The sequence below is a fragment of the Gopherus evgoodei genome, chromosome 3 (genome assembly GCF_007399415.2).
Source record: "Gopherus evgoodei ecotype Sinaloan lineage chromosome 3, rGopEvg1_v1.p, whole genome shotgun sequence".
NCBI lineage: Eukaryota > Metazoa > Chordata > Testudines > Testudinidae > Gopherus > Gopherus evgoodei.
In genome coordinates, this window is record NC_044324.1 from 217,235,018 (window position 1) to 217,358,854 (window position 123,837).

Genomic DNA, 123,837 nt, shown 5'->3' on the forward strand with positions numbered 1-123,837 from the left:
CAGGGGATGGGGAGGGGAGGTGCATTAGAGCTCAGGAAAGCACAACCTAAATCTGAGGCCGGGCAGCTGCCTTCTCAGGTGGCTTCTGTCCAAAGCAAACCATCCCTCATTCTGTTGCTCCAGCGATGCAGAAAAGAAAACAAAAAGCCTCCCCTGGAGAGTGAGATGATCAGATTGTGGCATTAGCCAGCTGACTCACGCAGGCATTAACACATAGGCCAGAATTCATCCTGGCACCACCCTACTGAAATCAGTGGAGTTATACAGGGATAGATTTTGCCCAGGAATAGAATGATTATTTACCTGGTACCATATTGACATGTGTGAGCAGAGTCTGCATGAGCTGTCCTCTGACATCTAGTGATGAATGGGGACAAACAACTTCAGGAACAGACCGTGTTTGCATAGACATGCCTCCTCTGCCTAGGTGTGCACTGTGATGGAACTGCTCTGTCGAAATGATCACTTTTGGCTTGTGTTGGGTTATGAATCACTTTAGTGTGGGGGTGACAGAATGTCGTTATTCTGATTGTGTGAGGAAAGGGCAGCAGAACTGGATGTAGCTGCCCTGATTGGGGAGGTCACCCTAAACGGAACCTCACTAAGCAGGGAGTAGGGATGCCAAAGCCTAGTGGGGAGGGGGAAGACAGGGGTTCTTACTTAGCGGTGTAGGCTTTGCCTAAGGAGTCCTGGACATCATTTGACCTTCTGCTCTCTAGTGGCTAAAGACAGAGCTGATTAGAGCCAATCAAGAGTTAGAGTCAGGGCCACCCAGAGGATTCAGGGGGCCTCGGGCAAAGCAGGGGAGCTGCGGCACTTATACTCACCCAGCGATGGTCCGGGTCTTTGGTGGCATTTTGGCAATGGGGGACCCTTCAGTCGCTCCGTGTCTTTGGCAGCACTGAAGGGCCCCCTGCCCCTGAAATGCCACCAAAGACCGGATCACCGCCAGGCCAGGACTCATGGGGCCCTGTGGGGCCCGTGGCAAATTGCCCCACTTCACCCTCCTCCCCGAATGGCCCTGGTTAGTGTTTCTGTCTGGTGATTACTAGAGCGGAATTGCTGATAAGCAGGTGTAGGGGCTATGCTTTAGACCTGGTGCAGGGACAGCGGTGCAAGGAAAGACAATGCAAAGGCTGTACTGGCAGTGAGATCTCCTGCCACCCAGTGAAAGGACTAAGAGCTGACATCACTAAAGAGCGGGGTTAAGTGGTGGAACCTCAGACTTGGGGGGGGGAGCAGAAATGGCAGTGAGTATCTGACAGCGGCAGCATGCAGCCAGCGGCAGCAGCAAACAGCCCATTGCAGAGGCATGCAGCAACCACAGAGACATTGCTCAACACCCCCCATCTCCCTTTTCTGGGGTGGGAGATGAACCCTATAGAACACACCTCTGAACTCTGGGTCATTGCTAACCAAGTACAGGCAACTGTGAGTGGGGAAGGAGGAGGGAGTGGTGTATTAAGAGGACGTTCATTCATTGCAATTTCCAACTGCAAGATGGGAAACTGAGGCAAAAGACACTGCCCAGTGAACTGTGGAGTTTTGCTTATGGTCAGATGCTTTTGAATGTGGTTATGGTGTTTTCCCAAACTGATGCCTGGTTCTCTTTCCCTTTTAATAGAGCAGGGAAGAATTGCCTCTAAAAGGTGCCCAGAGGTAGTGTTCAGTTTTCCCAGATTACTGCGGGGGGGGGGGGGGTTGAGGCGGTTCTGTTTCGTATTGTTAAGAGTGACCCCTAGATATTGAACCCAGCCCTTGTTGCTGCTGACTGCACCTGGCAGATGGGTACACGTGTATTTGTGATAGGAGACTTGGAATGTCACCCAGAGCTTTGGGATAACAAACAACACCCAGCTTGTCCACAAACCTTGTGTAGTGTCATTTCTCTCCATTCTTTCTTTGCATTTAAACCCCCTGCTTATCCTACTGAAACTACTCCAAGAACAGCCACTGTGCCTAAGCCTTGCACGTGCATTGTGGATGCAGTGTGTGTGTTCTCATGTTCATTGTACACAGACAAAACACAGGGTGTCTGTATGCAGTTTCTGTTAATGTTTTGTGATCGGTTTACAAATGACATTTATTCTGAAGTAGCCTCAATATTTCCGCTGATGACAACACAGCTGTCTGCTTCCTAGTACTACACATCCCCACTTGGTATCAAAGTCCAGGCAAGCGACATTCTTGAGCTAGGAGGTTTGGTCTGGGATGTATATTTCAACAATTGAATAACAGTGATCACTGCTGTGACACAAATAATAAATCGCACTAACGACAGTGGAGTGTGGTTAAGACACAGAAAGGGGACTACAGAGATCTGGGTTTTATTCCCATTCAGCAACCGACTCCATGTGTAGAGTGACCAGATGGCAAATGTGAAAAATCAGGACGGGAGTGGAGGGTAATAGGAGCCTGTATAAAAAAATACCCCAAAATTGGGACTGTCCCTATAAAATCAGGTCACCCTATCCCTATGTGACCAAGTGTCAAGACTTTTTTTCAATGGGATCCTTCCAACTCTATATTTAAACACCTAAATGGCCTGATTTTTCAAAACTGCTGAGCACCCTGCAGCTCCCTATTGCTCCCATGGGTTTTTCAAAAGCACCTGAGTGACTAACGAGCATGTCATTGAGAGCTGAAAATCAGTGGGTCTTGTACTAAGTCTTTGAAATGAATGGGAGTTTAGCACCTAAGTACCTCTCAGGCCCATATCCTGACGCACTTTGGGAAACCTTCATCCTAATTTCTCTGGGCCTTGTTTCATCATCTGTAAAATGGGGATAATAATACTCCTGTCTCCCACCGTTTGTCTGTCATGTCGATTTACACTGTAAACTCTCTGGGACAGGGACTTTTGTACAGCACCTAGCACAGTGGGGCCCTCGTTTTGGTTGAGGTAGTAGGTGCTGCTGTAATATTAATAGCAATAGTTACAATCTAATAATGCATTTTGTCTTTTGTACTTCTTGAGCACAATCGCTCTGCCAGTAATATCTGTCTATCTATTTATCTATCTATCTAAAGCCATAGGCATTTATCCTAGCATTGCTCAATTCACTTTATTTATTATATTTTTTCCCTCCACTGAGTTTTCATTAAAAGTGATTAGCTAGTGGCGTACAGTGAGGAAGCCTGGCATAGTTATGACAAATTGAAGCACCCGCGGTAGATTTAGCTAAAATTAGCTCTCAGAATATGCATATATATTTCCAACCAGGTATTATTATAGTGTTGCTTTGTTCTGATATTCTTTGAGGGAGCTGGCTCAGATTTTATTTCTTGCTCTGCACAAAAGCATTGTATATTCTTTGCAATTCTAGCTAAGACAATTAACAGCCTGTTAATACAAATCATTGGTCCCCCAAAGTGCCTCTGGTCTTGAGCAAACCATGAAAAGGAAAGGCTATCTGCTGTGAATTGTGTTGGCGGTTGTTAGCAATGCGGGTGTAGAGGAATCTGTTCGGAGGACCCATGTTAGCAGCTCTGGGAGTTTCCGCCATCCTGGCTGCATGTGTTTTTTTAATCAGCTCAGCTGCTGGAATGTGGCAAAACCAACCCACTGGAGGGAATAGAAGATTCTTTTGCATTCTTATCACTGCTCAGTGGATCTCTTCCTTGCTGCATATTCTGCAATGTTATGTGTTGTTTTGTTTTTTTCAGTGCATCCTCCGCAGGCATAAATCAACGTCGTTCTCCTGAGTTCAATGGAGCTACCCTTGTTTACCCTAGGTGAGGATCTCACCCTCTCTTCAGAATGGGGAGCACATAAAAAGGTGAAGCCTCAATCCCTGTTCATCAGGATTTTCCTCTCCTGCTCCCGTTAGCTGAGTTTTAAGTGGGATGATAAAAGACTGACCTGGTGGTCGAGTGGGAGCCCATCTCTGGGCTCTGGGCCAGCACTGCTACCAGAGGTGGTAATGCTACAGCAGCCTGGGGACACAATCTAGCTACTCACCTAGCCAGCTCCAGGGATGGCACTGATAAATGATGATCTCTGGCGTGGGTTGTTCCTATGCCTCTTTGGTCAGCTGGGGGTTTGCTTATAAATCATAAAAGTCAGGGATGGAAGGGGCCAGTTAGATCATCATATCCATCTCCGTGCAAATGGCACCTCTAGAGCCCCGTGGAAGATGTATCAAATAATTAGAGCTGAGCCAATAATATGCAATGACGAAGTGTTGTGACAGAACCTAGCCTGTTTTTCTGCCTTTCCTCTAGGATGTTTGTTCTACTGGCACCCATTTATTTGTCAAATATTTTACTCTAAGGGCTGATTGCAAGAAATTCATTGCGAGTATTTGATACTCAGAATTTGGATGTTGAGTTGTGTTGCTTAGTTGGGATTGGTTAGCTGAGTCACATAGTATTCCTTCTGGTCCTTGACTGGATGACTGCAGAAGAACCTCCATCTTGGATACTCGAATATGTAACTTTGAGAACTGCTGTCCTTGAGCGGTGCACTATTAAGCATTCTTGATTGGGCATTCACAGAATGCAGCGACTCAAAGGGACCTGAGCATGGTACATTAGTGCGAGGTAGATTTACACTCCCACTTGCCATATATTAACTCTTCGTCTAGACAAGCCCTGAGTCATGCTGGCTGGAGAAATCCCATAGAGACTGTATTGCAACCAAGGATCATCCAAAGGGCTGTGCCCTCTGTCCCACATCATCTCCTTCCCCAGCATGCCCCCTCAGTCAGAGTGAGGCAGGTGTAGTATAATCCTGGCCAGCCCCAGGCAGGGTTATGCTCCCCTTTCACCCTTCCAGCAGTGCAGAGAGACCTTAGGACGTGCTGAAGATCTGGCGCCTTACATCTGTTCAGGGGTTAAGTGAGCAGCCTCCCCTGGGAACACGGCTAATGAATTCTGCGGCATAGCCAGCACTGAGTTGTGTTAAAGAGATTCGTCCCCTAGTGTAAATGACACTCCTTCCGCAAAGCCTACGGCCCTCATCCAACACAGGTATGCACTTGTGACACCAACATTCCACCAGCTGGTGTAAAGATGTGGGGAATCAGGACCACAGAGTACAGATAGGGTCCTGTATCCATTCATATACACTGAGCTAAAGTAGCCTGGAGTTAGTTGTGGGCTGAAGAGAACAGTAAGAGGATGTGAGCAAGCATAGTCCACATGACATGAATTGCATGAATAAAAGGGCTTCCCATCTGGGCAGAAAAGGGAAAGTACTATTTTCTCCTTCATTACAATGAGGCAAACATGGAACTTCAGTGCCCTCAGCTTAAATAAACCTTCAGTGCTGAGGCTGCTCTGAGAAGATGATGACTATTATCATAATAATCATTAATAAATAATTTTCCCTTTTTATATGGTCTTTTAGCCACGGAGCTCAAATTACAAATATTGGGTCATGTGTTGGGGTGGCATAAATCAGTGGAGTTGTTCTAGTTTACACCAGCTGAGGATCTGATCCATTAACTCAGTTGCAAGAGAACAAATTCCTATTTATAAGCAGGGAGTATTTCTATTTCCTTGTATGTATTTCATGGGTATGACAGAGAAGCTGTTCAGCATTTAGACACTTTTTTGGCAACCAAGTGTCTTGTTGTGGTTGTTAGACATTACAAACTAGAGTTGGTTTAGTTATCTCAATGCATTGAATAATTTGGGCCATGTCCTCAGCTGGTATAAATTAGCGTAGCTTCAGCTGACTTCAATAGAGCTACCCCAGGTTAGACGAGCTGAGGATCTGGGGTCTGATGCAAAACCCAGTGAATTCTCCCATTGACTTGAATCAGGCTTCTGGCTCTCTTACTCTATAACACTTCTGTTATGAGCTAGAGCTCCAGGTGGTATAAACTGGCTTTAAGTTGAAGATCTATGGCCCATTGCCCTTCTGTATGTTTTCCCTGAGAATCTGATATTTTCTGTGTGTGTTTATGCACACACACATATATACACTTCTGGTACAAATGTTACTTATTTCTCAAAGCGAATATCCCCACAGACTGTTCAGAGGGGAAAATATTGTGACTGCAAAGGAAAAGGCCTGGAATAAAATTCCAACCTGTCTTAATTAAGCATAAAATTTATTAGGACTGCAGTATCTGGGTTGAAATTAGCGAATTAATTTCCCAGCTTTGTTTTGATACGTACTTCGTCGCTTTTCAGAGAGCTGGTGAGTGAGCGGTACAATGACCGCCGGGAGAAGTTAGCCCAAGAGCAAAGCATAAAGAACCCATGCTGTGTGTGATGCATTATTAAAATAGTTGTCTCCTCACAGAGAGAAGAAATCAATCTCCAGGCAACTGTGAATCCTGGGAGAGATGACAGTGACTACGTGTTAATGTAGGATCAAGGCTGCCTAGTATCCTATTAATATATCTCAGTGGGAGTTACTTCTGCCATGGGTCAGCATCTTTGTGGTACTGAGGCCAGTGCAAGTATCACTTATGATTCACAGAGGGTCACTATTTGTAGGGTGTTTTTAGTTGTTGTATCACAATGTTGTGTTGTTATCTTCCTCCCTCCCTCAATCCTTCTCCCACTTTTTCTGAAATTAACCATTGCACCAAAGAAAATCTACACATCCAGTTTCTTGAGCCAGGGAAGCAAAAGGTAGGCTGGGCTCCCCAGAATCACTGTTGATATTTCAACCCCACCTGTGTGAATGTGCCAGTCCAGGAAGAATGTCCCTGGTTGCATCTGTTGGAATAGTCCAGTATTCCTAAAGATGTGCACATCGTGCACCTTCTCTGACCAGCCAACGGTCGTATGAGTAAAATATTCCCAGTCATCCACTAGCACCCGCAGAACCTGTAGTCAATAACTTAATGGCCCTGCACACCTGGATGATAATTACCCCCTCTGTGGACTTTCCAACCTTGAACTGTTTGCCAGCAGACCGATAGTAGTCTGGGATTGTAAGTTCTCAGAGTGTGATCACCACCTGTCAAAGAAACTCTCATTCTGGTTTATCTGTGCTGGAGGGCTGGGGCAAGCTCCGCACACAGATCTGGGAACGTGGCCTTGCACATCTGAAAGTCCTGCAGCTTCTGCTGATCACCCCAGATCAGCTTCTCGCTGCAATCCTCCTAGTCAGTGCTCATCTCTCAGGTCCAGAAGGGGTTTTCCACCACATGTAGCTAGTCAATGAATGTCTGCAGCATCCTGCGATTTTTATGTGCTGTCTGCAACATTCATTCATTCTTCTCCAAATGGGCTGTCTCATTTTTATCGCCACATTGCCACCCACTGTGGGAGTGATAGTGACCGAAGTTCTGCAAACATAGAAGAATTGTGTGCTCTATCTCTAAAACAGACACAAGGATGCTGATCTGTGCTGGGTCCATGGTTCTCATGGTGGGATGGCAGAAAGAACAATAAACAGCATGATGAACTCTGGGAATTTTTTAAGGGAAAATTATGGGATGGAGGAAAAGGAATTGTGGGACCCTGACCCCAAGATCCCATGATTCCCTGAGCAAAGTGGTGGTATCCCATTATCCATGGCAAAAATATCCCACAAGGCATTGCACCAGTGCAGAAGACATTGGGATGCCTACCCATGGTGCACTATGTCTTTTGCTAACAAAACCTCTCCTGGGAGAATGTGCAGCACCAGCAAAAGCAGCCAAACGTGCACGTGCTCTAGTCACATAGCAATGTCAGAACTGTCAGTAGTGTACATGTGGCATGAATACTGACCCATTTTTTCAGTTGCTAAAAAGGATAAACTTGGCTTCTGGCCAAGTCATTCCCCGAAGAAACTGTGCAGCTAAATAAAAGCAGCTGCTCGCCAGTGAAAATGCCTCTGAAAATGGAGAGAGCTGAGACTATGAACTGCTTGCCTAAAATGTGTCAGTCTGTTTCACTACTTTCCCGGTCCACGGACTGGTAAAGAGCGGCTGCCTGCCCATCTCGTAACAGTGAGGACACAGCCCTGTGCTTTCTTTCTCAGTAAATCAGGTGCGTGGTGGTTGCTGGGCCATGTCGCCCAAAGCAAATTGACAGGCCGTGTCAAGGGAGCAGGAATGAGGTTCCCATTGTTAGCAGAAATTCACGTGTGTTTGTAAAATGCAGCAAGGTCCTATAGACAGGTAGTGAAAAGTGTTCTTTTTATTAGAGTCTGATCTGCAGCCCATTGAAGTCCATGGAAAGACTCCCTTTAATTTCAATGGGAGCTGAAAAATCGTACCCTAAAAGACCAACCCCAAACAAGTCTCTAGCATAATACGAATGCATGCAGGAGAATGAAGCAATTAGGCAAAGAGCATGGAAAGAGGCAGGATACTTGTCTGAATTTCACTGAGACTAGACAGTGAAGCAGCCAGATGGATTTTGGAGCAGAGTATTTCAGACACTGCAGTGAATATATAGCTAAGTTACTTGTCTATGTAGGTCAGTGATTTTCAACCTGTGGTCCCCAGACCTCTGGGGGTCCGCAGACTGCATGTAAGATTTCCAAAGGTGTCTGCACTTCCATTCGAATTTTTTTAGGGGTCCACAAATGAAAAAAGCTTGAAAGAATCTGGGCCCAGGTGCTTTCATTAGTGAAGTGTCTGACTAGCTAGATATCAGAGATCAACTCAAAGCAGATTATCCAGAGGGCTAAAGTGGCAAAAAGTCTTAGCAACATGGGACTGGAAACCTCATGATAACAAAGGATGTTGCAAAAAACCCAGAGAAGAAATTAACATATAGGGCTCGACCCAACTTCCATTACAGTGACTTGGAAGAAGCTATTAGCCACTATTCTGCTGTGGTTGATGTCTCACCTCCTGTTCTACATCAGCTGACCACAGTAATCAGAAATCATGCCGGGCGAGCTTTGTCTGACTGTCAGCTCGCAATCCTTCACTGCCGCCCCAGAGCACCCCCATCCGCCTGTGTCTAGAACAAGGTGTGGAGAGTTCTATGTCCCTGTGGGCCGAGCAGTTTCCTTCCTGCTTGGTTTTTTAAAAGACATTTAGAAACTCTTCTGTCTGGGTGGTGATGGCGAGAAGTTGGTTCTTCATCACTTGGATGATTGTCTATTTGCAAGCCTGCCTCAGCACTTGGACCTGGCAAGAGATGCTGCATTTGCAGAGGCTGATGATGGCTTCGCACACCTCCCCGCAGCTGCAAACAGGGGGCAAAAGAAATGGCAACTTTTACTGAAAACAAAAAAACCCTAGGACGGGATGCAAATAGAATAGTGAAACTTATGCCTGCTGGAAGTCGAGAAGCCAAGAGACTAGCACAGGCATCATCTTCTGTTATCGTTTACATTTATGATAGTTCCTAGAGGCCTTATCTGAGACCAGGGCTCCATTTTGTTAGGTGCTTGTGATGGGGTGTATAAACCCCATCCTGCCACAGCCAGTAAGGGGTTAAGAGACAGAGTAGATACCCCCTCAGCTGTGGCTGATAGGCAGACCATCAACAGCTGCCTGGGATAAGGGTTGCAGAGAGGAGGAGGCTGCTAAGGAGTGGAGGGGATGTAGCATCTGCCGCAAGCTGGCAAGAAGTAGCTCGAGGAGCTGGACCCTGCAGGGAGGAAGCACGAGAAATAGCGGCTCTGAGAAAGGGGCTTGGAGGCAGATGAAGGTGGGAAGTGGCCCTGGGAAGCAGCCGTGAGGCTGAGGGAGCAGCCCTGAGCTGTTTGGCACGGAGCGCCTGGGCTGGAACCCAGAGGAGAGGGAGGCCCTGGGCTCCCCTGTCTGCCATCAGGAAAAGGATGTAAGAGCCCTCCTGGTGCAAGGGGGCAAGGACCACAGAGCCCAGACCTGCCATATAAGGTCATTAGATTCTCCATCAGTGGGGACTATGAGTGACCTGGCTGCAGGGCTGAGCTGTGAGAAGGACCAAGCACTGCAGGCTCGGACGGGCTGTCGATGGGAGATGCCAGAGTTGGAGATGCTGCTGCAGCATGCCCAGCTGGGAAGGGGAGCAATGGGCCAGGAGGAGGCGCACTGGCCAAGGAGTGACTCCTCCAGAGTGCTGTGCAGACACATGGTAAGAGGCAAGCCCTGCTCCGAAGAGATTACAATCTAAATACGCAAGGGAGACAGAGAATGGGAGGCAGGAAGTGCCATTACCTCCCTTTTACAGATGGAGAATTGAGGCAAAATAAGATTAGCTGTGCAAGGTCATGCCAGCGCGGGCAGAGCAGTGTGCTCCGCACAATGGCATCCTCTGTGCAGCGCACTCTTTCCAAAAGTACCCAAAGGGAGTTCTGGCGTGTTCTGGCTGGACTGTCCCATTGCAGATTGGCTGACTTGCCCAGGTAGTCTCTGTCTGTGGCAGATGTCAGTTTCCTTCCCCTCCACCCCACCCTTTCTTTGGCTGTCTTGTGTATTCAAATGGTCAGTTCTCCTGGCCAGATATTTCCTATGTGGTTGCACCGTGCCCCTAGCACAGTGGGGCACTGATCTAAACACGAATCCTTAGACACTACTAATCTGTAAGACGAAGGATAATAATAAGAAAGGGCTATAGAAATGCAAAGTCCCTTTACAGATTATGACTGCAAGAGCAGATTTTGTGCAACTCCGTGAACTCTATTTTTATCCTTAGATTTTAAAGCAGATGTTTCCCACTCAGTTTGAGCCATAGCAGTCACCACATTTACCAAGGTGTTCTCTGTGGAGCGATTCCTGTTCTGTAACACAGTTGAAAAGAAGCTTTGTCATAGGAACTAACTGTTTATACTTTGCACAGGAACATTTGTTCTCATGCTGATGAGAGAAGGGAATTGAGTCCTCTTCCCCTCCACAAACAATGCTGTTGAAATTCCAGTCAATAAAACCCTCAGTTCCCTATAGAAGAGACTTGCTATAGCAGACATTTGTATTAATATTAATATGATGGGGCATTGGGCAGCCAAACAGCTTTGAAAATTGCAGCCTTAAGGCTGAATGTGAAAGCAAAACAAATCGGACATAACTATTAGGGAATATTATTTTTTTCTATGCAGTGCTGAGGAATTCTACACAAAGGATTTGTTTTAGGTGGGAAAGTTTACCAGCATAACTATACTGGTACAATTATTCTGGGGAGGTATAACAGTATAAGCATGTCAAAACAGGGAGCTAAACCATCATAACCATCATGGTACAGTTATGGCAATAAACATTCCTGTGTCAACAAGCCCTAAAGCCCTGATCTCGTAGGCCTCGTGTCCATGGGGCCATTTAGAATTTATGGCACTTTATGATTATGAAGAATTGGGTCATCAGGCAGCAAGGTACTGACGCATGTGCCTAGCTCTAAACGAGTGAGTAAACTCACGGATATTGCTGAGATTACTCAGGTACTTCAATTTAGGCATATGCGTAAGTACTGGGCTAAATCAGGGCCTTCAAGAGTATATTACTGAGCCGTTCTTCTTTTGCATCATTCCATGAAGTTGGAATACGTGACTGTTACCAGCAAGGAACGCCTAATACATGAATAGTGAGAAAGAGGACTCCGGAACGTAGGCAGTGACGCAGCTCTGCTTTTTCTGGTGCTGCCTTGATCACTGAAAAACAAAGGCTGCAGATGAAGGCGTCTTCATGACTTGGTTTGGTTTTAATCTCTAGCCTTCAGGAAGGAAATGTAATCAGGGACTGAGATCTGGGACATGCGCCAGGCAGCAGTGAAACGCATGGGCGTTCCTTCTGTTTGCATTTAAACAAGGGCTAGTCACGGCAGGACATCATTACGTGTCAGGATGGGGAAGGATGGATGTGAGCCTGGCCATCTCTCCAAACCCTGCCACTGTTCCCACACCTACTCCTGAAGCTGGGGCACCCTTAAACTGGCCTGTGAGACTCTTCTACAGCATAGTGGCTTTCTTGAAAGTGACCGATGTGATGCTGCCATCAAGTGGTAACAAAGGGTAATTAACAATGTACAGCAGTCTGCCCGCTATTCGGATCTGAATTTACCTGGGGAGCTAAATATTATGCCACTTTGGGAAGAGGTGCAAAAGGATAGAAAAACAACAAGTAACACTCTGGGGATCTGAACTAGAAAGAGAAGCTCAGATCAGAGGAGAGAAAGCATGGATGAGAGTTGGTGGTACAAAATGCAAAGGAATTCAGATAGAGGGAAATAATCTGATCTGTTTATACATCTTACTGGGCCTTAAACTAACTCTGCCAACTCAGGGAAAGGTCTGGGTATCACGGTGTGAAGCTCAATGAAGCAGCAGTCAAACAAAACATTAGGATGATTATTAGCTTCCAACCCATTCCTTAATGGAATTACAGTGGGATGATCTAAACCACTAATACCCATCACCTGGGATAGCACATGCAGTACTCCTCACCCCATTTCACGTTTTAGGAGGTTCAGAGATGGACAATGAGAATAATGAGTGATGCTATTTTATAAAAGATTGGAAACAATGGGGCTGTTTATGTTAGGGAGGGGCCACAACAGAGGTGGAGAGAATAATGGACGGTACAGAGAAGGTAGCTTGGGAACGTCTATTCACTCTGTCTCATAGTAAGGAGGCCAGGGAGCATTCTATACAATGGAAAGGTGGCACATTTGAAATGGATACAAGGTAATCTTTTTTCACATGCTGCATGACTAGACTCTAGAAATCATTGCTATAAGATGCCACTGAAACCAGGAGCTTAGCAGCATTCATAAAAGGAATGGATATTTATATGGAAAACAAGAATAACCAGAGTTACAAAAGTAAGGATTAAATCCCAGAAGAGTTTAGAAGGGAGATAAACCCTCATGCTTCAGGGCACAGTTGAACCTCTAACTGATGAGGTCAGGAGGAAACTTTCCTGGGGCCAGTTTGTCCCATAATTGTGCATGGAAGAGTTTCTTGCACCTGCCATGGAAGCATCTGGTCACAGGATATTGCAGAGACAGGATACAGAACTAGATGGACTTTGGCTGTAATTCAGTCTGGCAATTCCTAGAAAGTCTTTTTCTGCACAAGAAAAGCTTTGATGTGCTTGGTTAATAGAGCACCCTTGGAAGGATCACAAGGAAACCTTCATCTTTATTAGATCAGCCAGCTGGTTTTGTTCCCTGTTAGCACAGTCACATAATATGCAGCAACCTAAGCTCATGTCATGCACCAAGCTATCATCCCACTTGCACTGGGTAGGCAACTCCTGCAAATACAATCTGTCAGCTGTTTAGCCTCTAAGACACTCCCAACTGGGACAGAAAGCAGAACTCGCACTCAGGACCCATCCTACATGAATCACAATGGGGAACAGATGAAGGAGAGAGAGAACTAAAGGACTGAGAGGACAGAGAGAGAATGCTAGTGGGAGAAAATTCTGAGGCTGAGGTTTTAAAAAGGCCTATAAGAATAAGTGCCCAAATCCCACTGGAAGTCAATGTGAGTTGGGTGCCTTACTCCCTTAGGACCTGTGACAGAACTGGAGTGACTCACCACTCTGCACTCTAACCTTCTGCTCAGGGGCCATACTGGGGAGAGAACTGGTTAAGGATTGGCTGACTAACCAGTTAACAAGTCAGCTGGGGACCTTTAAAAGGGAGACAGGCAGCAAGAGGGGAGGGCTGGAAGGGAGAGCAAAGATGCCCAGGATCTCAAAGAGATCAGATTTCTCCCACCTCCACTTGCCCTGTGCCTAGGGAATAGCCAGGCGCTTGGGGAAAGACATCCTAACTCTTGAGTAGGACGTCGTAAAGGAAGCATGCAGTGTTGAAGCTACAGGACGAGTGTGTAGAGGACTGCTTGCAAAGAGGAATTCAAGGCAAGGAAGCCCTTCCTGTGACAGGCCTGTTGGAAAATTCCAGCCTGAAAATTTTCACATTCAAAACAGGCGCAGAAGAGACTAATCAGAAAAGAGAACGATCCAGAAGAAAGGGAGGGGTCAGCAGGAGAGGGGGGTACTATACATGTGAAAAGAAGGGAAAGTAGAGAGAAGTTAGTCAAAGGGGAAACTTGGGAAAGTCTCAAATATATGGAGGGTTTCTGCCTTCTAAGAAAAGTGAAGGCTAGGAAAGGAAAGATGAGGGAGACATGATATATTTTAAAATATTATAGAAATTGACTTCCTCTGACATTTTGAATCTCTGATATACTGGTGGTTTGGCTCTTTTTTGGGGGGAGAAACCCCATTCCTGGCTTTGGAGAGGGAACAGCTGCTGTCTTCCCCTTCTCTCCTCCCTTTAGGGGCAAGAGTTCCTTGGAAAGGTCTATGTGTGTATTGTTTGTAATGCAGCAGCACGCAACAGAGATCAGTGGGTCTGGGCAGTGTACAATCATATCGTTAGAGATGGTCTCTACCCCAAAGAGCTTACAGTCTAAATAGAGGCAGCACCCAATGGGGAGGGGAAACCAAGGCACTGAGCAGTCACATGACTTGCCCAAGGACACTCAGCAGGCTGTGGTGGAGCTGGGAATGGGACCCAAGGCTTTTACTCTGTTGTTGATTAGAATTCTTCTTTCTGATGCCTTTTTCGCAGTCTCTCCTAAGTAGAACACAACATTAATAATACTACTGCCCCAACTTCACCACCCATGCTGGTAGGGTGGATTTGAAATTAGATGGAGCTCTTTCATCCATCCCTCTTTAAACTGAATGTCACATGAGGGCCCTGCTTGAGCAAAGCCCTTAGATGGGTGCTTCCCTTCAGGCATGTGAGTAAAAGCCAATGGGATTCCTCACATGCTCAGAGTTATACATGAGCTTAACTACTTCACTGGATCGGGGCTCAGGGGAAGGCGACTGGGGTGGCTCTGTGACTGTGGAAGAGCATCTTATTGGGAGGAAGGCTACGCTCTGGCACTGTGTATCATTGACCTGGCTCCCGTTACACCAAGATCAGGATGCCTAGATGGCCCTGCACGAAGCGTGGTCATGGGTGGAGGTTTGAACCTTGGACTTTGGGATTGAAAAGCACAATCCTCTACTGCTTGAGCTAAAAAATCCCCCTTCTGTCAGCCAAGCCTGAAGCAGGCTCATCAACCTCTCTCTGTGACCCAGCCACCACCGGGGGGTGGGAGGGGGCAGGGTGCGGCACTGAAAGGGTGTCTGTTACGCATTGCACTGAAGCTGACAATTACAGCACCTCTTCCAAGCCTTGCAGATTCAAGGCCAGAGAGAGAAGATTGAGGGCCTAAGGAATCTGGCAGACAGGGCTTCTTACAATCACTTCAGCTTGTTTCACTAAGGGTACGTCTACACTACGGGATAATTCCGATTTTACATAAACCGGTTTTGTAAAACAGATTGTATAAAGTCGAGTGCACACGGCCACACTAAGCACATTAATTTGGCAGTGTCCGTCCATGGTCCGAGGCTAGCGTCGATTTCCGGAGCGTTGCACTGTGGGTAGCTATTCCATAGTTCCCGCAGTCACCCCAGCCCATTGGAATTCTGGGTTGAGAGCCCAGTGGCTGATGGGGCAAAAATCATTGTCATGGGTGATTCTGGGTAAATGTCGTCATTCCTTCCTCCGGGAAAGCAACGGCAGACAATCATTTCGCGCCCTTTTTCCCTGGATTACCCTGGCAGATGCCATATCATGGCAACTATGGAGCCCGTTCAGTTTTTTTTATGGGGCAAATGTACTAGAGAAGCAGTGTATCAGAGAGCACAGCTGCTCCATGTCCGATCCCGCAGAAATGATGAGCTACTTGCCATTCACGGGGGGTGCCCCTGCAACAACCCCACCCATTGCTTCCCTCCTCCCCCAACCTTCCTGGGCTACTGTGGCAGTGTCCCTCCCATTTGTGTCATGAAGTTATAAAGAATGCAGGAATAAGAAACAGTGACTTGTTAGTAAGATAAAATGAGGAGGAGGCAGTCTCCCCGTGCTATGACAGTCCAGGCAGGACATTAAGTGGTGCGGGGGAGAGGAGCCCAGCATTCTGCTGCTATGATAGTCCAGGCAGGACAGAATCTTTTCTTTACACAGGAAAGGGAGGGGGCTGATGGAGCTCAGCCCCCAGTGGCTATGATGAAGACGGTTACCAGCCGTTCTGTCCCATCTACTGGGAATGACCAGGAATCATTCCTATTTTTACACAGGCACCCCTGAGGCCAGTCAGGGGTATTCAGCAGTTATCAAGCATGTACCGTCTGCCACCGGGGAGGGAAGAGGAGCGGATACTGCTCTTTACTGCTGCAGCATCGTGTCTACAAGCAGCATTCAGTAGACATAGGGTGACATTAAAAAAAGTCAAGAAACGATTTTTTTCCCTTTTCTTTCACGTGGTGTGGGGGAGGGGGTACATTGACAAGCTATTCCCTGAACCACGCCGAACAATGTGTTTGAACCTACAGGCATTGGGAGCTCAGCCAAGAATGCAAATGCTTTTCAGAGACTGCGGGGACTGTGGGATAGCTAGAGTCCTCAGTACCTCCTCCCTCCCTCTATGAGCGTCCATTTGAGTCTCTGACTTCCCGTTACACTTGTCAAGCAGCACTGTGTAGCCTGTAGATTTTTTTTCAAACGCTTTGGCATTTCGTCTTCTGTAACGGAGCTCTGATAGAACAGATTTGTTTCCCCATACAGCGATCAGATCCAGTATCTCCCGTATGGTCCAGGCTGGAGCTCTTTTTGGATTTGGGACTGCATCGCCACCCGTGCTGATCAGAGCTCACGCTGGGCAAACAGGAAATGAAAATCAAAATTTTGCAGGGCTTTTCCTGTTTACCTGGCCACTGCATCCGAGTTGAGATTGCTGTCCAGAGCAGCCACAGTGGTGCATTGTGGGATACTGCCCGGAGGCCAATTTGATTTGCAGACACACTAACCCTAATCCGATATGGTAATACTGATTTTAGCACTACTCCGCTTGTCCGGGAGGAGTACAGAAACTGATTTAAAGAGCTCTTTATATCGATATAAAGGGCCTCGTAGTGTGGACGGGTACAGCGTTAAATTGATTTAACGCTGCTAAAATCGGTTTAAACGCGTAGTGTAGACCAGGCCTAAGCCTCGGTTTTGGAACTCTAGATCCACACTCTTGTGCCATTGAAAGCATCTGCACTGAGGTCCAGCCAGCCAATCTGGTGTCCCGAATGACTCCCACAAAGCTGCATAGAGCTCCTTGGTTCCCAAGACTCTCTGACCCCGGTGCAGCCTCTGGCTTCCATATAGGCCGTTTCCATTGGTAAATGCACAATAATTGTGTTTCTGAGTTGATTGTAGCTCATATTTTAATGCAGAACATTACTGCCATCTGGTGCCTCCTGCTGTCAGTCACAGAAAGGGGGAAATGCTCTACCGCCCTTCCTGGGAGTTCTGCTGGGGAGCGGCCATGGGCGGTGGGTGAAACTTCCCCTGGGGGAGGCGAGCTCCTTGTCCTGCCTCTTCTGCCCATAGCCCCACCCACACTCCACCCCACCCACCACTTACTCGTCACTCACCTCGTTACCCCCCCAAACCCTCCCTCTGCTCCCCTCCTCCCCCACCTGCCTCCCACTCCCCCACCTGCTGCTCGCCTCCTCGCCCCTCCGCCCGACCCTTTCCCTGGGCGCCACAAGACCACCACCACCTGCTGTGCAGCTGGCTTGGCCCTCACCTCCTCACCCTGCTGCTGCCCCCTCTCCCTGTGACACCCTCTTCCCTTTTCACCTTAAAGCACTAACAACATTTCCCAAGGGAACTGAACAGGCAACAGGCGTAGCTCAATTGCCATATCAATTCTCCTCAGCGTGGCGGGGAGTTCGGGGTACGCTGTACAGAGAGAGACAAAAAGCCGGGCTACCTGCGCCAACCTGAAGCCTGATTGCTCCTTTTGAAAAAGTGCCTGTCATTGCCAGCCTGCATTAGGGCAGTAGTTTAATCACTTTCCTTACACAGAATTCCAGGCCAAGCTCATTTACTTAAACTGAGTTTGAATAAAATAAGTAGATCAAAAAATAAACTCACTGGCTATGTCAGCTCCTCCTTGAGTCCATCTCAGTTGTACTGATTCCAAGTGGAAAGCAATGGAGATCCCTGGAAAGAACAAACATATGGGCGTATCTCTCTGGAAGGCTGTATATCCAGAAAGGATAATGGAACACCAACAAGTCAGTGTCGCTGGGGACATAGCAGTATTAATAGTCGTATCATATTGCGACCTAAAGACACAAGGTCAAGAAGCACAGCTATGGTTGTTGATGGCCGTACTTATACTCATCTGGGAGATAGTGATTGCTCTCAAATAGTTTTTCCTCATAAAATCTGTGTTTTGTGGTCACTAAAATAACAGAAACATGGATGTAAATTATTGTGAGAGCCATACAGTGCCACTGAATTTTAAGTAGCACTTCCTGTGAAATCATCAATGACAGCTGGCATTATTGGTATGGCCTATCCTTAGGTAAATTCACGACTCTCGTGGTTTACACTTGCCATTCCTTTTCTCTAAGTATCTGAAAACACCCAGGTTCAAGTCTGTGGTCTCAATCAAGTAGAGTAGGAGCTTGCACCTGGGTCTCCCATAACCCAAGTACCTGCCCACTGTGCTATTCTGGCATGGATAGGTGTCCTCTCGCCAGGATTCCCTTCTGGGCCCATAATGTCGATTGCTTTGTAAAGAATTTTTCTCTGTTCGTTAAGAATTCTAATGAGTTCTACCTGCAAGTTCACTTGCTGGTTTTTTTAAGGCTGTTTTTAAAAACAAGCAAGCAAAAAATGATTCCAGCTCTGTCAATTTTACACTAAAAATAATCTCTCTCTCTCTCTCATTCTTCTGCTGCAGTATTCCTCCTAATCTTCTCTTATGCAGTAGATTTAATCAAAGCAAAGGACATAAATTCCTTTGCATCCTGTAATGGTGGTTTTTACAAATCTCTCTTCTTTTTGGCTTTTGAGAAATTTTAATTCTTACAGAATTTCCACATCATTTTTAAAAAAAAAATTTGTAAAAACAAAAATTAGGAATCAATAAACACAGCACAAAGCAGAGACAGAAAATTCACTGTAATAACAATGGGCTTGGCTCTGTTCCCCTTGAAATCAATGGTCCTTTGACATGACATGACCAGGAGAAGAGATTGCATGTATTAATCATATTGAGAGTTTTCATCTTCAAAGACTTTATTAATATGAATCTTTGAATACTGTAAGGCTTGTGATAAAATTGTAAGACCTGGCAACACTGAATTGGGCTCTAAACGCCTCTGCCTTGCTACAGAGGCAGAATGAGGGTAAAGACACTTACTTACCTTCCAGGGGATTGTGAGGAGTTATCCCCAACTATTTTAACACAATTATAACTTCTTAATGGGACTATATATTACAGTAATACCAGCATGTTGGATTATGATTTTTAAACACTGATGATCAAAAATACAGATTAGGCCCAAACCAATCTTGGTGTAAAATAGATTTAAGTCAGTTCACTTACACAGAGACATTTGGTCCAATATGCATCATTCTTTTGTATTTAAATGGTGTGGTGTCTGAAATGTAAATGATATGTCTTTTTCAGCGTAAGTGGTTTGAAGAGTGGCAGTTTTGGAAATGTGGTAATGTTGTCTATTGAGGAACAAATGGGCTCATGAAGTACTTGGAGATTTGCAGCTTGCTAATAAAACCTATCTCTAATATAGCACTTTGCATCAGCAGAGCTCAATGGGCTTCACAATCACTAATATATTTATTCTCACAACAGCTCTGCAAGGCAGGGAAGAGCTACTGTTCATGTCCCACAGATGGGGAGCTGAGGCATAGAGAGGATACGTGATTTGCCCAATGTCACACACAAAGTCTGTTGCAGACCAGGGAATTGAACCCACATTGCTCAGCCAGAGGTTAGGGGTCTATTACAGGAGTGGGTGGATGAGGGATTGTGGCCTGAAAGGTGCAGGAGGTAAGACTAGATGATCATGATGGTTCCTTTTGGCCTTAAAGTCTATGAGTCTATCTGAGTTTAAATGAAAATAAAATATCCCCAGGAATTTTCAGGCCATTTATAAGTGATGGAGTGCATGGGAAGGGGGAACTGGAAACAGTGGAGTCAGAGGCTTAAGAGTGGAGGCTCCTTACACTGTACAAACAGAAATAATAATATCCTATAAAGAAATTATTGGACTAAAATAACCTAGACATGATGATCTTCCCACGGCTGTAACCATGGTGGGGTGAGCAGAGCAACTGTCCAGTGTGCAATGCCATGGGGATAGAAAAAGGGGGCGATTTCTGCCTTCCATTTAGCACAGAGGTTTTCAAACTGTGGGGCTCGCCTCACAGTTTGAAAACCATCGCCTCCTGCCAGGAGCTGGCGGATCAGAAGCTGGTGGGAGCTGCCTGGCCTGCTTGAGCCCCTGGCTGCCTGCCCTGCTTCCCAACCCAGGCTGCCTCTACATGGCCAGGCGCTCCCCAGGCAGGGCGGGTGGCACAGCTCCAGGCTGCGCCCCGATGTGCTCTTGCCTCTCCTGCAAAGAAGGCTGGTGTCGGCCAGCACCGCCCCCTGGCTGCAGAGCCCAACTGCCCTGAGATGTTCCCCGAGGCGCTCACTCGCTGTTGTCCTGGCACTTCTGGCTCTGCTGCTACTCCTCAGCCCGGAGGTGATGCATAAATCTTGATAGCGGGCGGGGGGGGAGGGGGCAACTGGTGGTGGTTATGTGATCACCCCACATGTCATCTCTGGGCTGAAGAGCTACAGTAGAGCCAGGACCAGGAGCTCACCCTGGTCACTAAAATATGTAGTTACGGCAGCAGTCACTGGATGCTGTGCAATGGCTCAGGCCTGAGTAACAATTGCTTTGAACTTTGCTTCTCCCAGCCATTCCTGTGTGGAGTTGTCTCCATACTCATCGTTCCCGCAATTCCAAGATGCAGTTTTCCCTGGAGTCGGCTTTGGTGCCAGGCAGTTACTGCAGCAGAATTTAAGTCATTCTGAATGAACTATGAATTTGATCGTATTACCAGCAGCCTATATTACCAACAAGTGAATGGAGAAGCTGAGAGAGTTGTACAGACAGCCAAGAAAATCCTGCAGCAGGAAGATCCATTCCTTGCTCAACTGAGTTACAGATCAACACCAATAGCAGCTACTGGATGTGGTCCAGCACAACTCCTGATGGGAAGACAAGTCAGGACTGCTGCTCTGACTTTAGAAAAAAATCCAAAGTGGCCAGACATGAAGAGTGTAACCAGAGCAAATCAAAAGGCAAAAAAGCTTACAAACACATTTGCAACAGACAACACTCAGAAAACTGTCATGTTCAGAACCTAGTGACCTTGTTTGTGTCAAGCTGGATGGAGAAAAAGGATGGACAGGTCCAGCTGTTGCAAAGAAAAAAAATTAATTGCTCAAATCATGTGTGATCAAGACCAACAGTGGAGAGTTCAACAGAAACCATCAACATCTACAGTTTGTTCCTCAAAAGGAACAATTTACAGAGCAAACTCTACAGATGGCAGGTGTAGAACAAAAAGAAGACTCAAAGATTCCAAACCAACCCCAGCCGGTGATTGCAACTAATGGACAGCCAGATGCCCAAGTTGTTATGTGTTCAGGTCATGTAATTAGAAAGCCAGTATGATTCAGGGACACTTAACAGACTGATGCATACTGAACTTCAAAGATATCATGATAGTGTACATTTTGCATATGGTAGGAATGTAGAACTTAAAAGGGGAGATGTAATGGACTGTTAAACTATAATATGCAGTTCAGCCATTAGTTGGCACTGCGTGAAACACTCCTTATTTAAGCTAACCTCGACCACACCTGGCAGAACATTCAAGGATCTTATTTTGAAATTTCTGGTGTGTATTTCTCTGAGAAGGAAGCTCTGTAGCCAGTTCATATCTGTACAAAAGCCTGATCTGCTAGTAGCAGCCCTGTAACCTACTGTGTACAAGAAATACATGACAGGGACCGCATGTTTCATTGGTGGTCCACTATAACTCCTAAATCCTTTGCAGAATCACTCCTTTCCAGGATATAGACCCTCATTCTGTTGGTATGACATCTATTATCCTTACTTAAATGTCTGAACTTGTATGTGGCTATATTAAAAAGTATTTTATTTTAACTAATTTTTCAGCTATAGGACATAGCCGAATGAGCCTAGTGGAGTTCAAATATTCTATCTATCACATGTCTTCAGCTTTTCTTTAATTTAATTTACATGATTTTCAACTACTGTTGGCAAGTAGAATTGCTGTAGATGTCTTGAACTTGGTATGATTCCAACATTTTTCAGATTGCATTCTAAATACTCCTTCAGGGTTACATTGTCAATGGATTTTACTGGAAGATTTACTCCACAGAAAGCCTCAGTAAGCTTGAAAAGCTCCGTCCATCTCTGAAGTTGCTCATCTGTTGTCCAGCTTCTCCAACAGAGTTTTCTGCACTTTTTGTTCTCTTCCCTATTTAGATTTCAAGGTCTCTGCCCTTTGCTTGTGGGATGCTGTCTCTGTAAACTTGCTTTACGATTAATCTACTGTACAGTGCATGTTGAGCAAAATAATAAACCTCCAGTTTCATGGAATATATTTTGAATACTATTCCCTTGTGCCTGTGCATGATGTTTTACTCATCATCTACACAAGGTATGTCTATACTGCTATTAAAAACCTGTGACTGACCCATGCCAGGTGACTTGGTCTTGCAGGGCTTGGGCTAAGGGGCTGTTTAATTGCGATGTGGATGTTTGAGCTCAGGCTGGACCCTCGACTCTAAGACCCTGAGAGGTGGGTAGGTCCCAGAGCTAAGGCTGCAGTCAGGAACTTTACACTGTAATTAAACAGCCCCTTAGCCTACATCCCTTGAGCTCAAGTCAGCTGGAACAGACCAACAACCAGTATCTAATTTCAGTTCAGACATATCCTTAATGCAACAATTAAGGGTTAGGGCCAATATTTGTATTGCTGTGTACTTCCACCTGAACTATGTTTTTCAGAATGATTTCATTCATTAGAGATGTGCATTCAATTGCATTTAGGATTATCATAAATTATAGAAAGTAGGCATGTGAAGACATTTGAAAATGGTTATGGAAAAATACAGTACAGCCAGCTAATCCCAATTTATTTTTCGTGTAAAACCATGTTCTTCCATAGATATGTTTCTTAATACCTTTACTGTATAACTTTACTAAGTGTTGATTGCATGTATTGCGGGACAACAGGACATTCAAGGGTGAAAGCCTAAAACTAGATCTGGTTGGAAAATGGAATTTCTGTTCTGTGGGAAATTCTGAAGTTTGTTTTTGTTCAAAATGTCAAAATTTTCCACAAAATGGAAATTCCAATTTTTTTGATTCAGAAACACTGAAAATCTTTGTTTCAATATTGTTAAATTGTTTCACTTTGATAAAATAAAAACATTTCATTCTGATAGTGCCAAAATATTATAATAAATATAATATTAAATATCACACACACCATGACAGTGTCACACTGACACCATTTCTCACATGCCACACTAAAACCATTGTGCATGCACACACAGACTGACCCCAGCACACACAGGCACCTTTGCGCTCACACATGCTGACAGTATCACACAGACATAATCACACACATTGACACAATCACACTGACCCCATTGTGTGTGCGCACACACTGACATCATCACACAGACACAGTTACACACACAGAGACGGGCAGTATCACGCACAGATATAATCACACACATTGACACAATCACACTGACCCCATTGTGTGTGCGCACACACTGACATCATCACACAGACACAGTTACACACACAGGGACGCGCAGTATCACGCACAGACATAATCACACACACACACTCTGAGACAATCACAGGCTGACACGATTATACACCCCTCCCCCTAACACCATCACACACAGACCGTCACAAATGCACACAGTCATACACGCACGTTGTTACACGTGCACTCACACTACACTGGCACCATCACACACAGTCATATGCTCAATGACAGTCTCTCTCACACACACACACACACACACACACACCCATCCCCCTTAGCCGCTGGTCCCGCGCCCCCCCCCCCGACTACATCTCCCGACACCGCTCGGCTCGGCTCGGCTCGGCTCTCCCCTCCCCCGCCGTGCGGAGCGGGGCGGCGGCAGGCCGGGCGCGCGCATCCCCTCAGAGCCGCCGCCATGGACAGCAGCGGCAAGGAGCGCGAGGCCGTGCAGCTCATGGCCGAGGCCGAGAAGCGGGTCAAGTCCTCGCACTCCTTCCTCAGGGGCCTCTTCGGGTGAGCGGGGCGGCGGGTCTGCAGGCCGGGGCCCGGGGTCTCTCTCTGTCCCGCGCGTGTGGCTGAGGGGGCGGTGGGACGTGCGCGGGAGGGCCGTGTGGTGACAGGTGTGATCGCTGGGCTCGGGCGGCTCGTGCACAGACATGAGAGAGGCGTATGGCTCGTGTGTGTGGTACAATATTTACGTGCACACCCACACGCCTCATTCACAATCGTCTGTATTGGTGCCCTCCTAGAGCTGCCTCGCTAATACTTGTGTACCTTGTTCCTGGGTGCAGCCTGGTAATCCACAGTCGGCTGTATTCCTGCCACCCTAGAGGTGCCTCTCCAATTGTGCCCTGTTCCTGGGTGCAGCCTGGTAATTCACAGTCGGCTGTATTCCTGCCACCCTGGCGGTGCCTCTCCAATTGTGCCCTGTTCCTGGGTGCAGCCTGGTAATTCACAGTCGGCTGTATTCCTGCCACCCTGGCAGTGCCTCTCCAATTGTACCCTGTTCCTGGGTGCAGCCTGGTAATTCACAGTCGGCTGTGTTCCTGTCACCCTGGCGGTGCCTCTCCAGATGTGCCCTGTTCCTGGGTGCAGTCTGGTAATTCACAGTCGGCTGTATTCCTGCCACCCTGGCGGTGCCTCTCCAGTTGTGCCCTGTTCCTGGGTGCACCCTGGTAATCCACAGTCGGCTGTATTCCTGCCACCCTGGCGGTGCCTCTCCAATTGTGCCCTGTTCCTGGGTGCCACCTGGTAATCCACAGTCGGCTGTATTCCTGCCACCCTAGAGGTGCCTCTCCAATTGTGCCCTGTTCCTGGGTGCAGCCTGGTAATTCACAGTCGGCTGTATTCCTGCCACCCTGGCAGTGCCTCTCCAATTGTGCCCTGTTCCTGGGTGCAGCCTGGTAATTCACAGTCGGCTGTATTCCTGCCACCCTGGCGGTGCCTCTCCAATTGTGCCCTGTTCCTGGGTGCAGCCTGGTAATTCACAGTCGGCTGTATTCCTGCCACCCTGGCAGTGCCTCTCCAATTGTACCCTGTTCCTGGGTGCAGCCTGGTAATTCACAGTCGGCTGTGTTCCTGTCACCCTGGCGGTGCCTCTCCAGATGTGCCCTGTTCCTGGGTGCAGTCTGGTAATTCACAGTCGGCTGTATTCCTGCCACCCTGGCGGTGCCTCTCCAGTTGTGCCCTGTTCCTGGGTGCACCCTGGTAATCCACAGTCGGCTGTATTCCTGCCACCCTGGCGGTGCCTCTCCAATTGTGCCCTGTTCCTGGGTGCCACCTGGTAATCCACAGTCGGCTGTATTCCTGCCACCCTAGAGGTGCCTCTCCAATTGTGCCCTGTTCCTGGGTGCAGCCTGGTAATTCACAGTCGGCTGTATTCCTGCCACCTGGCAGTGCCTCTCCAGATGTGCCCTGTTCCTGGGTGCAGCCTGGTAATTCACAGTCGGCTGTATTCCTGCCACCCTGGCAGTGCCTCTCCAATTGTGCCCTGTTCCTGGGTGCAGCCTGGTAATTCACAGTCGGCTGTATTCCTGCCACCCTAGAGGTGCCTCTCCAATTGTGCCCTGTTCCTGGGTGCCACCTGGTAATTCACAGTCGGCTGTATTCCTGCCACCCTGGCAGTGCCTCTCCAATTGTGCCCTGTTCCTGGGTGCAGCCTGGTAATCCACAGTCGGCTGTATTCCTGCCACCCTGGCAGTGCCTCTCCAATTGTGCCCTGTTCCTGGGTGCAGCCTGGTAATTCACAGTCGGCTGTATTCCTGCCACCTGGCAGTGCCTCTCCAGATGTGCCCTGTTCCTGGGTGCAGCCTGGTAATTCACAGTCGGCTGTATTCCTGCCACCCTGGCGGTGCCTCTCCAATTGTGCCCTGTTCCTGGGTGCAGCCTGGTAATTCACAGTCGGCTGTATTCCTGCCACCCTAGAGGTGCCTCTCCAATTGTGCCCTGTTCCTGGGTGCCACCTGGTAATTCACAGTCGGCTGTATTCCTGCCACCCTGGCAGTGCCTCTCCAATTGTGCCCTGTTCCTGGGTGCAGCCTGGTAATCCACAGTCGGCTGTATTCCTGCCACCCTGGCAGTGCCTCTCCAATTGTGCCCTGTTCCTGGGTGCAGCCTGGTAATTCACAGTCGGCTGTGTTCCTGTCACCCTGGCGGTGCCTCTCCAGATGTGCCCTGTTCCTGGGTGCAGCCTGGTAATTCACAGTCGGCTGTATTCCTGCCACCCTGGCGGTGCCTCTCCAGTTGTGCCCTGTTCCTGGGTGCACCCTGGTAATCCACAGTCGGCTGTATTCCTGCCACCCTGGCGGTGCCTCTCCAATTGTGCCCTGTTCCTGGGTGCCACCTGGTAATCCACAGTTGGCTGTATTCCTGCCACCCTAGAGGTGCCTCTCCAATTGTGCCCTGTTCCTGGGTGCAGCCTGGTAATTCACAGTCGGCTGTATTCCTGCCACCTGGCAGTGCCTCTCCAGATGTGCCCTGTTCCTGGGTGCAGCCTGGTAATTCACAGTCGGCTGTATTCCTGCCACCCTGGCAGTGCCTCTCCAATTGTGCCCTGTTCCTGGGTGCAGCCTGGTAATTCACAGTCGGCTGTATTCCTGCCACCCTAGAGGTGCCTCTCCAATTGTGCCCTGTTCCTGGGTGCCACCTGGTAATTCACAGTCGGCTGTATTCCTGCCACCCTGGCAGTGCCTCTCCAATTGTGCCCTGTTCCTGGGTGCAGCCTGGTAATCCACAGTCGGCTGTATTCCTGCCACCCTGGCAGTGCCTCTCCAATTGTGCCCTGTTCCTGGGTGCAGCCTGGTAATTCACAGTCGGCTGTGTTCCTGCCACCCTGGCGGTGCCTCTCCAATTGTGCCCTGTTCCTGGGTGCCACCTGGTAATTCACAGTCGGCTGTATTCCTGCCACCCTAGAGGTGCCTCTCCAATTGTGCCCTGTTCCTGGGTGCCACCTGGTAATTCACAGTCGGCTGTATTCCTGCCACCCTGGCAGTGCCTCTCCAATTGTGCCCTGTTCCTGGGTGCAGCCTGGTAATCCACAGTCGGCTGTATTCCTGCCACCCTGGCAGTGCCTCTCCAATTGTGCCCTGTTCCTGGGTGCCACCTGGTAATTCACAGTCGGCTGTATTCCTGCCACTCTAGAGGTGCCTCTCCAGTTGTGCCCTGTTCCTGGGTGCAGCCTGGTAATTCACAGTCGGCTGTATTCCTGCCACCCTGGCGGTGCCTCTCCAGTTGTGCCCTGTTCCTGGGTGCAGCCTGGTAATCCACAGTCGGCTGTATTCCTGCCACCTGGCAGTGCCTCTCCAGATGTGCCCTGTTCCTGGGTGCAGCCTGGTAATCCACAGTCGGCTGTATTCCTGCCACCTGGCAGTGCCTCTCCAGATGTGCCCTGTTCCTGGGTGCAGCCTGGTAATCCACAGTCGGCTGTATTCCTGCCACCCTGGCGGTGCCTCTCCAGATGTGCCCTGTTCCTGGGTGCAGCCTGGTAATCCACAGTCGGCTGTATTCCTGCCACCCTGGCAGTGCCTCTCCAATTGTGCCTTGTTCCTGGGTGCAGCCTGGTAATCCACAGTCGGCTGTATTCCTGCCACCTAGCAGTGCATCTCCAATTGTGCCCTGTTCCTGGGTGCAGCCTGGTAATTCACAGTCGGCTGTATTCCTGCCATCCTGGCGGTGCCTCTCCAATTGTGCCCTGTTCCTGGGTGCAGCCTGGTAATCCACAGTCGGCTGTATTCCTGCCACCCTGGCGGTGCCTCTCCAGTTGTGCCCTGTTCCTGGGTGCAGCCTGGTAATCCACAGTCGGCTGTATTCCTGCCACCTGGCAGTGCCTCTCCAATTGTGCCCTGTTCCTGGGTGCCACCTGGTAATTCACAGTCGGCTGTATTCCTGCCACCCTGGCGGTGCCTCTCCAATTGTGCCCTGTTCCTGGGTGCAGCCTGGTAATTCACAGTCGACTGTATTCCTGCCACCCTGGCGGTGCCTCTCCAATTGTGCCCTGTTCCTGGGTGCAGCGTGGTAATTCACAGTCGACTGTATTCCTGCCACTCTAGAGGTGCCTCTCCAATTGTGCCCTGTTCCCGGGTACACTCTGGTAATTCACAGTCGGCTGTATTCCTGCCACCCTGGCGGTGCCTCTCCAGTTGTCCCCTGTTCCTGGGTGCACCCTGGTAATTCACATTCGACTGTATTCCTACTACCATAAAGGTGCCTCTCCAATTGTGCCCTGTTTCTGGGTACACTCTGGTAATTCACAGTTGGCTGTATTCCTGCCACCCTAGAAGTATTGATCTATAACATAAGGATGCCCATGGTGTTCTTACGCAGATGGTACACAGGAAAATCCCTCTAACTTCCCTCCCAGGCCTGCCATCAGGAAAAAGCTTCCTTCTCTCTGCTGTGTTGCTGCTGGGAGGGAAGAGAGGAGAACAAAACGTTGCCTTTAGTTCCTGGTTCCCTGGCTTTATCTGTATAATTTCCCCTCATCGCCTGTATGTTGTTCTGCCTTGTACGGATGCAAAAGTTCCAGTGCACTCTAAATGATGACAGTGTGTTTCAAAGCCGGGCATGGAATCGGATCACTGAGCACTCTGCAGTGATTAAAGCTTTTGATGGGTGAGATGGGGTTGTGGGGAAACATCCTGCATTTACTCCTCTTTCTCTTTCTGTCCAAGTTGTTGCTTAACAGACATCATTTATGTAAGAAACCACTATAGTGATTAGTTGCTTCTGAAGGAAGTAGCATTTTTAGCCCGTAATCCATCTTCTGTACAATGAAGAGACTCGCTTTTGATAATCCTCTAGTGGCAGTGGAGGCGGCTGCTCTGCGTTATTGGGGCTTTACAATGGAGAATGATGATTTCTCCTCTTCTGCCCTTCTAATATCACCATTTAATCTGCTACGCAGCAGCTAATGCATCATTACATTCATAATAATAACTCCTGATTTTTAGCCAGTACTTTAAAGATATTTTATGTGTGTCTGTCAATTTTCTAATGTCTCTCCTTTCTGGAGAGACATAATCTGATGCTGAAATTGTCATATTTCTAGAATAAAAGTTGGCATGGTTTGTAAACAATATTGATCCAAGATCAGTTAATTACCTAGCAAGAATCTAATCCCATTAGGCTATTAGTTCAAATGTATGATTCTGGTATCCCTCCTACAGAAAGCTAAGGGGATTGGAGCCAGATTGCTGCTACTGCTGTGATGGAGGTCTCTTTAATGTTATGAAATGAGTCTGTTATTTAAGAAACAAGGAGTTGAATGTTAATTTCTCTCTTTCATGGAGGAAAAATATTCTCTGCTGAGAGCAGTGCTGAAGGCCTGCTCTAGTAGGTTGGAACAAAAATAATGCTTCATTTTAGCATATCCTTATAGAATGTTAATCCCCTAAATTAAATATAATTTTTTCTGCACTGAGCAAGATTTAACTCTTAATGTGTTTAGTGTGAGATCATGGTACAAGGCAAGGCCTTTAGTGAGTTTTTTTGCCTCGTTTCTTTAATAAATTATTTTATGGGCTGTATTAGTCAAATGCAGTAACCTACTTTAAAATTAACATGTACATTGATTCCAACAGCTTGAGTCTTGCCATTGTAAGGACTAGTTTGTATGCAGAGTTTCACTGGTTAAACCTGAGGTGTGATTTCTATATGGATTTTTATTAACCTGGTGCAAAAAGAGCTTATTTTGGTTTAGCTTAATTCTGTTAGGAACGGGTTGAAGCTGAACTGAAATAAGTAACTCTTAAATCAAAATAAGAATGTCCAAACAGGGGTTTGCACCATTTTACTAAATCAGCTAAAACACTGAAACCTTGTATGTAGACAAGGTAGACACGGCCTAAGTATTTGTTTATTTGGCCTCTCAATAAAGCAAATACCATGTGAGGAATTTTACTCAAGGTTTGGAGTTTAAATATTGTGTGTGTCTATTTTTCATCAGTCTACAGACTAACAGAGTAAAGTCCTTACCAGTAACATATCTATTTTGTGCTTTAAAAGGGCCAGTCTCACAAAGCTTACAATAGTTATGACCATATCAGCTGGGAGGAAGAATTTAATCCGAAAAATATGAATGGTAATTGTTCAAGAACGCGTAACTAGATGCCTCAAAACCCACAACTGAGGAAGAAAGTTGTATTGATTAAAAAACTGATCTGGTTTAGAGGGTAAGTGAAGGCCGCAGTATATAGCAAATGGAAGAAAGGGGAAGTTGATGATAATATAAATCTGAACCTAGGAATTGTAGAAAATTGGTAAAGGAAACAAAGGGATTCAGGAAGGAATCTGTGGCATCAGAGTTAAGGACAATAAGGAGGAGGTTTTTTAAACTGTTAGGAACAAACCAAATCCTAACAGTGGTAGTGGTTGGAAATGGTACTAGTTGGAAATGGTAGAAATATAAATAATAAAGCAGAAATGGTAAAAGTTCAATAAATATTTCTGTTCTGTATTTGGGGAGTAAAATAAATAATGAAGTCATATCATATGATGTTGATAACAGTCTTTCCATTCCTCTAGTATCTCCGGAGGGTGTTAAACAGCAACTACTAAACTCCGACATTTTAAAATCAGCAGGTCCAGATAACTTGCATCCAAGAGTTTTAAAAGAGCTTGCTGGACTATTAATTTTGATTTTTCACTATGTCTTGGAACACGAAGGAAGTTCTACAAGACTGAGAGAAAGCTAATATTGCGCTGATATTTAAAAAGGGTGAGTGGGATGACAGGTAATTAGGCCTATTAGTCTGACACCGATGCTGGGGAAGATAATAGAGTGGCTGATATGGGATTCAGCTAATACAAAATTAAAGAAAGGTGATATAATTAATGCCAATAGACACTGATGTATGAAAAATAGATCCTGTCATGCTAACTTGATATGTTTTTTGATGAGATTAAAGATTTGGTTAATTAATGTAATAGTGTTAATGTAATGTACTTAGACTTCTGTAAGGTGTTTGACTTGATACCAAATGACATTTTGATTAAAAAATAAACTAGAATGATATAAAATTAACACGGCACACATTAAAAGGATTAAATGCTGGCTAAGTGATAAATCTCAAAATTTAATTATAAGTGGGGAATCATTGAATGGGTCAGTTTCTAGGAGGGTCCTGGGAGGGATCGGTACTTGGCCTTATGCTATTTAACTTTTTTATCAATGACCTAGAAGAAAGCATAGCATCATCATTGATAAAGTTTGCAGGTGACACACAAATTGGGGGAGTGGTAAATAGTCAAGGGGACAGGTCCCTGATACAGAGCAATCTGGGTTACTTGCTAAACTGGGCGCAAGCAAACAATATGCATTTGAATACAACTACATGTAAATGTATATAGATCTATGAACAGAGACATACACAGAGGATGGGGATTCTAGGTTTTATTCCTGGGGGAATTCTGCACCATGTGCGTGCATAATTAATGTGCCGCACATAATTTTTTCCCCCGCAGAAAATAACTTCTGTGGGAAAGTTGCTACAGTTATGCTTTTTGGCCACCAGGGACTACTGTGGCACTAGAACAGAGCAGAGGCTCCGGGGCGAGCCCCAGCTGAGGCTACCTTCTTCACAGTGTGGGTGGGGCCAGGTCAGGAGACAAAGGATATGAAAAGACAGACAGTGTGGGGCACATGGAGCTGCTAGGGGGTCACATACTGGGGTTCATAAGGGCTAGTGGGGAGGACAGATGGGCAAGGGCTGAATGGGAGTGGAGGCGCAGGGCCACATTGGGATGGGAGAGGGAGTGCTGGGAGATATGATGGGAGAGGATGGCTGAGTGGGAGCACAGAGAGACATGGGGAGGGGGGAGGAGGCTGCCTGACAGGGTGGAGGGCCACATGGGGACAGGAGAAGGGGATGCAGGGCCACGTGGGGGTGGCTGAGTGGGGGTGTACGGCCACATGAGGATGGGGGGGAGTGGTTGTATGAGTGGGGAAGGAGGGACACATGGGGACAGGGGTAGATATTCCTGAATAAATGGGTCTGCATGGGAGAGGTTCCCTAACAATCCTTCCCCACCCACACAAAAAACCTGTTCTACACTTTTTCCGCCCACTCCTATCAACCCTTCAGGTTCATACCCAGGTTTCTTCCTAGCAGTTAGTTCCCTCTCCCTTAGAACCTCCATTACTCCTGATTCCACCAAGTCTTTGTACTTCTGAAGGGGTTCAGAAAATGCTTTTCTGTATCATAGTTTAAATGAATTATTACTCAGAGTTCTATATTAATTTACCTTGTAAGGAATCTATTTGTCAAAAAACAGTTCCTGAATATTTTTTGTTGTCTGTAATGTTACAGACATACTTGCTGACAGATATTTTGAAATAAATTACCAAAATAATTGAAACTGTTGTGATTATATTATTTATTTTGACAAATAAAACAGCAGATTTTTGCAGAATATTAAAAACAATTTTGGTGCAGAAATCTGCTCAGAGTAATTCTTGGAAGTGGTGATTCTGAAAAAGATTTTGGGAATCATAGTGGATAAACTGCTGACCACGAGCTCCCAATGCAATGCTGTGGCCAAAAGGGCTAATGTGATCGTTTGATGCACAAACAACAAATCTTGAGTGGAGTTAAGAAGTTATTTTGCCTCTGCATTTGGCTCTGATGTGACTGCTGCTGGAATACTGTGTCCAGTTCTGGTGACCACAGTTCAAGTAGGAAGGTGATAAATTGGAGAGGAGTCAGAGAAGAGCCACGAGAATGATTGATTAAAAGATTAGAAAACTTGCCTTTATAGTGATAGACTTAAGGAGCTCAATCTGTTTATTTTAGGAAGGTGAAGGGATGACTTGGTCATAGTCTATAAATACCTATATGGGGAACAGATATTTGACATTGGTTCTTCAGTCTAACAGAGAAAGGTACAACATGATCCAATGGTGGGAAGTCGAAACTAGACAAAGTCAGAATAGAAATAAGGCATACATTTTTAACAGTGAGAGGAATTAACCATTGGGACAATGGAGCAAGGGTCATGGTGAATTCTCTATCGTGGGCAATTTAAAATCGAGACTGGATATTTTTTCTAAAAGATCTGCTCTAGGAATTATTCTGGGAAAGTTCTATGTTCTGTGTTATACAGGAGGCCAGACTAGATGATCACATTGATCCCTTCTGGCCTTGTTGAATCTGTGCTTGTTGATCTTACGAGATACCTTGGCTTAAAACTTTGTCTATATTTTAATTTTTTTTAAATGACTCTGTATACTGTGTGCATCAGCAAGTAAGGTTTTTTTTTGTTTGTTTGTTTTTTTACTTTTGTGCTCCTTGAAGAGAAGGCATTTACCTGTCCCTTATACTGTCTGCAGCAATATCCCTGTTTTTCTGTCCTTTCTTTCTCCTTTCCTCTCACTCTGCTCCCTGCCGCCCCAAATGTTATTACATTTCAGTTATTTATAAACTGCAAGAGAGGGTTTCTAAAAAAGAAAAGTTAAAGGAAAAGTGGAAGTCTTTATGGAGCAACATTCTTTCTCCAGTGCAGTTGCCATTTTAGGGCCTGATCTTGCCTTCCCTTATGCACACAAGTAGGCCTGCTAAAGGTAATTGGAACTACGTGTATAAGTAAAGGAATCCTAGAAATGTGGAGCTGGAAGGGGCATTGAGAAGTCATCAAATACAGCCCTTTGCGCTGAGGTAGGATCACGTAAACCTAGTCCTGAACTGGCCCTGACAGATGTCTGGTCAGCCTGGTCTTAAAAGTCTCCAATGATGGGGATTCCACAGCCTTCCTTGGAAGCCTATTCCAAAACATAACAGCCCACATAGTTAGAAAGTTTTTCCTCATATCTGATCTAAATCTCCCTTGCATTAGATTAAGCACATTACTTCTTGTCCTACCTTCAGTGGACGTGGAGTGAACAACTGATCACCATCCTCTTTATAATAACCCTTAACATATTGGAAGATGTGTCAGCTCCCCCTTCAATTGTCTTTTCTCAAAACTAAACTGTAGGGCCTGATCCAAAGCCCACTGAAGTTGGCGGGCTGTGATGCAGTGGGGTGGGAGGGTTGAGTTCAATAAGGATTGGATCAGTCCCAGAGTCTGGAAAATATTTTTACGTACCAAGAACAGACTGTCAAAATAGCAACGTTTTTTGTATGAAGCCTTATTCTGTGAAAGGGTCAATTTATTTCAGCAAGAGATAATATAAGAGGGTCTTATTTATTCAAGATACGAATTGTGTTGAGAAATCTTCTTTTCCAGTTGACTGGGGCCCCAGTCCTGTAATTGGATCCTTGTGGGGTTAAGGATCTGTGTGTGGATTCAGTTGCAGGGTCTGAACCCATTCCTTTGGCCGTATGTCACTGGTGACAGTTAAACAAATGCCTTTCTGAAGAGCACTACTAGTCATAAGAAAAATCTTAATGACTGTCTTTCTCCGAGCTGTGTAAATATTTTGGCCTTCAACCCTTTTCCTTGGGTCTTGCTTCACTACGTGTCTCTAGTGAACCACAACCGCTTTACGTCAAGTTTATTTTTCACTTTTAATCCTTCTACAGGTTTCAGAGTGGTAGCCGTGTTAGTCTGTATGAGAAAAAAGGAGGAGGAGTACTTGTGGCACCTTGGAGACTAATACATTTATTTGGGCATAAGCTTTCGTGGGCTAAAACCCACTTCATCGGATGCATGGAGTGGAAAATAAAGTAGGAAAATGTATATGCAGAGAACATGAAAAAATTGTTGTTGCCATACCAATTATAATGAGACTAATCAATTAAGGCTATTATCAGCAGGAGGAAAAAAAACTTTTGTAGTGATAGTCAGGATGGCCCATTTCCAACAGTTGACAAGAAGATGTGAGTAACAGAGGGGAAAATATTAGCATGGGGAAATAGTTTTAGTTTGTGTAATGATCCATCCACTCCCAATCTTTGTTCAAGCCTAATTTAATGGTGTCCAGTTTGCAAATTAATTCCAATTCAGCAGTCTCTCTTTGGAGTCTGTTTTTGAAGTTTTTTTTTTGTTGGAGTATTGCGACTTTTAGGTCTGTAATCGAGTGACCAGGGAGGTTGAAGTGTTCTCTGACTGGTTTTTGAATGTTATAATTCTTGACGTCTGATTTGTATCCATTAATTCTTTTGCATATAGTCTGTCTGGTTTGGCCAGTGTACATGGCAGAGGAGCATTGCTGGCACACGATGGCATATATCACACTGGTAGATGTGCAGGTGAACGAGCCTCTGATGGTGTGGCTGATATAATTAGGTCCTATGATGGTGTCCCTTGAATAGATATGTGGACAGAGTTGGCAACTGGTATTGTTGCAAGGCTAGGTTCCTGGGTTAGTGTGTTTTGTTGTGTGGTTGCTGGTGAGTATTTGCTTCAGGTTGGGGGTGCTGTCTGTAAGCGAGGATTGGCCTATCTCCCAAGATCTCCAAGAGTGAGGGATCGTCCTTCAGGATAGGTTATAGATCCTTGATTATGCGCCGGAGAGGTTTTAGTTGTGGGCTGAAGGTGATGGCTAGTGGCGTTCTCTCACTTTCTTTGTTGGGTCTGTTCTGGAGTAGGTGACTTCTGGGTATTCTTCTGGCTCTGTCAGTCTGTTTCTTCACTTCAGCAGGTGACTATTGTAGTTTTGAGAATGGTTGATAGAGATCTTGTAGGTGTTTGTCTGTCTGAGGGGTTGGAGCAAATGCAGTTGTATCTTAGAGCTTTGCTGTAGACAATGGATTGTGTGATGTGGTCTGGGTGAAAGCTGGGGCCATTTAGGTAAGTATAGCGGTCAGTAGGTTTTTGGTATAGGGTGGTGTTTATGTGACCATCACTTATGAGCACTGTAGTGTCCAGAAAGTGGATCTCTTGTGTGGACTGGTCGAGGCTGAGGTTGATAGTGGGATGAAAATTGTTGAAATCATGGTGGAATTCCTCAAGGGCTTCTTTTCCATGGGTCCAGATGATGAAGATGTCATCAATGTAGCGCAAGTGGAGTAGGGGCATTAGGGGACGAGAGCTGAGGAAGCGTTGTTCTAAGTCAGCCAGTAATTGTTTAAGAAGCAAAAGACTTGATGATGAAATCCTGGCCCCACTGAAGTAAATGGCAGTTTTAAGCCCAGTGTGTTTAAGGCTTATAAAGAGGAAAATAGTCCACAGTAGCTTATGGGGCCATAGAAGCACTAATTTATATTTGTATTATTCAAATCAAGAATCTAGCTAGAGTGAACAAAGCATATAGATAGGAATTAGTATTAACTAGTGGCATGACATTTTCATTCAAGATGGTTGCCTTTCATCATCTATTTTCTCATTGAGCTTGCATGCCAAAAACAACAGTGTAACTAACATGGGCAATGGAGAGTGGTGGCATGGCCTAGCTGCCCCCGATTACATGCCCGTGGAGTCTGCGTGGGTGTGTAATCGCGGCAGCTAATCTGGGCTACCATTTTCTGCTGCCTGTGCTACTGCAGCTACAGTACTATTTATTGTGTGCTAGTGTGAGTGTGTCTGCTTGAGCTGGGAACCATACCTCCAGTTCCAAGTGTAGATGCAGTCATAGTTACAGTCCTATACTAGTGAAGATGACACAGCTTGCTACACATACAGAGGTGTCGACTCCGTGGATGCTTCAGGGCTGGAGCACCCATGGGGAACAAGTAGTGGGTGCTCAGCATCCACTGGCAGCCCTGCGAGTCAGTGCTGCCCCCTTCCCCCAGCACATCCTGCCTACCCGCGGCCCTGCCACTCGGCTCTTCCCTTCCCTCCAAGAGCCTCCTGCCTGCCACAATCAGCTGTTCCACAGCATACTGGGGGGAAGGGGAGGAACGGAGGCAGGAAGAGGCAAGGGAAGGAGGCGGAAAGTGGTGGGGTGGGGCTGGGAAGGGGCGGGGTTGAGGCTTGGGGGAAGGGGTGGGGTGGGGGCAGGGCCTGGGGCAGAGTGAGGGCGGGAAGAGGCAAGGTGGGGGTGGAGTGGGGGCAGGGCCTGGGGCAGAGTAGGGGTCGAACACCCCCCGGGATCTGAGTAAGCTGTTGTCTATGTACACATTTATATATAAAGTTAGCGTAAATCTATGTAAAACTCTTTTTCTGTTAAACAGTTATTCTTTAAAAAGCACAGTTCTATATATTTTACATGAAACTTGCACTGCCAGTTAAAAAAATGGATTTACTGATGATTATTTTCATTTGATACTATCCCTTAAAAGAAAATATTGAGATACAGAAATTAAGATTTAAAAAGTCCATGAGTCAGAGTCAGTATTGTGATGAAATATGCGTTATTTATACTTGATGAGAATAATATGCATGTGTGTATTATGTGGGCAGTGTAAGAATGATGATATCTATATTAATTTCCCTGTTTTTAAGTGCTTAAGTTTCGTAAATAATGTAGGAGGTAATTACAGTGTTGTCATTTAGAAACTTAAATGGTTTAACTATTATTATTATTATTATTATTTTTTAGTTTTGGTAGTTATTTTGTTGCATCTTTCTGCTTGTGTTGCTCAATGCGTAGAGGTATTTGTCCAAGCAGGGCTAATTTTTTTCCATCACTTTTCTCCTACAACCCCATTGAGTTAAGGAAGAACATGGCCCATATTAAATAGGAAATGTTCCCCCGGAATAGACATTTTGGTCCAAATTATTTTCTTTATTCCAGATTCACATACGTTTTATTCGCACAATCATCATTTTACTTCACAAGACTTATTACGGAGGGAATGGGTAGCCACCTCTATATTTAGGTTTCCTGGATTTGCACTGGTGCAGATGAGAAAAGAATATGATCCTTTGTGTTTCTTTCTGTTAAACCTTTTCAACATATCAGTCTTGTCTACACAGAGATGACAATTCATATTTAGATGCTGCCATTGTAATAAAAATACCACAAACTAATCATGGAGTAGAAAAGGGAATGCCAAAGATATGGCTTATCAGAAATTGAGTGTTTGTTAACTAGTTGGACATGTCTGTTTAATAATAGTATGCACTTACAAAGAGCTTTTATTCTTTGAGATAGTAAGGTTCACATATCTGCTAATGAGGCTTCAGCCTTCCTGTAGCTTTGGGGGAAGAATTCAGACACACAATTTTCCTTTTCTCCAGCATAGTAAAATCCTGCAGATAGGTAGGGAGTGAAAACGATTTAGTCTAACATATAACTGAGATTGAAATGGTTATACATTACTACTTCCTGATTTACTAAATCACTGTAGCTTGCAAAGTTATCCTCCTGAAACAGTGCCCGGAGAGGCTTGCACATAATTTCTGAAGTATCTTGTGAGGGAATGCATGAAGATCCAGGGGGCCACCTTGAAGATATTTTTCTTAAGGGTAAGCATGTGTACGTTTTCTTCATCTAAGGGTCTCAGAGTGCTTTTTGAACACCAAATAATTTAACTTTCCAGCACCTTCATACCCAACTTACTTAAGTGTCATATGCATTTTACAAATGGGTAAACTGAGACAAAGTCACTTGTATGACTTCATCCAGGAGGTGACACTGAGCCAATGGCATAGCTGCAGATAGAGGTCACAGTTCCACAAGGTACATAAGACCATACCTAGCTTTAAGTGTGTGAGTTGCCCTGTTGAAGCTTAATTTGGGGCCTGAAGTCTTGGCTCGCAGCCCTCTAAAGTAAACCAATGTCCCTTAAATTGTCCTTAGAATTTAGGGAACCATAATCTACTTCCAGTCTTTACACAAAGCTCACATTGGTGTTTGACGGGTCTGGTCTTTAGTGTTAGCAAAGTAAAAGATAATATTGAAAACAATTGGCGTAATGATACTGGAAATCTAACACTTGATTTAATTATAGCTTGTGCTACAATAGCTACACCAGTGAAGTGTACTTCAGACTTGTCTTTATTTTCTATTTGCTTACTCTTAATTTTTGAGTTCACAGGAGGCCAGGTTATATGGGCATTTTAAGCATTCAGTGTCAGATAGCTGCGTGTAGGTTTCAGAACCAGATCTGCATTAATAATTAGCAAGCTTCACGGCATAAAATACTTATTATGATAAACGCTACTGGAACATTGATTTCACAGTTTGGAACGTCCATTAGTCCTTTGTCTGGCTTGCTTGGATTCTTTCCTTGGGGAATATCTTGTGCATTTCACAGTTGCCAATTTGAGTGGGAGTTAGACTGAGTTTCACTTTTAGAGTTTATATTTCAGTGCTTGGTCTTCTGTGAAGGTGCAGAACTTCCTCTTCTGTTTGGGATTTTTTTCTTTCCCTCTTATTCCCCTCCCACACCCAAAGTTAGAACAGGCGAATGTCCTTAACACACTGAGAAAAAGACTAGAATTATCCATACAACGTCTGACAAGATTCTCTATAAAATGTAGTGACCATGACCAGTCAGTTTTAAAACATGATTCTAAATGAGGCTGTAGCAGTTCTTGGAGGCTTTGGGAAACTCTTTGTAACTTTAGTGCTTATAACAGAGGTGGGCCACATCTGGCCCGTGGGACCATCCTGCCTGGCCCTTGAGTTCTCGGCCGGGGAGGCTAGCCTCCGTTGTCCCCCCTCCCCTGCAGCCATGCCACTGCGTGGGCAGCGCTGTGGGCAGCGGCGTTGCGCTCTCCTGCCAAGTAGAACGGCAGTGTGTCTGGCTCTGGCAAGGCGGCACGGCTGTAAGACATGCTGTTCTGAGCGGCATGCTAAGTGGGCCGGGGCTGGGGGGTTAGATAAGGGGCGGGGGGCATCGGGGGCAGTCAGGGGACAGGGAGCGGGAGGGTTGGATTGGGTGGAGATTCTGGGGGGGGGTGTCCGGGAATGGGGAGTGGGGGCATTGGATAAATGTGGGAGTCCCGGGGGGCTGTCAGGGGGTGGGGGTGTGGATAGGGGGTCAGGGGATGGGGAACAGCGGGGGTTGGATAGGCGTGGGGTCCTGGGGGGCCTGTCAAAGGGCTGGGGTGTGGATGGGGTCAGAGCAGTCAGGGGACTGGGAGCAGGGGAGTTGGATATGGGGTGGGGTCCCGGGAGGGGACGGTTAGGGGACAAGGAGTGGGGGTGGTTGGATGGCTCAGGGGCTCTGAGGCGGGCAGTCTGGGGCTGGGAAGTGGGAGGGGGCGGGAGCCAGGCTGTTTGGGGAGGCACAGCCTTCCCTACCCGGCCCCCCATGCAGTTTTGCAACCCCAATGTAGCCCTCAGGCCAAAAAGTGCCCACTACAGCTTATAAGGATATAGAAGAAGGTTGTGAGAGATCGGTGCTGAGCTGTAGGTAGTGCTGCTGATCAGAGCGCTTTGTTAATCACTCCAGTAAGAGAAAGTAGGCGGGGGGGAGTGGGGTGGGGCATCTGCAGTCTGGTGAGCTGACAAGAACATTTGCAGTCACTGGATTATGCTTTAAAGGCTGAATCCTGGCTTTACCTCTGACTTTCCTTCCCACCCCCCCAGTCACTATCCCATCACACCTGCTCCCTCTCTTCTAGTCAGCTGGGCTATGTGCAATGCAAGGCATACTGAAAGCAGCCTTTCTGCACAGGTGCTGATGGTGAAGCTGGAGGTTAACACTTCTGTTTTTTTGTGCCGCCTGCAGTGCTCATCAGCCTGCAGGATCAGCCTTGGAAAGGCCACTAAAGTTGTATCTGCCCAGCCTGGGTAGACAGACTTGCATTTGCAGGGCTCGAGTTAGCATGCTTAAAAGTAGCAGTGTGGATGTTGTGGCTGAGAGCTGGAGTTTGGGCTCTCAAGCTGAAGGGTTCGGCTGGGCTTGAGACCCTGAGCTGCAACAAGAACAGGAGTACTTGTGGCACCTTAGAGACTAACAAATTTATTTCAGCATGAGCTTTCGTGAGCTACAACAGCTCACTTCTTCGGATGCATAGAATGGAACACACAGACAGGAGATATTTATACAGACAGAGAACATGAAAAGGTGGAAGTAGCCATACCAACAGGAAGAGTCTAATCAATTGAGATGAGCTATCATCAGCAGGAGAAGAAAAACTTTTGAAGTGATAATTAAGATGACCCATAGAAGGTGTGAGGAGAACTTAACATAGGGAAATAGATTCAGTTGGTGTAATGACACAACCATTCCCAGTCTCTGTTTAAGCCTGAGTTAATTGTATCTAATTTGCATAGGAATTTGAGTTCAGCAGTCTCTCTTTGCAGTCTGTTTTTGAAGTTTTTTTGTTGCAAAATTGCCACCTTCAAGTCTGTCACTGAGCGGTAAGAGAGCCGGACAGTCTCTACGCAAAAGAATAAATGGACACAAATCTGACGTCAGGAATCATAACATTCAAAAACCAGTGGGAGAACACTTCAACCACTCTAACCACTCAGTGACAGACTTCAAAAACAGACTCCAAAGAAAGACTGCTGAACTCGAATTAATATGCAAATTAGATACAATTAACTCAGGCTTAAACAGAGACTGGGAATGGTTGGGTCATTACACTAATGTGTGTTCCATTCTATGCATCCGAAGAAGTGAGCTGTTGTAGCTCACGAAAGCCCATGCTGAAATAAATTTATTAGTCTCTAAGGTGCCACAAGTACTCCTGTTCTTTTTGCAGATACAGACTAACACAGCTGCTGCTCTGAAACCTGAGCTGCAACAGTCATTCTATGACTTTTTTAGTGTGCTAGCTCGAGCCCCACTATTCCAAGCCTAACCCCCTGGTCTGGGGGCTCACTCTCAGCTGCAGTGTAGCTATTCCCTAAATTACAGTCCTGCAGCTCCCCAGACAGTCATTCACCTAGGTCTTTACAGCGGGAGAGCAGATGAATTGCATTGTATGCAGACAAGTAACCGTAGCCGCTTCTTTATGAAAGGGTGTGAATGTCCAATATTAAATGCCTTAGGCACGCAATACTCTTTGAGATTCTGGCATCTTGCAAAGGTAGGCTGTTGCATTTTCTATTTATTAGTGTCTTAAGTTGATTCTCAATGAATGGACATCAAAATTACTCCATTTAAGTGGTTCTCTGGTCATTATAGTGCAGATTGTCTCTCTACATACTTTTGTGGTCTTTATCGTTATCGTATCTGGATTTTATTCTCACAACTCCCCTGTGAGGTAGGAAAGCATTATTCAGTTTTTACAAATCAGGGAATGGAGGGGCAGACTAGATTAAATGGCTTGCTCAAGGCTGCACAAATTTTTCAGGTAAGGGTGCAAGAAGAACACATCTTGACTCGCCTTTTCAGAAATGGGTTTTCATCTTCTATATAGTACCATGAAGCAGGACCAGATGCCTTGGTGCTGGAACTAGGAGTGTGGGGGGTTCTGCAGCACCCCCTGCCTTAAAGTGGTTTCCATTATATACAGGGCTTATAGTTTGGTTCAGTGGCTCTCAGCCACTGAATGTTCTATAAAAAACATTATAGAAATTGTTCCAGCGCCCCTGACCAGATGAGATTTATTTCCCCTCTTATAGGAAAACCCTAGTTAGTTTGCCTCATGCCAGTTTCAGCCTGTGAATCTTCCCAACCTTGCCAGTTAGATAGTCACTTTCACCTGGGCAAAGTAGGTATTAAATACTTTAAGTTTGATCTGATGCTGTCCCTCCTCTGCCCCGCACATAGGGTGACCAGACAGCAAATGTGAAAAATCAGGACGGGGATCGGGGGTAATAGGAGCCTATATAAGAAAAAGACCCCAAAATCGGGACTGTCCCTATAAAATCCGGACATCTGGTCACCCTACCCACACACGCCATGCCTCTTGCGCTGGTGTCAATGACTACCCAACATGTAAGGCCCTGGAGAATCTGGCCAGTGTTCTCAAGACATCCTGCTGTCCTGAATTACAGAGCATAGGCAAATCTTTAAATTTTGGGGGTTTACACCAAAATTATTTTATCTTTTCCCTTGTCCCTTGTTTTAAGGCCTTTATCTTGGAAACGTCAGGCCTTACAAGGATGCCAGGGTTCACCACATGCAGCAGCTCCCTTCCTGTCCAAGGCCTTAAGATGGCAGACAGCCCTAAAGGAAGGTTAAAGCCAGAAGATGCTTCCTCTGTTCAATTTCTCCCCAGTCCTGCTTAGAGAGGAAATTTTGCTGCTTCTGTTCCAAGGATAGTCTCTCTCTCTCCCTCTCCCCCCCCCCCCCCCCCCCCCGGACAAAGGCATCCACTTGGCTACCTCAGCTCCTCTGGCAGTAGTGTTCAGTACAGCTACAAACAGCGCAGCTTCCCCTGTGTTCCTAACAGAGCAGCACTTTCAGTGTGAGACTCCAGCAGGAACCAGCTGCTGGTTCCAGCCTTCAGCCAGCCCTTTACCACTGGGCCCAGCAACCCCTTCAGCCATGGCCACACGCTCTGGGCTCAGGGTCAGCTCTTCAACCAGTCCCAGCACTGCGGCTTTTAATTCTTGTCCTTATTCCTTGTACAGTGGAACCTCAGAGTTACAAATTGATCGGTCAACCACACACCTCATTTGGAACCAGAAGTATGTAATCAGTCAGCAGCAGACACCTCAAAAGCAAATACAGTACAGTGTTAAATGTAAACTACTAAAAAAAAAAAAAAGCATTTTTTTTCTTCTGCACAGTAAAGTTTCAAAGTTGTATTAAGCCAATGTTCGAGTGTAAACTTTTGAAAGAACCACCAGTACGTTTTGTTCAAAGTTACAACCAACCTCCTTTCCCAAGGGGTTTGTAACTGTGAGGTTTTACTGTATATTGTTGATGAACAAGATTGATAAAACAGTTGTGACTCTGACCTCATGCTGTTTTCTTTTTGGAGTGAAAACTTCCAGTATGTTGTTGATTCCAACTAGGGCAGTGGCAATTAAATGAACAAAACAAGGATCTGACCAGACTCTGCGTATAACCAATGGGATGAGCTGCCCATTTATGCAACAAAGTTTGGAAGGACCAAGTCACCAGAACAAACGAGAACACAAAATTCAAAACTCTATTCTTGGGTTTTAGCCCACCCCCAAATAACTATATTTCTTTGCAGTGCAAATAGTAATTGAGCGACTTGCACTTTCTTTATTTCTCTAGAGGAAATTCAAAGGTAGAAGAAGCCTGTGAAATGTACACCAGGGCTGCAAACTTGTTCAAGATCGCAAAAAACTGGAATGGTAAGTAGCTTGTTTAATTTATAAGGTTAATTGTAGGAAAGGCTTAAAGCTTGAGATTCATCTTGGAGATAAAGCCCATACACCATCTATACAGATACATTCTTAACTATAAGAACAGTAGGACAATGGGACAGATGCCTCGGAAGGTTGTGAAAGCTCCTTCACAGAGGTTTTCAAAAGGAGTCTGGATCGCTATCTGTCTTGGATAATTTAGATGCTGCGTCTTGACTGGGGGTTAGACTAGATAACCCTTGTGGTCTCTTCTAACCCTCTAGTTTTATGATTCTACATGCAAGCAAACACATTAAAGCCTTGGTAGGGGAAAAAAATCTGTATTCAGGGAGAGCGAGGGGGCAACCTTTCTGTTTTACACTTCCACTCGTGCTTTTTATCTTCCATATTTTGGGTGGGGAGGGAGAAATGTCATAAGTTACCTAGAACCAGCAAAATTAGCAAAAATTTAAGAACGGAAACCTTTACACCCAGCTGAATGCTTGCATAATTGATTGAGAACATTTCTAACAGCTTAGTGACCTGTGAATGCTCAAGTGTCCTGTTGCAAATTATCAAAGTACAGTTCCATTTGGTAGGGTATTTCCAGGAGAATAGTGACTATGGCAATCTAATTTCTGTACACCACCAAGCCCCCATAGTTCTCTTTGGAATTAATTAAATGTCAGGAGCGAGGAAAGGGAGGTGACTGAAATACTTACACTGTCGAGTTAACTAGCTTGTGTCCAAGTTCACATTAGGATTTTAAAATAATTAAAGCTAGTTGCCTACAAAGAAGTTGCTCAAGAGATGCTTCCCTGGGCTCTTTGATTTGCTTTTAAGTCTTGTAGAATACACTCTTCCTGAGGCCAGAAACTTTAAAATTATCTAATATTCTGGATGAGCTATAAATCAGAGGCATACAAGGAGAAGAGCTGTTCCCTGCTATGCTGTGGGGGAAATAGTAGCACTGGAAAAGTGGAATAGTTATTGCTAGCTCTGTGTTGGAAATGCTGTGCCATATTTGGTGGCTGTGGGAAATGTTGATGCAAATATAAATTTCCCAAGATAAATGTGAACGTCCTGTGCACGGCATAATCATGGGATTTGAGACATTGGTATCTCTTCAGGCTTTTGCAAAAAAGGAATGAAAACTCTGTTCACAAGGGGCAAAATATTACCAGTTTTTCTTTAACAAATGGGAGATGAGGAACTGAAAAAATTGTTTACCTCTTCCCGAACTTTTTATCTGTGTCTCTGTAAATCATGCTTGGATGTGCCATCAGCACAGCAAGAGGGAGACTTTCAAAACAAATATGAGGTGCCCAAATCCCAGTGAAAGTCAGTGGGAGCAGGGCGCCTAGCTGTGCCTTGTGTTTTTGACAATCTCCTGCTAAATGCACATACGCTACTGAGTAGCACAGTCTGAACGTGTGAATTGGTCAATATTAGGATAGGGTAGAAATAGTAACAGAAACATAGTCCTGGGGGAATTCTCTGCCACTGCACATGTGAAGAATTTATGTCCCCTGCAGATTTCCTTGCTTCCTCACAGAAATATGACTTTCTTACAGGGAAGCAAAGGGAAGCCACAAGAGTGGTCATGCGACCCTTCCCAGCAGTATGTTTCAGGTGCCCTGGGCAGCTGGCAGAGAGATAAATCACTGTGGGGCAGGGGGCGGAACTAGGGAAGACCCGGCTGGTGGCTTCTACCCTGTGCCAGGCTCAGCTGCTAATCCCAGCTGGGCTGGGTAGGACGGGACTTCCTCTTCCCTTGCATGGCATCTGGGGCCAGGTCAGACCCACCCCCAAATTTCCCTGCCAGCTGCAGGAAGCTCTGTGAACTCCAGCCCGCTCCCACTTCTTGCACCCATTGCTCCTCAGCTGCAGGGGGAGGGATCCCTGTACAGGGAGCTGCTCCCCCATCCGCCCAACCCCCATGCATCCAGACCCCTCCTCCCCCAACCCTTACCCCCTTGCACTCAGAACCCCTCCACTTCCCCTGCATCTGGATCGCCTTGACAAGCCACCCGCCCCTGCATCCCCACTCCAGTGAGGCCCAACCAGCTGCACCTGGATCCCCTCCCCACTGAGCCCCACTCCCCCAGCATCTGGACCCTCTACTGAGCCCCCAACATCTAGACCCCCTGCTGAGCTCTATTCCCCGCCCCCCCCCCACACACCCAGACCTGCCCTGCTAAGCCCCAACCACCTTCACCTGGACCCCCCTGCAAAGTCCCATTACCATTACCCCTGTGCATCCAGGCCCCAACCCCCCCCCGGATCCCCCACTGAGCCCCCAACACCCAGATTGCCCCACACAGAACCCTCTCAACCCACACCTGGATCCATCCACACTTGGATCCTGCCTTGCTGAGCTTGTCTGCCCGCATCTCTTGCACCTGGCATGGAGGGACAAGGGCCTGGGGTGTTTCTGGGCAGGCCCAGTCCTTGCGCTGTGTCAGAGTTGGGTGCAGCCTCACCACTGAGTCTGTGTCCCAAGGGGGGAACTGCACAGTGATCTCCCACATCTGTGCAGCCAGTGGCCTGTACTCCCCAATGCCATGCTGGAGCCTCCACATTTATTTGACAAATACAATTTGCAGAATTTTGCAGAATTTTTAAAATACCGTGTGAAGAATTTGTATATTTTTTATACAGAATTTTTAATTTTTTGATGCAGAATGCCATCAGGAGTAAGAAGCAGTGATTTTATTACTTCATTTGCCATCAAGATGCAGGAACTAAAAATTTCAAAAAGGGATAGGTCTCAGCCTCCCTTTTCTCAGGTGCCATTTCCATTTGCAGTTTGACACCCACAGAATTAATTGCAGTAGCAAGTCAAAGTACATCTATATGATCCCACCTCTGACTACCTAATTGCACTTACAAATCCGTTAGAGGAGGAGTATTCAGAGTTGAGTACACCATCCAATTTCAGACATAAAAGTGAGGGTACAGATTTTGTATATGCAAATTGAAGCTGCAGAAGGAAAGCTGTCTCTTTGAAAATGTGACCTTAAATTTTCAGTGGGCCTCCAACGCTGAATGTTCCTCTTTCTGTGCATGGAAGAAAACATTTGGGGTAGTTTTATGGATGGTGACCTGATTTTTGCTTACAAATACAGTTTTTTTTGTTTGCACATCAGGGTGCACAGTCAAAAATTATAATTTTGTAGGTCCATTGAAATTTGGCCATATGTGTTCTTAACACCATGATTTTGCCGACTTAAGGATAGCAGTTCTCCACAAATCACAAGCATGTGTATCTGAGAGCATGATTTGGTCACTGGAATTCATATGCCTTTTCTTCCACTTGCATAGTTGCCATATCAATTAAAGTTCTTCAGGTAGCAGGAAGCAAATACATGCTCATCTTTTTACTGTTGGCACGTCCATAAATTCGTGCTTATTAAATGATACTGGAAATATTAATCTTTTTCGATTTATTTCTTTCCTAGCTGCAGGAAATGCATTTTGTCAGGCAGCCAAGCTCCATATGCAACTACAGAGTAAACATGATGCAGCCATCGGTTTTGTGGATGCTGGGAATGCTTACAAAAAGGCAGATCCACAAGGTAAGGCAAATGAAATACTGTACAGGAATACACAAATCCTGTTAGTTGTGTAGCAACTGGCAGGCTGGCTGGCTTCCTTTTGTAAGCCAGGTATTTGGTTTAAGATCTTCAGTGTAGTTTTCTATAAAGTACTTTATGAAATGCTCACACTCCAAGACCATACTTAGAGAGGCAAGAAATAGTTTGCTTAAGGCCTGTTTCCTCATTCATGTTCTGCAACTAATGCTACATTTATCATGTCTGTACTGGGTTGAAGCAATCTTATTCAATTTTTTCATGAGCCTATTGAAATAAGATTGGTCTTAATAGGTCTGGTTTTACCCATTTGTGTGTTTTGAGATTTACCGGTCTAAAGAAGTAGTTCTTTGTCTCTGTCGATGTCGGTTGTGAACCAGATTGTGTTCTGTTTATACCTGTATACATCTGGAGTGAATCCAGTAGCTTCAACAGAATTACTCTGGATTTACCCTGGTGTAACTGAGAGCAGAATTTGGACCTTTGTCTGTTTCTCAGCCAGTAGGATTTAGAATTGTAGTAGACAGCATGAAAGATGCTTCATAGTAAGTAACAGTGACCCCTCTGACTTCCTATGGAAACATCATTGACAGATTCAAGTAAGGAGACTTGTTCAGCTTTTCATCTGGACTTTCCAGTGAAGGGAGGGCGAATGAAAGGGGAAAGATCGCAAAACTCTCTTAGAGATAGAAAAGACACCGGCTCATGGGCAAAGATGTGTTCATGTTGTGTCCTTTGTCTCTCACAGCCTTAAGAATATGGGGAAACCACATGGACACAATTGGATTTCAAATAAGTATTCGTTAACACCCACACCTTGAATACTGCGTGCAGTTCTGGTCACCCCATCTCTAAAATGATATATTAGAATTGGAAAAGGTCCAGAGAAGGGCAACAAAAATGAGTAGGAGGATGGAACAGCTTTCTTCTGACGAGATTATCAAGACTGAGACTGTTCATCTAAAAAAAGGAGTCAAGTAAGGGGGGATATGACAGAGGTCTATAAAATCATGACGGGTGTGACAATTGTGAATCTGAAAGTGTTATTTACTCCCTCACATAACACAAATACCGGCATCACCCAATATAATTAATGGGCAGCAGGTTTAAAACAAAGATAAGGAAGGACTTCTTCACACAATGTGCAGTCAACCTGTGGAACTCATTGCTAGGGGATGTTGTGAAGGCCAAAACTATAATGGGGTTCATAAAACAATTAGAAAAATTCATGGAGGATAGGTCCATCAGTGGCTCTGACTGTGGAAGCTGGGAGTGGACAACGGGATGGATCACTTGCTAATTGCCCTGTTCTTTTCATTCCCTCAGAAGCATCTAGCCACTGTCGGAATACTGGATACTGGTCTAGTTTGACTGTTGGTCTGATCCAATATGGCCATGCTTATGTTCTTATGAGTATTGACAGAGTTCCCATGTATTCACTAGGTATTTGAGAATACTAAAAGCTTGCTTCTTCTGGACAACATTTTCAAAAGCAAACTAAGAGAGTGGGCATCCAGTTTTTTGCACATGCTAGTTTTTGAATTTGTAACTTTTTCAAAGCCAAAATTTTGCTCTGGGAAAAATCAGTTTGTACATAGGATATGCATTTCTCCATGGAATTTGGTATTGTATGTTTACTAGATTTGCCAATACAAATGCACTTTTAGTTCACACATCTCAAAGGTTTTTGTATATGCAGCACTTGGGGCATTAAAATGTATGTCTGCAGTTTCAGAACCTGGATAGCTGGTTGTTTGAGAAGCTGGCTATTTAGGTTTCTGGTAAGAACAGACACACAGCAGAAATACTGCTTTGCCTTGGTGAAAGCTGATCTGTTGAACAATGTCTGGATGTCTCAGCTGATTTTATTTTTCATTGTTTTTCCTGAATGCTTCCACTGCAGAGGCTATGAACTGCTTAAATGCAGCCATCGATATTTACACAGACCTGGTAAGAAATTGTATTGCCTTGAGGAGTTGGGGTTGGTATCCCAATGTGTGGCAATTTAGATTGATGCCTCTTTATTTAAAAAAAGTTGTATTAAATCGTTGTTCTATTAAAAGTAATAAATGCCACAGGTACTTGAAGGAGAGAGGGGAAAAAAACCCTTATACCTTTTTTTAAAATTGTCCATCCTAGGGCCGATTTACTATTGCTGCCAAGCATCACATCACCATTGCAGAGATTTATGAGACTGAGCTGGTAGATATTGAAAAGGTAAGCTGATTAAACCATTGGAACTTTTCATTGAAACTGTACATTTGAATGTGCTATCAGGATTGCATATGATTATGAAACTTCACTCTGCTGGCCTAGGGAACTTCATGAATCAGGCTCTTCCAGGAACTCGAAGTCCCTCGGCTTGTTTCTGATCTTGCTGATGTGGGTATATATCAGGAGTAACGTGTGTGAAGTTAGCGTAGTTAAACTTGGTGTGAGTGATACCAGGATCAAGCCTCAGTGATGAGTTGTTTGGTCTTTGCCTTTGATGTGCCTCTCTCTTCCATGTTTTTAAGTTACCTCTTTCTTTTCTTATGATCATCAGTGGAAGGTTGATTCTCATATGGAGGCCTGAAGCAGATGTACTGAGCAAGTCACTGTTAGGGAAGGGATAGCTCAGTGGTTTGAGCATTGGCCTGCTAAAACCAGGGTTGTGAGCTCAATCCTTGAGAGGATCATTTAGGGATTCGGGGATTTAGTTGGGACTTGGTCCTGCTTTGAGCAGGGGCATGGACTAGATGACCTCTTGAGGTCCGTTCCAACCCTGATATTCTGTGATTCTAGATTTATGCAAGTGCTCTTGAAATATTTCAGACCTGATGAGGATAATGCACTGTCGGTCAATTTAAACGTGTTTGTGAAAGACTGACAGGAAAGTGTGAATTGCACAGAAGTTGTTTTTATGGTACAGCTCTTTTCGGGGAGGGAAGGGAGACAATCAAGATACACACATTTAATATAATTTGACAAATCATTGCAGAAGTGTGATAGGATGTCTGTGGTGCCTGCAGCCTTGCATGCTAAGCATATCAGAGCTAACAGACTTGGATGAGAGACTCTTTCCCTTTACCCTACAAGGAAAGTGCGGTTTGTCATGAGAAGTGATATTTTTAGTGAGTCCGCTCGATATCTGTCTTTCCTCTAAGGCCATATGTGCACTGCCAACTTTGGTTGACCCAAGTTATGTTGGCATTAAGCTGCTCGTTAGAATATTGCTTGTGCGTGTGCATACTTGGCTCCTTGTGTCGGTGATGCATGTACTCACCAGGAGTGCTTTTGTCGATGCACAGTGTTGTGCACCATGGGTAGAAGTCCCAGTGTGTAACCCACCACTGTCTTTTGGGAAGTTTTGGCAATGCATGATGTGGCCTAAACGAGTTGTTCAGGGGTGACTGGGATCAAGAGGTCAGCTTCCCAGTGTGCAACTGTCTCCATCCCGTAATGTCATTTATATCCCATAATTTTTGCTCCTTTTTTCAAAATCCCACGAACCTACATGGCTCTCCTTGCTATCCACCATGTCTGACTGAAACATGGAAGCCTGCACAGCTCTGCACTGTTGCTGTAAGCATTGTAAGCACAGGACACACAATCCAGAGCTGCAAGAATAACCAAATCAATGAGGAATGTGACGATTCCTTGGACGATAGACTGCTATGAGATATAGCAAGCACCAACGCAAGGTTGTTGGCATTCATGGAGCAGCTGGAGATGATGGCGTGCTGCTTCTGGACACGAGAACTTACTGGTGGAGATCGCATTGTAATGCAGGCTTGGAATGACGAACAGTGGCTGCAGAACTTTTGGATGTGCAAGGCCACATTCCCAGATCTGTGAGCCAAGCTCGCCCCAGACCTCCAGTGCAGGGACTCCAAAACGAGAGCGGCACTGACAGTGAGCAAATGAGTGATCGCACCATGGAAACAGTGGGAAATCAGTTTGGACTGGGAAAACCCACTGCAGGGGCCACTGTCATGCAAGTGACTGTAATGCAAGCCTCAGTCAGGGCCATTAATCTCCTCCTGCTGCGCAGGACTGTGACTCTTGGTGATGTGCAGGGCATAGTGCATGGATTTGCAACAATGGGGTTCCTGAACTGTGGTGGAGCAATAAACAGCCCTCATATCCCTCTTTTGGCACCAGACCACCTTGCCATAGAGCGCATCAACAGAGAGGCTACTTTTGTGTGGTTATGCAAACACTGGTAGATCACTGGGGATGCTTGACTGACATCAGTGTGAGCTGGTCAGGGAAGGTGCATGACACTCACATCTTTAAGAACACAGGACTTTTTAGAAAGCTATAAGGAAGGACTTTTTTTTTCCTGACCGGCAGATAACTGTTGGCAACGTTGAAATGCCAATAGTGATCCTGGGGGACCTAGCCTACCCCTTGCTCAGGTGGCTCACGAATAACGCTACGATTATGTCACAGAGGTCATGGAAGTCACAGAATCCATGACTTCCAGAGACCGATATGACGTTTTGTGCCCCAAGGACAGCAGGTAGCCCCGCAGCTCTCAGCTGCTGCTGGCAGCGGGCCCTCAGCAGCTCCTAGCCCTGGGCAGCCAGGGGCCCTTGAGCTCCCAGCTCCCGTGGATGGTGGGGTTCCCCAGAGCTCCTGCAGGCTTCTGGAGCCTCCCTGCCTCTGCCCAGCCATGGCGGGCTGAGCAGGGACCCCAGGGCCCCCAGTCGCTGCGGGTGCTGGACCCTCCTCTATCCCCATTGTGTCAGGGATATTTTTAGTAAAAATCACGGATAGGTAACAGGCTTTATTGCCCATGACCCGTCTGATTTTTACTAAAAATATCCCTGACCAAAATCTGAGCCTTACTCATGAAGCCATACCCCAGCTACGTCGACAGGAGCAAGGAAAGATTCAACTACCCGATCAGCAGGTGCAGAAGTGCAGAATGAAGTTGAATGTGCATTTGGCAGACTGAAGGGAAACCGGCATTGTTTACTCACAAGACTGGATCTCAGTAAGAAAAATATCAGAATGGTTATAGCTGCCTGCTGTGTCCTACATAATATCTGTGAAGCAAAGGGGGGAAGGTTGCCACTGGGATGAAGGGCAGAGGTGGAGAGGCTGTCTGCGGAGTTCAAACAGCCAGATACTAGGATTGTTAGAAGAGCTTATCGTAGCTGTATGACTCAGAGAGGCTTTGAAGTAGCACTTTTACAATGAGCTGCAGGAACGCATTGTGGTGTACTGTGCTCTATATGTGGCCCTGCTGTTTTGTGGCCTATTAGGAATTGTGTGGTGCTGGGGGTACATGTTGAACTATAACATTGTCAGTACACCTGTTAATTTTGCAGCACTTGCTGTACATTTATCATTATTAGACCGTGTAGGTCACTGATCCTGTGAGTTGTCACACTGTGCAGTAACAATTAAGTAGGTGATTTCAGAACTGATAGGCGCTCTGCCACATATGCTGTGAACTAATAAACATGAATTATTTTCCAAATAATAAAATTTTATTCAGTAACAAAACCAGTGAAAAGAAAAATCTGTGCAATTTAAAAGCAAAGGCATTAAAAACGTCATGAATTAGTAGAATAGCACTTTTCAAGACGAAAGAACATTTATGACCATTTTAGCTACACATACAGCTACTGTGGTGGTCACAGGTCAGTGTATGTGAAGTTGTGGTTTTCCGTAATGTCTCCTGGGATGAAGTGGTAGAGGGGTAGGGCGGTGGCCCTTGATGCCATGTGGAATGTTGAGGGTGGATGCTGCAATGGAGTTCTGCATGGACTGCAAAGGAAGGTGAGCCTGGGATTGTTGAACCTGTAGGTCCACAAGAGTCTGCAGCATCTGTGTTTGCTGCGGAGAAGCCCCATTAGTCCTGGGGCATCTCCCTTTCCTTTTCCTGCTGGCCTTTCTCCTCTTCGTTCTTTTCTTCTCTAGGTTGTCTGCAAAGCTTTGATTTCAGTGGGATTACATACAGTAGTAAGAGCTATAGTCAGTAGTCCAGTTTTGCAAGATCGAGCTCTTAATCAGAGTTCATTCGGGATGGTTGCAGTGTTTCAATATTGGTATAATCCCGTGGGACAATAAAAATAGGATGTCATGGTATTCCTCTAAAACCACCTGAGGAATTCTGAAAAATTCTAATCTTTGTAAATACGGTCTTCCCCAAAAATCTCATCTCAAAAGTAACATGTTGAGAGAAAAATGTTTGTGTCTGTCTTTTAGGCAATTGCACATTATGAACAAGCTGCAGATTACTACAAAGGAGAAGAATCCAACAGGCAAGTCTTCTTCATAGAATAGTTATTTTAAACAAGGAAAGTTTACAGTCTGGATTTATCCTTTTTTTCTTTCCTATAATAAGATGTGCAAGTATTATATGCCTCTCCTAATTTGTGAATTCTTTAATAAGATGTCCAAATCCTGCATTAAGATGCTGAGATTGTCACTTAGGTACATGAAATTGTCATTCACTTATCTGTCTGTCAGTATGAGTATTCAAACAGATCTTTGGAGACCTATTAAGGTGCTTGCATGTAAAAACTGATTTCTGCCTTTGTTTAGATTTTAATGCTTGACTTTCATATACCGTTTAATGCTCATGCTTTCTAGTCTCCTTGGGGCTGAATATCATACCACAGGTCACTGGGAAGAGAACTTTCTGTAGATTTGCAGAAAGCTTTCAGAGTCAACATATGGCCTTAGTGTGCTAATAATTTTGGTATTTTTAATATACTCCTTTTTCTAACAGGTAACTGCTGGGGTATGTTTTCACATACATTAACTAGGGGATGTATCTATTAGAGAAGTAGGGAAATTGACACATGTACCATTACTTATTTTAACTGAAGTCCTTGATTGTAGTTCAGCTAACAGGTGTCTGCTGAAGGTGGCTGCATATGCTGCTCAGTTAGAGCAGTACCAGAAGGCAATTGAAATCTACGAGCAGGTTAGTACATATACTCTTTTTATAAAATGGACAACGTAGTTGAAGTCACAGAACGGTCATATTGTATGCTGCTCCTGATGTCTGAGTCAGGACCTGTGGTCACTAAAACTGGAACCCTATGGGCTTGTCTACACTGCCCCGCAGTTTGGACTAGGGGGTTGTGAATAGCAATGAGCACTAAAGTGCTGCACTGTGAATCTCCCTCATGGACACTGCAGGCATGAACTAAAGTGTTCCTAGTTCATTTTAACATAGTCCTCTTCAAACAGGACTTCATTAATGCGTTAATGCACTTTTATTTCTAACCCCGTAGTGCAAACGGCAGGACAATGTAGACAAGCCCTAAATCTTGCATTGGTCTCAGGAATGTGGACTAAAGAGATCATTTCCTGCACTAATTGTGGAAAGAATCAGCATTCTCTCAGTAGTTGAGGCTGCAACTAGTTTCCCGTTGTAAGAGAGAGTTTGCCCATTCTATTCAACTGAACTGGATGTGAAATTTCACATGTGGACTTTGTCAGGTGTAGAGTTCTTTTTGTCAAACTGTGCTGTGAATCAGATGAGCCATTACTGGTAGATATATGCTGTGTTGCTGTAGCCATGTTGGTACCAGGATATTAGAAAGACAAGGTGGTTGAGGCAATATCTTTTATTGGACCAACTTCTGTAGGTGAGAGAGACAAGCTTTTGAGCTTACACAGAGCATTTCTTACCTGGTGATAGTTATTGCATATGTTCTTACCTGAAGAAGAGCTTTGTGTTCGCTCGAAAACTTGTCTCTCTCACCAAACAGAAGTTGGTCCAATAAAAGACATTACTGTACTTCACCCACCTTGTCTCTAAAATTTTTGAGAGATGTAATTTATCAAAAATATATTTTACTTTTTGAAAAAGTGAGTGATTTGTGTGTGTGTGTCAAACTGTATCTGGGAATTGGCTTGGCCTAGACACTTCAAACTTAGTTGGTTCCAGACTCCTTTGAGATCTAGTGCATAGATGTTTTTCTTAAAAAGGCAGATACTGCTTCTATGAGTTGTTCCAGGGTTAAATTCTAACTTACTTTCTAAGCTTAGTTTTGAATGCCTATAACTTCTTGGGTTGGGGGTTCCCTGTCTGGTATAATTTTGGGGAAAGACTTTTGAGGGCGATCAGACATGTGATTGCAGAGTTAGAAAACTTTGTTCCAAAAGCTAATTATGCCTTGTGTTTCCAAGTCTCCTCTCTTCCTCCCACCTCTCCCCCACCGCAGAATAGTCTTATGGCTGGAATCTCAAATGTTAGTGCTTGTGTCCTAATGATATCTAGTGCATAGCACTAATAATCAAGAGAATCTGTGAAATAATTAGGAATTATACTGCATGGCTAGAACTAATCTCTGGCGGACCGGCTGGCAGCCGATGCACTTGAGTGGATCATTTTAGTAGAGATTTTGCTGCCACCATATTACTCTTTGTGTTCAGAATTTCCAGACTTGAGGGTTGATAAGTAGCTAGAGGATGACCAATGGCATGAGATCAGCTAAGGTTGTTTGTGGGACTTAATCTGTGAACTTCCTAGCTTTCAAAATTTTTATTTTTATGTATTTTTTACCTTTTATAAGAATGTCCTGTTTTTGTTTTCATTGATACCTATTTGCAAACTTAGCTATTGTGTTGTAATGAAGATTTTTGGCTGGGAGTATTTTAAATCAGCTCTTTGCTTTTGAACCCTTTAGGGACCCAGTACTTGTACAGGATATCACAGAATCAAGTCACTGTTCCCTAGTCTGCATCAAATGGCAAATAGAGGCACTGAGAGAGAGGCTGTACTTGTGAAGCAGTGCACAATAAATAGAGCTCTGTGGGCATCTGAGCTAGAATTACTGAGCATCCTCCACTCCTGCTGACTTCCACAGGAGCTGAGGGTTCCCTGCACCTTGCTGAATCAGGCCAAAAGCATTAAGATGTGGGGAAGCAAACTACTGTAATGTAGGGGTAGCTGGAGTCTTATGCTTGCCGACATCATGCCTCCAGGGATGCTGACGGATGACAGTTACTGCATCTGCTCTGCAGTTTTGCTCTCCCCAGTACTCAGCAGCCAAGAGCTAGTGCGCAGGGGACATGAAGCCACAGCTATGCTCTTCCCAGTCCATATATGGTCCTTTTGGGGTCTGGAATATTGCTGACAAGAACCTCCTGCATTCTAGGACTGCAGCCATCCAAATGATGTCTGCCTCCTGCATGGGCGTGCAGTGGTGGGAAACCAATTCCTTTCACTCTCCTTCATCTTCTACTGACCCTGTGCAGGGCAGCTGTGGTTTGGCCTCTATGTGTGTGTATAGTGCTATGTAACATGCTCCAGAACCTGTCTGTAATGCCAGACAAACCTGGTGAAGGTGCTAGAGTGAATTCCCTTTGCCAGCAGCATTCTGCTTTATAAGAGGTGCTAGGTTCCAATTGGCTGCCAGAAAAGCTTAGACAGAGTGCATCCCTGATGACTGGAGCACAGCGTACAAAACACCACTTAGTTAGAGGGCGAGCGTGTGGTTTTCCCCAGAATCAGCGCTCTTTTAAAATCCTGCACGTGCGCACACACGTGCAGTCTCACGCCTCTTCTGTGGGGACTGTTTGTGCTTAAAGCTAAGCATGTGCTTAAGTGCTTTGCTGGATCAGGGAGGGAGCGCTCAGCAACATGCAGGATTGAGCCCTGGAGGAACCCGAGAGAACCACCTTTCTGTTCTGGGTGGTATTACAGCATTGTACAGCACTGAAGTGCTGCATGGATATGTGCTGTTTGAACCCTTAGAGAGGGTAGATGGGGGTGTGCGCACACATATGTCTTTACAATCACAATAGGTGGGAACTTTAATGCCTAAATCACTTTATTATTATATATATACAAATATTTGTGACTGATTTGTTTCACTTTGGAATTTTGTTGTATTAGATGAAACCTGTTGAGCTGTTGCTTTTTCTTAGGATCTGGTATTTGTTGCATGTTTTTAATCCAGTCTGTTAAACGTGTGTGAGCTCTTGCATGTAATTTTGATCATCTTGGGGTTTTGTTCTTGTCTTACAAAGAAAAGATACCATATAACCTGACTGTCACTATAACTTTTTATATCTAGGTTGGAACAAATACCATGGATAATCCTTTGCTCAAGTACAGTGCAAAAGAGTATTTCTTTAAAGCTGCTCTCTGCCACTTCATTGTGGATGAGTTGAATGCTAAGGTTAGTGACATTCTCCTAGGATGTGCAGCATCACTTAAATGAAATTTTGCAACATTAATTAATGTGATTGAACTATCTCCTATTTCCACAGTCTGGGGGTGAAATATACATTCTCTCTCGATACGCAGTGATTACTATTAAACATTCGCAGTAGGATCTGAGCTGCGGAAGTGCGTTCCTATTAGAAAAGAACAATTGATTTTTATTTTTGTATGGGAATCATTGCTGAGGCGGGCCCTGTTTTTCAAAGCCAGATTTCCTTTTTATGCTTGCCAACATTAGGAGGCGCCCATAGTTTTGGGTGCAGACAAAAGCATGTAGAGATGTGACTACCACAGTTCAAGCAGAGGCACAGATGTCTACATTCATATCCACAAAATAGTGCCAGCAATTATTTGCAAAAGAAAAGGAAGCGGGTATTAAAATCAGGCCCATGAACTCTGTCTCACGCTGTACTGTTCAAAATAAAACAATTGTCATGCGGGCGCAGTCCCATAAAAAAGGCACGATTTAAGCATCTCCAAAAGGGAGCCAGTTTCTGGTCCCCATTTTGATCAGGGGCTGACTTCCATCCTGCCTGTAATTGAGTTGCTCTTTTTGTTTTGTAGGCACCTAAATACTGCCCCGACTTGCTGGCCCAGTCAGGTAGTTAACATTCTGGTGCAGCACCTGCTGAAGTCAGTCAGGATAGTTCTGTTGATTCTAGTGCGTGTTGGATCAGGCCAGGGTTGTACGACCTGACTTGCACCTGCATGGCCTGGTCCAACACACATTGAAATCAACAGAGCCTTTTAAAGTCACAGCTCAAGCTGAAAAAATAACAGACCACAGCATGTCTGGTTTCTGCTTAAGAGAAAGCATATACTTTCTCCCATGGATGGCGGAAGGCATCCTTTAACTCTGCAGTCTCCGTTGTGTCTCGTTTTGCCTAAAATCTGCAGGGAAGAAAGGGAAACGGCTTCTTTTTTTGAAGTTCTCTCAAGGTAGATCCTAACTTTCCTTTCCTGCATCCTCCCTCAAACAGCTACGTCCCCCTTCCCCTCCTCCTCCCCCCCAATAAATGTAAGTTAGTTCAGGTGGAAAGGGGACAGCCCATTTAGAGGCTGTGAGACTAGCTGGGGCAGGAGCATCACTTGTCGCAGTGACAGGGTTTGACACTTAATTATGTTGCTTCCACCCTTACAATACTTTAGACACATTCCCAGTTAGGCAAAGAGCAGTTTGGACCTTCAATCTGAATTTCCTTGTGTTCTTGGGATTTTATTGGACTCTGTTGTTAGACTGTTTATGTAACCTAAGCCTAATACACTGCAACAAAGACAATAACTATGAGAATAACTCTTGTATTAAGATGAAACCCAGTGGTTGCTTTTTCTAGTAGTTTTAATGGAAAGGCTAGCTTCTCTGTTTCAGCTTGCTCTGGAGAAGTATGAAGAAATGTTCCCAGCATTCACAGATTCGAGAGAGTGCAAGCTAGTAAAAGTAAGTAGAACTGATGTTAAATACAGATGCCCTGAAAGTTGAGTTATTGGCTGGGAATAAAAAAATTGCCCTGGTACTATCTTTCCCTCACCATATCCTACGTTGATCTGTTTCATATTATTTGTATATATTAGAGAACACCCACATGAATTGTACAGAACTTGTGTAACTGGGGAGGCAATTAAATGAGACAAATTATAATCTTAATGAAAGTAGATATTTATGGGTAAGCTAATATTATAACAGTAGATCCAAAGGGCCTGTTGGATAGTATCAGACACTGTCTGTATATTGCTGGATTAAACAGGTTCAGGAGGTCGTTGTTCTGCGTGAAGTGCAAGCACTGGATATTTATTATCTCTTTTGGTTTCTTAATGGAGAAAAGCGTTACATGTAATTTGTAGACCACAGGGTTACAGAATACCCAGACAACGGGTGCCGAGTCTGCTGTAAATTGAAGTGATAAATTTTCAATATTAATGTATAACCCTTGACTGTAATTCTGTTAGAAACTGCTGGAAGCCCATGAGGACCAAAACTGTGAGGCGTACACTGAGGCAGTAAGTAGTCAAGCTGTACACTGATCCATTTGTGGCAGATAATTCTAGGACCAGAGTTCAAAGGAGCCCCCCTCTATGTCTTCATTTTTGCATGTGAATTTTGCATGCTCAGTTACTTGCACAAACGTTTCTGGGCACGGTTGTTCTTTGAGCACTGGCAGCATCTTCTGTGCTGTATGAAACACACAGGCTGATTGCCACCTACAATGAAGCCACTTCACGCTGCTCTGGAGGGGTAAACAGAGCAATGCAAAGAGGCCTGCGTGTGAATGAAAATTCAGGCTAAAGTCTCTGTCCTGAAGAACTGATGGAAAGAGTTTGCAATCGAAGGGCCTGATTCACTACTGTTACTCCAGTGTAACGCTGCTGAAATCAGTGCAGTAGCAGATCAGGTCCCAAGAGTTTTTCAACATCTCTGGGCCATATTCACGAGTGGGCGTGGGCTGCCTTGGGCTACTGCAGCAATACAAAGCAGCTGAAAATGTCTAAAGGACCCTGTTCAGCAAACCATCCCCATCAGCAAAGCACTGAAGCACACGCTTAAGTCCCATTGAAGTATAATTATATATATATATATAAAAAACCTTGGGTGAGGGTCTTCGAAATTACCAGGGCTCCCCTACTGGTGATCACTGCATTTTGAGGACGCTTTACTCTCCACTCTAGTTCCTCCTCTTCTGGTCTTTTTCCAGTAATCCTGGCTTCTTTGTGCTTGATATTTGAAATTCCCACAGACTTTAATGAGCTTTGGCTCAGCCCTTACTACATGTATCAGTGGTTTAAGGACTATTTAACTAACAGAAATTTAACAAATGAATCGCAAATGAAACGTAGCACAGTTTACTCCTAGGAGTAGTGATAGCCATATTCCCGTTTGCCCTCTGTTAAACTGTGTTCAACTTCCTTCCAATTAGGTTAAGGAATTTGATTCCATATCTCGCTTGGATCAGTGGCTTACGACTATGTTGCTTCGCATCAAAAAATCACTTCAAGCAGATGGTGATGGAGACCTAAAGTGAATTATTTGTGGTATATGTGGCATGTTGCCTAACTCCTAAGTAATCTGTTTTTGTGTAATGGCCAGGGACCATTATGGGATACTTGACACTACACCTGGCTTAATTTTGTTGCTTATGAACCAAATGACCTGTATTGTTAGTATCCTGGTGTTTTTTTGATGACATGGATGGATAAGAAATAATACTCCTAGGTGTTGCTGACAGCTCTTCCGTATGTGAGAGCAATAGAGGGATTCACAAGACTTTTGAGATCAGTGAAAGAAATGCTTGGGGCAAAAATCTTTATTTTTAGTAGCTGATGAGCCAAAAGTCTTCCATTTAAAATTTTTTTTTGGCTGCCATTTCTCTACTAGCTCATCGTCTTCAACATTTTGGATCCATGCTTGTAAATATCTGTCCATAACATACAGTACACACAATATTTTCTGATCTAATGCTAATGTATTGCTAAAGTTCTGTGTTTTTAACGGACCTTAGTGAGACATGTAGATTTTTGTTTTTAAAATCGACAGAGCTATTTTAATGCCAGTGAAATGCCTGTGATTTTTAGATACAGTGTGGATGTGTATATACTATACACATACAGATGTGCAAGAATAAATACATAATGGCTTGGGTTTAAAAACACTAATCTTCATAGGTGAGGGGTCTGTATATAATATAATATCAATTACCTTCTCCCAAACCATTCATTAAATAGGACCTAGCTTATCATGTATTTTCTATTTAAGAACTATATATGAAATGTAAGTTTCTTCTATTTTTTTCTTGGATATATTTTTCCACTTATGTTATTTTTTGGTGCATACCATCTCTCCAAGAGGACTTTAACAGGTAATAATATATTTTTCTAACTTTTCATTTACTTAAGTTCCTGCTATTGTCTTTGCTGCCGTTTTTTTGTATATTCCAGAACACTACTACTTTCCCTTTGTGCTGTTGGCAAAGCTGTGTCAATAGTTATTGAATTAGGCTTTATCTTAGCTAAGATACCCTCCTTCAGCATTGCTGGACAACAGCTTGCCCAGGCTTGTTTTAAAACTACGTAGAAATTAATTATCTTGAAGAATGTGTGTGAATCCCAGTTTGTGTGTGTGTAGATCCTAGTTTCAATGGAGATAAGTAGACAAGCTACCTATAATTCAATATATGTATGACAGTAAGATAGACTCATGACCATATGCAGTTTCAGTGTTATGGCTTAATATTTCAGTGCAGTTCCAATAAGCTGTAGAAATTATTTCATTCTTATGTCACCAGTGCTGCTTACATAATGAAAGAGTACTAGTTTTATTTTGCATAAATGCTACTAGTCATTTGACCTTTTAAATATTGGATACTTTAACGTAGGAAAACTCTAGTATCCCATAGTTAGTACCTGTACTGCTACTATCTATGGCCTAGGTTGGTCTTTGATTTCTTTTGGAGGAAAGACCTGCCCCAAATATGCATGGACCTACCCACATTCCAGACAGGGTACTAGCTGGCTTTCATTTTTGTTGTTTTTACGAATATCTGTTTTTTTGTTTGTGCTGCTGGCTTTGGGATTGAATGACTATTGACCGACATAGTAACCCTAGCAAGCCAGCACACTGATAGGAGACCAAATGATATAACACATTCCAGGAAAGATGTTTTTTATCAACTCTCATCAACAATCAATTTAATCTTTCTTCTACTTGATTGTTTTCTAGATGTGTATTTATAAACTAAACCAGGAAGGGCTTTGTGCTATGTAGGGAGTGTGACTTTTCTTGTAGTTGGAATGAATAGCACTAGTGAGTTATCATTGAAATTGTACAAAAGCCTTTTCTCCCTCCTTGTCGGATGGAGATGTGTGGCCAAAAGGGGACTGGGAGGGGCTGGCTCTGATGAGCAAGAGACTCAGATGTGTTAGGAAATGTTAAAGCTGCATCTTGTGCAATTAACACTTGCTTACAGGGGCTGGTCCCATTAGAAATGGCTGACTTGGATCTCCCTCTAGGGAACCATGCCTGAACAAATCTGACTCTTCTTTAAACGAATATATGCTAACTTAATCCTATCGTGTGGCTACAGCTATGGAAGGGGTTTTTCTGTCACTGTAAGAAAACCATGGCCCTGAGCACTAGCACATAAAAGCATTCTCCTGTTGATCTAACTGCATCTACAAGAGGGTTAGGTCACCAGAGCTGTTGCTCAGGGGTGAATTTGTCACACCTGAGTGCTATATCTGTATTGACTCAGCTTCAGCTGATTCTCTACACAGACAACCCAGAGAGGAAAATATATGCATGCTTATGTTTAGGCTACAGTAATCATACAAGTGCTTTTTCAAATATTTAGAAGAAGAAATGAGGTGTCAAGCTTTGTTTAGTAGAGGAGCATTACTTTTTTCAAGTTGCATAACTTTCCTTATTCAGAAAGGAACATAGTTCTTGATTACATATAGTCTTGCCATAGTACATATAATTTGAGATCAGATAAAACACAGTTCAGCCAACTTTAGTGAAAATCCTACACAGGTATCACCACATGATAGGCACATTTTGTTAAAAAAATTCCACAATTTCTGTATTAAGCATAACTTGGCACTGGTTACATTTTACTTTGTGTGGTTAATTTATTTTTCCAGAACCCAAAAAAACAGTATTTTTGCACAATTATGATAGTATGCATAAATTGCTGATGATGTACCAGAACTCTATGTACTAATCTGTGATCTGTTATTAATGCGCTCTATAATGTAGTAGTTTTGTCTAAATGCAAACCTTGGTGATTTTGTATAGCAGCATGTCATCTGTAAACTGTGATATACCAGTTAATCATAAAGCAAATCTGTCAGGGTGTTCTTTTTCCTTCCCCCGGGTCAAGAATCTACTATGAAAACTAATAATGAAATGGCCTTAGCAGGAACAGATTGTTTTGTGTGAAGCAGTACAGTAATAAAATAAAAATTAAGTAATTGTGATGCATTCTTTTCTGGTGAATGGCTACTGCTACGCACTTAAACTCCCTGGTTTGATAGGAGTAGTATTTTTAACAGTAAAGCCCCTTTCCTTCAAAGAGTGCTCTGCAGCAAGTGGTTCCAGATTCTGCATATTTAATGTGTAACTCTTCAGAATGCTGTGCACTGAATTTCACCTTGCACCTAACACCTGTACAGATAAGCCTGTACAATTGAAGTTCTAGTAGGTTTACAGTGTGATTTTGTTCACTTGTGAAAAGTGATGAGTCCTGTAGAGTTTTCTGATGCACGTTTAACATTGTTGCAGAACTGTTTATCAGCACTATGGAAGCAAAACAGAGTAACAGACAATGGAATGATTAGGCCTAAGGCACCAGTTGGTCAGTAGCAACTTCTGTAGAATTACTGCAAAAGTACCCAGGGGCCTGCTACTGTAATCACCTAAAATCATCAGATCTCTGCAATATACAATGCATAGTTCTCAGGGAAGAGGCCCGTCTGGTACTCCAAGCAAGTCACTTACAGAAAGGGCAGTACTAGTTCAATATTTTCATAGGATTTAATAGTTCGTACAGGTTACTCACTTCCATACACTCATGGAATACAAAAACTTCCCCTGTCTACAGGTACTAATACTCAGGATTTAAATATATCTACAAACACTGTACATTGGTCATTAGGAATCATTTGAACTTCAACACTCAGAACACAATTTTTGAATAAATATGTCAAATATAACCTCCTGGAAAGCTGTTTTTTTAAACCCTTTTCCTGGATTAAGCTAGGGGTCAAAGGTAACATCAGAAGCTCCTTTAAGGTTCAAAAAACCCCCAAAACTCTGGTCCATCGTTTGGTTGCTTTGCCTACCAGTAAGTCTTTTAGGAGTGGGCGATAGTGATGCATGTGCTTAACTTTCAGCAAGTTTTTCTCAAACTGCTACTTAAACAACACCCACATTAAGAAACCGTCACCAAAAAATTTAATATCTGCAAAAATCAGAAGGGCAGATCCTCAGCTGCTATAAACTGACACAGCAGAAGATTTGGCCCGATATGGAACAGTTAATTGCTCTGTTAGTAGCAAACTACTTGACCAATGCTTTCAAAAGCAGAAAATTGTAGTGATCTTTTGAAAAAAGGCAAGTGGGATTAAGATGTTTAATTGTTGAAAGCTTCATCTTAAAATACTCTTAACTATAGGGCTAATTCTGCTCTACTTAAAATCAGTAGGAACAGGCTCAGGCCTTCTTCACTGACCCAGTCAGCCTCTGCTCAGTTACACACACCAACACATGTAATTTGCTCACAGAACAAAGAAAACACTGTAAATGATAGGTTAACTGAACATTAGTTTATTCTTAGTGAGGGAAAATGTATATCTTAACTTGGAAAGTGAAACCCCTTGCAATGGAAAGAAACTGGTTGTACTGAGACATCCCACTTGTGTTCCCTTTACTGCTTGTAAGATAGTCTCCTTGTAAAATAAGCAGTAGGACAAAAACTAACACCCTGAACTTGACCAGATTTTTGTAGAAGGTATGGGGAAGGGGGGTTCCACAGAAATGTTTGATCCTGCAGTCTCTTACTAGGTTAACACTCAACACCCATGAGAAGTGCCACTAACCATCAGATCATTCATGGGAGCATAGCTTGCAGAATTCAATCCATAAAGGCTGCTCCAAATGCCTAGTGAAGTCAATGGGAAGACTCCTAATGCCTTAATAGATTTTGGAGCAAGCACTACCTTCCTTGACATTTAAAAAAGGCACATTGTCAATATCTTCCTGTTAAATTTTTCACCTCAGATACGAAATACCATTCTAATCAGGAAAACAAAAGCTTAAAAAATATAAACAACTGCACTGATGTCATTTATTTTTGGCACTAGCCCAAAGCTGCAGTGGTTGCATTTCCAACACTGACTTAGAAAAGGCTTCTTGAAATAACCACAAAGATGTTTTTCTTTACAAGTTCGATAAAAACTTTTCAACAGTAAAGTTTGGAGTCTGAAACTACTTGAATGGCCTTAATGTATCCCACTTATCACCTGTACCCCACAGCCCCTATCCCACAAATGAATCTATCAGGAGAGACCCCTGTGCTTAAATGGAACCACATTAGTCAATACAGATCTGCACCAGCAGAGCCAGTTGCAAGATCAGAGCTTGAGTTCAAATTTAGTGTAAAAGTTGGTGACAATGAAGCAGTAATTTACCTTTAGTTATTAAAATAACTCACTAAACAATAGATTAGTGATCCTGCTAATTCACAATTGACACTTCTTATTGGAGTGAGTTCCATAACAGCACAATCTGGTTCCAACCCACAGGTTACAAGTTCCACATTTTTGCTATGGAAAAATAAGCACTATTGGAATGTAACTCCATGCATTTCCCACTCTTGTTCCTATTGGTTTTTCCAAATACTAAAATGATTCTGCTTGAATCTTTGGTAAAGCCAAGATTAAAACACTTCCTGAAATGAAATTTAACAGAATTTTATTTTCTACTTACAAACTTTTACTAGGAAAGTATTTAATTCCATTAACTGTTAGGCCCACAAGCAACAAACACAATATTTCTGTTTTGTTCACTCATGTGGAATCGAATTGGAAAAGAAACAACACAAAAAACCCACATCCCTTCCTTTCTAAGGGAGCTGCACTCAAGCCATCCGAACAAAAGGAAGAAGGGCTTACCACACCTTTGCAGGAAGGGTAGCAAAGAGGAGACTGCATAGTCAGATTTCCAGAGATTAAAACAATGGCAGGTCTTCATATGCTCTGCTTGAGGTTAACTGCTCTCTGAAGTGACTGTATTATTTCCCACGTTCATAACAGAGGGTACAGAAAAATCAAGAAATGAATAAAGTAGAACAACAACTATCAGCCGGGAAAAGGAGCTACCGCTAGACTATGCAAATTGAAGATTACAGGTTGGTGGTGTTTTAAGGGTGAGGAGGACATGAATGCCATGAATGTCATCCACGACTAGTCCCTCTTCCTTTAGGGGCTATGCTTTCTCCTAATTACATCACTAGGTTCCTGGCAAAGTCAGAAGTTATTAGAGGTATGGCCTAGGCTGGGTTGGTGAACAATACCAAATTATTCCATATTCACCAGAGCATGGAGCTGTGGCTGAATGGCATCTGTCTGTGTATGTAGTACCGTAAGTTCACTTAAGGTGGTAGCTAGGAGGGCTTCTTGGGGTCCCACAGTCCCATCCGATTTGCAGTCTGTCCCGATAGAAGAACTGTTTTCATGCAGTGCAGTCACACTCCCTGGGACAGCAGTCAAGTTTTGATAGTGGCCATTTTCAGAAAAAGACAGCAACTTCTCTGTTATTTTAGGTGACACATGATACTCTTCATCAGGAAGCTCTGTCTTGTGACCTTCGTCGTTCTTAGACACTCCTTCAACAATAACCAGGAAAGACTTCCAGGGTGTATTCTTATCATGTATCTAAAAACAAACACAATACAGTTTCAGCACTTGCTGTTTGCCTTTCTACAGAATCTTCCAGCCAAGGATCCAAAAATCTGTTTACAAATAGTGGGGCAGATTCCGTGCTGCTCCTCAGCTTTTATACGGCTCAGGCAGTGTCAAAAGGAGGGTGACTTGCTATATCCTTCTACCTGGGGATTCTGAAGCAGGCACACAGTCGGCCAAGTGGACTTGTATGGCAGCCCTCTGGAGACAGGGAGAAGAGGCCTGAGCTATTGTAAGCTGACGCAGAAAAAAGCAGCCCCAATGCTGCGCTAGCTTGTCCCAGGGCCAGGTAGAAAATCAGGGAGCTCCAATCAGGTCTCTGAAGGGCTCCCTTGCTCCATTTCATCAAGTGTGAACTTGGCAAAGCAAAGTATCTCTCCCAATGAGTGAAGTCGCACACAGCCTCCCTGTATTATCACTCCCATTTCGCAGGGAAATGGCAGCCCCAGGGTCATATAGTGAGTCAGCAAAAGAGTGAGAAAAATAACTGTCCTTCCTGCTGTGTATGCGCGCTAAGCTGCCAGTAGTGAGATTAATTTGTCTGTAACCCAGAAAAGCTGTCGGCCTCAATGGGACAATGCATTTACTCAAGTATTCTACAGCCAACAGGCCCATTTTACATGGGCATGTCTGAGATGCAACATAAGACCCACTGGAACGAGCAGTGGCGTCTGTAGCAAGACTCGGTCCTTACTGAAGTGTGCCGCCGCAAGGTGGATTTATCCGTGAATGTTCGCCCGCACGCATTGCACATGAACGGTTTCTCCCCCGTGTGTATCCGATGATGGCGCTGCAATGCGTTGAGCTGTGTGAACTGCTTACCACACTGATCACAACAATAGGGCCGTTCACCTGAAATCAGAACACAGGGTTAGAACGACCTCTGAGCTGTACCCGGAGTGCTGCTCCTTTGGTAATCTCATAACATGCCCTCGTATCACAGTTATTTGACTAGGCAAGTACCGGCATGTTCGCAAAGCATGCAAACATATTTGTGGGAATTTCAGATTTGCATAAAATTATACTGATGCATCCAAGGTAAACAGATCATTTCTATAGTTTCAGGGCAGATCCTCTGCTAGTGTAAATCGGTTTAGCTCTATTGAAGCCAACAGAGCACTTACATCGGTAAGCTTCTGGCCTGAAATACATGAGTTTTCATATTTACCTATATCAGTATTTTACTAAGGCAGAAATACTGGGATTTATCACACCCTCTGGTTTCTCTCTTTAAATCTACCAAAGCAGATCACAATACCATTCAGTATATAAACTTCACTTTAGTCTAAAGCATCTTTCACCCACGATTTATTATTTACCCCAGTAAAGCATTTTGTGATACAGCCACGGGGTTAAATAACAGCACAGAGAAAGTAAGTAGGGGTTTCAGATGATTTGAAAATAGATGCAAATGTGATGAGGCAGAGAGATGTCAGGTTGGTATTGCAGATGGCAGGCAATATAGGGGAGAAGGCTCCAGCATCGTGGTAGGATTGTGTGCAGGGACAGAGAAGAGCCCAGTGCTAGACAAGCTGAGGAGAGGAAAGTACACTGAGTGTCTTCGAGCTGGCTGAAGATAGTCTAGGGAGAATTTTATAACTATGGACAATATTAAGCTGGCTTTGCAACGGAGAGCAACTAGATGGTTATAGTGTAGGCTGCACTTTGTACATCAGCAAAGCTAGACAGAAACATTCGCCCCATGCCGTGGTGTTGAAACCTAAGGCGCACTCCACCAGCCAAAAGAGGAGATCAAAGACATGGATGAAGATTTCAGCAGGGGTAGGACTGAGGCTGATATAGATGCAGGTGAAGTTATGGAGGAAGCCATAGAGATAGCCCAATTGCTATAAAAGAGATGGGTGAAGGAGAGTGTAGAGTCAAAGACAATGTCAAGGACACAATCAGCAAAGGCAGTAGAGTGTTTGCTTGGAGCCGCTGGCAGCAGCAACCTGACACTGACTAGAGTTGCATGGTTCAGGTGGAACCAGTAGGAGCGCAAGGCTGCGTCGGAGCAGAGATGCAATTGTGCCCATGGCCATTTTGCTTCTACTGACAGAGAACAAGGTACAGGTAGAGATGAACACAAACTAGGAAGAGGAAGCCAGCAGTAAAGGTGGGTGGGAGGACAAGTCTGCAAAGACAACATTGCTCTTTGCAGTGTTTTGAATGGAGCTAAAATGGATGCTCTTTATTTACTAATAAACTTCTCTGTGTGTCATGTGGCATCAGCATCAGTAAGGAGGTATCAGCACAGCTCTGTGAAGTGCTTGCCAGTTAATTGCTGCTATTCAGTCAGCAGAGAGAACACATTTTTGGAGGATGGGGTAAGAGGAAAGGAATGGAGGAAACCCCACCATTGGTTGAAAACCGTTTTAAGAGTTCTACAAAGGGTTAGTACGTTTAAAAGTAATAAAAGTTCTTGGTTAAAGGAGTCCCTCAACATTAAACAGTCCTAAGACTTAGACCTATAGATACACGTTACTATCCTATACACTTTACTTTCCAAACAAATGTTTCCTACCCGTGTGAACTTTAATATGCTGGTAAAGCGAATTCCTCTGTGCAAATGTTCTGAAGCAAACTTCACATTTAAACGGCTTGGATCCGGTATGTATTCTATTATGGTGTTTCAAGTACTCCTTAGAGGCAAAGCTCTTCCCACATGTTTCACACATAAAAGGCCTTTCCCCTACAGCAAGGGTGAATTGGAGAAGGAAAAACAAAGGAGTGTTTTAGAATGTCATTAGGCATTACATGCAAACACAGAGCTATTATATACAAACTAAACACGGGTCAATGTCAAAAAGGATTCAGTGAGCCTAGCTCAGAGGAGTAAAAGCTGCATTATCAGGTACGGAATATGCCTGTTTGAGAAAGCTGTGCGAGGCACCACTCTCAGAAGGCAACCTCCCATCTCAGAGCATACCAAAATATCCCCAAATGTAGGGCCACTGAACTCTTCAGTTAGCTGGAGTCATTCCACTAACTTAGTGGCCCTTGGCTCAGGCTCATACTGAACAGAGTCCTGCTCACTCTTATAAGAAGGCTACTCTGTTTAGTACCCGATGTTCAGTTGTTGCTTAAGGCAAGTTTTCCTGGGTTAACATGTCACTAGTTTTACATTTTCTGCCAGCTTACATTTGTTCAAGGGAGAAGCGTCCATGAGCAGGGGGGAAAGAGAGATTTCTAACATGTCTGGGTAAGAAATGCGAAAGGAAAAGAAGGAATTCCCCACACATGACACAAGCCTAGCAGTACAATGTCAATCCAGCATATGTGATTTTAATTGCAAGTGCATGAAGCAGGTAATTAGAGGTTAAAATAAGCCACTTTTAAAATTATGTTTCTTAGGTTAATTGCTGCATGTTTGCCCAGAATGCGAGTTCATATTTAGCTTTAATAATTAGGATAAAGCCTTACTATCAATGGGACTGAATTTCCAAAGCAGTCTCCAGCTACTCATGATCCAAAGTCCATTGAAGCCAATGGGAAACTTCCATTCCCTTGACTAGGTTTTTGCCCACTTCTATCCACTGCCTGCCCACAAGCAAAGACCATGCAGGGAAGTAAGGGAGCAAAATGCAGACTGTGCAAAGGTGTCTATGAATGACTCCTTTGCAAACAAAAACAAAAAAAGCCCCTTCTACTGACATTCACAGCAAATACCTGGGTTTATCATGGGCTTCAGAGTTCCTTTTTAAACCATTTTGAGACCAGTATTAGTTCATTAAACTAAATGGCAGTAAAGCTGTGATGAAGGAAAAGTGTGGAATTCTGCAACATTTCTGATAAGGGCACATTTAAAAACTTGTTTTTACAGCAGTAAATTCTGAAAATGTTACGGGTGAAGCTTTGACAATATTTTCCCGTCTCTCTCAAAAATGCTCTGACACCAATACAGAAAAGCACAATATGCAACAAAAATATACTTGTGCTCCACACTGGAGCTCCTGATCTACTCAGTATCCAGATGGCTGCAATTATTTATACAGCTGGTGTTTTATTGAAGTCTTGTGTTGGCTTTTTCTTTAGGAAATGCTAATTAAAATTAACCCTTTTTTTGTACATTTCCTTAAACCTAGCAACCCGAGTAAAGACAACTATTCACAAAACCATGATCTCTCTCCCTGCCCCTCCCCTCCTTTAAATATCACAAACATATGTCACATAATGTCACAAACTGCAACAGCAGTTAGGTTCTAAATAACATACGTTTTGCACCTGACGTTCCTTTACATGGAGAGGGTGACAAAAGAAGAAACTTGCCTGTGTGACACCTTTTATGATATATAAGCATGTGATTCTGTGTGAATCTTGCACCACATTCATCACAGACAAATGGTTTTTCACCAGTGTGGATTCTGAAATGAAAAAAATACCATTAAGCTAAAAGGTTCTCTCTTCTCTACAGTACATTACTAGTCACTTTTACTGTATGGTTATCCTCTGAAATGTGACTAAAAAAACTGGCATTGTGGAATTCAGTGCTAATTATCTTTCTAAGATTTCCTAATCGATCTGAGATTCTGAGCTGATCCATACAAGCAGAGTGCTGTCCCTGACTATCACATTCCAGGATTTGGGATCAGGATCCAGAAATATTTGAGCCAAAGACGTTTTTGGTAAGCCTAAAAATCTCTACTGAATTTTTACACTTCAAATACAAAAATGGAGAGGGGAAGATATAGAGGGTTACCTAACTGTAATAAAAATATAAACTGTTCTTTTAAATTCCAGCTGGAATCTGAAAATCAAGCAGTAATCTTTATGGCTCTGCTATCATCATCATCATTTTCTGCAATGAGAACTTGGCTAACAATTCTTTTTAAATGATTACCGAGCCAGACCACAGTTTGGCTTGCCGTTCCCTGTGCTGGCTCTGCAGGGTTATCAGGCCTACAAAGTAAAGTAAGTGGCTACGGCTCAAACTGAAGAGACACAGGGAGCAGAACAGGAAAATGACATTTTGATATAAGCTTGTCTCTCTCACCAACAGAAGTTGGTCCAATAAAAAACATTACCTCACCCACCTTGTCTCTCTATATCCTGGGACCGACATGGCTACAACTACACTGCATTTGTATACAGTCATTTTCCTTATTATAGCTTCAGTCCTGCAAAGAGATCTGCATGGGTGAAGTCCAGTGTCCATGCAGAGCAGCTTGCAGGATCAGGGTCTATAATTGCACTTCAGTCGCATCTACCTTTAACTTCCTGCCTACACATGAACTTCACACTTGATTTACTTGACTCCTTTGAATAGTTCTGCAGGAACAAAAATACCAGATGATCAGTTCTCACAGTTAAATATTAGCAGGGGAGATTATACGTAAAGATTAAAATGAAAAAATTAGGTAATTATCTGAAGCGGCACCTTCCTCTGGACCTCCCAAACATCTTGTCTTTCTAGGTCTGTCCTCTAGAGCATAAGCTCTCGGGACAGAGACTGTCTTGATATGCATGACACGTACAATGCTGAGCACCTTCTCAATGCTTAACAAACAATAAAATCATCATAGATAGCATCCTTATTGTCCCTTCATACTGGTACCAGGTAGAGGGGGAATCTCATTCATTTTCCTGACTAGTGAATGCTTTTCAGTGTCAAGCAGTCACAACACTTTAGAGAGTGATGCTAAAAAATCTCTCTCTGTGTTGGTAACAACATTTTAGGACCCACTCCTGCAAATGCTTACTGTGGGGCATAGTGTTTACTATCATGTGAAATCTCGTTGATTTCAATGAGACTATAATGACAGAAAGCATCCTGTCTGTATGTAGTACACCTCTACCCCGATATAACACGGATTCGGATGTAACACAGTAAACCAGCGCTCCGGGGGAGCGGGGATGTACGCTCCAGCAGACTGAAGCAAGTTCGATATAACACGGTTTTACCTATAACGCGGTAAGAGTTTTTGGCTCTTGAGGACAGCGTTATATCGGGGTAGAGGAGTACTTTTAGATTAAGAGACTAAGATCTAATGAACTTCATACCTCAGAGGAGAGAGTGGCCTAGTGATGTCAGAACATTCCAGAGTTCTATTCCAGCTCTGGAAGTGACATTTTGGGGAATGCACTATCTACCTCAGTTTCCCCACACTTACCCTCCCTCAGAGTGTGCTCTGAGGGTTAGCGAGGGGTTGATTCTGCAAGGCATTAGCCCCGATCCTACAAAACACTTACACGTGTACTTAACTTTAAACACATGCTTAAGTGCTTTGCAGCATCGGCCACAGTCGCTCACTACCTTGCAGTCTCAAGCCCCAAGTGAACCAAATTACCTTCACAATCACGCAACTCACATGGACTTCATGGGTCCCATGTGAAAAGGCACAATGTTCTCATTTTCTAAGTGCCATATAAATATTAAGCTTTATTACCCATCATTCCTTGCTGTCTGTCTACTTTTGTGCACTTAATTTGCTGACAGCGACACCAGATTGGTCTGTTTCTAGTCAATTTCACTTCCCTGGGTATTTTTGCAGCATCCTGGTGCTTGTTTTATTTGGGTTACACACACCACTGGGGATATTTACATTTTTTACAAGATTTTCATTCCCACTGCATAACATTTTACTATTAATTTTAGTGTTTCTTAATTCAGTTCAAAAAAATATAAGGCCCCAAACCTGCAAACACCCTAGCATGTGTGTAGTTTTACTTTTGAGAGCAGTCCAACAGATTTCAATGGAACCACCCCCATGAGTAAACTTCTGTGCTTAAGTGTTTGCTGGATCGGGGCCTAACCCTATACTTTGGGCTTAGATTAAATGACAGTGCTTCCCTAATTAGAAAGAAAACACTTTGAAAGGGGATATACTGAACCCTCCAGTCAGTCTCCTTTTAAATCCTTGCTCTACTTGAGGGTTCAGGATGTCTTTCAGTGGATTTTATCTTTCCCACCAGAATCTAAAAAGGCCACTTAAGTCTGTTCATACCTCATGTGTGTTTTAAGTGCAGAAGGCTGAGAAAATTTAGCCTCACACTCTGTGCACCCATAAGGCTTGTCGCCTGTATGCGTCCTTTCATGAAGCCTCAAAGCAGTTTTGGAGCTCAAACCCTTTCCACACTGTTGGCACTGATGACGCTCCCCACCACCCTCATGAACCTGAAGAATGTGCCTCTTGACGTCCTTCTTCCTCTTGAACTTCTTACCACAGAGTTCACAAGGGAAGTGGCGCTCACTGGTGTGGACGTGGCGTTGGTGGCTTTTTAAATTGCACCGGTTGGCAAAGGTCTGACCGCAGGTTTCGCACCGGTAAATGATTTCAGCCGCAATGCCATGACTGTGCTTTATGTGCTTGAGGAAGCTCCTCTCATACAGGAATTCCTTCTTGCACGTGCTGCATTTGAAGTTGCCGCCTCGTTTCTTCTTCTCCTCCTCTGATTTTTTAAAGTTGTCTTCTAATTCAAAGTTGCCATTGCACTCTTCATTCTCAGGCTTCACACTGTTCTCCGCTTGCCCCTCTTCCTTCTCCACATCATGCATGATTTGGTCTTTTGGGAACTTGTTCTCTTCAGTAGCATCCTCGGCATTCTTCTGTTGCTCTCTCAATCGCCTTGTGTACTTCTTTTTGGGGATTTCTACGAATACTTTCCTCCCAGCCAGCCTCCCACTGGCCCTTCTGATTTTGGCATAGGGAGGCTTCATGGTTTCTTTTTTCTTGTCAACCTTCTCTTTTGATTTGGCAGTTGGCCTCTCAGGGGACACTCCATTGCTGGGTCTTTCCATGGGGGAACTGGGAGAATCAGGAAGACAGTCTGTATGGTCACCTTCTGCCACAACAGTTGTCTTCAACTCAAGTAAAGCATTTGATTGGGTACCACTGTCCTCCTCAGCATCCTGCGATTCAGAGAAATTTTGCAACTCCAACAACACGGATTCAAGCATCTGCTTCTTCAGCTGAAAACAGGTTTCAGACAGGTCCAAGCACTTAAGCTTTTCAGCTATTTCCAGCATACGTTGCACTCGGTCTTCCTCCACTTCTACCTTGGCAGTATAGACAAACTCAAGAAATGAAGCAAAATCAGCTACCTGGACCTCGTTCAAGAACACGTTTGTCCTTGAGCTATCCATGCTCTTCTCATTAAGAAACACCTCCTTGAAGAACTTGCTTGTTGCTGCCAATACAGCTTTGTGAGCAACAAACTCTCCCCTAACACCTTGATACTCCACACTAACCGTCACATCACAAAGGTGGCCCAGAAGACGCAACTGATGCATTTCGTTCAGAAGATTTATCGGTGAGGACTTTGATTCTAGCAAAACTGCATTACTTTCCATCTTTCTTCTTTCTGCAAACAGCTGTTAACAACATCACACGTTAGTTGCCTATCATGGACAAACCAAAAAAATTTAAAAGCCCAACTCCCATTCTGGCACCTTAATAAAGTGGCCAGATTTTCAGAAAATCTGGCCTAGATTAGCTGTATCTCAGTTCTATTTAGAAATAAGCTAGCAGCCATTCATAGAAAGCAATTAGATTTTTCAAAAGTTAACTTCTATTTCAAGTCTCAATCATCATTTTGGCAGATTCACTCCTTGAGAAATCAGAACTAAGATGCTAGAAAAGTTTAGAGTTCAGTCTAATAGGATTCTAAAATGTAATAAGACTAAGTGAACAAAAGAAGGGTCAAAAGAAATGCAAGGTGCATAATAAAAGCACACTTACAATGCCAAATAGAATAATTCCTGAGAATAGGCTTTTGGGGTAAACAAAAAGGTATTTTAAAAAAAAAAGTTGGATGAAGTGAAAATATGAGTTCTCAAAACACAAAAGTCAACGAGATAAATAATTAGTCCCACTGTTTTATAATCTCCACAAGTTGGAAAAACTGTTCATGGGTTATGGACCATGGTCTGACCCACTATGCCAGCTCTTATGTTCTTATGATGGGCCTGCCTCTTGCAAGGCCTACTGCAGATTGACATTTTTTACCAAGCATGAATGATGGAGCTTGGATGGCTAAATACAACTTCCATTTCTCTTTATCCCAGACACATTTTCTTTTCCCTCTCAGGGCTTGTCTACATCAGAAAGTTGCAGCGCTGGTGAGGGAGTTACAGCGCTGCAACTTTGAAGGTGTACACATCTGCAGGGCACCACTAGCGCTGCAACTCCCTGTTTGCAGCGCTGGCCGTACTCCCGTTTTGTCTCGGGTGTAGAGGATCCAGCGCTGGTGATCCAGCGCTGGTAATCCAATGTAGACAGTTACTAGCGCTTTTCTTGACCTCCGTGGAAGGAGGAAGCCTCTGGTAATCAAGCTGGTTTCCTTTCCCGGTTTGCTCTCTCGGTCCCGGAGCCACCCAGCAAACCGCAGGGAAGGAGACCTGCTTGCTCGGGGTTCCGGGACCGAGAGAGCAAAACGGGAAAGGAAACCAGCTTCGCCGCGGTTTGCTCTCTCGGTCCCGGAACCCCGAGCAAGCAGGTCTCCTTCCCTGCGGTTTGCTGGCTGGCTCCGGGACCGAGAGAGCAAACCGCGGCGTTCCCGGTTTGCTCTCTCGGTCCCGGAACCCCGAGCAAGCAGGTCTCCTTCCCTGCGGTTTGCTGGCTGGCTCCGGGACCGAGAGAGCAAACCGCGGCGTTCCCGGTTTGCTCTCTCGGTCCCGGAACCCCGAGCAAGCAGGTCTCCTTCCCTGCGGTTTGCTGGCTGGCTCCGGGACCGAGAGAGCAAACCGCGGCGAAGCTGGTTTCCTTTCCCGGTTTGCTCTCTCGTCCCGGAACCCCCCTTGAAGCCGCCCAACAGCGCTGCAGTGTGGCCACATCTAACACCACTTGCAGCGCTGGTTGCTGTAAGTGTGGCCACTCTGCAGCGCTGGCCCTATACAGCTGTACTAATACAGCTGTAACAACCAGCGCTGCAAAATTTTAGATGTAGACATGGCCTCAGACTATACGTTTTGGGGTTAATTAAGCAAAGATCCATTAATTGATAAAGCATTCGATATCAGCATAGGTTGGAAGTTAGTGTTTTTCAGTAGAGGTACAACCCTTTAACCACTTTACATGTTACAATACTTCCTGTATTACTTTATAATTAGCCACTTGTTTACTCATTGAACAAACTACCAAAAGCTGAAAAAGTGATTATTACAAACTGTCTGTGTACGGACACCAATGGTCATCAGCAGAGAGTAAACCCAGAACCTTCAGCATCAAAGTCACCACCCTCTTCTATTTGAGCTACAGAATGCCTTAAACTGCATACCCAACCTATTAGTTTCCAAGAGTCAGCCCCGAGAGAGACTATCCAAATCATTAAACCAGTGTATTATACTAACATTATAAAACATATAAGCCACACTCTCCATAAAGCTGTAATAATAGAACTAAGAACTACCATCAAGATGCAGAATGCACTCATTCTTGTAACACTGGTCTTCCACTCTACTGGAATTTGTTCAAAAAGGAAACAGTAATTTAACATATTCAATAAGGTACATAGTGCAATGAAAGGCTTTCACTTCCAGTGGGTGACAAACTTCTTCAAAGTGCTAGCAGCATTCTCTGCTTCAAGCACATATCTCCGCCAATAGAAACATCCATATATATTTCTCCTAAAAAAGATGTTATGTCACTGAAGCCTGCAAACTGCTGTGTGGGCACAGGGAGTCTGCCCACATGGAACAGCTTGTAGGACTGTAGACCATGTGCTTATGTACAGCCAGCTATCTGTTATCCAAGTCACATGCCATACTAAAGTGCCACTATCTAAAGCAGTGGTTTTCAAACGTATTTGATCACGCCCCCCCCCTTCTTTGTGTCTGTAGTAGTTTACGCCCTGACCCTGTCACACAAGTACATATACCAACATATGCAGTGGCGGTGCTTCACTTCAATCAGTTTTGGCTTCTGTTTTTCACCTGCGTTGGTTAATTTTTGAGCCAACGACCCATTGTAATAAGAGAAAAAGCAAAAGTGTGATTGTGGTCCACATGTACAATTAAATGTGCACACTGCGTCATAGCAAACAGATGAACGCACAGATGGCAATGACTTTGTATAATGCTATGCAAGCTTAAACAGAAATCCGTCAAAAAGCACAGCACCAACTGAGGACCTGCAATATCTGGAGGAATCCGTTTTGCTAGTTACGCATTGCTGTGGGTAAAATGTGCGCAACAAGTCTCCCTTCCCAACCGGCCCCCCCCCCAAAAGCTTCTCATGCCCTCCACCCATAATACATTCCACGCTCCCCAGTTTGAGAACCCCTGGTCTAGAGGCAGAACTGCCTGACAAAAAAAAAGATAGAAAGCCAGTTCTGTCAGGCATAATCCAGTATGGCTAAAGTGACTATTATAATCTGAGGCTCACAGTAGAACGGCCACTGGAACAGAAGACTGGCACCAAGTTTAGACAACAGATAAAGCGAGCATGTGAAGCCCAGCTAACTGTGCTGGAAGAATGGGGTCAGGAAAACACTGAAGTTATCAGGTTGACACTCATGGAAGCTTGACCAACAGGCCAGACTCCTGCATGACACGTGGCCCTCAGGCCAAAAAGTTTGCCCACCACTGATCTAGACCAACCCTGACAGGTGTTTGTCCAACTTCCCTAAGCAATTTATTCCAGCGTTTAACCACTCTGACAGGAAGTTTTTCCTAATGTCCAACCTAAATTGCCCTTGCTGCAATTTAAGCTCACTACTTCTTGTCCTAGCCTCAGAGGTTAAGAACAATAATTATTCTCCCTCCTCCTTGTAACAACCTTTTATGTACTTGAAAACTGTTATGTCTCCTCTCAGTCTTCTCTTCTCTAGACTAAACATACCCAATTTTTTCAATCTTCCCTCATAGGTCATGTTTTCTAGACCTTTAATCATTCTTGTTGCTCTTCTCTGGACCCTCTCCAATTTCTCCACATCTTTCTTGAAATGCGGTGCCCAGAACTGGACACAATACTCCAGTTGAGGCCTAATCAGCGCAGAGTAGAGCGGAAGAATTACTTCATCTTGCTTACAATGTCTTGCTTACAATACTCCTGCGAATACATCCCAGAATGATGTTTGCCTGTTTTGCAACGTTACATTGTTGACTCATATTTAGTTGTGATCCACTATCACCCCCCCCACCCCCCCAATCGCTTTCCACAGTACTCCTTCCTAGGCAGTCATTTCCCATTCTGTATGCGTGCAACTGATTGTTCCTTTCTAAGTGGAGTACTTTGTACTTCTGTAAAGGGACCCCTGTCTCTGGGATCCAGTGCCACCACCCTCACGTTGTGTTCGGAGTGTTTGTAGGGTTAACCCTCAGCCCCATTCCTTGGCGAGGAAATGTCTCGGTCCTCACAATCTCAGGGGGAGTTGTCCATAGGGAAGCACCTCATCCCCAGATTCCTGGGGAGAAAAACACTTGGGAAGCTTCCCCTGTGCTCAGGGGGCTGCAGGGGTCTGTGAGGAGTGGTGATCTGTGGAACTCCCCCTGTGCACAGGGGGCAACCACAGTCTGTGGGGCTTCCTCTACACCCATGGAGAAGAGGCAGGCTGTGGGGGGAAGTGGGTTTGTGGGCACCCAGGGGGTGGCGGAGGTCTGTGGGGGGAAAGGGGTCTGTGGGCACGGGGGTGGAAGAGGAGTCTGGGGGGGGGAAATCAGGGGGCAGCAGGGGTCAGTGGGCACCCAGGGGGTGGCGGGGGAAGGGATCGGTGGGTGCCTGGGAGCAGCAGAGGTCTGGAGAGGAGAGGGGAGGGGAGGGTCAGTGGGCACCCAGGGATCTGGGGCGGAAGGGACTGATGGGTGCCCAGGGGGTGACAGGGGTCTGAGGGGGAGGCGGTCAGTAGGCGCCCAGGGGGCAGCAGGGAGTGGGGGGGGAAGGAGCCGGTGGGACTCTGTGGTGCTCCCCCTGAACCCGGGGGGGAAGGGATCTGTGGCAAGAGGGGGTCAGTGGGCGCCCAGGGGACAGCGAGTAGTCTGGGGGGAAGGGGGTTGGTGGGCACCCGGGGGCGGCAGGGCTCTGTGAGGAAAGGAATCTGTGGGCGCCCAGGGAGTGGCAGGGGTCTGTAGGGGAGGGAGTGGTGGGTGCCTAGGGGGCAGCAGGGGTCTGTGGGAGTGCAAGGGGAGGTGGGGCTCTGTGAGGAAAGGAATCTGTGGGTGCCCAGGGAATGGCAGGGGTCTGTGTGGGGGGGGTGTGCCAAGGGGGCAGCAGGGGTCTGTGAGGAAAGGAATCTGTGGGTGCCCAGGGAGTGGCAGGGGTCTGTGGGGGGAGGGGGTGGTGGGCACCCAGGGGGCAGCAGGGGTCTGTGAGAGTGCAGGGGGAGGTGGGGCTCTGTGGTGCTCCCCTTGAACCTGGATGTGTGTGTGTGAGAGAGATGCTATGAGGGGAAGGGATGTGTGGGTGCCCTGGGGTCAGGGGGCACCCATGGGGCAGTGGGGGTCGGTGCGGGGAGGACGTCGGAGGGCACTCAGGGAGCAGCAGGGGTCTGTGAGGGGGCCGGGGGGCTCCCAGAGAGTGACAGCAATCTGTTGGGGGAGGGGGTCTGTGGGCACCATGGGGGTGGTGGGGGTCTGTGGGGGGAGGGGATCAGAGGACGCCCAGGTGGGGGAGGGGATCAGCAGGCTCCCAGGGGTCTGTGGGGGGAAGAAGGTCGGTGGGCGCCCAAGTGGGGGGAGGGGATCGGCAGGTGCCCAGGGGTCTGTGGGGGGAGGGGGTCGATGGGCGTCCAGGGGATGGCTGGGGTCCGTGGGGGGAGGGGGGTTGGCGGGCGCCCAGGCGTCTGTGGGGGTAGGGGGTCGATGGATGCCCAGGGGACGGCTGGGGTCTGTAGGGGGAGGGGGGTTGGTGGGCGCCCAGGGGTCTGTGGGGGGAAGGGGTCGATGGGCGCCCAAGGGGCAGCAGGGGGAGGGATCTGTGGGGGGAGGGGGTCGATGGGCGCCCAAGTGGGGGAGGGGATCAGCAGGCGCCCAAGAGTCTGTGGGGGGGAAGAGGGTCGGTGGGCGCCCAAGTGGGGGGAGGGGATCGGCAGGTGCCCAGGGGGCGGCTGGGGTCTGTGTGGGGAGGGGGTCGACGGGCGCCCAGGGGGCAGCGGGGGTCGGTGGGGGAGGGGTCGATGGGCGCCCAGGGGGCAGCGGGGGAGGGGGTCGGCGGGCGCCCAGGGGTCTGTGGGGGGAGGGGGATTGGCGGGCGCCCAGGGGTCTGTGGGGGGAAGAAGGTCGGTGGGCGCCCAAGTGGGGGGAGGGGATCGGCAGGTACCCAGGGGTCTGTGTGGGGAGGGGGTCGATGGGCGTCCAGGGGACGGCTGGGGTCCGGGGGGGGAGGGGGGTTGGCGGGCGCCCAGGCGTCTGTGGGGTAGGGGGTCGATGGATGCCCAGGGGACGGCTGGGGTCTGTGGGGGGAGGGAGGTTGGTGGGCGCCCAGGGGTCTGTGGGGGGAAGGGGTCGATGGGCGCCCAGGTGGGGGAGGGGATCAGCAGGCGCCCAAGAGTCTGTGGGGGGAAGAGGGTCGGTGGGCGCCCAAGTGGGGGGGAGGGGATCGGCAGGTGCCCAGGGGGCGGCTGGGGTCTGTGGGGGGAGGGGGTCGATGGGCGCCCAGGGGGCAGCGGGGGGTCGGTGGGGGAGGGGTCGATGGGCGCCCAGGGGGCAGCGGGGGGAGGGGTCTGTGGGGCGGCCCCTCATCCCCACACCCGGGGCTCCTCGCGCCGGGGCGGGGGTCTGTAGGGCTCACACCCAGCCGGGCCCCGCTCACTCACCGGGCAGCCCCGGGCTCCGCGCGGCGGCCGGAAGCGCTGGCCGCTCACGGGCGCTCCCCCCGCCCAGCCAGTTCCGGCAACTGCCACGGGCGGAGCCGCGGCGCAGCCGCCGCCATCGGCGTCACGAGACCAAGCGGCGCCGCCCTCCCGGCTCGAGCCACAGGACGACGGCGGCGCAGAGACATGACGCAAACGGACAGCGGGTCGGGCGGACGTGACGTCACCCCAGGCGGCTCCTCCACGCGTCGCGGGGTTGCCTGGCAACGTTCCCCCCCTTCAGGGGTGGGGCCGCATCCCATCCCTAGGAGGCCTGTGACCCCCCCCCGTGTGTGCTCACCCTGCACCCCCCACCCGGCCTCCAAACGGTCTTCGCCCCCTTGCCAGGTGGCCCTGTCACGTAATTCAGTTTAACATGGGGGGGGGGCCAGAAACACGGGGAACTACACAAATAGGAGGAAGCTAATTCACGGGAAATTAAAAGACACAGTCACAAGAGTGAAATGCCTGCAAGCTGCATGGAAACTGTTCAAAACCACCCCCATCGAGCCTCAAACTATAGGTACTAGCCCCCACCCCACCCCCAAACACCAGAACAAAGATTTAAAAAGCCACTGTGGCTAAACAACACAGTAAAAGAAGGGGCTAGAGCCAAAGAGGATTTTTTAAAAACCTGGAAGTCTAATACTACCTAGGAAAATATAAAGGAACATAAACTCTGGCAACTCATACAAAAACAGGGTGACCAGATAGAAAGTGTGAAAAATCAGGATAGGGTGGGGGTTAATAGGCACCTATATAGGAAAAATCCCCAAATACTGGGACTGTCCCTATAAAATCGGGACATCTGGTCACCCTATATGTAAAAGTATAATTAGGCAGGACAAAAACAAATGTGAAGAGCAACTAGTGATAGACACAAGAAACAACAGCAATTAAAAAAAAACAGTACATCCGAAATAAACAGCCTGCCAAAAAAATCAGTAGGGTCACTGAGCAATTGAGGTGCTAACGAAGCACTGAAGGAAGACACGGCCGTTGCAGAGAAACTAAATTCTTTGCATCAGTCTTCACTGCAGGGGATGTGACCAAGATTCCCATATCTGAGCCATTCTTTTTTGGTGACAAATCTGAGGAACTTTCCCAGATTGGAACAAAATTCAATGTTGGTAAAAAATCAGTGTTGGTAAATGCAAAGTAATGCACGTTAGAAAACATAAACCCAACTGTACATACAAAATGATGGGGTCTAAATTAGCTGTTACCACTCAAGAAAGCGATCTTGGAATCATCATGGATAGTTCTCTGAAAAAATCTACTCAATGTGCAGTGACAGTCAAAAAAGCGAACAATCTTAGGAACGCATAGGATATGGATAGTTAATAAGACAGTAATTACCATAATGCCACTATATAAATCCACGGTACACCCACACACTGAATACTGTGTGCAGTTCTGGTCACATAGCTCAAAAAAGATTTTCCAATTCTGATATAAGTCCAGAGAAGGGCAACAAAAATGAATAGGGGGATGGAACAGCTTAAATATGAGGAAAAGATTAAAAACACTGGGATTGTTCAGCTTGGAAAAGAGTCAACTGGGGGGATATGATAGAGGTCTACAAAATCGTAAACAGTGTGGAGAAAGTGTTACTTACTCTTTCACATAACACAAAAAACATGGGTCACCCACAGAAATCAATGGGCAGCAGGTTTAAAACAAACAAAAGGAAAGTATTTCTTCATACAACACACCGTCAACCTGCAGAAGCCATTGTCAGGGGATGTTGTGAAGGCTAAACGTTTAACGGGGTTCAAACAAGAATTAGATATGTTCATGGACCATGTTGGCTGTTAGCCAAGATGGTCAATGATGCAACCCTATGCTCTAGGTATCCCTAAGTCTCTGATTGCAAGAAGCTGGGCCTGGATGACAGGATGAATCACTTGCTAATTGCCCTGTTCCATTCATTTCCTCTGAAGCACCAGTCACTGGCCGCTACTGGAAGACAGGATACTGGGCTAGATGGACCACTGGTCTGAGCCCGTATGGCCATTCTTATACACACAACCTACCCCTTGATGTGCATCCCATACTCCTCTCCCCATGAGGCCTGCATCCCCATGGTTCTCAGCCTATGTGACCCATACCTAAGGAGAGGATTTGATTCATGTGAGAGTGAGGAGGTGATGTTATCAATCTTATCTCTATGTGTTCTCTCTCTACATACTATAAGTGGCTGTTGAAGGGGGAGGGGTTGCAGAGTTGCCTTTGGTTGGGGTTGTGGCAGGCTTGCGTTATGGGGGAGAGAGGGTTACAGATTTTTTGCGTTTCAAAGCTGGTAATCCTACCCATACCCCACCCTCCCCCATGGGTCTGCCCCACATGCTCAGACACCAGGAGCCAGGCCCCCAAAATCCCAAGATTGGCTTAAAACTCAGGAACTGTTAGGAAAACAAGCATGTTGGCTCTGGGCCATGAGCCCATTCGGTGCATTCAGGCCACATCTCAGGCCTATGGGCTAGAGCCTTTTCTGTCTGTTCTTAAATGAAAGCCAAGATTCTCAGGCATCCTATGAACTTGGGAGTGGTGGCTTGAAGGACATCATCAAACTTCACAGGAGTGCTTCACAAACATAAATTAACCACAGCGAGATAAGATTCCCCAACTTCGGTGAGATAACGGTGGGATTATCCTCCTTCCTTCCACACGGGGAACTGAGACACAGTGAGATTAGTGTCAAAAGTATACGCTAATTTGATCAAAATGTCCATGGCCTGATTTTTTAGAGTTTAGCACTTTGTTCAAAGCACAACTCCTGTGAACTTCTGTTGCAACTGTGAAACCTGAGCACTTCTGAAAATCGGACCCCCGAGTCTCATGCTGAGCGATCCCAGGAAAATGAGGAACCATCCCAGGAGTTTGGTTTAAATACTTTGCTTAGCATCACATAGGAACTGTAGCAGATGCAGGGATAGAATCAGGAGTGACACTCAACTGCCTAAATCACAAGACCATCCTTTCTCTTCCTGAAGTCCCCTCCCTCGTCCACCACGCATCTTCCAACGACTGCAACAAATAAGGCAGGGGTCCTAACAGACATCTTCATTCTCCACACAACCCTGATTCGTTCCCTGAACACTGACCACACTGTGCAATGAGGCAGGGGTCCTGTGGGTGTGATCATGCAAAGACTATTATAATGAATGAAAACAAAAGGGCCAAATTACAGTTGAACTGGCAACCTTCGTTCTGGCATTTCCTGACTTTTGAGTGGTTGACTTCGCAGCTCTGTGTATATATAATTTCCTATATTTTTAAAAGAGCAAACTGAAAAAAACCCAGACGTTCCAGCATTTGGAACCCTATTGACTCCCCCTCCCCCTGCTCTTTTACCCCATTGGGCCATCTCCATAGAGCAGGGGTGGGCAGAATATGGTTCAGGACAGAGGGAGCTGGTTGGCAGCAGCTGCTGCCTTAGCTTGCTAATCTACTGAAAAAGGCAATGTACTTAGAGTGGGGTCAGCATACTTAAAGGGAGAATGCACGTCTCTCTCTCACATAGTGTGTGTCTCTGTCTGCCATGCTGTCTCCCCTCCCTCTATTCGTGTGAGGCTACATTAACAACGTGTTAACCCTTGAGGGCTCAGCCGAATGCTAGTTCATCATTTAGCAATAAAGCATTCCCTGGGAAATATCTCACCCTCTTTCACCCTCTGACTTCGCCACCTCAACCAAGCTTCACAATCATCATTGCTGTGTATAGTATTAAATTGTTTAAAACTTACACTGTGTATGTGCATGTATCTATATAGTCTTTTGTCTGGCAAAAAAAAATGGCCTTGGAACTTAACCCCTCCCCCCATTTACATTAATTCTTATGGGGACATTGGATTCGCTTAACATCATTTTGCTTAAAGTAGCATTTTTCAGGAACAGAACTACAATGTTAAGCAAGGAGTTACTGTACAACTCCCAGCTCCCACTCAACTCCTCAGCCCAGTTCCAGTGTCCACCCTCTTTCTGGCTCCATATCCCAGCCCCAGCTCCTCACCTCTGTTGATCTGAGCCAGGCTTCTTCCTCCTCCTCACTGAGTGGGTGTAAGCAGGGGGAGCATTTAGAGCACTGGAGAGACAGTCAGCCTGCTCTCAGTTCCTGCATGCCATGCCAGAGATGCCCCTGGCTGCTGCAAGGAACAATGGGAGGAAAAGTCCTGCTTAGCCCTTGCATCCCTAACCTAGAGCAGGCTCAGGGCAGACTGAAATTTTGGAGAATGTAGCTACTGAACTCTAATGAATCTCTATTGAACGTGTGCAAACTGAGATTCCCAGCAACTCACAACTTGGCCAAATTTGGGCGGATTTTTAATTGCATGGCAAAAGTTAAACCCTGACATCACGATTCCTCCTGCCAAATGTCAAGTCCCTGCTCCAAAGCATAAAGATGCTTGAGCTTCTTAAGACAATGGTTATAAGATCTTTTTTAACATGGGCAAAAGTAACATTTTTCCCTAGTCTCGTTCTGAGAAATGGCTGAACTGTTTTTGCTGAAGTTTACCAAAAAGCCATGTGCGAGGCAAATACTCATCAAGGAAAATTTCAGCTTAAATCATTATACATAACTGAAAAACAGCATCTTAGCTGTAGGGATTGCTACCTGTATCACCTATAATTTAGGGATCTAAATAAAAATTGGCCTCATTTTTTCCAGAGCTAATAAGTGCTTAAAGTGCTTGCAGTGGAGATTATGGGTACGCAGTACACCTGATTATCAGGCTACTTTTATTTAGGAGTCCTACTTCACAAAACATTAGCTATTTTGTCCAGGAAACCTTCAGTCATGACCAGGACTCTGCATAGCATTTCTCTCAGCTTTAAGAACACAGCTGCCAATTCACCCACAAATTAAGTTATTCACTCCCAAGCGAGCAGAAAACATTTAATCATCAGAGAACAATGAGATCAGAATTTATTGCTATCCTGCCATTCAGACAATGCAGCACCCTCTGCAAGAGCATGGGGCAGAGACTCCCATCTGCCAAAGAGGTGGATGCTCCCTGCATTCACACAATGGGTACTTGCTCATGTTAAGAACAGTGTGTGAAAGAGAAGGGGAGAGGGTGACAGATAAGACCTCTCAGAGCTGCAGACACAAAACAAAAAGATCACAGGAGCAGGCTGATGCCTCCCGCAGCAAGTCCCATCACTTACCAGGTAGATGGCTCCACTGAACAGCAGGAGTTGAGAGGGTCAGATCAGTCCATCCTATTAATTCAGTGGGCTCTTGGGGAAGATCATGATAGATCCAGGAGCTATCCTAGGGCACAGAGAGAGCTGTAGCATTACAATTTCTGCAGCTCATCTTAGACCAAGAGAAAGGGGACACATCTCTCCTCAGGAGACACCGTATGTGTGAGTAGGGGGGACAGAAGGCAGAGAAGCAGGGAGAGGGTTGTTCTGCAGCACAGGAGCAGTTTGACCAATCAAGTTGCTCCTATCCCAAAATCAAGAAAATTCAATCATGCCCCTCCCCAACACCTACACACACATTTTCTAAAAAATCGTATTAATGCAATATGAGATTTTAGAACATATGACCAATTTAATCCGTGGTGTAATTCCATTGGTTTTGGAATTACATCAGCAATGAATCTGGCCCATAATCAGGCAATTCAGAAGTACTGTTTCCATCACAACCTTCAACCCCCCACACTGAACACACCGTGTAATAAGACATGCATTTAACACCATTCTCAGTAATGCAAAATACTAAATATGTGCAACGGTGCTCGGTGTTACAATTGGTCTCGGAAACAAAATTCTGAATGTCCTGACTTCGGCACATCTAAGATCTCAATAATAATATTATATGCAGTTTTTTGAATAATAAAAGGATTGTAATCTTCAGAGGTGTTTAGAATCTACAACTCTTATGAAAGCCATTGGGGATTTGAATGCTCAGACTCTCAGGAGGCCAATAAAACTACATCCCATGCAAAAGCCGATTTATTTTAATCTAGGGTTGTGCAGTCAAACCTTTGAATTACAAAATTGAGCCCATAATTCACAGCTCATTATTTATTTTACATATGGGCCTAAGAGGTGTCCCATCACTCTTTAAGAAATAATTTTGAAGTTTATTTTTACAGTATACAAAGAAATTATATATAGGGGTTAAAAGCAAATATCACAGTATTAAGACAAAACGAACCATTGAAAGCTGGGAAACAGCATATATCACTGACTTCTATTATTAACCAGCTACATTCTAGTTGGTTTATAACATTACACAGCAAATATTTGAACATTTTTGTATTGATCAAGAAAGTTAAAAATATTTTACAATAAAATATGTACAAATAAATTAGATACAGCATAGATTATCATTTTATGTGGATTGCTCTAAACATAATATCTTTATTATAAAGACAATTTACAATAACACTATTATGCATGTATATATAAATATACACACAAAAACAAACATATATTTTAATTAAATGGTTATTTTACTGTGTGATATATTCAAGATATTTTTTAAAAATAAAACTCTGTGCACAGGTCGAACACCTAATTGGCATAAATAGTTTACCATAACAAGATAAAAGACTTCAATGTAACATCTTATATTGATTGCATAAAGATAAGAGTATCTCACATAGCTTAAAAATGAAGCAGCTATACTGAAAAAAGATTTGAAATGTTTTCGTTCATAGTGTATCAAGAGATTTTATAATTTTCTGGTTAGAGCAATAAAAGTTACAAGTATAAAAGGGAGTGATCAATGTCTCGCATGTTAACACTAGATGGCCTCTGTTCTGCTTTTTTTACACTAATACTTTCTGGTTTATAAAGTTTACCTTGGTCAACTGACCAAATTTCAGGTGCTGAGTCCTCACCCATACAGACATCTGATAAGGTTTCTATTTTGGACCAATTATGGTCTTTTTTGGTAGTAAGATCTATTAAGAAACTTCTCCAGTGAGCATTCCGGTCATGGATCTGGGGGGGGGAGAAAAACCAAAGATTATAGAGGAAAGAAAAGTTTCTGAATAGTAATTTAAAACAATTGAAGATTTTACTTTCATTAACCATGTTCGAAACGGAATAGGGTTGATTTTAACATTCCAGTGCTGCACTAGGATGGGCGAAGGGATTAGCTGGGCTCTGAAATGTGAGAATGATTCTACATTACTAACTCTGTTCCAGGTCCACTGCCATGACACAGTGGACCTGGAACTAGACTTGATCAAGGGAAACTGGGAAAGTCCTGATTTCCTCCCCAAAGAGGTCACTTCAAGGACCCAAATGGCATTCTAGCGATCTTGCTCGCAGTCCAATTTATCACCTAGAGCTGTGTGTCCTATCAAAACTCTGAGAATGCGTCTGAAGTTTCAAGAAATGGTAAGACACTGTATCTTGTAACTACAGTATGCAGGCTAAGCCACTTTCCACAGCATTTGTGATCAGAGCCCTGCAACCTGACCTAATCCCAACGGAACCTGATTACAAGGGCTGGGTCTGAATCAGGTGGGACAGCAATCGGACGGTCTATGGCTAGGGTGGGCTCTCCTCCTCCGGCCTGTGGCAGCTGTGCCCCCTGTTCCTGCCGGCCACTGCCACTTCGCTGCGCTGCGTGTGCTAGAGTCACAGCATGAGCGTGCCAGAATGGCAGTGACTCTCATTCCATAGCGCACACAGCACTGTGGAGGGAAGCAGCCATGCAGCATACGCAGCTGCCCCTGTGCCAGCCCACAGGCAGGAGGCGACGGAGACGCTGACTCAGGTTCGCAGGAAGGATTGGGGTCAGTTTGGGTCTCAGGCTCGGGTTGGGTGGGCTTGGGTCTGGTTCAGGTCCAGGTTGGGCCTAAAACTTAGGCCCGAGCAGACCTCTAACTATGATTTTAAAAAAACAAAAACAACCCAGCTATAGCAGCATCCTCTTTACATTAGCTACGTTCTTGTCTTTCCTCATGTTTCATTTCCTGTATGATCAGATTTTGCTGTTTAAAAATAACTGGATATAACTGAATTTTAAGACCAGTTTGGCTGTCAGGCCTGGGAATTGGTACATTATCTGGGAATTAGCGTTTCTCTTCCTCAATCTAACAGCTACAGAAATACATCTTTATATTGCACACTCTTTGGGGCAGGGACTTCGTACAGTACCTATCATAACAAGTTCTGGTGCATGACTGTGGCACTACGTGCTACAACTCTATAAATAATAGATCTGTCAATTAATCGCAGTTAACTCAAGCAATTAACGCAAATAATTTCCTCTGGAATGGTGGTCGAAGCATGAAGGGGCATACGAACGTTTAGCATATCTGGCATGTAAATACCTTGCAATGCCAGCTGCAGGAGTGCCATGCAAACAACTGTTCTCACTTTCAGGTGCCATTGTAAATAAGAAACGGGCAGCATTATCTCCCGTAAATGTAAACAAACTTGTTCGTCTTAGCAACTGGCTGAACAAGAAGTAGGACTGAATGGACTTGTAGGCGCTAAAGCTTTACATTGTTTTGTTTTTGAGTGTAGCTATGTAACAAAAAAAATCTCTATTTGTAAGTTACAAGAAATACTATTTCTTTTATCTTTTTTACAGTGCAAATATTTGTAATAAAAATAATATAAAGTGAGCACTGTATACTTTGTATTGTGTGTTGTAGTTGAAATCAATATATTTGAAAATGTAGAACATCCAAAAATATTTATAATACATTAAATTGGTATTGAATTATTATTTAACAATGCAATTAAAACTGCAATAAATCTCAACTTTTTTTCAAATCTTGCAATTAATTGTGATTACTTTTTGTAATTGTTTGCAACCCTAATAATATTAAAAGCCTAATGTAATTGTAAATCAGCACCCTAATCCTCCCCCTCATCCTAACAGAATTTATTTTTCTTAAGGAATCAAAACTGAAGCATCTACTCTAATCCCTAATAAATTTAAAAAAAAAAATCAGCTGCAGAAATGTACCTTCCTGTCCATTCACCCCTAATTAAACCTCTGTACCGCAGTTTAATTGCTACAAAGGCAAAAGAGAGGCAACGTACCGATACGTGTCTCCGTAAGGTGGACATGTCTGTAAAGGTTCTCTCACAAGCCCTGCACTTGTATGGTTTTTCACCGGTGTGAATACGCTGGTGACGCCTGAGAGCTCCTTGCTGAGTAAATGTTTTTCCGCACTGTTCGCAAAAATATGGACGTGTCTCTGCAAATGAATAAAACCCACAACCGCTGAAGATCAGTCCTTTCAGGCCTGATCTTGCAGGCGCATCAGTACATGCTTGACTTTTCTTATGTGAGTAACAGGACTATTTATGTGAGCAATGCTGGGTTAAAGCACTTGCACAACAGCCCTGGCTCCCACAATCACGTGATGAATATTTCTAGCCCTGCTGGTTGTGAAGAAAAGCTTGAAAATGTGACCCAAGTGAAACTGATCCAGCAGGGTCTGCCTGAGTCTCTAAAGGGAGGTGCAACATCCAATAGAACCAGGAAGGTAGCTACCGGGCCCAATCCTCCCTACTAAAGCAGATCAGGCCCTTCTTCTGGGGAATGCTACCCTGCTACTGGCTCCTGCCACCAGTCCACCCTCTGCTAGGGTGATGGCCACGGAGGATGGGCATTTGGCGGGCGGAGGGGTGTCCTGGGCTCTGGATTGCTTTATCAGTCTCTGCAAATAATCAAAGTTAAGAATGTGTGTAAGTGTTTGCAGGATAAAGGTCTTCGAGAAATAAATTTCCAAACAATGAGTCAAACTGCATTTGGCCCAATGTAACTAACTACCGTACATTGTATCAAGGAGGCAATGCAGGGTATATTTTTAATTTTTTAAATACTGTATGAATTTTTTTTCCGTTACAAAAAATATGAGTAAGTATGAACTCTGGTTCCAAATCACTCCCCCCTCACTATACATATGTAGCCCATCAAAAAGATTGTTGAGTTAAAGGCTAACATCCCTTTTGCATACAATTTCAGATCCAAATTTCCACCAGTATCTACTCACCTACTGGCAAAAACAGCATCTGTTTGCTTTGTTACCTGCATGAACATTACTGTGTTGGGCTAGGGAGGCTCTCAATCCAAACGTTTTCCCACAAACATCACATTTATAGGGCTTAGCTCCCATGTGGCATCGCTTATGGCATTTTAAGTATTCATTGGTGGCAAAATGTTTTCCACACACATCACATTTAAAGAGACGCTCTCCTGTAAAAAAACAAAAGAGATTCTGAATTCTCTTACCAGTTACTTCCACAATCTCTTCCCGGCCAAGTCCAATGTTTTGTTGTTTTTTGCCCATGCTTAAACTCCTGCTCCCTTTGACACATTTTGATCAGTCCCTTCTCCTGGACTATCATTAACCTTTTGATTTCCATGAGTCTGTGCTCTCTTGGTTTTCAACTGGCTTCCCGTCCACCATGCTTTGCTGGCATGTCTCAGGGCTCTGACTCCTTTTTTCCCTCTTCACCATATCCCTATATGACCTCATTAAGAAAATAAGAATGGCCCTACTGGGTCAGACCAATGGTCCATCTAACCCATTATCCTGTCTTCCGACAGTGGCCAATGCCAGGTGCTTCAGAGGGAATGAACAGAACAGGGAATCATCAAGTGATCCATCCCGTCACCCATTCCCAGCTTCTGGCAAACAGAGGCGAGGGACACCATTCCTACCCATTCTGTCTCATAGCCCTTGATGGACCTATCCTCCATGAATTTATCTAAATCTTTTTTGACCCTGTTATGATTTTGGCTTTCATAACATCCCCTGACAAAGAATTCCACAGGTTGACTGAGTGTTGTGTGAAGGAATTCTTCCCTTTGTTTGTTTTAAACCTGCTGCCTATTAATTTCATTGGGAGTCCCCTAGGTCTTGTTATGCAAAAGAGAAAGTAATATTTCCTTATTCACTTTTTCCACATCAGTCAAGATTTCATAGGCCTCTGCCACACCCCCCTTAGTTGTCTCTTTTCAATCTCTTCTCATATGGAAGTTGTTCCATACCCCTAATCATTTTTGCTGTCCTTCTCTGTACCTTTTCCAATTCTAATATATCTTTTTCGAGATGGGGCGACCAGATCTGCATGCAGTATTCAACGTGTGGGCGTACCATGGATTTATATAGATATTTTCTGTCTTATCCTCTATCGCTTTTCTAATAGTTCCTAACATTCTGTTTGCTTTTTTGACTGCCAATGCACATTGAGCGAATATTTTCAGAGAACTATCCACAATGACTCCAAGATCTCTTTCTTGAGAGGTAACAGCTAATTTAGATCCCATCATTTTGTATGTACAGCAGAACCCCACAGTTATGAACACCTTGGGAATGGAATTTGTTCATAACTCTGAACAAAATGTTATGGTTCTTTCAAAAGTTTATAACTGAACATTGACTTAATGAAGCTTTGAAACTTTATTATGCAGAAGAAAAATGCTTTTAACCATCTTAATTTAAACGAAACAAGCATAGAAACAGTTTCCTTACCTTGCCAAATCTTTTTCTTTTTAACTTTCCTTTTTTTCAGTTTACATTTATCACAGTACTGTATTGTATTTGTTTATCTGTGTCTGCTGCTGCTGCTGTACTTCTGGTTCCAAATGAGGTGTGTGGTTGACTGGTCTGTTCGTAACTCTGAGGCTCTACTGTATAGTTGGCATTATGTTTTCTAGTGTGCATTACTTGGCAGATGAAATTCAATGTTGATAAATGCAATTTTGTTGCCCAGTCACACAGTTTTGTGAGATCCCTTTGCAACTCTTCACGGTGTGCTTTGGACTTAACTATTTACTCACTTGGCCTCTGCTGCCATTTCTATGTAGATGACTCCCAAAATCCATCTCTCTCTCCCAAGCTCTTTCTTTGGTCTTGCATCTCAGACAGGCTTTCTGATGTCTACCTATCCACGTACCCAAATGGCCCTCATCATCTGAGTACCTCCTGCGAGTTACAAATATACTGTGCACTTCTCTGCCCTCACCTATTCCCTGCTGCCGAGAAGCTTAGGAATTTGGATGATTTCTTTTCTACAGAGATGTCCTGCAGACAACTTGTATTCAATCTGACCAAATAAAGGGGTGAGAACAGAACAGGGCGAAGCCCACGGTGTTTAATTCCTACCTGTATGTGTCCTCTTGTGACCATTTAGTTTGCCTTTGTCAGCAAAGCAAGCTCCACAGTCCTCACAAACATATGGCTTTTCTCCTGTATGAGACCTACAGGAAGTGAAACACAGAGATATTGAGAAAACACAGCTAGACAGGCAGTGCCTAATTTGTAATGAAAGAGGTGTCAGGGCACAAGTAATTTTTTCCCCTTTCATAACAGAGGCAGCAAGCCCAGAGGTGCCAGGGCTATGAACCACCAAGCTTAGATGTGGCAGGGCTCAGTCCTGGCAAGCCCCAGCACAAATTAAGCATTATAGTCAGGGGGTTTAAAATAGCATTTCCTCTTGAAATTAATTTCCTGTAACTGTAGATGTTACGGTCCTGGAGACTTTGCCTAGATTTTCTATGTGGGAGTTGGCATATATGTGTTCAGCTCAGCAAGGAAATTAAAGGTTTGCATGCATATTACATCAAAGGTGCATGCAGACCCCAAGGTGTACTGTTGCAATGAATGACCCTATCTGATGCTTTGGATTTTGCATGAATAGATGGGGGAGGAGGGAGAGGAGAGCCTAAAGAACCCTTGGCAAAGACATTCATACTCCTCAGATCGAGTAAGTCAGTGTAGCTTCATTAATCTGACGGAGCTCGGCTGACTCACACTGGCTCAGGATCATTCCCTTACAATGCCTTAAAGAGGAGCATGCAAAATTTTCCTCTGGCAGTTCCTTTCTTTTTCTTCCTTCGTGCCTCAACAGCAGGATCAGCCCTAAAACTCTGTGGCCAAAAGGACAGTCCAACTATATTGTCCTATATTGGCTGCTAGATGATACACCAGAGTGATGAACCCAATGTTCTGTAAAGCATAACTGATCCTAGCCACACTCAGGCCCTGTGAAATTTGGTAGCATGGAACAGGCCAGCAAGACTACCCATACTTCCTTCCCCAGTTCTACTTATACTACAGCACTTTGTGGGCACAACGTTAAACACAGCAGCTCTCCAGTCACCCGTAGAGTTTCCCAAGAAAAACAGGAGACGGGACCAGAATTCAAAGGGAGAAAAGAAGCAGGGAAAAACAAACAATGATCCCTGTGACTCCCCCTTCCCAAACCCACCTGTGAGCATCCTTCTCACCTGGATGAGAAAGACCCTGTGACTGCCCCCGTAGCTGTGAGTGCCCTCACCCACTTACAGGGGGGACTCTGTGGCTCACCCCAGCTATGAGCGCCCCTCACACATTCATGCATGAGATGTGTCAAGCTGTCTGGAGTGGCTCACGAGCATGAACACCAACCTCAGGGCAGACTATTAAGAAGCAGGGCACAAACCCTAAGTTGGCTTTAAGTTCTATACTTAGATTCACCAACCAAATGTGAACTCCTCAGGCATTACAACCACCTCAGTCCGCATGAGAACTCCATTCTGTCTTGCTACCCAGATAAGCTTGCCATTACAGTACAGTCCCTTACACCAAAAATCACAATAATACTCAGGTTACTTCCAGTCCCATTACTTCCCATTTAGGGGGGAAGGGGTAGCTTAGTGGTTTGAGCATTGGCCTGCTAAACCCAGGGTTGCGAGCTCAATCCCTGAGGGGACCATTTAAGGATTTAGGGCAAAAAATCAGTACTTGGTCCTGCTAGTGAAGGCAGGGGGCTGGACTTGATGACCCTTCAGGGTCCCTTCCAGTTCTATGAGATGAGTAGGATGAACATATACCTCTCTGAGAAGCTCCTGATACTGATAAACTCCTTGTGTGAATATATGTATGCTCTTGCTGTGATCCAGCCAGGAACTGATAAAGCCTGGGGTTATGTCAAATAAAAGGGCTGCTTGCCTATCTTAGCAGGTGAATGAGGGAAAGGAGTGAGTGCAGACAGACAAGAGGAGGTGACCTGACAAAGAGCTCTGTGTGGCTTGAAAGCTTGTTTCTCACCCCCACAGAAGTTGGTCCAGTAAAATATTGCCTCATCCACCTGACTTTCTAATATCCTGAGGCCAACATGTCTACAATTACACTACATACAACACGTGGTTCCTAGACATTTACACAAATATATTACTTTACTTTATCATCAAGATTGTATTTGTCTTTGGAAGGGAAAAAAACCTCAAGTGTAGCGGGTATCGATGACCTCACTATTTATAAGTGTGACAAACATACTGGGACAGATACTCCGCTGGTGTAAACTGGCACCACTCCACTGAAGGAAGATTTAGTCCCATCGATCTCAATTTAAATACTGGCTTTTCAAAAATTCTACTGTAGTTTTAGTTATCTTGGGCCTCATTGATGGGTCTGCTATTTCCAAACAACAGGGAAGAGCCAGAACTCACAAAAGACTGGCGGCTGCTGCTTTGGTGGTGGTGATGACAATGTGGATGTGTTTTCTTTCCTTAGGCTAGCAGCAGATCTCTCCAGGCTTCTACAGTGTGTCCTGGGCTACCACTCTCAACCTGTGTAAATCACACAAACTGATTTGCACCAGCTGTGAGGTAGGGCAGTGCTATTGTCCCCATTTTACAGGTAGGGAACTGAGGCACAGAGAGATTAAATGACATGCCCACGGTCGCACACAAAGTCTGTGACAGAGAAGGGGATTGAACCTGGGTCTCCTAAATCTGAGACAAGCCTAACCACTGGGTAATCCTTCCTCTCTTGCCATTTTTTACATTAGCTGAGGATCTGGATCAATCTTATTTGGAAGTAATCACCATTTGCGTGACTATGTATGAATGGTACTGCTATGTTTTAAGTCTTTCCCAAAGGTAAGGTAATGACCCTGGAGTAGACAAACAACTTTACATAAATAAAAGAAACTAAACTTCGTTAATCATTGATATTACAGGCCAACATAAATCCCAGCATTCCTCTATTACATGGATACTGCAGAAAAATGACTGGGAGACAGTAGGTTGTTCAAGGGAAGGAGTGCTGAGGCAGGGTGCATGCAGGGCTCAGTAACGGGAGAAGCAAGACTGTAGGCTGACCTGGTGTGGATCTTAAGCTGTGATGGCTGTGCAAATTTTGAATGACAAATGCTACATTCGTAGGGTTTTTCCCCTGTATGTGTCCGCATGTGAAACACCAATGCAGTTCGGGAGCTCAGAATCTTCCCACAGACCGAACAGAGTGGGCGCTTCACTCTCCCTTCATGCTTCCGCATATAATGCGTCCTCACGTCTCTCTTTCTTTTAAACGTAGCATTGCAGAGGGTGCAGGCAAATTGCCTTTCTTCAGTATGGACACACGCTCTGTGCTCTTTCCAGCTGTTGTAGCTAGCAAATGACTTGCTACAGATATCACACTGATAGACTTTACCAGGCAAGGACTGATGGACATCTTTGCAGTGATCCACATATTTTTTTCGAGATACAAACTGCTCATCACATTTATCGCATGTTATAACATAGGCAGACTTCTTAGTTACCCGGGCCTTATTTACCTTCTTTATTTTAAAGTCTTCACCCGATTCATTTTCTTCAGCATCTTTATCATTAGAGGAATCATCATCGTCATCTGTACTAACATCCTCATTATCTTTACCACCATCTGCTTCAGAATAAACTGCATCGTAATCTCCCTCCTCTTCCCCCTTCACATTTGTTTCTTCTTCATCCTCATCCCTGTCTTCATTTTCATCTTCTCTGTTAGCTTCAGATTCATCATATTGCCCCTTCCTTTCTTCCCCTGCTTTGCTGCAATCCACTTGTGCATCAGATGAGCTCCCTGGTTCTTCCTCGTAGTCCATGGCGTCTTTGCTCCTGGCAGCTTTTCGCAACCCAGGATCTGATGCCCCATCCCATCTGTCTTTGCTAATATCTGTTTCACAGTATGTTGCATCTGGTCTATCTGCAGGTGGAACTACCATCCAGTAGACTGGCATAAGCTTCCTGTCTTGCCCAGGGTCATGTATTTTTCTGTTAAAAACAGAACACAACCATAGTAGAGTTAAACACCTGGTTTTAAATGCATGCACACTGAAGGAATCAGGTTTCTCATATTCATTTTAATGTTGCCTTTCACAAACTAGTAGAACATCTAGAACAAGAGAGCAACGAAATATTGCAGAAAGGTGAGACCAGATAAACAACGATAACTGAAGTGTCTTATGCAAGTTATTCTGTAGAAGCATTACTTAAACTGTTGGATATCCTTGCTTTCACAGCTAGCAATGGCTATTACACTGACGGCCTGGCAGAAGTTTAAAACCAGTAGGTCCTCAGGAAAGGACCCCCTCTACAGTGAACTTGTGTGTTACCTAATTAATATAATGAGAGACTGTAAATGCAGTCTAACAAATAGGTTCTTCCAAATACAACTTGAGATCCTCTTGCTTTACTTTTAATTAAATTAAGAACAATGAATACAAAATGGCATACTTTTAAATATCTACTGCATCTTACCCTTAGCACTTCCTTAAAGAAGCACATTATATTTGCCATATTTGACCCTGTAACACGGTGTGATTCTTAAACAACAAAACTGATGTTTTGCTTTAATTGACAGGTTAAGAATTTCATTGCAGGCCATATATGATTTCCCCATAACGCAAAGGCACTATTCAGCTCTAAGCTGCATGGAAGAAATTCCCAGTGTTTTCACACGGGACATGCACATGGGTAGGTGGATAAGAAGGCAGAACTGGGATTCAACCCTTCACTGTAATCTTGAGTTCCCTGTTACAATATAGTGACTATGGAAAGATATGCAGTGTTTGGTTTTTAAACAAGTTAGAAATGTCATTGAATGGGCAAAATTTATGCAACGACATGCCTGCTTTGTGCATGCAATTAGACAAAGCAAATCTGCTGACTGTTTATGCAGATAGTCGATTATGGTAATCTGTCTTTTTACTAGAGTTACTACAGTACTTAGCACAAGATAATCCCAATATTTAACTAGAACCCTTAGGCACTATCATAATACAAACAAACAAGACCATAACACAAACATTTTCTTATAAAAAATACTAACAGGTTGCATCACCTCTATTTGTATAAACTGCAGCACCAACAGTTTTCTTATTAATTTAGGGCCAGATAAAGATATCCTTATGAACACTGAGATAAGTGTATCAACATCCGTCTCAAAGAAATAGGTAATCCTGCACAATCTATGTTTGAACTGTTAATAACCACAAATTTAAAACAAATTGTCTGGGAGATTTCTGCATGGGATCGATCTGCTTTCCCTCTGCATGTGACAATAAGATAACAAAGAAAATGAAACAGAGAGCCACACTGCATTGTTTTGAAAGATTACAGTTTGTGTGCTGGGCACACAAAAGACTGATACTGGGTAACTGCAAATGCTTTAAAAGTCTGGAATTATCTGCTCATCCTGCTATTGTGGATTTCCCTCCTACCGTACTACTTTTATTTTTCTACTCCTATCTGTTCAGTCTGCATTTTCCTAAAATTTAGCCTCACTCAACCCTCCTCTTTGAGCTCACTGTCTATAATATACAGAACCTAATCATTTTTGTCAATCACATTTCTCTCCCTGAGTACCTCGTTTCTTTCTCACTATACACATCAGTGTCACACAAAAGTCTTTGAATGCAGATTTTCTTTAGAAACAGATGGATAGTATCTTTTTATATATGTAATCTCCTGAGGGATTCTTTAAAGCATCAATGTTATCGATTTATTAAATGCATTAATAAAATTCAAGAAAGAATTACATATAGAGAGAGAGATAAAACTATTCTCTGTAGTTGCATTAGCTAGGAGAAAGTTAAAGGGGCCAATAATCCTCATGCTTGAGTGGAAGCATGGTCTTGTGGTGAAGGTGCTGGATTGGACTCAGAAGATCTGGGTTCAATTCCTAGATCTGCTACAGGCTTCCTGTGTCATCATGGGCAATTTCTCTGTGCCCTAGTTCCCTGTAGGGAAAATAATACAGCAGGGTGGATTTGATTTAAATCACTAGTCAGGAAGACTCGATTTAATCATGGTTGTCTACATAAAAGTGCATTCTTGTTGGTTTTTATAACCTTAATACATATTCTTCACAACTCAGAGACAGATGTAGGTTTCATTTTTAGAAGGTACACACTACGCATTTTTAAAGTGATTTATTTTGAAAAAATTTCAGATAAGTTTTACAGCTATATCAGAAAATGAATGTTTGGTTATTTCATTTACCAAAGGTAATTGAAGCAGATATTTATGAAGTCATGGGGAGGTGAACTATTTCCAATTCAACAGGCTAATCATCAGACCAGTTTCCTACCTGGAGGCTACTCTATGCCAGCTGCCTGTTGCTCCAATATGGGTTATGGCAGTCAGATAATGGGAGTATAGGGATATACTTCCTATACATCCACAGGGGGCACAGTGAAGTAGGAGCCATTACAATGGCATGGTCTCAACAAAGGATTCCTCCATAATGGAGCCATCCTCTTATTGGCAACTACTACAGTTTTAGGGCTGCTTTGAGTTGACTCCAACACAGCAGATCTGGGCCCATGATTTCAACTGTACAGGACTCAGAAGGAGAGAAAAGTAAAAACTTATATATTTAAATATCTCTCATATGACCTAACATTTCTTCTCCATATTCAATAGTGCCAATATCTCAGGGCCTTCCAAAACATGTACATCACTTATTTGACTTGGCTTTTTCCACGGCTGGGGAAGCAGAGGACTCCAGAGGGAGCCAGAAAAGAGGACAAACGTATGAGGGTCATAATAGGAGGACTGAATCGCTGAAAAAGTCAGAAGAGGGTCTTGGAATCAGTTCAGGACTCAGGAGGGCTGTAACAGCTGAAAATCAGGAATTTTGTCCTGGGCCAATGGGAATTCTATATTTATGCTGTCATAAAAATCAAATTCCGTCCCTGTTTGCAGATCTGGAGACTCCTGTGAAATTTTACTGATTCGTTTCTAGTCAGTCAGTGCGGAAAAGGCCTGTGCGAATGCCCACACAACCCAGACACAGCCGGCAGGGCACAGGATCAAATAAAAATAGATTTGTGATCACCCTGTTAGCCGGGTCTTGTTCATTTTTAACACATCACAGTTATCCCAGACTCATGTTTAAAACCCAAAGGCTGAGACATTCAAAGCCACTAATGGGGATTTAGCTGCACAACCCCCAATAATTTCAATGCATTTAAATCCCCTGCATGGCTTTGAAAACACCAGCCCAGCACTGCTGCAACCTTCCAAGGGCCCAAAGAACCTAGCTCTGAAGCGATCAGGATCTTGAAAATACCCCTCTCTCAATGCTCAGACACACACACTCACACAAAATGCTGTACCTTACATGGGTATTGTAAGCAGACCTCTGAGCAAAGCTGGCTGGGCAGCGTTCACACTTATAAGGTTTCTCTCCAGTGTGGGTTCGAATGTGAACTGTCAGGCCGCATTTGGAGCTGATAACCTTGTTGCAGTATGGACACGCCTGAGGATTCCTTTTCTTTTCATGCACCCTCCGGATATGGTCATTTATATCCTTCCGGCGCTTGAATCTCTTCTCACAAAACACGCAGGGGAAGCGTCGCTCCTCATTGTGAACTGTGAGGCGGTGCTGCCTGAGGTTCTGGCGATTCGAGAAGAGCTGGTCGCACATATTGCAGCTGTGTTTGAGGATTATGTTGATGTCGTGCTCCAGCTCCATGTGTGACTGATAATGTTTGATGAAATGGAATGACTGGTTACACTTCTCACACGTGTACATTTGTGGCAAGACTTCTGATACGTTGCGAGGTGATTTCCTACGTTCAGTTTTACTGGGGAGCTCAGAAATTAAACTATTTTCATCCTCCTCCTGGCCAGGTAGCACACTTCTAATCACTATGCAGGTTTCCTTTGAGTCTGACTGGTTTAGGGCACAATGGCTTGTCTTATTTTCCTCTGGGTTGACTGTATCCATGCTAATCATCTCACCTGTCTCTATTTTGTTCCGTTTGTCTGACTTTACCATCCCAGCTTTCGACTCCGGAAGATCTGTCCCACCTTTATTGGGATTTGCACGTTGTTCATCAACAATCTCGTAGTCTGGTAGCAATTTTCTGCATTCCTGGCTGTCCCAAAATTTTCTCTTCATGGACGTCACCCCAATTTGGGAAGAATCATTCATTTCATTGTCTTCTGCTTGCTGGACACGAGCCCACTGGGACCCACCATTTTCACATATCTGACCTTTCAAATGGACACTCAAATCTAAAGCGTTTCTACCCTCTGCCTTCATTTCTTCACAAATGTCAAGCAAATCCTTGCACTCGAGTCTCTCAGCTACCTCCTTCATCCGATGCAACTTTTCTGCGTCAATCTCTACTTCTGCAGTGTAGACAAATTCCAGAAAGGAGGTGAATTCTTCTGAGTAAATGTCCTGTAGCGTCACGGTGCAATTCTTAGCATCCAACATCTCACCGTGAAGAAAAAGCCCTTTGAAGTAATTGCTGGAAGCAGCCAAGACAGCCTTATGAACCAGAAACTCCTCCTGGATCCCTAGGTGCTCAGTATGAACTGTCACATCACAGAAGTGACCAAACTGATAGAGCGAATGCAGCGCACTCAGAAGGTTTGAAGCAGCAACTTTGGATTTCATTAGAATTTTCTTCTTCTCCATCCTGCCAGAAAAAACACCAAGAGAGTCCATTAGAGCACATCTCATCCACCTGCACCAATCATCTTCACATTCATCTTAACTGCAAAGTAGGCCATCACACTTACTCACACGAGTGACTGAGAGACTCATTGGCATTACCCCCATTTTACAGATGGACAAACTGAGGCACAGCAAGAAGTAATTTGCCAAAAGTCACCCAGCAGGCCAGTGGCAGGTTGGGAACTGAGTCCCAATCCAGTGTTCTACCCAGTAGGCCACACTACCTGCATGATAGCAACAGATGGTTAAATCTTTGTTGAGCAGAGAGTCTAGCAGGTTTTTAATGAGCATACCCAGGCTTGTAGATTAATGGTACAAGTTTGTGAGTTCTACTGTTTGCAAAACTTAAATTGTATGGATATTACTTACAGAAATATATAGGACATGGAAGGAAATAGAGACACAGATCTGGTTTAAAATTTTAGAAATGCTGACAGTATTTTGACCAAAAAAAATATTGAGAACTTCTTGTTGGTTTTCATTCAGCCTACAGAGACTGAAATTTTGTGATGAAAAATTTCAAACATTTTTCACAAAAAAAATTCTGCATTTTGCCAACTATCTCTAGGCATCTCTAAATATTACAATAAGACAGAAGCTTGATGGCTCTGTGGCTTTTCTGCCTTTAGCCGCACAAGACACTAACACTGCATCTTAAACTATGAACCCTGAGGGGCAAAGACAGTCTTTTTGTGTGTGTTTGTACAGGTCCCAGCACAACAGTGTCATGATACTGACTTGGGCCTTTGGAAGACACGATAAATGTTTATTAATATCACACAAATGCATCAATTATAGTACTGGGTATCATTATTACTCTGGAATAAATTATTGATCTAATAGGTTATGTCAATTCCACTAGCCCTATGAGACCCGATTAGTACTCCTCACCCTGAAAAGTTTTATTCATAGGAAGTTACAGATGCCCACCTACTGGTGCCCAGTCTGAGAGCTGAGATAAGACAGGGTTCTCCGATCTTTGAAGCAGATTTAGATATAGGTTCAAACAGCTCATGCCAAGTCATTTCAAAACTAAGTGATGAAAATGCTAAAACAGTCACTACATTACCTAGGACATTAGTAAGGGATTCATAGCTAGGAACTGATTTTGATGACTATATTATCCATTTAGTATCTCCAAGGTTTCAGAATCTACTCCTGAACTGGCAAACCTTTGTGTATGAACCAAAATGTCTATACAGTGGGTAGTTACTATTCCTCATAACCTTTAGCCTACTATGGTATATAATTCATGGAGTAAACTAAACTGCTCCAGTTTGTTTGGCATATGTTCCCTTATAGTGCTAGGAAAACAATAGCTTTAGGCTGCTGTCTCGTGAAAGGTAGGTCTTCCCTTGCTACAAGTCCTATCCATACAGAGTAGGTAGACTCCAAATTCTTTACCTGGGTACCTTTTAGTTAGTACAGGGGGTCTTAGTAGTATAATGTAGTACGGTGATGTTAAACACCCAGCCAGAGGGCTGGATCTAACCTATCGGATGTATTTATGTGGCTTTAGAGTAAGTTTCTAGCACTCCTGGATACAAAATTAGCCTTCCAAATGCAAAACAATTAGAAATCAGTGATGCACTGCTGTCTTCCTGAGTCTGCAGACAGCCTGAAACAATGACTTGGAGGTGTGAACTCCTTTTCTCCAATTCATCTCACAGTGATGTTAACTTGAGAGCATAACAGTGACACATTAAATAACTAATGGTACATAAGCACTGATAATTTCATTATATGATATGGGGAAAAGGGTGGAAGTGAAAGCCAATGGGAAGGATATGCAGAGAAAAGACAGGAGGGAAAAACAAGAGGGAAAAGTTGAGAAACAGAAAGAAAGATAGAGAAGGAAAAGAAGCAAGGCAGATACAGTGGCTGTCCTAAGAGTAAGTTCGTTTTCAAACTGAGTGATTGATGAACGTGGCTTTAATAAGAACAATAAACTAAAAATTTAGTTACTAAATCAAGACCTGATTCCACCCTTGATCTTTGTGGGGATCTTCCACTGACAGCACTGGGAGATCCACTCTAGATTGAGGACAGTATGGAATCATAAATGAATGCCCCAACCATAACTAAAAAGGTATTTGGCCCACTCCAAAAATGAGTTTGACACTCCTGGTCTAGTAGAAGATTTAAAAGTCTTATTATTTAATGTGTGTTTACCTAAATCGTATAACTTCTTTACAAATAAATTTCAGAACCGAGAGAGGAGCACTAGGCCAAAGCAAATAGCTTGAGTGTCTCTCTCTTGTTTGTTAGCTCCGTTTTACAGGATGCAAAAGCTAAGTGGTGCAGTTACTTTAGCCTTGATGTTGGAGTGTTTCCTTCTCAGCCCAGTAGTAACAATCGGCATTAAATTACATCAAGTTTTACTTTTGTTCCTTATGTGAATTACATATTTGACATGACATGAAGTCCGTTACTACTGTATATAAAATGTGCAAATAAGAGGGCAAACTTGCCTTCAACATACTGTCCCGTGATGCATAAACATCGATATACACCACAACGAATGGGTTTGAATAACAAGCTTAAAAGCTCACTTGCTGCAGTAGCAATATTCTCAAAGCTAATCCAATAAAAACAGCAGTAATTAAAACACATTTTCATCTGCAAGGTATAAATAATTCATGATTTGTGACTTCTAAAATAATGTTAAGGCACTGTAACTATTTCCTGGCTTCTATGTATTCCAGGATTTCTTAGCAACTTGTGCCCAACTATATTTTTCCAGTGAACGCATTTTTACGGATGGGATAGGATTTTATTCGGGATTTCTGTTAGAAAAAGACAATGATAATAAGCAACCTGGAATACTTCTGAACACTCCATGCCATTAATTTTGATTTAATTGAGGGCTCAATCCTGCCAGCACTTATGTACGAGTAACTTTACTCATGTGAACAGTCCCATCAAAATCAATGGAATTACAGCTGCTGAGAAAGCTATAAGCTGTGCATGTCTGTAGGACTAGATCCTTATTCATCAACCTGATTTGAAACAGAAAAAATATGCTCCTCCCTACCAGTGAATTTTAAAGAAGGTTTATTTTGAAAAGAGGGAAGCAAAATACCTTTGTTAAAGGAAAGTACTTTTCAGAAGAGTAAAAAGATGTGCGTGTATATTGGAATATGTCACTGAAGGCAGACATTGACCCATTTGATTGCTTAATCTTAGTTCTACCAGCACAGGATTGTTCATACACAGATTTCTAGAAATGTACAGTAAACAACACAGCAAAAGGCGCAAGCTAACACTAAAAATAGCCGTGTGGACACTGTTGCTCGGGCTCTCAAACCGTAGGCTGGAGAGCCCGACCTCCAGCCTGAGCCAAAACATCCACATTAGCTCAAGCCCTGCTAGCAGCTACCTGGCCTGGGAGGTTTGCTCCCAGCCGCCACGCAGACATACCGATAGGTCCGAGAACAGCTGGATGTGGCAGGCTGAAGAGTCACTCAGGGATGCTGCTTTACTCAATTGGCTGCTGCTCTTGCCATTCCAGACTATGAGCCAATGAATGGTGGTGCTGTATGCACCAACCTCTCCCCTGCACACCTTGCCTACCTTGTGTCTGTCCCAGTGCTCAGGCTGCCTGACCACAGTCTCTCAGTGATGATTGCGCCACTGATCACTGGGAGGGGCCATGTTTCAGCTGCGGGGCTCCGAGATAGGAGGGGAGCTCTGAGCAGAGATGCTGCTGTAGATACAACCACAATAATTACACATGCTGCACTCTGAACTGAACAGAGTGTTGCAGCCACAGAACCACATTGTGAGTGTATACATTAACTCACCCTTCAGCAGTGCAACAGATGTATTGCCATAAATTATCTTAGCACTAAGAGGCTAATGGAGAAGTTATAAACAGACGATTAACTAACACGGGGGGGACACATTCTGGACTTGGATGACTAGGACTTTTGGATAAAGAGAATTTGCATTAGTACTATGCTGAAAAGCCAATACCAAGGGGTGGCCTTTCGGGTGCTATTGGGGCGGCAGGACTGGGTCTTCTGCGGCAATTCGGCAGTGGGCCCCTCAGTCCCTCTCAGAGTGAAGGACCCACCGCTGAATCACCACCAAAGAGTGGAGCTGCGCGATCGTTCTGCTGCAGTTTTGGGGTATTTGGTTTTGGTTTTTTTTTCCCACTTGTGGCGGCAGAAAACCTGGAGCCGGCCCTGCTGAAAAGGACCATTAAAGTACAGCTAGAAGGCCTTGATCCTACAGACACTTAAGCAATTGATTAAGTATATTTGCCTGAAGGGTCTGACTGAGTTTACCTGTGTAAAATTGGGCACATGTGTAAGTGCATGCAGAATTGGGGCTCTGATTAGTAGAATAAAAACAAATGCATGATCTTTCACACAAACTTTAAAAAGAAAAAAACCACAACAAATGCACCTCCCTTCCATAATTTTTGGACCATCACAGTTTTGGACTGTAAAACTTGGACCATTTAGGGACACTGTATTTTACTGAAAAATGGTTGATTTGTCTGGGTCTTGTTAAAAGACAACTTTAAGAGCAAAAGTAGAGGCAGTTAAAATAAAATGCTTTAAAATGTATCCCATATGGGGGTGACTCCCTCCAAAAGTATGAAACGTGGCAGGCCTGCACATCTAACTGATGACAGCAGCATTATAAAGGGACACTGTCCTCTGGCAAAACAAATAAATCACAGTTGTATCTGAAAGTTTTGTGCCCATTCTAGTTACAAGTCACATCCTAAAATGACTAATCAAAAGAGATTAGAGAAAAACGTTATTTGCCTCCCTTTTCTCAGTCTGCTTAATTTGCACACTACAGCAGTTTAGTCAGTCTGTTTCCCTGTTTACCCTGCAGTCAGTCAATGTTAGGCTTTAAAATAGAAGATACGGTACTGAAATACTCTTACTCTCCATTGTTTAAAGGTGCTGGTGTAACACAGACAGAAATTTTAAAAATTAGTTCCCGATCCTGCAAATTATTAAGCATGTGCTTAATTTTCAGTACGTGACCATTGCCACTGAAGTCAATGGGACTATTCACACGCATCACATGAATCACGTGCTTGCAGGATTGGGGCACAAGCCAGTACAGTGTGAGGAGTGGCTTGGCATGGCAGGGACTGGGACAGCAACCCTAACACTATTCAACACCACAGAGTGCTCAACCTCAGGTTGCCAGCTGTACTAGTTTTAACAGAGCAAAGATGTGTAGCTGAGGGCAGGTGCCGGCGATGACATGTGTCCAGTACAGCAGCAATTTGAGCGGCAATGGCAGGGGCAGTCATCAGAGCAGAGCTTAGTTAGAAGGGGCCAGGGAGCTACCATGCAAACCCTTCAGCACAGGATTCAGTTGTGGCAGGCAGGACGGTAGCAGCCAGTGTTACCCAAGTCTTACCCTTCCGCACAGGGATTAGCTGTAGGGGATAGGGTCCCTGAGCAAGCCCCTAGCCTTACCCATCAGCCCAGGGCCTGTCTACAGGAGGAGCAGGCAGGATATACAGCTATAGGAGCAGCCCCCAACCTTACCCATTAGCACAGGTAAGGGGCAGGCCAGGTATAGCTACAAGGGTAGCCTCAGCCAAATTATCCATCAGCCCAGTGTCTGTCTATAGGGGCCAGGCAGAATATATAGCTATAGGAGCAACTCCAGCCATATTATCCAATGGCACAGTGGCTGTCTATCATGGCTGGTCAGGATATAGCTATGGAGTTGGGCAGGGTACAGTTATAGGGGCATCCCCCAGTCTTTACTAATCAGCACAGTTTCTGCCTTCAGGAGTTGGGCAGTGTATATCTATAAAGGTCCGCAAAGCTATGGGATAGGCAGGATTTAACTAGATAGGCTATAGAGCTATAGGGGCAAGCAGGGGATAACTATAGGGGCTGCAGAGCTATGGGGCAGGCAGAGCATAGCTATAGGGGGCTGTGCTGCTATGGGTTAGGAAGAGCATAACTATAGAGGCTGTAGTGCTATAGGGGTGGGGAGGGTGTAGTTATAGGGGCTGTAGTGCTATGGGATGGGCAGGGTGTAGCTATAGGGGCTGTAGTGCTACGGGAGTGGACAGGATGTAGCTATAGGGGTTGTACTGCTATAGGGTGGGCAGGGTATAGCTACAGGGGCTGTAGTGCTATACAGGCAGGCAAGGTGTAGTTATAGGGTCTGTAGCACTATGGGGGCTGTACTGCTATGGAGCAGGCAGAGTGTAGCTATAGGGGCTATGGGGCAAGCAGAGTGTAGCTACAGGGGCTATAGTGCTATGGGGCTGTAGTGCTATGGGGCAGGCAGAGTGTAGCTATAGGGACTGTAGTGCTATAGGGGTGGGGAGGGTGTAGTTATAGGGGCTGTATTGCTATAGGAGTTGGCTGGGAGTAGCTATAGGGGCAGACAGGATGTAGCTATAGGGGCCGTAGTGCTATGGGGCAGGGACGGTGTAGCTATAGGAGCTGTAGTGCTATCAGGGAGGGCAGTGTGTAGCTATAGGGGCCACAGTGCTATAGAGGCCACAGTGCTATAGGGGCTGTAGTACTATAGGGGAGGACAGGGTGTAGCTATAGGAGCCGTAGTGCTATAGGAGTGGGGAGGGTGTAGCTATAGGGGCTGTAGTGCTATAGGGGCTGTAGGGATGGGCAGGGTGTAGCTATAGGGGCTGTAGTGCTATGGGGTGGGGAGGCTGTAGCTATAGGGGCTGTAGTGCTATAGGGGTGGGGAGGGTGTAGCTATAGGGGCTGTAGTGCTATAGGGGCGGGGAGGGTGTAGCTATAGGGGCTGTAGGGATGGGCAGGGTGTAGCTACAGGGGCCGTAGTGCTATAGGGGAGGACAGGGTGTAGCTATAGGGGCTGTAGTGCTATAGGGGCGGGGAGGGTGTAGCTATAGGGGCTGTAGTGCTATAGGGGTTGGCAGGGTGTAGCTATAGGGGCTGTAGGGATGGGCAGGGTGTAGCGATAGGGGCTGTAGTGCTATAGGGGTTGGCAGGGTGTAGCTATAGGGGCTGTGGGGATGGGCAGGGTGTAGCTATAGGGGCCGTAGTGCTATGGGGCGGGGAGGGTGTAGCTATAGGCTACAGGGGTAGCCATAGGGCAGCCCAGCCTTACCCTGCCAGGCGGAGCGCGCTGCTCTCGCGCAGTCTCATGGGGCTCGGCTCCTGCCTGCGCTGCGCTGCTCTCCGCACCCCCGGACTCAGCAGCGCAGGTCTCTCCCCCTCTCCCCGCGCGATGGTACAGTCCGGAGGACTGCGCGCCGAGCGCTCCGCCTCCCGCCACGGCCACCATAGCTGCGCCGCGGAGGCCGCTCCACCGACGCTGCCGCGGGCCTGCCGCCCAAATGCAAGATGGCCGCCAAGTGCACATTGTAAGCGTCACCCCGCCCTCCACGGCCATCTTGGGTTTGGGCAGCAAAGCTATGCCCTCGGGGACCTGCCGGGCCCTACTTGTCGGCCATCTTGAGTATGGGCAGCTAGACGGCTTTCCCTCAGAAGGACCTAACGAGTCGGCCATCTTGGATGAGGGCACAGAACTGCAGTCCCTATCTGGGCTAGGGGTGGGCCGCAAAAGGCTGCAATTGCCAGGAGCCCCTCCAGTCCCGAGCCTCGGCCCCTCCACCCCTCCCTGCCATGGGGACACCCCCCCAGCACTGCCCTCCCTGCATTGGGTCAGGAGCCCCCCCAGCATGAGGATGGCTTAACCCCCCCTTCCCCCAGCTGCCCCACAGCATCCACACAAGGCTCCGGGCCGGGAGTCCCGTCTGTGGGGCTGCAGCCCGTGGGGCTGGACGTAAACTAGCCCCCACAGTTTGGTGGTGTTCGCGGCCCGCCTGCCCCCGGTGACACCGAACAAAACAGAATTAAGCCCCACCCCCACCTTCCTCCCCCCAGTGCGTTAGGTGACTTACAGACAGCCCCATTCAGCATCAGCACCCGGAAACCTGCTCCCCCTCACGGCCCCTGGGCCGGGGCCCCTCATCTCCCCCGACTCCTGGGCAAGGAGGTGCCCAGCCAACCGCCTTCTGCACCTTCTCCCATGCAGGCTCTTGTTGCAATGCAGCATGGTGACCAGTGCTCGCATAGGCCCTTTATTGATGTTAGCGGGATCGACAGGAATACATGACCTTTTTACAAAGAATCTCAGGCTCCAACCAATGGCCTCATAGCATCATCACTTTCTGCCAGCTGAAGGATAACTTACTTGTGTCCTTAGGAAGGATTATTCTTTCGTGCCTATCGTCACTGACTCTGCGCCTTTACAAAATGAAAATGTGTAACCCCTGTCTGTGCAATACTTCACCCACGTTGTCTCTCTGTGCTTTAGGAGTATCTGACTAGGGTTGACAACCCTCCAGGATTGCCCTGGATTCTCCAGGAATTAAAGATTAATCTTTAATTAAAGATTATGTCATGTGATGAAACCTCCAGGAATATGTCCAACCAAAATTGGCAACCTATAGCTGACTGTGAATTCTAGGAAAGCTTAGATGAAGTCACACAGAGTGCAAGTGAGTACAGAAAGCACTTGCTTACAAAAAAGAAGCATCTTTTATTCTGCTAACTCACCTGATTGAAACCCACATGCTTTCATCTCCTAACGGAGGCTGTTTTGTTTTTCTGGGCTAGAGGCATGTAGCAACAGCAGATATTGACTTCTAGCATGTATTTAAAATGCTGTTGAATTAGAACAATAGAAAATTAGGGTTGGAAGAGACCTCAGGAGGTCATCCAACCCCCTGCTCAAAGCAGGACCAACCCCAACTAAGTCATCCCAGCCAGGGCTTTTGTCAAGCCGGGCCATAAAACCTCTAAGGGTGAAGATTCCACCACCGCCCTAGGTAACCCAACTGGAGTAAAACTGCAAGCAGCAGGAGGAAGATCTTGCTTTTCATCAATCCCTCACAGCAGAGCCTTCACTCCAGCAGCGCAGAGGCTAAAAGTGTCTAAGAGCTCCACAGCAGGAGAAACTCTGATGTGCACAGGTGATGCATCTGCAGGGGTTTTGACAGTGCCTGTACATTAAAAAAACGAGGGAGTCCAGTGGCACCTTAAAGACTAACAGATTTATTTGGGCATAAGCTTTCATGGGTAAAGACCCTCACTTCTTCAGATGCATGGAGTGAAAATTACAGATACAGGCGTAACTATACTGGCACATGAAAAGAAGGGAGTTACCTTACAAGTGGAGAACCAGTGTTGACAAGGCCAATTCACTCAAGGTGGATGTGGTCCACTCCCAATAATTGATGAGGAGGTATCAATACCAAGAGAGGGAAAGTTGCTTTTGTAGTGAGCCAGCCACTCCCAGTCCCTATTCAAGCCCAAATTAATGGTGTTAAATTTGAAAATGAATTGTAGATCTGAAGTTTCTCTTTGAAGTCTGTTTTTGAAGGTTTTTTTTTTGTTGAAGTATGGTTACTTTTAAATCTGTTATAGAATGTCCAGGGAAATTGAAGTGTTCTCCTACTGGCTTTTGTATGTTACCATTCCTGATGTCTGATTTGTGTCCATTTATTCTTTTATGTAGAGACTGTCCAGTTTGGCCAATGTGCATGGCAGAGTGGCGCACATGCAAAAGTGATGTACCCTGCTAGTATTAATAATGATGAATGAGTATCACTAGCCCCTTGCATTATACAAAGGTTGACTGCAAAATGAGATTTTCACTATGCACGGAAAGTAGGGATTTACCGGTGATTGTTTCTTTAAGTCTGGGATAAACTTGTGTATGTGTATATTTGACAGCCATGTAATACTTTATAGCCTCAATACACTTTTAAACTCACTTTACATAATAAATGACAGCTACAACGTGAATGTTAAATGACAGCTTTGCTCACTGGGACAGAAATGGTTACTTACCTTCATTCTCTCCCCATCCCCATCGTCCATCCCCTGCCTGGCTGGTAACATTAGGGTTATCAGATGTTCTGATTTTATAGGGACAGTCCCGATTTTGAGGGCTTTTTCTTATATAGGCTCCTATTACCCCCACCCACTCTCCTGATTTTTCACACTTGCCCTCTGGTCACCCTAGGTAACAGTCACCTCTGCCTTGCTCAAGGATGGAGGCCGAGACAAGAGCTTGTAGCTCAGTGGCTCTGCTCCTCACTTGGCTGGAATGATCTGTGTTGAGCAATATGAAGCTCTTCATTTCCCTTTAGGGACTCAGCGTGCTGTCAGCTCCGGCTTAAAGCAAGAGCTATAAACTAAACCCATGTGTCCCGAATAGGAATGCAAAGTATGAGGCCTCCAGGCTGGTCCCAGAAAACTCTGAGCAATGCTATATATCCCAGAGACAATTATCATGCAACCTCCCAACACCCCTCAACGAAACTCAACTGATTTGAGATGTAGAGGTTCAAGACAGCAGGCCAGGTTCTCAGCTAAAGCGCCCTTGATATCAATGAAGAGGTTAGTTGTTAGTTCTGATTCCAGTTGAACAATACAGATTTACACCAAATGCAAATCTGGCCCTTCATTAATTAAATAGCAGTTAGCCAAAAATGGGACGGATCCTCAGCTGCTGTAAATCAACACGGTTCCACTGAAGTCTGACATCAGTGGAGCGACACTGGCCTAAATGTATGTATTTAGGTTTATAGAGCTGCTATCTGAAGCTGCAGGTGCTTATCAAATTTCATTTAGAATTACCACACACTCACTACTGTTTCAATGCAGGACCAAGCAGCGCCTATAAAAAGTAACAATGTAGTATAAATAATGTTGATCACTTTTATAAACCAGTTCATGTAAAATGTTATTTACAATCAATACTCAAATATATTTCTGTTATCCTGTTTTAATACTAAGTCTATAAACATTTTAAAGATGGCAGAAAAAAACCCCTAACGTTTATATAAGGGAGGAAATTGCAGGGTTTGAAAACTGATTTGAACTGGTGGTCTGAATCTCAAACTGAATCTGGCCATTTCTGAAGTTGGAAGAGTTTTGTTTGTTACTTTCAGTTTCTGATTCAGGCAAAGACTTAAGCACACACTTCACTTTACACACTGTGGTCAGTCCTGTTTTTATCTCTCTAAGGGTACATCACTTTTGCATGTGAGAGCCTGCTAACACCCCTGTGGGGTAGGGCAGAGGTATTCTCTCCATTTTACAAATGGGGAATGGAGGTACACAGAGACCAAGTGAGTTGCCCAAGGTCACACCGGAAGTCTGTGGCAGAGCAGGGAAATGAATCCCGGTATCCCAAATCTCAGACTAGCACCGTAACCATCAGACCATGCTCACTCTCTGAAGCCTATGCTCTGTGAGTAATCCTGTCAAGTTAAGAACATTCTTCAATCTTTCCAGATCTAGGCCTTCATCTCTGAGAGGACGATAGGGCACTGAATGCTATTCTGATATACTCCCTGCTGGACAATAATCAGTATATTCTGAAAATCTCATAAATAAGGTTTGCCCGCAAAAGTCTTTCAGCTCAGATTCCAGCTCAGTGAAGTCTGGATAAGTTTTGGACAAACACACTCTCTTTTCTAAATCTTTCCAAACCTTGCACTTATAATCACTGTAAATATTTGTGCGGGTCTTCTTTAATCAGTAAGCACTTCCTTGATCCTCCACAAGTGGGGCTGTAGACTTGGAAACAGCCATGATCATTACTCTAGTAGAGCAGTGTAATGTAGTTGTGCTGTCTTATATATAATCATTTTGGGGTTATAAGCAGGTTTCCTCTACTGGCACAGTATAATCCTAGACTCCTCACACATGAGACAGAAATATATAAGAGATGAAAGGATACTTGCTCTAGACTGTGCTGTATGGCAGGGAATTTCTCTCTTTTGGTTTCACAGAGAATTTTCAGACACCATATATTTCCAGTGAGTTGGGAGTTTTATCTTTGTTGGCAGCTCGCTGACACACAGGTGCTCTCCGTGGCTTGCTAGACTCTTAGACAGGCAGGAAAGAGAGAGTGCCAAATTCACAGTGTAGCGAGGAGAATGGAGGAGATCAGTAAGAATTTATCCTCCACTGTCCAATTCTCAGGCGGGATGCAGTGTGTGAGGCTAGTCAAGTAGGGAGGATTCTAAGGCAGTAGATTAATTAAATGGTTTAAGCAGCCAAGGGTTGCAATATCCCAGAAAGGAAATAGAGAGTCAGTTGTAATAGTACCCTTATGGACTAAATTATCCCGGTTTAACTCCGCTGAAGCTACTGACATTACACCATGGAGGAATGTGACCCTATGCATTTGTAGTGCCTTTGAGTAGTAAAGGGCTTTAAAATGCTTTTTCAAGGAATTGGAACTGATGGGATTTAAGCATGTGCTTAAAGTTCAACATGTGCTTAAGTGCTCTCCTGAACAGGGGTGCTTCCCAGAACCAGGGCTGGAATGACAATAGAGCAACCTTAACTCTGACCCCAAAATAATACTCTTTCAGCAGCTGTCTTAAATATATATTCAACACAAAACCCCAGTGAAATGAACACAATAATATATTTAACTATGTATTGATCTGCCTGAAATGCAAGTCTACATAACACATACAAGTATGTATAATTTTACCATACATCAACAATGCTCTATCCTTTTCGCATCATGCAACATACACATTATTCTCAGAAAAAAAAGCAGTTACATATATTTTGGCTAAAAAATAAACAAAATAAAACAAGTCAGCTGCCATTGGTAAATATATTAACTAATAAAAGAGAAATGTTAACAGCATTCCTTAAAAGAAGATACGAAGATACCAATGTCAAGATAACAAACGTACGCTAACAGACTTCATCAGTCTAAGTGTCAAAGTTAGGGTTACAATATTATGTTGAGATGAAACATCTGTTTCTTTATACTTGATAATAAGCCACATCACCAGCTGGTGTAAATTGGCAATGCCCCCTTGAATTCTCTGGACCTTTGCTGATTTATACCAGCTGAAGATCTGGCTCAATCTGTTAATGTTTTTTTTAAGTGGTATAAAGCTGGGAACAGCACATCTCCTATCTCCTCTGCAGAACTCATTGCATTGCACACTCAGGATGCCTGCCTGTGGCTTACAGTTTGGGGGGGCAACGCCCCTCTTGCCCTCTGCAAACTCCACCTATGATCTCCACCTATGGCCTATAGGTAGGGTGACTAGACAGCAAATGTGAACAATCGGGACAGGGGTGGTGGGTAATTGGAGCCTATATAAAAAAATACCCAAAATTGGGACTGTCCCTATAAAATCGGGACATCTGGTCACCCTACCTATAGGTATAGGTGTTTGGTAGGTAAGGCATGCATACAATAATTTGCTGTCCACTGCTAGGCACTGACTGTTTGCAGAGTACTGCTATAGCTTTAGGATCTAGTTTAAGGTCAGGAACTGCTGCAGGTTTAACAAACACCAAACATGTCAGGTATTTTACTGGTCATATACCTCTTAGGGAAGAACATCCTGGAAGAGCCTTAGCTCAAATGAAATAGCAAGTGCTCAGGAGTGAGGTACTGTGCAGTGTCTCTCAGTCCAGCCCATTGTGTTTAGAGAGGAGATAAAGAGGGACATGGTGGAGGTATCAACGAATGGTAACAATGAATGGTATAAAGGACGTTGAGCAGACTTTGATTTTTCCTTGATTACAGTGGAACTAATTGAGAAGTGGGGTATTACAATGCCAACCCTTTTCTCACATTGAAATGAGATGCCTTTCCTTTTTCATATTGCACTATGAAATAGCACTTTGTCCCTCTTCTATCATCTCTTTCTCCCTTATATCTTTCTCTCTGACTTTTCTTCCCTTTCTCATGTTTAACCTTCTTTAATGTTCCCGGCTATCTATTTGCATGCCAGATTGTTTATTCGAAGCATACATGTCAGGTCTCTTGAACAAAATCCCAGTGTACCACATGCAGCTGTTTGTGCTGACTTTAACCCAGCACAAAGAACTGTCCTATCGAGGTGAGAGTTGGCGACAATAGGATCCTAATATGAGTCAAAGGACCCTAAGGGAGTTAGACATCCAAATCCCATTGGAATGGCAAGGGATTTCAGTGCCTAACTCTCCTAGACCCCTTTGAAATTCCCTACCCTAGTTATACACACCTCGGCTCTGTTCCTAAAATGCCTGTGCATTTTGATTGCACGTATAGCTGGTATATTTCCAGGACCATGCCCTTGGGGCCAAAGAAGAAGAATGGTCTTGTGCTTAAGGCACTGGATTCGAACTCAAGGTATTGGCTTCAAGTCCCAGCTGAGTTCACTCTGCCACAGGCTTCCTGTGTGACTGAGACAAGGCACTTTGTGCCTCGGTTTCCTATCTGTGAAATGGGGATAATAACCATCAATTTCTCCCACCCTTTGTCTTTTTGTCTATTTAGACTGAACACTCTTTGGAACAGGGAACTTCTTTCACCTTGTGTTTGTACAGCACCTACTACAATGAGGCACCATCTTTTTGGGGCATTACTACAACAACTCTCAAGTCAGTTGGGATCTTTTCTGATACAGGGACTTTACCTGCTTGCTCATGTGAATATTATTAGGTGAGGAATTATCTCAGCTGTCTGACACTCAGCACAACTGGCCTTCGCCTTGCCTTGTGTTAGACTTACAGTTACCCACCCTCTGTCCTCTGTGCCATATAAACCCGGCATCTCATGTTATTTAGTACTGTGATTCACATTAGAAATGCAGATGTTCTCTGCTCAAGAAATGAATCTGACATTCATTTAAAGCCTTTCATGGGTCCTTGTTTTGGGGCTTTGTGATGTAGTTTTGTCTTAGAGTTAGGGTGTAATAACAAATACAGGTTATCATATCTATCAGCCACCCTTCACTTACCAGATCCTCAGCTAGTGTAAATGGGCGGAAGTCAGCGGAGCTGTGCTTATTTGCACCAGCTGAAGATCTGGCCCAGAGACTCTAAAAAACAATGATACCTTTAGAAAGGTTTAAAGATCATTTCAAGAGTGCATAAGATGTGGGCTGAGGATCACACAGCACAACCAATCAACAGGGTCCGAGCTTTGATATTTATCTCACTTGTGCTGGTAAAATTCCATTGACTTCAGAGATACACATGGGTGGTGGAGCCAGAATTCTGCACGACTGTAGTCAATGGGGGTTTGGCCATCGGTTTCAGTGGGAGCAGGTCCTGGCCTATAACAGTTCCCTGATCTCTTCACATCAGGATTCAAATATTTATCCTTGAGGGCTCAGTTCTGCCAGGTGTTGGACACCCTGGCTTGATTCAGCAAAGTGTTGAAGCATATGCTTAACTTTAAGCACAGGAGTAGGGAAATTGAAGCCAAGGGACTACTTATCTATTTAATATTAAGCACATGCTTGAGTGCTTTGCTGGATCAAGCCAGAGTGCTCAGCACCTTACAGGATCAAGCCTTAAAGCGTTCAACAGCTGAGTGTGCTGCAAGCCATAGAAAACTTTTCACACACGTTTTCAAACTGATGTAGTTATTCAGTCAGATCTAACCAGAGTGCAGCCTATCCTGAGTTGTCCTCTGAGGCTTTGGCCACATGATTCAACCAAGGGATTTGATTAAGCCAGACTCCATACATGGGAAAAATAAAGGCACGTTTCTAAATAAGAATGTTGAATAAAGATGTAGCTCCAGAAATACTCTCCATAATAATTAAACAGCTGGGATGTGACCCTCATAAAACACACAGACATGATTAATGACCAACTTTCGAAAATATTTTGCCAGGTGTTTACGTCTAAAGGCAGCTGCTTTTGTATATATTATGTCACATACAAGACTTTTGGTGATGTGAGGGCATTTTCTCGGAATACATTAAATCTGGGCAAGTGCTGCTGGAGGTAAAGATGAGCCAAGACATAAGTTTGGATCCAGATCCCAATTTACCTACAGCTCAAGGATATTTGAATCCAGGATTTAGAGTTCACCCTTTATATATAGAGAGACCAGCTGCAGATTCTGGATCCAGATTTGGATTCTGATCCATATTCCCCCAACCTCCAGTTATTCAGACCTAGTGGTTTGGAAAATTTTCCAGCCCAAAACTGAAATATTTCAATTCTGAAAGGCCGCTGTGGTGCCTCATGAAAGTTGTAGTTTGGGCACCTCATTCTCCCATTTCTTCAATGGGCTAGGCTTGCCTGTTGGACTTCAGCTCCCAGGAAGCACCACCTCCCCATATCAACAGTGAGGGGAGGCAGTGCCTCATGGGAGATTGTAGCAGCCTGCATGGAATTTAGGCCTGGTCTACACTACACTTGAAAATTAGGTCCAGTTAACGATGTCGTTCAGGGATATGAAAATCCACAGTCCTGTGCAGCATAGTAAAGCTGACCTCAATCCCATGGTAAGTCAACAGAAGAATTCTTCCATTGACTAGCTACCCACCTTTTGAGGAGGTGGATTCCCTACACCAATGGGAGAATCCCTTCTGTCAGCATAGGTAATGTCTACACTGAAGCACTACAACCACTGTAGCATTGTAAGTGGAGACAAACCCTTAGAGGGAGGAGCCCGGGTTGCAGGAAGGAAGAGTCTGGAGGAGCACTGTGAAGTCAGTCTGTTTACACAGGGCTGGAATGCTAACTGCAGTTGCAGCATCAGTTTAGGTTTAGAAACCTGGAGTAATCTCACGGTATGCCCATGAAATAGAAATGAACTGCAATTTCTGTGAGACACTGTGGTGGCATTTCTGAATTGAAATATTTCAGTCCAAATATTTTGGCTTTTGTGCCAAAAACTAGAAGGAAAAAAAAACCATGTTTTCAGCTAGTTAACATGTTACCAATACAAAGTGCTAGAGAGACAGCAGTTGGGAGAAACAAAATGGCTCCTTTCAACCTAGATAACTTAAGAAGAGATCTTCTACCACATTGCACAGGCACTCATTCAGAGCTGCTGCAATGACCAAAGTCTCACTAGCCCAGTCCTCAGCATTATAATGTATTTAAGGAAGTGGTATCTGTCACTGGAATTAGGTTTAATGAGCTGTGGGGAACAGGGCCGTAGCAACAAAGAACATGGCCACCTCCGAACATATGTCCGGGGCCCCTTACAATGCAGAAACTTGAATGCTGTATTATTTTATACAATATACAGGGTTCATATTATGTATACTTAGGCCTACAGTGTACATGGATTCCGTATTTACGCAAAGCGCTTCTTTCGAGCCTTGTTCTCCGCAAATTGGTTAATCAATGCGTCACAGTCCAGAGATCTGGCAATCTTGTTTTCGATTGAGATAAGTGCAAGCACAGAAGCCTGTCATCTGTCATGGTTGAGCGCAGGATATTCTTGATCAGTTTCATTCCGCTGAAGCTCTTTCAGCACCAGCAACAGTAACTGGTGTGGTCAGAGAATTCTGATGCAAATGCAAAGATTCGGATATATCCTGAAGGCTGTTCTTGTATGTGTACGTTAAAAAATTGTTTGCCGTGACAAGTCCTCTCTCTTTCTCGATGACATAAATAAAACGATTCAATTCCATTATGAGTTCATTGGCATCAATGTCTCCCATTTTTCTTTCAAAATTTTGCTGTGATTCTCCAGTTCATTTTCTCTGTGACACTGCTTCAGGCTGTTAGCGTTGTACAGAAGTCCAAAAACTTATACCACTCCACAAGTTGGTCAAATCGCAACGAAACAGAAGATATGGCCTGATCAGTGAGAACAAGAAAGAACTGCGATTTGAATTTTTCTTCGGCAGAAAGATGACTCGAATCATCAGCACATTCATAATAAACATTCTCTTTTACGTCACCCCCTGGTTTCTGGAAACACCTGCTCAATACCCATATGCTCTGATTTCACGTGCATTTGTGACCACAGAGTTATATCTGTATTTCAATAGTCTTCCCCAAAATCATTGTAGAACCGACTTCTGCCTGCAGTACGTCAATTGACACATCTGGTGACTGAATTAATTTGCTGGTTTTATTGACGTGAAATAGAATATCGTACCACATGTACACAGTCAGAACAAAAGGCCACGTAGTAACATGGTCTAAAAGCTCGCCGGCTTCTGTTGCTGTATTGCCATCTTTCTTTTCAAGCGCATATTCTTGCAAAGATGACAGAGCATTGGACAATTCTTCAAGGTGATAACGCAATGGCTTCACAGCATCAATTCTCGACTCCCAACGAGTGTCCGATAACCCTTTAACAGATATTGGCATATGTTCTTGAAGTATATCCCAACGTGAAGGTGAAGAAGAAAAGATAACGTATATTCTGTGAATCAGACCGAAAAAGTCAACGGCATATTCGATGACTTTGCTGCGTCTGAGATCACAAGATTCCAAGTGTGAGCTCCACATGGTACATACAAGGCACGGTTATTTATTTCTAGCATGCGGGCTTGAACTCCTTTATTCTTTCCTCTCATATTTGCACCATTATCATAAGCTTGGCCTCTCATGTCAGCAATGTCTATTCCTAAGTTGTTTGCCTTTTCAAGAAACGCTTCCAATAAGCCCTTGCCAGTTGTATCATGAACATTAAGAAAACCAACAAACGCTTCACGAATACTGACACCATCTTCACCGTTGCATTCAACAAAGTGTAACACCACAGACATCTGTTCTTCATGTGACACGTCGGGAGTACAGTCCAAAATAACTGAATAATATTTGCTTTTTTAAGCTGCGCTATGTTGGCCTCTTGAATGTTACTGGCAACAAGTTGAATCAGCTCGTTTTGGATCTGTGGACTGAGGTACTGAATGTGTCTCTGCCTTCTTAATCCTCTGTAAAAGTTCGCTGACGACAGTATCATACTTTGCAAGCAATTCAAACAGTCCCAAAAAGTTGCCATTCGAAGGATCGCCGAGCTTTTCATTACTTCCTCGAAATGCCAAGTTTCTTTCGGACAAGAAAATAATGACATCAACCATGCGTTTGACAACATTTCTCCAGAAATCTCTTTCTTTCAGAAAAGCCTGCAATTCGAGTTGGTTAATAGATGTACGGTTTACTATGCTGACCGAAGATCAAACCATTTCACCATACAGTCTTGATGACCTTTGCCTGTTTCATGCTGCTGAAGTCTTTTTGACAGTGCTTTCCAAGCAGATGTTCCACGACGTAGCGGTATGTCGCCAGTGCCAAATAATTTACAACAAAAACAAAAAATGTCATCTCTCTGAACTGAGTACATTAACCATGAACATCTTATTTTCTCGCCATTTGCCATGGTTCGATAGAAATGAGTACTTGTGAACCTCCGTCTTTCCTCGTTAAATGGAAATTCGTAACTTTCATTCTGCTGCGGTGGGCCACGTGCAACAATGTCACACACTTGCCTGTTCGATATTATAGACAGCCAATCCTGGATCATCAGTCAGTGGTCAGATTCAGAACTTCTTTCCCGGCAGCAGCTGGAATATCTGTCACAGTTTGTTTGGTAGAACAACTGGCTTCACCTTCAACCTCACTTGAAGCACTTCTGGATACTTCTGAATACGATTCGTCACTGCTAGCGCTGTCCGTTTCATGTGCCTGTACCTGTACGTTGGATTGCAGTGCAAAATACATTGACAACTTTGGAATTTTCTCAAGTTCCTTCTCGGCATCTTTTGCTGCCTTTTGTTTACTAGCTCCGCTCTTATACATTCTCCTAGACATAACAAAGCACGCTTCTGTGTTGGAAACGATAAAAAACTAAACAACTAAATTAATAACATTTATCCGCTGACCGCCATTATGAACGCAAATACACATTCTTTGAATGGGTCCAACTAAAATTCGAAACTGACCGACAGACAACTGATGTAGCCAATAGCATTATGATATCATAATGACTTCACGGTTTTGTCAGTAAAACCAACTTGGATTGTGCAATAGCGTCAATAAATGTCACTTACCTAGTTATACCTTACATTTTTTTTGCCACTTTTAGCTGCCCCCTTCCTTGCGGGACCCCTCCGGTCGGAGGTAACGGAGGGCGCTTGCTACGCCTCTAGTGGGGAAGAGTCAGGGCTTATGGTTTCCAGCTAAAAAATTCAGGTCCAGAGTATCTTTGCACTCCCATAGGAGGATCAGAAATATCAATGGTAATTAAAATCGTAATTAAAGTATATATTTCACCCTGTGCTGCCTCACCTGGGACCTTTCAGTTTGTTGGACTGATCCAATTGGAGATGCAGATGTCCGCTAATGTGTATTATATTTTACCACGAACAGCAAAGAAAGCAGCAGTATCTACTCACCCTGGAAATAGACATCCTTCTTTTGCTCAAGAAAAAAGCTACTAACCTTTGCCAAGTTACTGGAATTGTAGTAATGAGTCGTATACTCAGATCGGATTTAAAGCTGAACCTTGGCCTGGATCGTGGTTCTTAGATCTATGCATGGAGTGGTCCCTGTGTGTGTTTATTACTCCTCCTTGTCTGTGGAAGGTGCTCCCCGGGCCCAGGGTCCATGAATGGAAGGAATGGTGAAGGTGTAGTGGGCCTGCGGAAAACACACTGTCCCCACACATCTGGCCCTGTGAAGATTCCCCAGTCGATTGTATAGTCCCAGGCTGTATTATCTTTTCCACAGTGACTCCCACTGGAGGTTCTGGGAGCTGCTGCAGACATGGGAAACCAACGGTAGCAGGGTTCGTATGAAAGCACTCTGCCACAGCACAAGGGATTTTGGCAGCCAGATCTTGTGTGGAGGCCCAGTGTCTCCATATGTTTGGTCTTGTCCTCTCCCAAAGATCCACACATATCCTTGGAGATATGCATCTGTCTCCACAGGAGAGCCAGCGTAGACCCTGCAATGGAACCATGGCAGAAGGATCTGCAAGAGGGGACAGTACAGGCCCATTGTAAGTGCTGACTTCTCATTCAGGATCCATCCAAACCCCAAAAACTCAACAGGAGACTTTCCGTGAATTTCAATAGGTTTTGGATTATGTAGTACAGTGCCACCTTCTGGGTATCCACAGAAAGTTCAGCCGTCCCTGTAATCACAGTCTGCAGTCTAATGCATTTAGTGCTAGGGCACGTCTACACTGCAACTGGAAACCCACAGATGGCCCGTGCCAGCTGACTCAGGCTCACAGGGCTCAGGCTAAGGGGCTGTTGAACTGCAGTATAGACATTCGGGCTTGGGCTGCAGCCTGGGCTCTGGCCCTCTTACCTTGCAGGATTCTAGAGCCAGGGCATCAGCCTGAGTCTTCACATCTACACTGCAGTTAAGCAGTCCATTAGCCCAA

The 123,837-nt window shown here is 44.7% G+C and overlaps 3 protein-coding genes across 11 annotated transcripts; 1 reads left to right on the forward strand and 2 right to left on the reverse strand.

Annotated features, from left to right (window-relative positions):
• The first annotated feature begins 23,953 nt into the window (after positions 1–23,953).
• LOC115649253 (beta-soluble NSF attachment protein) lies at positions 23,954–65,975 on the forward strand. Of its 3 annotated transcripts, none has more exons than XM_030558057.1 (11): positions 23,954–24,084; positions 43,986–44,065; positions 47,518–47,634; positions 49,553–49,599; positions 49,789–49,866; positions 53,851–53,906; positions 54,490–54,574; positions 57,681–57,785; positions 59,199–59,267; positions 59,777–59,827; positions 60,742–65,975. In XM_030558057.1, exons 1-11 carry the CDS (start codon positions 23,987–23,989, stop codon positions 60,844–60,846), a joined length of 891 nt encoding a protein of 296 aa, XP_030413917.1. In that variant the 5' UTR covers positions 23,954–23,986; the 3' UTR covers positions 60,847–65,975. The 3 variants fall into 3 exon arrangements, with proteins under 3 accessions (XP_030413917.1, XP_030413918.1, XP_030413919.1); XM_030558058.1 differs by lacking the exon at positions 23,954–24,084 and adding an exon at positions 30,113–30,239; XM_030558059.1 differs by lacking the exons at positions 23,954–24,084; positions 49,553–49,599 and having other exon boundaries at positions 44,018–44,065.
• A 298-nt stretch (positions 65,976–66,273) lies between these two features.
• Positions 66,274–87,263, reverse strand: GZF1 (GDNF inducible zinc finger protein 1). Of its 2 annotated transcripts, none has more exons than XM_030558056.1 (6): positions 87,176–87,263; positions 74,224–75,590; positions 71,549–71,643; positions 69,804–69,971; positions 67,974–68,131; positions 66,274–67,252 (listed from the first exon to the last, which is right to left on the reverse strand). In XM_030558056.1, the coding sequence occupies exons 2-6, from the start codon at positions 75,567–75,569 to the stop codon at positions 66,896–66,898; spliced, it is 2,124 nt and encodes a 707-aa protein (XP_030413916.1). In that variant the 5' UTR covers positions 75,570–75,590; positions 87,176–87,263; the 3' UTR covers positions 66,274–66,895. The 2 variants fall into 2 exon arrangements, with proteins under 2 accessions (XP_030413916.1, XP_030413915.1); XM_030558055.1 differs by lacking the exon at positions 87,176–87,263 and adding an exon at positions 81,968–82,035.
• Positions 87,197–109,970, reverse strand: LOC115649251 (GDNF-inducible zinc finger protein 1-like). 6 transcript variants are annotated; one of them, XM_030558051.1, is made up of 8 exons: positions 109,807–109,970; positions 101,366–102,679; positions 97,089–98,018; positions 94,108–94,202; positions 92,025–92,192; positions 91,031–91,188; positions 88,825–88,966; positions 87,197–87,281 (listed from the first exon to the last, which is right to left on the reverse strand). In XM_030558051.1, exons 1-8 carry the CDS (start codon positions 109,842–109,844, stop codon positions 87,277–87,279), a joined length of 2,850 nt encoding a protein of 949 aa, XP_030413911.1. In that variant the 5' UTR covers positions 109,845–109,970; the 3' UTR covers positions 87,197–87,276. The 6 variants fall into 6 exon arrangements, with proteins under 6 accessions (XP_030413911.1, XP_030413908.1, XP_030413909.1 ...); XM_030558048.1 differs by lacking the exon at positions 87,197–87,281 and having other exon boundaries at positions 87,958–88,966; XM_030558049.1 differs by lacking the exons at positions 87,197–87,281; positions 109,807–109,970 and adding an exon at positions 106,291–106,411 and having other exon boundaries at positions 87,958–88,966.
• Between the last annotated feature and the right edge of the window lie 13,867 nt (positions 109,971–123,837).

Bases quoted from the DNA above. Each gene is read 5' to 3' on its own strand.
- LOC115649253 (XM_030558057.1), top strand. From the start codon at position 23,987: ATGGACAGCAGCGGCAAGGAGCGCGAGGCCGTGCAGCTCATGGCCGAG. The intron at 59,268-59,776 runs GTAAGTAGAACT...TAATTCTGTTAG, and splicing joins GAGAGTGCAAGCTAGTAAAA to AAACTGCTGGAAGCCCATGA. The intron at 59,828-60,741 runs GTAAGTAGTCAA...CCTTCCAATTAG, and splicing joins GTGAGGCGTACACTGAGGCA to GTTAAGGAATTTGATTCCAT.
- GZF1 (XM_030558056.1), bottom strand. From the start codon at position 75,569: ATGGAAAGTAATGCAGTTTTGCTAGAATCAAAGTCCTCACCGATAAAT. The intron at 71,644-74,223 runs GTATGAACAGAC...TTTTCATTTCAG, and splicing joins GCACTTAAAACACACATGAG to AATCCACACTGGTGAAAAAC. The intron at 67,253-67,973 runs GTAAGGACCGAG...GTTTGTTTTTAG, and splicing joins CCTTGCGGCGGCACACTTCA to ATACATGATAAGAATACACC.
- LOC115649251 (XM_030558048.1), bottom strand. From the start codon at position 109,844: ATGAGACTGCGCGAGAGCAGCGCGCTCCGCCTGGCAGG. The intron at 94,203-97,088 runs GTCAGCCTACAG...CACTTCCTGTAG, and splicing joins CAGCTTAAGATCCACACCAG to GTCTCATACAGGAGAAAAGC. The intron at 92,193-94,107 runs GTAGGAATTAAA...GTTTTTTTACAG, and splicing joins TCACAAGAGGACACATACAG to GAGAGCGTCTCTTTAAATGT.